Consider the following 144,179-nt stretch of genomic DNA (forward strand, 5'->3'; position numbering starts at 1 on the left):
ATGTCTAAGTGGGGTTGAATCATCCTCCAAGGAGACTTAAGTTGTAGGTGGGATTCTCCCATACATTCAACAGTGACTGAGCCTCCGTTTATCTATTTGATTATATATGGCGGGGTCCGTGGCAATAGCGGGAATGTAAGGGGTCTTTCTTCTAGTTTTAAAAGACAGGTGATCTTTCAGTATCTTCAGATGGAAAAATTTGCTCTGATTTTCCTGCAAGAAGCACATCTTACCTCTTCAAAAACTTCACCTACTAAACGAGAAGTGGTTACAGGCGACTATCACTCCACGCGCTCTCCATACTCTCGGGGAGTCAGTATATTAGTACACCCTAGTGCACAATGTGAGGGTCTTATAGTGATAAATAGATACAGAGGGTCAGTACGGATGTTTGTTCTGTAAGTTATTACTAAGTCTCTATTACTAATCTCTATCTACATACCACCACCATATTCCAGTAGAATCATACACAAAATTCTCTCTATTATTGATGGTTTCTCGCACACCCCCCTATATTATAATAGGGGACATTAATAATATACCGGACTCTCTCTGGGATAGAGGGAGACATGAAGCTAAGAGGGTAAAAGGCAATTGTACCCCTTTTGGTCACTTACTTAAGGAGACAGCTGTAATTGATCTTTGGAGAGCCGGTCACCCTAATGTATACCAATACTCCTGCTTCTCGTCCACATTCTCCTCTTTGTGGAGAATGGATTTGGCTCTTGTAAATGAACGGATGCAGGGTCTTATATCTGACATCAGCTCCTGCCCAGAGCGCTATCCCATCATTCTCCTCTGTGTCTCCCTAAGCTTAATCTCCCAATGCAGTACAGACCCACAGGGAAATTAACCCCTTTTGGTTGCAAGTTATAGACCTTAAGGGGAAAATTGATGGGAAACTAAAGGAGAATCTTGTGATTAATAAAAATACAACTTCCATTTTCTATGTATGGGAAGCCATGAAGGCCGACCTTAGAGGAATATATATAACAGAAATCTCAGCAGCTGAATCCCGGACTAAGCAGCAGGATCAATTGGTGTTTCAGGAGTTGGGAGATGCAGAGAGTGCGATGATTACAGATCCAACGCCGGCTGCGCAAAACAGGCTGAAAGCAGCTCAGGACATGAGGAATCAGGGAACATTGCTGCTGCAGGAAGGAAGAAGCGGTTTCACAAGATGCAATATTGTGAAGAGGGGGATAAAGCAGGTCACTTATAATGTGATCAAGCAATAGTGTAATCAGTTTGTAAAGGTAGAAAACAGAAAAGGTACTTTCCCAGATGAATATAATATAGGTTTATACAAAGGATATAAATTAGAAGATAACATTTAATTTAATTCATTAAAATATCAGAATTAAAATAGAGACACAAACAAGATATATATAGATATATATAGATATAAACCACAGGTGGGCAGGTGTGAATGTCACAGCACTGAGAGGTATTACATATACATTAACAAATCTCAAGCAACGCCTCTGAACACAATGGGTAGATATACCGATCCAAACAACGTGTCCCACATGCCATCATATACGTGAGAAAAAAGGAACGGTCTCCCCCAATTCTAGTAGTTAATTCTCAGGCATCAGATCCTTTTCAGATCCACATGAATGGGAGCAAAGACAAATGCCTAACCATCATCCTGTTAAGGAAACAGGTAAGGGTGTCCTTATTTTCATGAAACTTTTCTTCCCTGTGTGGGATTCACCAGGGAATTAAACCATTCCATTGTGTAGGTCTTCAAGTCTCCTGTGTAATAGTGACCTGTTCCCCGGTCCCCCTTAAATAATTCAAAAGTACCAAGCAAAACCCTTCATTTCTGAACACCACAACGTCATTTCCTCTTATTGGAACGCATTATTCTGCAACGTGACATCGCAACGCGTCATTTCCGGTGCATCAATGTTCTGCATACTGCCGGAACGCATGACTCAAAATAACAGCACGCACACGAGCAAGTCCTTCTATAAAAAAAAGTTCTTCATATTCCAAACCACAGACACATGTGGCTTTATAGATGACCCCTTTACTTCTGCAATTTATGAATGATCTGATGACATATTTTTCTTCCATGTCTTTGTTATAGAAGGACTTGCCTACATTAATGGCCTTACACGCCCCACACCCACATCCTTTATTCTTTCCAAATCTACCAATAACTTGCTTGAGGTAGATAGCAGCAAGGTAAGAACAATAATAAAACATAACTTTTGATTAAAGTGTATAAAAACGACTACAGTAGTATAAAAATAAGAACACCTCTGTTTCTCATAAATATAGATTTAAATGAACAGAGCGCTATAGTGGTGGACAATATATCTGTAAATGGAGATAGACCTGTACGAAAAACGTCATACAAATGCCTGAAAATGACAGTGGTCACATATAATGCATATGAAGTATAGGAGGAAATGTCAATGTTAAATACTAATTACGGATATTCATTTTATTCCGAATTCTGTATCATACATTCCATAAGATTGCATCAGCCATCGTGCTAGGGTTTCTAGATGACATGCGCTATTTGTGTATTTTTAGTTCACTACCATATACAGAAGAACAGGTGTTATGGGGGGGCCTATAAAAGCCCATGTTAGAGACAGGGGGGTGCTGGCCATTCCACAGGACACTGAACGAGGGTCTGTGTGTGAAACAGCTGCTGATGTAGGTCCAACGGACACATGGTGTCATACTGACACACGCGCTGGACACAGACAGACGCAATCTACCATCCAGGATCCCAGGGAAAGAATCTCAACTATTAAGCTAATTATGGACAAATGGACAATCACTCTGTAACCATTTAACTATTATATATAATTACTGCAATCATTCTTTTTAATGGACAATCCAAGCATAAATCTACATTTTTTTCATAAGAATATAGTCTTTGATTAATCACATCTGATAAGAAGTCCTCGATAGGAAAAAATACAGAAAGAAGTATTTTTTTACAGTCAACAAATCAGGATGGAAAATAAAATTGGAAATTTCTCACCCAAAACTCAGATCCACTGAGTGAATAGGAAGTTCCTCCTCATCCAAGGCAAACAAAGGACAGAATCCTCCTCAGGTCTGGGAAGGGTAGAGACCGGAGCAATTATCTCTATTCTGCCATATAGGTCAGTACCGTAACCCTACATGCCCCATGACTCCTGCCCTTACAAGAGCAGTCCACAGCTTTCCTCGAGTGTCCACGGCTTTCATGAAAGGTCCACGGCTTTGCTGGAGCATCCACAACTTTCCTGAAGGGAAATGCGGCTCCGTTCCGTACACCTCGTACACACGCGGCTCGGCTCCGTACACCTCGTACACACGCGGCTCGGCTCCGTACACCTCGTACACACGCGGCTCGGCTCCGTACGTCTCGTACACTCGCGGCTCCGCTCCGTACGCCTCATACACGCGCGGCTCCGCTCCGTACGCCTCGTACACGTGCGGCTCCGCCCCGTGCGCCTCGTACACGCGCGGCTCCGCTCCGTGCGCCTCGTACACGCTCGGCTCCGCACCGTGCGCCTCGTACACGCGCGGCTCCGCTCCGTGCGCCTCGTACACGCGCGGCTCCGCTCCGCACGCCTCGTACACGCGCGGCTCCGCTCCGCACGCCTCGTACACTCGCGGCTCCGCTCCGCACGCCTCGTACACGCGCGGCTCCGCTCCGTACCCCTCGTACACGCGCGGCTCCGCTCCGTACCCCTCGTACACGCGCGGCTCCGCTCCGTACACCTCGTACACGCGCGGCTCCGCTCCGTACACCTCGTACACTCGCGGCTCCGCTCCGTACACCTCGTACACGCGCGGCTCCGCTCCGTACACCTCGTACACGCGCGGCTACGCTCCGTACACCTCGTACACGCGCGGCTCAGCTCCGTACACCTCGTACACGCGCGGCTCAGCTCCGTACACCTCGTACACGCGCGGCTACGCTCCGTACACCTCGTACACGCGCGGCTCTGCTCCGTACACCTCGTACACGCGCGGCTCAGCTCCGTATACCTCGTACACGCGCGGCTCTGCTCCGTACACGCGCGGCTCCGCTCCGTACACCTCGTACACGCGCGGCTCCGCTCTGTACACCTCGTACACACGCGGCTCTGCTCCGTACACCTCGTGCACACGCGGCTCTGTTCCGTACTCCTCGTACACACGCGGCTCTGCTCCGTACACCTCGTACACATGCGGCTCCGCTCCGTACACCTCGTACACACACGGCTCTGCTCCGTACTCCTCGTACACACGCGGCTCTGCTCCGTACACCTCGTACACACACGGCTCTGCTCCGTACTCGTACACACGCGGCTCTGCTCCGTACACCTCGTACACGCGCGGCTCCGCTCCATACACCTCGTACACACGCGGCTCTGCTCCGTACACCTCGTACACATGCGGCTCTGCTCCGTACACCTCGTACACATGCGGCTCCGCTCCGTACACCTCGTACACACGCTGCTCCGCTCCGTACACCTCGTACACACGCGGCTCCGCTCCGTACACCTCGTACACACGCGGCTCTGCTCCGTACACCTCGTACACATGCGGCTCCGCTCCGTACACCTCGTACACACGCTGCTCTGCTCCGTACACCTCGTACACACGCGGCTCTGCTCCGTACACCTCGTACACACGCGGCTCCGCTCCGTACACCTCGTACACACGCGGCTCTGCTCCGTACACCTCGTACACACGCGGCTCCGCTCCGTACACCTCGTACACATGCGGCTCCGCTCCGTACACCTCGTACACACGCGGCTCTGCTCCGTACACCTCGTACACACGCGGCTCCGCTCCGTACACCTCGTACACACATGGCTCCGCTCCGTACGCCTCGTACACACGCGGCTCTGCTACATCCACACTGTAAACCCCTCCTGACCCCACACATAAACTTCAGCTCATCCAGCACCATGACAACCAGCACAGCAGAGTCCTGCATCCACTGAGGCCCCTGATCATGTGACCCCTGACTCCTCCCCTCCTGTGACCTCATCACAGCTCCTGTGCGCACAGAGCAGCCATATATGTGGTGGCGGCTCTGCAGGTGGAGGTATGTGGAGACCCCATTACTGGAGCATTAATACTAGATATATATTGCACAGGGGATATCGCAGCCGATTCCCTCTAGAATAATCCTGGAATCGCAGCATTAGATGATTATTTCTCTGCAGTTTCTATAGGACATAATACATTACATTCCCTTGTGTTGGGTCATTATCGGGCTCCTATCTTTATAGTGAGTCTATGCGGTGACATCCAGGAGGCTCCACACAATTCAGGAACTCCAATGGGCACATTACTGCTTGTTCACCATCCATGACTGAATCAGTGGACATGTATGTGGTCTCTGGACCGGGACGTCTCTTCTGTATTTGTAGGTTTATGGAGCTGACACTATAGTTTTATAGGATTGCGCGTTCACAAAGCCACTGATGGTTGTTAAAATTGTGACAAATATCAGGGAATACTTGATTAATAACCTCCAGTACTGAGGACGTCATTTTGTAAAAGTCTTCCGGGAAGGAGATTAAGCCGGTAGTGGAATCTGTAGGGAACCTGTCGTTCCTGAGGCAAAGTACGTGGGGTGTAAACTGGTTCGCAATAGAATTTCCCATCAAGTGAACCCGTATATTAGTAGTCAGAGTAGCTCCTGAATATGTCTCCATCCTGAAAAGGGTCACCTTGCCATGGTGGGATGGCTGTTATGCTTTTTTGATCAAAAACTGTGTTCACTAAGGACCCTATGTTATTTAAATGCACTTTTGCTTTTTTACTTATTTAGTTACAGCAGGGTTTATGATCACTTTGTTTCTTGTAGGTTTTGCATATGTCTCCATAGATGAGAAGATATTAAACAGGCATTCAGCTCGTCTGCTGGCGTTGCTCCCTTAAGAACAGGTAACGTTTGGCAGAAGTCGCCTGTAAAAAAAGTACAATTTCCCCCATTAAGCAATTGGATCCCTGCAGATCTTTCAAGGTGCGATCGAGGGCCTCGACAGCTTTCTTGTGCGCCATGGTGGATTCATCACAGACAATTAATTTGCAAGTCTGTAATTCTTTAGCTTTCTCTGAGCCCTTAGTGTAATTACAGGCTAGAGTTTCCAACAGCAATAGATTCAAGGGCAATCCTAGTACTGAATGAGCCGTGCGCCCTCCATCTTTAAGAGTGGTCGCAATCCCAGATGAGGCATCGGCCAGAGCAATGTTATTGCTTGAGCGAATTTTTGTGAGCAGCAAATTAATTAAGAATATTTTACCGCTACCTCCTGGTCCATCAAGGAAAAACAGTCTCCCATTTCCACTTGAAATCTGATCTGTAATTGCCAAATACGCCGATCTTTGGTCATCAACCAAATGAGGCTTATTCAATGTGACAAATTCTTTCAACCTTTCCAAATCATAGCTTTTGTTTTGCAGAATATCACAGCCCATAACATCAAAGGCTGGTCGAACTGGTGCTCGTAAACCAAATTCTATTAGAGTTTTACTATTGATACACTTGCACCTTTCTTCTAGCGTCAAGAGGACTTTGGTGAATATGTCGGCAGTGAAATTTAAGCCTAAATCCGGATTAACTCTCCTGTGCACTCTAAGAATATCTTCGCTAAGATATTCTTTGTATTTTTCCCAAAGAGCGCGGGGGTTAGAAGGTGCACAGGTTGTAATTATTATAGCGAACAGGTTTCAAAGTTGTGGTGGAAAGTGAGTGACGGACATTTTCTGCAATGTCATGTCCCAGTGTTGATAATCTTCGATCAGACCACGCTTTTGGAATGCCTCCCTGTAAGATTGAGACAGCTCACCACCAACTGTTTTTAAATCTGTGAAAGATGTAGGCCCAGGGACAGTGTGATGCAATAAACGTAGGTAGTAACACTCTGCATTGTTTGGATGAAGTGTGTACACGCGTCCAAGAGCATCACTGGAACCTCCGTCCCATCCTTGGACCCTTGCACCTTGTTTCCTTTTGCAAAATACTTTTCTCAACTTATTCCATGTATAATATTTTTGGAACGTCTGAATATAATAAAGTCCTCGCAAATGGACCTGCTTGACACAGGAGGAAGAAAGCTGTTAATGTTGTATTAGGTAGTTGAGTCGCTCTTTCTTCTAAATTGTTGGTAGTGAAATAAACTCGTTGCCCATTTTCAAGATGGATGCTGAGATGAACTAAAGTCAGATGTCTTTCATGGATGGGAAAATTTAGTAATTGCCACATGGATTCGTTACTACTTATATAGTTCCCATTTTTGATTGTGTAACTGAAACACTGCCATATCACTGTCTTTGTTAGCTGATTTGCAAGTACATTTGACTCCACAGAATTACAATATTTCACGTTAATGTGCGTGTCAAACATTTTTCAAAATAAGGTACAACCCATCGATTATTTCATTATCTTTGTGCTGATTAACCCTTTTAAATCTGATTGTTGCAGTAGATCCTCGCTGTTCAGGTTTCCATCTTCTGTAAAGAGCAACTCTTTAATCGCTGTCGCTCTAATTCTTTAAGATCCTTTGGGCTAAAACTGTAGTTTTGCATTTAACACACAGACACCCATTTTCTCCTTTATTTCTATACAGTCTAAATTCAGAGGGCCAAATCTCATGAATGGGGTAAATTTCGTGTTTTAATGTTTTCAGTATTTTTAGTCTGGTGATAAAGACGGGCAAGATTTCACTCAAACCTTGTGAAAAATGTGTTTTTTTTTCCAACCGGTTCCACACACAGATTTACTGCTTTATATATATGGATGTAAAGAGGAAAACTAAATACCGTAAAATTATAAATCTCCTCATATGTTTCCACTTATTGTGTCCAGTACTTGTATTATTATTATATCAGTAAATGATTCCAGAATTAGTGTTATGGAAGATGAGTCTATGAGAAGAGTCTTCAGCTGAAGACTCCGAGGAAGAAACTGCTTGTTGTCTGTGGCCTAAAATATAAAGGTTTTATTACTAGATGTAAAGAAGAAAACTAAATACTGTAAAATAATAAATCTCCTCATCTGTTTCCCCTTATTATCTCCAGTAATTGTATTATTACACAGGATTTTTATGATGTTATTACGGCTCATCTTCTCATTCAGGTCTCTACAACATCAACTCCTCTAAGATTACCCATTTTTACCCAAATTTACCCATCAAAGATGGATATGGACGGAGACAAGATGGCGGAGAGGATATTATACCTCACCCTAGAGATCCTCTTCCGGCTTACTGGAGAGGTGAGAGATTCTGATGACGTCACATTACATCATTCTTATCTATGGGAATAACAGATGGACAGAACTGGAGAGGTGAGGACCCTGGAAATGTCTGTAGTGAGATTTATTAATGTGTCTCTCCATGGCCAGGATTACACAGTAGTGAAGAAGACCTCTATTGAGCGCTGTCAGGACCCTGTGTCTGAGGGATGGGTGAGACCCCTGAGCCCAAACATTGGGCCTCCATCTCACCCCCTAATGCATGAGAACATCAATCGCCAGAAGATCCTAGAACTCACCTACAAGATGATTGAGCTGCTGACTGGAGAGGTGACACTGCTGGGAATGCTGGGACATTATACAGTAAAGCTATGAAGGGATCGGGGGATGACTGTATCATTGCATGTGTCAGGTTCCTATAAGGTGTCAGGATGTCGCCGTCTATTTCTCCATGGAGGAGTGGGAGTATTTAGAAGGACACAAAGATCTGTACAGGGACTTCATGATGGAGGTTCCCCAGCCCCTCACATCACCAGGTAATAGATAGGACTAAATACACACAGCCTATAATTATCTGTATGTAAAGAAGGAATTCAGTCCCTGTATGTGTTTCCTCCAGATCTATCCAGTAAGAGGACAACACCAGAGAGATGTCCCCGTCCTCTTCTTCCACAAGACTGTAAACAAGAAGACCCCAATGTTCCTCAGGATCATCAGGTAGATGGAGAGAAGGTGCCATGAGATCTCCCCTATGATGTGTAGACGGCTGTGAAGTTCTGGTGTTCAGTCTTGTTTTATCCACCATTATTATGTTTTATATTTGTGTTATGAGAACAGTGGAGATGGCAGGATTAGAGCTGATCATAGATGTGACTTCTCCATCTGTCTTTGACTTTTATAATATTTATTTGTTTCAGGGTGAAGATCTGACCCATATTAATACTACAGAGACATATGTGAGGGGTGATGAGCGATGTAAAGAGGAGATTCCTACATATGACCACCCAGGTGAGTAGTAACCACTAAATGCAGAGAAGTCACAGATTCTTCTAAGTCACCGGCTGTGGCTGCTTTATCGGTGGTGTAGTCCGGCCGTATCACAATCGTGTGATCACCATTTTGCTGCTAGAGCATAACTTTCTTCACTAGTTACTCATTTATTACTGATGAAGACTGTCGGGTTTGATCATTTCAGTAGATGTGTTATTGTCTATACTCACAGTTTTTTACTACAGTAGTTACTCTGATTTAACCTCTTCCTGCTGCCAATTTTGTGTTCCTAATCAGGGCCCATTTTTCAAATCTGACGTGTGTCACTTTATGTGGTGATAACTTTGGAATTCTTCACAAAGGATAATGGGAAACAAATGGATCTTACAAATTATTTTCCAACTTCTCTTGAATCTGACAATCCCCTATATACGGTTGTACACTACTGTCTGGGTACATGGCAGGTTAAGAAGGGAAGGAGCGACATTTAGCTATGTGAATGCAGATCTTGCTAGGATAGTGTGCAGACACAATGTATTGGGGACACTGCTCGTTGTCACCTGGCAGCTCAAAACATGGCCAACACGAACAGGCTTGGCGCTATCTACTCCATTTTCCAGATCCCAGGGATTGCTTGGCTCATCATTCTTTAACCCCTCTACATGGATCTGGACTTAGACAGAGACCCCTAGGCTTGGGACATGGTGTTACCTGATGTTCTGTAGTGTGAGATGGCAAGAAGAATAGTCAGGTAGCCGGGTCAGAACCAAGAGGACAGAGAAAATACAAAATCAGAAGACATAAAAGTAGTCAGTAAACGGGCCGAGGTCACAACAGAAACGAATCCACAAGCCGGGAGCTGAGCACAGAGGACTGAACCAGAGGAGAACAAGGCTGTATCTGGCAGCTGCCGGCAATATGCTTTCAGCTTTAGTAGGGTGCGGTGCTTCCCAGTTGGCTAAAGCAGGGAGCAGATTACTCCAGCTGGACAGCACACACACCCATACTGCCAGACTGGATGATACTACAGGTCCCAGCAACCCTAATCTTAGTGGCTGGACACAGCCTGCGCCGCCCAGAGCTTCTGGTTCTGACGTCTCCTCCATCACCAGCGCTGCCTGCAGGATGAATAAGGCGGCTCCTGGTGAGAGAAGCAGATGTCGCAGGAGCAGATCCCAGAGGAGATGGGATCCACCATTTACAGAAGCCCTAATGTGACCAAATTGCAGAAAACCAGAGCAATAGAAATCCCCATAAAGTGACTCCATTTTGGAAATTATAACCCTCAGTGAATAATCTATAGGAGTAGTGACTATTTTGACTCCACAGTCACTTTCCGGAAATTAGCACGCAGTGGATGATGGAGAGTGAAAATTACAAATATATAATTTCATTACCCAACACATAGTGCCCAGATTGTGCTCCAGGAGACACACACCGTAAATTAAGTGGGTTCTTCTCACTATAGTATTGTCAAATACATGGAGGCTAAATGCGGTTTGGGCACACTGCAAGGCTCAGAAGCGAGGGGGAGATTTGACTTTGGGAGAGTGGATATTGCTGGATTGGTTTATGGAAGCCATGTTGCTTTTCAAAAGCCTTTGAGCCACTAATAATGTGGAAACCTCTGGTTTTCCACTGACAGATGATGGACCTGAGTGGGGACTTGTTTTTTGTGAGATGAGTAGAAGTTTTTATTGATATTATTTTCGCCTACATAACATTGTTTGGTGGCTTTTTATTCCATATTTGGGAGGCAGAATTAACAAACAGTTGGACACCACGCTCTACTGGTTCATCCTATGAGGTTTTCTATTAGACTGTGAACTGTTATTGTCTTGGTGAATAATGACGGCTAACATAGGGCAAAATAAAAAAAACACAGAAAAAGATACAGCCTTACTAACACCAAATCATATAACAAATGCACTAGCAGGATGCCGCAGACCCCCATGATAAAGGTGGGGGCAGCACAGGTGCAAAATACTGATGGAGCAACCACTCACAATCCTACCAATTCATGGAGGGTGTGGTTGCCTAGTATTAAAGATGCGCACAGATGAAGCTTGCATAGGACACCAGTCACACAGGTAGGTGTGATGCACAGTGTCTGGCTTAGCCTAATGATGCCCATACTATTACATCAGTAAGGCTGCCCAGCACTATATAAGTGCACCCCACATGGACAGACACCCCAGTACACCCAACCAACACTAAAATGCTAATGCATTTCTTATCTGATTTGGTGTTGGTAAGGCTGATTTTTTCTGTGATGTTTTCTTGGTAAATAATGATACTTTTACATAAAGTACATTTTTATGGAGAGTTTAAGTAGAAATGTTCATCAATATAAATTTTAATGATATGTTATTCATAAATAATAATTGATTTTCTTCTTGGCAGATGACTGTACCAGGAGATCAGAGGAACAGCTGACATCTTCAATTTTTAAATCAGATGATCTTGAGATCCCACAGGATACAAATGAAGTGAATGCCATTAACCAAGATATACCATCATCCCTTCACAACAAAGATCTATCATCTGATCATTTGAAACAGGTCCTGTCTTCTGATTCATTACCGAATACTAAGGAAAATCAAAGTCACAAAATAAGCATTAAAAAACAAAGTGCTCCTCAAGCAAAGAAGCCATTTTCATGTTCAGAATATGGAAATAGTTTTCCCCTTCAAAAGTCTTTTCTTAAACATCAAAGCATTGACACAACAGAGAATGTATTTTTTTGTTTCAAGTGTGGGAAATGTTTTAACCAGAAATCAAATCTTGTTAATCACCAGAGAAGTCACACAGAGGAGAAGCCATTTTCTTGTTCAGAATGTGGAAAATGTTTTACATTGAAATCAAGTTTTATCAGACATCAGATAACTCACACAGGGGAGAAGCCTTTTTCATGTTCAGAATGTGGGAAATGTTTTAACCAGAAATCAGATTTGGTTAAGCACCAGAGAACTCACACAGGGGAGAAGCCTTTTTCATGTTCAGAATGTGGAAAATGTTTTAGCCATAGATCAGATTTGGTTATACACCAGAGAACTCACACAGGGGAAAAGCCTTTTTCCTGTTCAGAATGCAGAAAATGTTTTATCCAGAAATCAGCTTTGGTTATACACCAGAGAACTCACACAGGGGAGAAGCCTTTTTCCTGTTCAGAATGTGGGAAAAGTTTTAGCCAGAAATCAGCTTTGATTAAGCACCAGAGAACCCACACAGGGGAGAAGCCTTTCTCCTGTTCAGAATGTGGGAAATGTTTTAACGATAATTCAGATTTTATTAAGCACCAGAGAACTCACACAAGGGAGAAGCCTTTTTCCTGTTCAGAATGTGGGAAATGTTTTGTGAAGAAACCATCACTTCTTAGTCACCAGAGAACTCACACAGACGAGAAGCCATTTTCATGTTGTTAATGTGGGAAATGTTTTACATGGAAATCAACTCTTAATAAACTTCAGAGAAGTCACACTGGGGAGAAACCTTTTTCATTTTTAACCGAAAATTGTATCTTCATAAAGGGGTTTTCCGCTACTAGGACAACTCCTTCTCATTCCTCATGTTTGGCCTTGTTAAAATAAAAACACTCATACGCACCTCCCGTTCTGGTGCCGTTCCATTGGTGTCACAGCTCAAGTTCCCGGGGCTCACACAAGATTGTTACATCACACAAGATTGTTACATCACACAATCCTGCTCACAATCAATGCCGCCTTCGGATGTATTGAACATCAACAGGAAGGACATGGCCTGGACACAGCACGAAGAGAATGCACACACTGAAAGCACTCTCTTCAGACTGTGCTCCTGGGGGAATTATAAGCAATTTACAGCCTCAAACATGACGTCCGATATGAGAAAGAAAGACAAGATATCAGAGATTAATCTGAGGTTCTCCACCTCCGTCAGGATGTCTGGTATGCAGTGTTTCTTATTGAAAGTCTTATCTTCCTGCTCTTGAGCCATTACTGCCTCATCTTAGCATGGAAAAAAAGCAGTCTTAACTCTCATGATGCCAGACAGCTCAAGCCTATAAATCCTGCGTCAACTTCTCTCTTAATGTAGGCCTCACAAGAAAACCGCACCACAAATCTCCCTGTACACTCACAGAAACACATACTGAGCAGCGCTTGCTTCACAAGGAAATTTACTCCCCAGCCACAGGGGATTCTGATATGGGGAACGCCATAATTGATTTGTATTTCATATTTTGTGTCTATCCCTACTAAACAAGAGATAGAGCAATATATACAAAGACTGGAGACCACATACAAAACTGAAATATGTCCTCTCGCTTCTATCCTGTCACATCTTACTGACAAGGTACAGAGATTAGAGGATAATGTCGTCCAAGTTGTGGACCATCAAAATGCTCGTAAACAAACACTGGATAGTCACAGCCAGCAAATAATAATCAGTCTGTTTAATATGGTTGATGACCAAGAAAATCACAATAATATCCGGATAAGGAGTATACCTGAAAATCTCAATACACAAGCGATCATGCCAACACTATGGACATTATTCCATAATATCCTTGGTGACCCTATTGATAAGGAGGTGGAGATTAACAGGGCGCACCGTACATTAGGCAATCATGGCCCAAATCCTGAGCGTCCAAGGGACATTCTCTGTCACATACATTTTTTTTCAATGTAAAAGAGGCCATTGTGAGGAAAGCAAAGGAGTTGGGTCCTGGTGATTTCAATGGAAAACGCATATAATTTCTCATAGATCTATCCTGAATGACACTTGCTAAAGAAGGGTATTGAAACCACTTCTTGATGCTCTCTGAGAAAATGGCCTGATGTACCCCTGTGGTACCTTTCCAGCTGCAGGTCCGGAAAAATGGAACATTGTATACTTTGAAAGACCAAAGCGACATGAGACCATTCTGTGATGTCCTGGTCATTCCCAGAATCCATATATCTGACTGGCCACCTGCTCCACCATTGCCACTGAGAGTTCCAGCACGTCACAGAAGGTGGTCAATGGATCAGGAACTTGATGGTGATGCAGCCAGATGGGAAAGGAACCTGCTAATCATATGAGCTCCTGAAATGAATCTTGTCTTCCCTGATGAGAGACAGTTTGCAGATGCTTACTTATTTCTTTAAGCATATAATAAGATATATCTAAATAGAGTTGTAGGTGCCACTCTTCAGAATGTCTCAGTTTATGTCTTAGAACGGCATATAAGTTGAGTTCACATTATATTTCTGTAATATCAGGCTGTATTACTTTGCTTGCTATATATTCCATGGTTCCCACTAATAGGAACCCTAGGACTGAAGGTTTGACGTACACCTGTAAAGACAACCCCCAGTCCGGGGACTTGCATTGGGATCTGCTTGTTTTGCAATTTCCTACTGTTTTGATCTATTCATAATCTATACTTCTTAGACACTGAGAGGTAGATGTTACTATCTTCCGTCTATACTTCCTCTTTGCTTTTAATATTTCTCTCTTCCATTCCCCCTTTTTTTCATATAATATGGCACAACTCAAAACTTGTTCATTAAATGTCAGATGACTTAATGTTCCAGAGAAAAGAGCTCAAGTGTTATATGCATAAACAACACGTACATTTTCTTTCTTCCGGAGACCCACTGTAGAGGCGATCATATACCTCAATTTACTAACAGATATTGTTCTAGAAAATATTAGGAATTTCTCTCTCCCTCTGAAATCCCTCTCACCCCCCCTCCCCTATCTCAGTCGCAGTAAGAAGAGCTAACACTCTAAGAAGTGGCTCCTATGCAAATAGCAGGAGCCACTAACTCAGTTATACCGGCTAGTTACCATACCAAATGGACAGACCTGGGTGATGAATAGACACTTTTGAGCAGATGAGCCAGAGATTGAAAGGGACAGGACTCATCTCGTTAGGCTTCAAAGAAATCTATCACACAGTACAATAGCCGAATCATCCTCATTTGCAAACTCCTTTTGCTCATCAGACTCATAGACACCGAAATGAAATATGGAATATCGGAAGTTCTATAATTGTGATGGGACACATATTTTTAATGGTGGGGTTAGCTAAGGAACAATATGCATATTTTACTTATTGGTGAGCTGTGATGCAAGAGGGCAAAGATAACCAACAGCAGTTATGTCATGTCTAGTCTCTAAAGAAAGGTAAAATTGCAATAAAAATATGGTATCACTTGCTAACTTCTGCGATCAACCAGCGAGAAGTTATCGCAGAAATAAAGAGATTTTAATAAAACCATGAAGGGTGGAGACCAGCCCAAGTGAGGTCATCACGGGGGGAGTATGTGGGCATGGCCCCCCTTCGGCATAAAAGATCCAGCTGAAGATGGGTCTATAATCATGCCGAGAGATACATATTGTGTAAGCACGGGTCCTGTTCAATAATGGTCCATTGGAGCACCTCCCCTCCAGCTAAACTGAATCATCTCTGCGATCTGTCAAGTAAGTTTATTCTTTTAATCCCTTTTATTTTGGTGTAATTGTATATGTATTGTCCCCCTTTGTAAAATCTTTTGTTTATTTTTTCATAAATACTACCTCCCTTTGGATTAAATAAAAAATTGAATAGTTCCGTTTCTTGTGCTCTGTAATCGATTTTCCCCCAAAGCCATATACCCTATCAGAAAGCAGGCATCCGATCAGGCCTGTATTGTATTTTAAAACTGATCGGTGTTGGCAGCGAATAATCTTTCTTGGGTTATCGTGAGACTATCAGTGATAGTACAGACTTTCCATGCTTTGGAATTCGGAGGTGTGTACGCTCACTGCTAGCTTGCCGATGACTATTTGGTGAGAACAGCCTGTTAGCCTCCTGTATTGATCGTCAGCCAATCGTGCAATTGTCCGGACGATAGGGGGCAGCAGAGAGCTGTTCGCTCCAGAGATCACAGTGAGTGGTCTCTGTGAGTAATCGGGATCGTGACTGTGTGAGCAAATCCCTGACAAACTGGTGGCAGCGATGGGATATTGTATTATCACGCCGTTGTCGTCCCTGAAAGATATTATTCATCTTGGCGTCACAGTACAAATGCGGTTTCAAAGTCGAAGGTGCCGAGTTAAGGCCGCTACAGATCACTGCCGCATACTATTGTAGGCACACTGTCTGACACGGAAGGGAGGTATGTGTTTGTTAGCATCTCAATCTATTCCAAAATTTTGACTTTGGCAAACTTTTATCTCCCTAATTGTGACCAAATTAAGACATGCCGTCATTACTTAAACAAGCTAAAACATTTTGCGGAGGACCTTATCATCATTGGAGGGGACTTTAATTTTGTCTTGGATCCTTCTTTAGACGCTTCCCGGGGCCGGAGTCACCAATCTAAAACACAATCAAAAGCTTTGCTAAACGTCCTCCAGTCTTTCCAATTGGTCGATGTATGGAGGATACTACATCCAGACGTAAAGGATTATACGTATTATTCACCTTTACACAATACCTACAGCTGTAGAGACTTTTCCGTAATTAGTCATCACTTGCTTACATGGCAATCTACATCTCAGGTAGGAACTGCTATATGGTCAGATCATGCTCCTGTATATTGTATTCTGAGTATACTTGACTCCACCAAGGCTTCAGCTGTTGGAACTTAAATGATAATCTCCTTGGTAAATATGAGCATGATGAAAAAGCCTTACCATTTTAATGGGAAACACTCAAATACGTTCTCAGGGAATAATAAAACTTGGATCCAGGCTAAAAAGAGAGAGCAGCTAAAGTCTCCCATTTGCTTGGGCGGATTGATCTCCTTGACAAACGACATAAATGATCTGCTTCCCTCCAGGTATACGCAGACCTGCGTAACGCTAGAAAGGAGTTAAGATAATTTCATGGATGGGGTATTTGCAAATATTGTGGAATTTTAGGTCACCTACTTATGGATGGAACCAAGTAAAAACTTCCATTCTCAGTACTAGATATGGGGCCTCCTTGAGAAAAAGACTTAAAATGTCCTACACTGAAGTTAATATGTAAGGTATGGGATAGTGGTAAAATGCTGGGGATTGGAAAGTACACAAACTATACTTCTTCATGGGACACCGATAACTTACCAGACCTACATAAACCAAAAAAATGTTAGTGAGTGGGAGGGTAGGGGTATATGTTTGGTATCAGAACTCTTGAATTATTCAAGAGCTTTGAACAAATAAAGGCAGATTTTAATCTTCCGCATAGGGTGTTTTATCAATATCTGCAAATATGTCATGCGTATAGCACACAACTAGAATAAACGCCATACTGATTAATAGAGATCCGACAATAGATATCATTGCTAGAATGGTGGATATGTAGCACCCCGAGGGCTCGGCTGCTACAGGGGTATTGCACCTCGAACCAGAGGTGTGATATTTCACTCCCGGGTAAGGATGGATTGTGGACTAGGGCTCGGTAGGCTGCATGCATCACACACACCCCATTTCCGAGGGACAGCTCAACGGTGCTCCCACTAGACAGAAGTGCAGGCACGACAGCATCTGTCCCTGGCTGGAGTGGGGCGGGGGGTGGAATACCCAGTGGTGTAGGAGCAGATAGGGGTGGGTCTCTGGGCATAGGTAGGAGCCCATTGGTTGCTAGTCACCTGGGCTCGGGTGTCAGAAGGAGGTATATAAGGTGGGCACCATCTTAGGACAGTGTTCAGTTCAGTCCAGTCCAGTTCAGTCAGGAGGAGAAGAGGAGAGGAGCTCAGCCAGAGAGGGCTGACAGAGAGCTGTGGCTCAGTCTGGGCCCAGCTCCAGAGGCAGGCCTGGAGTAGAGGCCAGAAACAGCAGAAAGAGAGAGGAGAAGGAACAGAAAGGAAAGTAAGAAAGGAACTGGAACAGAAAGGAAGCAAGGAACACAGAGAAAGGCCCAGAGACACGAGTGAAGAGGGAACCCTAAGAACCCACGAGATAACGGGTGAAGGGTTGGCAGAGCAGGGTACCGGAACGCAAATTGGTGGAGGCAACTAATCCTCAGCCAAAACCGGAGGTTGTGACCACATCTTGGTGCGACCCCTCACTACATCCACCAGGAAGGCATACCATATAGGGTCAGGGACGCAGAGATCAGCGTGCCCAGAGAAGGCCCGAGGGAGCTGGACAAAGGTGGGTCACTGGTGGGGACGGCCAGAGAAAGGAAGAGAAGGGAGTTCTGTGCCACACTCTGGAATTGCCTGGGAGTTGACTGAGTCCCTCACCTGGTGGACGCAGCACGGCTTGGGCAGTCATCGCCTGCAGGATTGACACGAATAACAACTGTGAGTAAAGCATTGAAAACTGCAACTGCACGTCTCTGTGATTCCTTGCCGCACCAGCACCATTAGTACTGGGACGCTCACACCATCACTCCCATCATCCACATTAGCTGCCCTGAGGCAATACTTCTCCCGTGGGGAGTCATCCCATACTCGGCTGCGCAAACAACATCAGCCTCAGCGGTCGGCAGCGCAGCGGCGGTCCCAACTGACCGCAATCCACGGGTGGCGTAGTCGGACATTCTTATTACTTAAGACCGCCACTGGTTTGACCGCCCTGGGCACGGACCGGGTCACCGCCACGGAGAACTACAACCCCCCAGCGATCCGGCTCCGGGTATTCCCCTGCTCAGCACAGGCCTAGGGGGCGCGTCAACTTTTGGCGTAGTCGGCAGGATCATTACCAACCCGCCACAGGCGGGTATTGCGTGCCGGAAGAAAACTGCACATGTACCTTAAAAAGAAGTCTCCCGCCATTTCCAGAAGTTTCCCGCTGTCCGGAGTCGTTTCCCGCCATCCGGAGCCGATTCTCGCCATCAGACGCCAATTTGGACCGTTTCCCGCCATCTTCATCCGTTTTTCCCGCCCTGGCAGAGCGGACGCCATTATGTGCGCACAAAAGGACAGCAGGAAGCCGCCTCCTATCGTGGGCCAGGTCCCAGAGTGGCGCCAAGGGAGGGGCCCGCCCCCAGCAACTATGAGTGCAGCAGTGGAGATGTCCATCAACGTGGGGGGGCTGCCCCTGAAGGTGATTGTCAGAAGATGCCCCCAGGACCAACCCCCATGGGGGCGGATAGGAAAGAAAACCGAGGGGCTGGGTGCGGCCTGGATCAGTCTGGACCCACTGCACCCGGAGATGGAGGGAGCAGAGAACTTCACCAGCACCCTGGCCCGCAGCCTGCTGCAAGCGGAGCCACCTTGCAGTCTGACGGAATTGCTGGCCCAGCTGCCTAGAGACCCGGACAGTGCGCGCGCAGCGCTGGAAGATCTGAATAGCAGAATGGTCCGGGCGCAGCGGGATGTGTTTGCCGGGTGGAGAGAGGAGATGGCCCGGCAGCACGTAGGTGGCCAGCGGAGGACTCCGCCGGGACCGGGCAGCGCGCTTACCACAGGACGCGGAGAAGAAGGACCGGCAGCTGCAGACGACGCGGAGGAGGCCACAGAGACCGAGGCAGGTAATGGGGACGCCACCACCCCAAGCCCTGGGAACACCAACCTGCCCTCACCCTCCGTTGCGGGACCCGAAGGACCTGGGACCGTACCTGACATCACGCCTCCACCGCCGCCAGCTAGGCCTCAGGCTGTAAGCGTCACCGTCAAGCCCCGCCCCGCGCTGTGCCCTCTGAACCCGGGCGCCGTAAAGCGGGAGACATCACGGGCCGGGAAGCAAGGCCCAGCACACCCGGGCGCCGCTGCCTCACCAGCGCCCCCTACAGTGACTGTGCCACCCCCGGGCGTGACCAACAAGCGACCACCGGCCTGGTCGCAAGGCCGAGTGCCCCCGGGCGCTGCCACCCGTCCGAAGCCCGCAGTGCCACCACTGGGCGCGGACCTGTACGCCCAACATACCAGCCCGGACGGGCTGCCCTTTGACTGGCCACCGGAGTTTGTCAACCCCCGTCTCCGGAAAGAACGACCCCTGAGCGAGCCTCTGATCCCGGCCCTGGAGCCCGCCAACATCGCTCCACCCCGGCTGGAGGATGCCCAGTTTGCATGGGACCCCACCGGCGAGAATCTCATGGGCTTCACCCAGGAGACCCGGGCAGAAGCAGCCCGCCGTGTGGAGTATTGCCGTCAGCAGTTGGAGAAGTTTGAAAAGGAGCGGCGGCAGAGGCGTCTCAGGGAGGAGCGACTCCAAGCCCGGAGCGCGGAGCAGAAGAGGAGGGCCCGACAAGACTCCCACGCCATCCGCGGTCCCCCAGCCACCGGGACCGTAGTCAAGTTCCAGCTAGAGCATGGCTGGGGCTTCATCAGAAACCCGGAGGCTGACACCAACATATTTGTCACCAGAAGGGACGTGAAAAGTCACCTGCCGGAGGGACATCATGGCCGTGACCTGTACCCCGCTGACGTGGTCACCTACACCTGGCATAAGGGCGCAAAGGGACTGTATGCCCTCCATGTCCACCGTCTAACTGAGGAGGAGCTGCGGTACCGCCCAGACATGGACTACCCTGAGGATCCAGACGGATCTGAAGATTATGAGGAAGGAGCATATGGCGGACACCGTTACTAATAAATGGTAAATGGAACTGTAAATAGTTACCCGTCAGGGTATAAGAACTGTTGCTGATTGAAGTGAGGTCCCCGTTGGGACTAATGTGGACTGTTTCCTGATAAGAGTTACCCCTCCTTATCCCCTAACAGGCTGAGGACTGTCAGCAGCCATTCCCTATCCCTACCTGGCCGAGGACTGAGAGCGGCCACCCTTGTATATAGTTGCGCTTCTTAAAGCGCCCCCTACTGGTTTTATACGAAACTGCAACGTCTACCTGGACTGTTGCACCTTTACCTGTTCGCAAGTTGCACAGCGGCCAGAACTCAAGAATATGTTTTGAAAATGTTTTACTTGAAAAAGTTTTATATGCTGCTAGAATAATAATGCAAATGTTTTATGTGATGTTTTATATGCTAAAAGAGTTCCGGTAGTTTTGACCATAGCTAGTGACAGAAGAATGTTAAAGAAAAGAAAAAGAGTACCAGTAAAGTTGGAAAGAAAAGAGTACCTCCCATAAAGGGATGAGTTTTTGGTTAGATGTCTTATATGCGAATGCATTCTAAAAATGTTGTATGTTGAAAATTGTTTTATTCTTTTCCAGCCCGAGGACGTGCTGTGATTTACCAGGGGGGAATGTAGCACCCCGAGGGCTCGGCTGCTACAGGGGTATTGCACCTCGAACCAGAGGTGTGATATTTCACTCCCGGGTAAGGATGGATTGTGGACTAGGGCTCGGTAGGCTGCATGCACCACACACACCCCATTTCCGAGGGACAGCTCAACGGTGCTCCCACTAGACAGAAGTGCAGGCACGACAGCATGTGTCCCTGGCTGGAGTGGGGCGGGGGTGGAATACCCAGTGGTGTAGGAGCAGATAGGGGTGGGTCTCTGGGCATAGGTAGGAGCCCATTGGTTGCTAGTCACCTGGGCTCGGGTGTCAGAAGGAGGTATATAAGGTGGGCACCATCTTAGGACAGTGTTCAGTTCAGTCCAGTCCAGTTCAGTCAGGAGGAGAAGAGGAGAGGAGCTCAGCCAGAGAGGGCTGACAGAGAGCTGTGGCTCAGTCTGGGCCCAGCTCCAGAGGCAGGCCTGGAGTAGAGGCCAGAAACAGCAGAAAGAGAGAGGAGAAGGAACAGAAGGGAAAGTAAGAAAGGAACTGGAACAGAAAGGAAGCAAGGAACACAGAGATAGGCCCAGAGACACGAGTGAAGAGGGAACCCTAAGAACCCACGAGATAACAGGTGAAGGGTTGGCAGAGCAGGGTACCGGAACGCAAATTGGTGGAGGCAACTAATCCTCAGCCAAAACCGGAGGTTGTGACCACATCTTGGTGCGACCCCTCACTACATCCAGCAGGAAGGCATACCATATAGGGTCAGGGACGCAGAGATCAGCGTGCCCAGAGAAGGCCCGAGGGAGCTGGACAAAGGTGGGTCACTGGTGGGGACGGCCAGAGAAAGGAAGAGAAGGGAGTTCTGTGCCACACTCTGGAATTGCCTGGGAGTTGACCGAGTCCCTCAACTGGTGGACGCAGCACGGCTTGGGCAGTCATCGCCTGCAGGATTGACACGAATAACAACTGTGAGTAAAGCATTGAAAACTGCAACTGCACGTCTCTGTGATTCTTGCCGCACCAGCACCATTAGTACTGGGACGCTCACACCATCACTCCCATCATCCACATTAGCTGCCCTGAGGCAATACTTCTCCCGTGGGGAGTTATCCCATACTCGGCTGCGCAAACAACATCAGCCTCAGTGGTCGGCAGCGCAGCGGCGGTCCCAACTGACCGCAATCCACGGGTGGCGTAGTCGGACATTGTTATCACTCAAGACCGCCACTGGTTTGATCGCCCTGGGCATGGACCGGGTCACCGCCACAGAGAACTACAACCCCCCCCCCAGCGATCCGGCTCCGGGTATTCCCCTGCACAGCACAGGCCCAGGGGACGCGTCAGATACAAAAGGTCTAATATCCCTTATTTATAGCCAGTTTCTGTCCCTACATTTAATAGTGGAAGGGAATCTGTCACCCCCCTGGGTGATATCAGACCTCTACTATGGGCATACAGGTGATAGAAAAGTAAATCTATACTTACCTGTATGGCCGACAGCAGAGGTCTGATTGCAGAGAAGTCTGTTTTCCAGAGGCTTGGCATTCGAGGGAACGCCAAGCAAACCCCTTCTGCTTATTATTCCCCTAAATAGCCGCCTCTGTGCTAAATTACCATATTCCACCCTCCCCTGCAGGTCACAGGGCCTGTTACAGGGCCCTGTGACCTGCAGGGGAGGGTGGAATATGGTAATTTAGCACAGAGGCAGCGATTTAGGTGAATAGTAAGCAGTTAGGAGGGGTTTGCATGGCGTTCCCCGGACGGCCATACAGGTAAGTATAGATTTACTTTTCTATCACCTGTATGTCCATAGTAGAGGTCTGATATCGCCCAGGGGGGTGACAGATTTCCTTTAAAACAAAATGGGAGGAAGATGTGTGTCCCTTATCTGAGGAGTAATGGGGGGAAATACTTGATTTGACACCTAAACTTTCATTGTTAGAGTCACAAAGATTGTCCCGAATTCTTCTCATTGGAATACGAACGCATGACACAGACCCTAGATGTGGTCAAAATGACGCCCACCTGATGCATATGATGTGGGAATGTGTGAATATTGGCGACTACTGGAAGGGGGTGATCGCTCTTGTACTATCTGTATTTGGGATACAACTTCAGTTGGAACCTAAAATCTGTATCCTAGGACTCCTGGGAGAGGACGTAGATCCAGACTCCCATATGGCAGTAGCTAGCTCAAGAATATTATTCCAAGCCAGAAAGTTGTTGGCACTACATTGGATAGACAATTCTCCCCCAACGATAACAGAACTAAAATCCAGGATAAATAACACTCTATGGTTGGAAAGAGGATCTTATATTAAAAGAAACGCTCTCAAGAAATTCATACACATATGGGAGCAATGGTTAATTACCCCAGGTATTGCTTCAGAAATACTATACTGGACCATTTGTCCATTTCCTTACAGTAAACCAGGAATTTATATCCTTATACCCAAGGTGTCAGCAAATGATAATTCGAAAATAAAAACATACAGAGAGGCGCCCTTGTGTGTATCTAGTGGTCTAATGGGAATTTTTTTTGGGGGGAGGGAGGTAGTGAAAACACCTTTCGTGGTTGTGCACCTCTGCACAACCACAGTGTGGGTCTTCGGTATATAGTCAAACCCCAGGCGATTCTGCGGCATTCAGGCCTGACGGGTCCTGTGGGGGTGACGTCACAGCAGGTCCTTCACTCTCTGTGCTCCAGCGCTGTGAGCTGCAGCTCCCAGAGGGATACAATTGATAACGTGGCAAATTTGTGGCTCCTAAGTGTGGCGCATGAATCCAGCAACCAGGCACAGTTATCCTTTTAGTGATGCTTCTTTATTTGACAAATGTGGCACTCACAACATGTTTCGGCGGGTCACCACCTTCCTCAGCTGATAGCCACAATATGGTGTAGACATTTCTTATATGGCTTATACCATTAACCCCTTTAAAGCCCATGACGTACTAATACGCGTCAGTGCCCTGGGCTTTAAGAGTCTGACCCGTATTAGTACGTCATCGCGCGCACACAGGCTGTGCGGGCGCGAACGCTGCTGGGTGTCAGCTGATTGTCACAGCTGACACCCAGTACCATGTGCAGGGAGCAGTCCTGCACCGCTCCCGGCACATTAACCCCTGCAATGCTGCGATCGAAGTTGATTGCAGCATTGCGGAGGCAAGGGGAGGTGATCGCAATACTCACCTCCTCTTCCAGCCTCCACCGCTGACAACATCCGGGTCACCAGACAGCAGGAAGATTTTTTGGACATGCGCAGTGCATCTCCAAACTATCTTCTCCCTGTCCAGCGCTGACTGCCTGCATGGCATAGGGATGGTGCTCAATCCCTATGCTATGCAGGCGATCAGAATGAAAAAAGTGAAAGTCCCATAGTGGGACAAAGTAAAAAAGTAAAAAAAAACTCTCAGAAAGTGAAAAAAAAAAATAAAAAAAAAAATGTAAAAATATAAAAAAAAAATAAAAAAAATAATCCACTAAAAATAAAAATATAATGCACCCATCAATAAATATTATTATGAAAAAAAAGCAAAGAAACAATAAAAGTACAAATTTGTATCGCCGCGTCCGTAACAACCTGACCTATAAAACTGTTCCACTAGTTAACCCCTTCAGTGAACACGGTAAAAAAAATAAATAAAAAACGAAGCAAAAAACAATGCTTTATCACCATACTGCCAAACAAAAAATGGAATAACACGCGATCAAAAAGACGAATATAAATAAAAATGGTACCGCTGAAAAAGTCATCTCATCCCGCAAAAAACAAGCCACCATACAGATCCATCATCCGAAAAATCTAAAAGTTATAGCTCTCAGAAAAAAGCGATGCAAAAAAATAATTTTTTCTATAAAATTGCTTTTATTGTGTAAAAGCGCCAAAACATAAAAAACAATATAAATGTGGTACCGCTGTAAACGTACTGACCCGAAGAATAAAGCTGCCTTATCAATTTTACCACATGCGGAGTAGAATAAAAAAATGTAAAAAAACACAATTCCTGAATTGTTGGTTTTCTGTTTATTCTGCCTCCCAAAAATCAGAATAGAAAGCGATCAAAAAATGTCACGTGCCTGAAAATGGCACCAATAAAAACGTCAACTCATCCCGCAAAAAACAAGCCGTCACATGACTCTGTAGGCCAAAATATGGCAATGCAAAAACTAGATTTTACAAAATATGTGTCTTTTAGTGTGTGCCAGCTGTCAATCATAAAACCCCGATATGATTCTGGTATCGCTGTAATCACACCGACCCGAAGAATAAAGTAATCTCATCACTTATACCGCACGAGGAACGGCATAAAAAATAAACACTAGGGCTGGGGTTGGGGTTGTGCTAATGTTAGGGTTGGGGTTGTTTTTTTTTTCAAAAGTAAGAAAAAAAAAAAAAGATGACGATATGGCAACTAGTGTTGAACGCAAGTGCTCGCTACTTGAGTTTGCATCGGGTGCTCGGGTATGCACTGAGTATCGCGGGTGCTCGAGTCTCCGCCCCATATGCTTCGCAGCCCAAAAAAACCTCACGGGGATTGCCTGCCATGCACGAGCGATCCCCTCATGTTTTTTTGGGGGTGTCTAATAACCGTGAAACATGCGGGCGGGGACTCAAGCATTTCACTTGAGCACCCGTGATACATGGTGCATACCTGAGTACCCGATGCAAACTCAAGTAGCGAGCACTTGCGCTCAAGAGTAATGACAACTTATTCAATATGATGACCTAATGTTATCAAATTCTGTGTCGTACCTCTGGGTTCAAAATGTTCACTATACCCCTTAATAAAATCCTTGAGGGGTATAATTTCCAGAATGGGGTCACTTGTGGGGGAGCTCCACTGTTTAGGCACATCAGCGGCTCTCCAAATGCGACATGATGTCCGCTAACAAATTGAATGGAAAATCGGCACAAATTGTTAGTGGACACCATGTTGCGTTTGGAGAGCCCCTGATGTGCCTAAACAGTGGAGCTCCCCCACAAGTGACCCCATTTTGGAAACTAGACCACCCAAGGCACCTATCTAGATGCATAGTGAGCACTTGGAACCCCCAGGTGCTTCACAAATTGATTAGTAAAAATGAAAAAGTGTTTTTATTCCACTTTTTCATTTTTACGAATCAATTTGTGAAGCACCTTGGGGTTCCAAGTGCTCACTATGCATCTAGATAGGTGCCTTGGGTGGTCTAGTTTCCAAAATGGGGTCACTTGTGGGAGAGCTCCAATGTTTAGGCACAAAGGGGCTCTCCAAACGCGACATGGTGTCCGCTAACAAATTGGAACCATGTCGCGTTTCTAGAGCCCCTGTGTGCCTAAACATTGGAGCTCCCCCACAAGTGACCCCATTTTGGAACTAGACCACCCAGGGCACCTATCTAGATGCATAGTGAGCACTTGGAACCCCCAGGTGCTTCACAAAATGATTCGTAAAAATTAAAAAGTGTTTTTTTTCCACTTTTTAATTTTTGCGAATCAATTTGTGAAGCACCTGGAGGTTCCAAGTGCTCACTATGCATCTAGATAGGTGCCTTGGGTGGTCTAGTTTCCAAAATGGGGTCACTTGTGGGGGATCTCCAATGTTTAGGCACACAGTGGCTCTCCAAATGCAACATGGTGTCTGCTAACAATTTGAGCCGATTTTCCATTCAATTTGTTAGCGGACACCATGTTGCGTTTGGAGAGCCCCTGTATGCCTAAACATTGGAGCTCCCCCACAAGTGACCCCATTTTGGAAACGAGACCCCCCAAGGCACCTATATAGATGCATAGTGAGCACTTGGAACCCTTAGGTGCTTCACAAATTGATTCGTAAAAATGAAAAAGTGAAAAAAAAATACTTTTTCATTTTTACGAATGAATTTGTGAAGCACCTAGGGGTTCCAAGTTCTCACTATGCATCTAGATAGGTGCCTTGGGTGGTCTAGTTTCCAAAATGGGGTCACTTGTGGGGGGTTTCCACTGTTTAGGCACATCAGTGGCTCTCCAAACGCAACATAACGTCCGCTAATTATTCAAGCAAATTTTACAATCAAAATGTCAAATGGCGCTCCTTCCCTTCCGAGCCCTGCCATGTGCCCAAACAGTGTTTTTTTCCCACATATGGGGTATCTGCGTGCCCAGGGGAAACTGCACAACAAATTTTAGGGTCCATTTTTTCTTGTTACCCCTGCGAAAATAAAAAAAATTGGGTCTAAAGTAACATTGTTGTGAAAAAAGTTAAATGTTAATTTTTTTCTACCACATTCCAAAAATTCCTGTGAAGCACCTGAAGGGTTAATAAAGTTCTTGAATGTGGTTTTGAGCACCTTGACGGGTGCAGTTTTTAGAATGGTGTCACTTTTGGGTATTTTCTGTCATAAAGACCTCTCAAAGTGACTTCAAATGTGATGTGGTCCCTAAAAAAATGATTTTGTAAATTTTGTTGGAAAAATGAGAAATCGCTGGTCAACTTTTAACCCTTATAGCTCCCTAACCAAAAAAAATTTTGGTTCCAAAATTGTGCTGATGTAAAGTAGACATGTGGGAAATGTTATTTATTAACTATTTTGTGTGACATAACTCTCTGATTTAAGGGCATAAAAAATAAAATTTTGAAAATTGCAAAATTTTCAAAATTTTCGCCAAATTTCTGCTTTTTTCACAAATAAACGCAAGTGATATCGAAGAAATTTTACCACAATCATGAAGTACAATATGTCACAAAAAAAACAATCTCAGAATCGGGGGGATCAGTTGAAGCATTCCAGAGTAATTACCTCATAAAGTGACAGTGGTCAGAATTGTAAAAATTGGCCTGGTCATTAACGTTCAAACCACCCTCGGGGGTAAAGGGGTTAAAAAGCAATTGATACAATTAGTAACTAGGGATGAGCGTCGTTCAACTCGAACTGTTCGCCAATCTCAAATTCGAGCTGTTTTGGGCGGTGTTCAAGCCGTTCAGCGAACACGAACGATTTTAAAAAAAATTTGGCTGTTCGAGGTTATGTTCGATAACTGTTCGTGCACCAAAATCATAACTGGATTTTTTCTCAGTAATGCTGAAAATTAATGTTAATACGCAGTTTGAGTGTACAGCCGGGCAGGGGGAGGGGCAGGGGATGGATCTCTGCATAAATAATGAAGATCTCCATTTTTTTTTCTCTTTCCCGCATTTACAGTGGGGAGGTGCAATCTGTCAGCCTATCAGCAGCGCACACACGGAGCGAACTGCTTTTTTTCACACAAGCAAGGGCATGTGTCATTGGCAGTGTATGTCACATGTCCTTGCCCTATAAGACCAAGCCATTTTCCCCGTCGCCACCATTTTCTCACTGCTGCAGCTGCGTGTTAGATGGCACCGCTGCTGCTGTGTGCGCTATACTTTCAGTGTTAATTTCAAGCCAATTTTCTCAGAAATATACAGATAGCTTGGGAGTAGGGACTAGTTGTAATTGCAGTCTTTTGAGGACTAGGTTACAGCATTTCTTAGGACTTTTTGCCAGTCAGGTCTGTGCCAGTGCTATGCAAGTGTTTTTCACAGCATTTGGCTAAATCTAGCTAAGCAAATCCTTTTTGTCCTCTTGCAGTGTGTGTTAGTCAGTTGAGTAGCGTATCTGTGTTGCAAGCTACACCACCTGTGTATAGAATACAATTTTTTTTACTGCACCTAGCCAAGTAAAACCTTTTGGGCATAGCATCATTCTATTAGGCCATCTATACTAAGCTCCACCAGCTTGCAAATTACAAATAATTTTTAGCTGCATCTTGTCTGGAAAATAATTTTGGGCATAGTAGCAGTGTGTGGTACTCATTCTATTAGGCCATCTATACTAAGCTCCACCAGTTTGCAAATTACAAATAATTTTTAGCTGCATCTAGCTCGGAAAATAATTTTGGGCATGTAGCAGTGTGTGGGACTCATTCTATTAGTCCATCTATACTAAGCTCCGCCAGCTTGCAAATTACAAATAATTTTTATCTGCATCTAGCTCGGAAAATAATTTTGGGCATAGTAGCAGTTTGTGGTACTCATTCTATTAGGCCATCTATACTAAGCTCCACCAGCTTGCAAATTACAAATAATTTTTATCTGCATCTTGTCTGGAAAATAATTTTGGGCATAGTAGCAGTGTGTGGTACTCATTCTCTTAGGCCATCTATACTAAGCTCCACCAGCTTGCAAATTACAAATAATTTTTAGCTGCATCTTGTCTGGAAAATAATTTTGGGCTTGTAGCAGTATGTGGGACTCATTCTATTAGTCCATCTATTCTAAGCTCCACCACCTGTTTATGTAATAAAATTGTTTTACTGCATTTGTAGCACCCTGAGGATTCGGCTGCTACAGGGGTATTGCACCTCAACCCAGAGGTGTGATATTCCACTCCCGGGTAAGGATGGAGTGTGGAACTGAGCTCGGTAGGCTGCATGCACTACACACATCCCATTTCCGAGGAGCAGGCCGACGGTACTCCCACTTAGAAATGTGCAGGTACGACCGAGTCTGTTCCTGGCTGGAGTGGGAGGGGGGGTGGTACATCCCAAGTATTGTAGGGGCAGATAGGGGGAGCAGCCTGGGTAAAGATAGGAGCTCATTGGGTGCTGGTCACCTGAGCTCACACATAGAGGGAGTATATAAGGTGGGCACCATCTTAGATCAGGGTCAGTCAGTCTGTCAGCCTTTGCAGAGGAGTCACAGGAAGAGGAGCAGAGCAGATCCAGAGAGAGAGAGGAGAAAGAAAGAGAGACCCAGAGGGGGAAGCAGAAGAAAGGACTCTAAGATCCCAAATTAAAACAAAGGGTGAAGAGCCGGCATCAGGGTACCGGAACCCAAGCTGGTGGGGGCAAAAGTACACCCTAGCCAGAGACCGGAGGCCGTGGGCAGCGTCTGCCACGGCCACCCACCACATCCACCCCGAAGGCATACCACGTGGAGGGTCAGGGAACCCAAGGCCAAGGGTGTCCCAACAGAAGGCCCGAGGGAGCTGGACCTAGGTGGATCACTAGTGGGGACGGCCAGAGGAAAGGACAGAAGGAGAGCTCAGGGTCACGCTCCGGACTTGTTTGGGGGTTTGCTGGATCCAGGACCTGGTGGACGCAGCACGGCTCGGGTGGTCACTTGAAGCTGGAGTGACCGGAACATCAGCAGTGAGTAAATACCCTAAACTGCACAACCCGACTCTGTCTTCATTTTACATCTACGCTGCACCACCACAACCCCCATCCTCTGCACCTGACCCCCTGAGGCTATACCCCACCCGTTGGGGGTTATACCATCAAAAGCTGCACCTACACCATCAGCCTCAGCGGACCCTGCTGCAGCGGCGGCCATAGTGACCGCAATACAACGGGTGGCGTAGTCGACATTAAGAACTTAATAACATCTGTAGGACTGCCACATACAACTGAGTTTGACACCCTGGGCACGGACCGGGTCACAGCCACTCGGAAGACTACAACTCCCATCTGATCCGGCTCCGGATATTCCCCCTAAAGAATATGGCCCAGGGGGCGCGTCACATCTAACCCAGCCAATCCTTTTGGGCTAATACCACAGTTTGGCCACTCAGCTCTGCTCGATTCCCATCCATCGTTTTTTGTGCAAAAAACTCCAGAGTTGTCAATTAGTTAACCACCAAAATGAGTGGAAAAAGACCTGCTGCTGGTGGAAAGGGGAATAGGCATGTTGGAAAGGGAAAAAAAGGTTGTGTCCGTGGGGTAGGTGTTAAAGCAACAGTAACATCTGCAGAAGAAAGACCATCTTCCAGCCAAACTAAGATGTCTACTTCTTTTAGCGGACAATGTGATACGATCCCTTTCTTACGGCCACGCCAATCGCTACAAATTCCAGATGAGGCACAAAAACAGCAGGTGCTTCAACGGATATCAAGTGCTCCTTTAAGTGGGCTCTCCTCCACCTCAACATCACAAATACTCCAGTCCTCAGAGGTGTCACCCCAATCGCACTTGCTTCCTCACAGCTCCCAAGTCTCCAGCTGCCCGTCTGAGTATGGGGTAGAACAGATGGTTGAGTCTGCAGAGCTGTTTATGTAGCGCCCCGAGGGTTCGGCCGCTACAGGGGTATTGCACCGCAGACCAGAGGTGTGATATTCCACTCCCAGGTAAGGATGGAGTATGGACCAGGGCTCAGTTAGCTGCATACAGCACACACACCCCATTTCCGAGGGACAGCTCAACGGTGCTCCCACTAGACAGAAGTGCAGGCACGACCGACTATGTCCCTGCCTGGAGTGGGGAGGGGGGGTGGAACACCCAGTGCTGTAGGGGCAGATAGGGGTTGGTTCCTGAGCGTAGATAGGAGCCCATTGATTGCTGGTCACCTGGGCTCATGGTCAGAGGGAGGTATAAAAGGTGGGCACCATATTAGAGAGTTCAGTCTGTCCAGAGAGAAGAAGACAGGGAGCAGCAGCTCAGGCTGAGTGCTGCTCCAGAGGCAGGCCTAGAGAAAAGGCCGGAGCCTGAGAGGAGAAGGAGAAGTGGGCCTGGAGAAGAGGCCAAGGGAAGGAGGAGAAGACAGAACAGGAAAGGAGGAGAAGAGAGAGAGAAACAGAAGGGCTCAGGAACAAGAAGGTGGAAGGGACCCTAAGAACCCACGTGAATCCAGGGTGAAGGGTCAGGCAGATTAAGGGTACCGGATCCCAAGTTGGTGGAGGAGAAACTACCCTCAGCCAAAGACCGGTCGTCGTGATCATTTATTGGTGCGACACCTCATCAAACCTGCTAGGAAGGCACCATATAGGACAGCGGGGAACGGGGCCCACGTTTACCCGCACAGGTCCGCGGCAGCTGGACAAAAGTGGGTCACTGGTGAGGCATGCCATAGAAAGGATTAAAGGGGGTCCTGTGCCATGCTCCTGAACTGCCTGGGAGTTGACCGAGCCCCTCACCTGGTGGACGCAGCACGGCTCGGGCAGTCATTCTCTGCAGAAGTGACTTGGATATTAACCGTGAGTAAAGACCCTGGACTGTAACTTGTTGTCTGCGTACTCCTTCGCGCCTCCAGCACTACCGGTACTGGGACTCTCACTACCATCACTCCCACCATCCACTACACTGCCCTGGGGCCACACTCTTCCCGTGGGGAGTCACACCATCCCAGCTGCACACATCATCAGCCCCAGCGGACTGCCTTGCAGCGGCGGTTCCTAATAACCGCAATCCACGGGTGGCGTAGTCGGACATTATCTGAGAAACTGCCACTGGTCTGACCACCCTGAGCCGCGGGACCGGGCTGCCACTACTACTCCCAGCGTCTCCCTATTGCCCGGTTCCGCGTGCCCCACGGCTCAGGGGGCGAGTCATTTACTCATACTATAGCCTGGGGATCACAGGTCGGCTCAAGAGCTTTTGTGAATCCAGACGAGGAAATGATCTGCACTGATGCCCAGAATGTTTATGAGTCGGATCCAGGACCAGACGCAGAAGGTTCTGACCATAATGTAGACCCTCGTTCCCAAACTGTAACTCCTGTTGGTGGAGACAATGAGGAAGACGATGATGAGACTCAAATACCTGATTGGAGCGACAACTTGAGTTTTTTGTCAGGGCAGGAAGAGGTTGGCTCTGAGGACGACGGGTGTGATAACACATAGGGTGATGATGACGAGGTTGCAGATCCCACTTACTGTCAACCCACAGTCAGCTAGTCGATGAGGTCAGCAGAGGAGGTGGAGGAGGATGCCAGTGACGACGAAGTCATGTTGCGCCTTCCTGGACAGAGACGTAGTACTGGAAGCACGTCAACAACTGCATCCTCAAACACAACTCTGCCTCTGACCACAAGTCATGGTGGCTCTTCAGATCACATGGGTGCTAAGCCTTGCATAGCCTGGGCATTTTTTCAGATCGATAAGGATGACCCAACTCGTGTTATCTGTAACATTTGTCACCAAAAGCTAAGTAGAGGTCAAAAAATCCATAGTTTGAGTACTTCATGCATGAACCATCACATGGATATGAAGCATAATTTGCAGTGGGAAGCTCACTGTGCTACAATGCGGCCTAGCGGGCCGGGCCAACCACCGTCTGCCCCATCTTGTGCATCCGCGGCCTCTTCATCCTCTGTGACTGGGGGGACAGCAGTCACACCTGCCACCTCTTTACCCGCAACAGCCAGCGTGATTGGCAGGTCATCATTTTCTTTGGAGGTGGAAACACCAGCTGGTGTTGAGAGCTCTCCGACATCAAGAGCACCACCTTTGGATCAAGGCAACCTAACAAGTCCGCCTGCATCTTCCTCACAGACCGGCAGTTTGCCGGGGACACCCTTCTCAACTCCGTCTAAGCACAACAGCCAGCCCTTGGTCCCTCAGATGTGGACAAGTAAAAGACCATTTCCTCCTAGCCATGAGAAAGCTAAGAGGTTGAATTTCACCATCTGCAAGCTCTTGGCTACAGAAATGCTGCCTTTCCGCCTGGTGGACACAGAGGATTTTCGAGATCTTATGTCCGTCGCAGTGCCCCACTACCAGATGCCCAGTTGGCACTACTTCTCAAAGAAAGGTGTGCCTGTGCTCCACCAGCATGTCACACACAACATCACCGCTTCTTTGAGAAACTCTGTGTGTGACAGAGTGCATTTCACCACAGACACTTGGACGAGTAGGCATGGACAGGGGCGTTACATGTCGCTGACTGGGCACTGGGTAACTATGGTGACAGCAGGACAAGGGGCTGCTGTCCAAGTTTTGCCGTCCCCACGAGTTGTGCGTCAATCCTCTTTATCTCTAAGTTCCTCCACTGCTTCCGCCTCCTCAACCTCCTCTCGGTCCTCCACCTGCACCCAAAGCCTGTCTGGTCATGCCACAGGCTTTCTAACTGCGCAGAAGGGATCCTGCACACCTCCTTACTATGCTGGCAGCAGGGCTCAACGTCATCAGGCGGTTTTTACTTTGAAATGTCTGGGAAATGTGAGTCACACAGCTGTGGAGTTGTGGTCAGCTCTGGAGAACCAATTTCATGAATGGTTGTTTCCACTGGACCTGAAACCAGGGAAGGCCGTGTGCGACAAAGCTGTAAACCTCGGTGCGGCCCTTAGCCGGGGCTATGTCACACACGTGCCTTGTATGGCTCACGTGTTGAACCTGGTTGTCCAGGAATTTTTAGGCCACTATCCCGGACTAGATGGCCTTCTGCAGAGGGCACGGTCGCTGTGTGCTCACTTCCGCCATTCGCATCCCGCAGCTCAGAGACTTACATCTCTACAGAAGTCGTTGGGCCTGCCACTTCACCGGCTAAAATGCGATGTGCCTACCCGGTGGAATTCAACTCTGCACATGTTGCAGCGACTGTGGCAGCACCGACAAGCCCTGGTGCAATACGTTCTGACGTATAGCCTGGGCCAACGGGATCCAGAGGTGGGGCAAATCACAGTGGAAGAGTGGTCTCAGATCAGGGACCTATGCACCCTTCTGCACAGTTTTGAAATGGCGACGAAGATGTTTAGTGCTGACGATGCCATTATCAGCATGACTATTCCAGTGATTTACACGCTGGAGCACATGTTAAACAGAATTCGGAGTCAGGTGGTGCGACAAGAGGAGGTGGAGGAAGTAGAGGAGAAGGAGTTGTATGCGGAAGGGCTAACATCTGCAAGGTCTAGACGGTCGTCAGCACCATGGCGGCAGGCATGTGAGGGTGGGGGAGATGGATTTACCAGGGCGGATGGTAGCAGCCAAACTAGTGAGCAAGGTGCAGGAGCCCAGGAAGAAGTGGAGGACGAACTGATGGAAGACTCATCAGATGAGGGAGACCTTGATCACATTTCTGTTGTGCGAGGTTGGGGGGAGAGGGCAGAGGAAGGAAGCATGATTGTTACCTCGCCACCAACACAACAGGGACTTGGTGCTCCTGGATGCGCAACACACATGAGTGCCTTCTTGCTGCACTACCTGCAACATGACCCTCGAATTGTCAGAATTCAAAATAATCCTGACTACTGGGTTGCCACACTGTTAGATCCCCGGTACAAAAGTAAATTTGCCGAAATAATTCCTGCCATAGAAAGGGATTCACACATGCAGGAGTATCAGCAGAGACTGTTGCAGAATCTTACATGTGCTTTTCCACAAAACACCAGTGGTGCACGTAGTGAATCTCACAGTTCTAACTTGCCAACCGTGGGACTGTCGAGTGTTCAGCACTCAAACCGTAACAGAAACACAGTATCTGCTGGTAACAGCAATTTTGCGGAATCATTTCACAGCTTTTTTAACCCATCCTTTGCAAGGCCACAGGAGACAAGAAGTCTGACACATAGTCAACGCCTAGAGACGATGGTACAGGAGTATCTCCAAGTAAACATCGAAGCCATGACTGTGTCACTGGACCCTTGCTCTTTTTGGGCTTCCAATCTGGATAAATGGACGGAGCTCGTCACTTACACCTTGGAGATCTTGTCATGCCCCGCAGCCAACGTGTGTTCAGCGCTGCTGGTGGTGTGCTGACAGATAAGCGCATGCGGCTGTCCACTGAGAATGTAGACAGACTCACGTTCATAAAGATGAACAAATCATGGATCCGCAAGGACTTTTCTACCCCTGTGTCATCCTGGGGAGAGTAAAAGCTTGAGGATTTCGTAAAATCACCTCACCAACCGTTTTAAGCTTTCAAATTACTAATAATTTTTAGCTGCATCTTGTCTGGAAAATAATTTTGGGCCTGTAGCAGTGTGCAGTACTCATTCTATTATGCCATCTATACTAAGCTCCACCAGCTTGCAAATTACTAATAATTTTTAGCTGCATCTTGTCTGGAAAATAATTTTGGGCATAGTAGCAGTGTGTGGTACTCATTCTAACCAACCATTTTAAGCAACTCTGGGGCAATTGATGCCCTTAAGTGGTGTCTGTGCCACAATTTTTTGGAAAAAATGGAGACTCTTTTTGGAGTCCCCTTGCTTTGTTTTACGTGACGTTGCCATCGTCAATTAGAGGTGGGTTGGGTCCCCCCCCCTCCTTTTAACCATAAGAAAATACATACACTATGGCTTGGGGTAACACATATGGTTGAGTCTGAAGAGGTGTTTACTCAGAGGTCTGCGCCAAAGCTTCAGTGTCTGCTAGTCAGCGTAATAACCCTGCTGCGAAGCAAGCTGCACCGCCTGTGTATCTAATAATGATTTTTAAATGCATCTAGCCTAGGCAGACTGTGGGGACCCCTAACCAAACCCAGACGTTCAGCCCCCTAACGCCCCCCTTTCATTGACAATACAATCATGTAACTCTTACAACTGGATGGGTGAGGATCGGTCACAGCTTTATTAACTTTTTATACTCATTCCATTAGAAAGGCATTTTATTTCTAAAATAATTCAGCTTGTTGCAGCATGCCCTGTGTCTCCAGTCTCCACAACGGCAAGTTGGCCAACAAGTGTAACTCTCCAACGTGTCCTTTCTATTTCCAGGCCACGGAGGATCCTGCTTACTCGTATGCAGGAATTCGACCCCCATCCATTACTCTTAACACTTGTTCCACTCCGTCCTGGAGTCCTGACAGTAATATTTCCAGTCCAATATCCATTAAGTGAACACCGTCGGGCCGTATGAGGCCTGCTTTATCTCCTTCCAGTTGTCGGTGTCGTATCACTACACAGCCGTTGTCTCTTATAAATTTTGCCATCCGAATATTTATTACCTGCCTTGTCCGTTCGATGGCCGTGATGTCTCACGCACCTTGCCATACCTTTCTCGGCACAATCTCTGACCATACTATAGTTAGTTTTGTGAAAAATTCTCTGAAGCGCTCAGTGTCTAGTTTCATTATTGCCATTAGTTATGCGCTCTTGTGATAAGCTATGTCGTTTCCCTCGGCCTGTATAACTACCGGACCTCTTGCCTCTCTCCCTACCTTGATTACCTCCATTAGTACCTGTGGCCATTGCAGGCCTCTAATACCCCTCCAGTTCAAATATGTGTTATGAAACTCCAATTTCCTCCCGACTGGGCGGACTTTCACCCTTCTTTCTGCACAATATATATACAAGTTCTTAATCATTGCATAGAAAAAAAAACAGCAAGGAAGTGGTATTTATATGTCATGTCCTGCTATGCACCTGTTCAAGGATGAGTTAATCAGAAATGTAAACACACATACCATGTTAAAATCGTATAGCATAGAAACAATGCATATAAATGTAAATAATCCAAAAGAAAAAGAAAAGAAGAAAAAATGAACATATATATAATAATAATCTATAAATGATCACTCATAATGATACATCAAATCATGTCTGATGTTTAAACCCGCTGGTACACGTGTATTTAAAGTATAAATCCACCAACTTTCTCTATTAAGGAGCTTTCTCCTATAATCATCCACCAAATCTCCACCAATCACCACAGCCCACGGAGGGGACACCACAGTCAGTGAATCCTTCCTTATTTAGTATAGAGTCTACCAGTACTTTGGGCGTATTTGCCCAGCTGCGAAGCAAGCTGCACCGCCTGTGTATCTAATGAGAATTTTTAACTGCATCTAGCCTAGGCAGACTGTGGGGACCCCCAACCAAACCCAGATGCTCTGTATCTAACCCAGCCAATCATTTGATAGTATTGCTAGGAGCAGAGTCGCATGGGCTCTAAACCTTGCATAGCCTGTGCATTTTTTCAGATCGTTAAGGATGACCCAACTCGTGTTATCTGTAACATTTGTCACCAAAAGCTAAGTAGAGGCCAAAAAATCCATAGTTTGAGTACTTCATGCATGAACCGTCACATGGATATGAAGCATTAGTTGCAGTGCGAAGCTCACTGTGCTACAATGCGGCCTAGCGGGCCGGGACAACCACCATCTGCCCCACCTGTGTCATCCTGGGGAGACTAAAAGCTACTGCTTAGTCTTTTCCAAAAATTTGAGGGAATTACCACGGGAATGGTTTGGAAGAGGTATAAGAGTTTAGGTAGGACGTTCATTTTTAGTATACTTATTCTGCCGAACCAGGAACAATCCTTCACCATCCAAGAAATAAGATCTTTATGGAGTTGTTCAATAAAGGGCCCAAAGTTAAGATAAAATAGACGGGATAGGTCTATATGAATACGAATTCCTAAGTATTTGATACCCTGTGAGGGCCAGGCAAAGGGAAAGTTGGACTGGATGGAATCCTGTATGGATTTGGGGAGGGAGACATAGAGGGCCTCAGACTTCGCTGAATTGATTTTAAAATTTGACCATGTAACAAAGTGATCTATTTCAGCCATAACAGCAGGGATGGATATATGTGATTGAGTGATATATACTAGGACATCATCAGCAAATGCAGAGCACTTGTACTCGGTGCCTCCCACCTCAATCCACCTAATATTGGGGTTATCGCGAATTGATGAGAGCAGGTGCTCCATCACTAGGATGTATAAGAGAGGGGACAGAGTACATCCCTGCCTTGTCCCATTGGTGATTATGAAAGGTGATGAAAATGTTCCATTTATCTTCAGCCTAGCTGACGGATTGCGCTACAGGGCCATGATTTTGGCTATAAAAGGGTCCCCTAGACCCCAACCCCAAGCTTTTTAAGAGAATAATATATGGCGTGCCAGGAGACTCTATGGAATGCTTTCTCAGCATCCAACGAGAGTATCTAATTACAAATTTTTAACTGCATCTAGCCCAGGCAATACTTTGGGCCTAGTAGCAGTGTCTGCTAGTCAGCAGAGTAGCCACTGCCTATAGATCTAATTACAAGTTTTTAACTGCATCTAGCCCAGGAAATACTTTGGACCTAGTAGCAGTGTCTGCTAGTCAGCGGATTATCCCACCTGTTAAGCAAGCTACACCACCTGTAGTTTGGACACTTAATTTTTTCAAAGGAAATGCTTCGGGCCCCCGGGACACTCAGTGAAGAGCATCGGGGAGGCACCCCAAGGCACAGGGGCTGGGACCGGCGGTAGGACGCCTTGCGGTGGACCGCCAAGCTCGATCCTTATAAAAGCTTTTTAATTGCAGCAGCTTTAGTGGACGCTACTGGAGCTGGAATTCCCGCGGCTGCTGGCATCAGACTTGCCCTCCAATAGATCCTTGTAAAAGGATTTAAAGTGTACTCAATCAAATTACAGAGACAATTTAAATTAAAAAGCTTAGACCTGCCTGCACCGCAGGGGGGCTCGTTCGACCCACCAGCGAACAGGCACCAGTATTGGGAGAACGGGGCTGGCCGTCAGGGTCCACCGCAGCTCTGGCACAAACCCGGCGACACTGAGGTCGCATGGGCAGGAACGGACTGGCCGTGTCAGCTTCGCACTTTTTTGGTTTTAGAAGGGCATGACATGCCTATATCTGTGTCTCCCCCTCCTTTTACTACTCCACCTCTTTTCTTTTCGCATGATTATATGTACTTGTCACTTTTCCATGTGTTAGTTGTGTCTTCTGAGCAGTTTGTCAGCTTTTGGACACCTTTGAAGGTGTTTTCTGTGTTTCTATGTGTTTTTGTTTGCCTGCCATTGGTTTTGACGGTGTTCGAAGGTGTTCGACGAACAGTTCGACGAACATACGGGTGTTCGACGAACCAAACTCGAACACTACGGGGGTGGCTCAACTCTAGTGTTCAACCCCACAAGTTTGAAGAGAGGGGGGGGGATATGTAATGCAGCGGCTTGCGGCATTACTGTAATGGTCCAGGGTGTGTTTTGGCCGACCATGTACCTCCCCCAGGTGACTGGTCACATGACTGTGACATCAGCACAGGTCCTGTGTGTGCACTAGAGGATATATAAAACCCTGGTAGATTTGAGACAAAGGTGAAAGGCATGAGGCCTGTTCCCGTGTAGGACACCGCTAGAGTGTGAGGCCTAGTGAGGCCTAGTGAAGCCTGAAAGGCAGAGGCTGGATCCTTAAGTGTAAGCGATGCCAGTAGCCTTGGAGGGCAAGAGGCTTGGAAGACAAGAGTCCTGGAAGGCAGAGGCTGAATGTTAGGTGTGTAAACATACCAGTAGCCTTTGAAGGTACGAGGGCTGGAGACTCCCATCTGTGAAGCCATAAAGCCACAGCTGTGGCAGAACAAACCTGATGCAGCTAAAACCCGGCAAAGGTAAAAACACTGATTGATGTGGAGATTGATATTGTTACCTTGCTGAAGGCTGTATCTGGAGCCAAGTGGACATATCTGTCACTGGAAAGGCTCTTGGACATTATATGTGTAATATGTCGGTGAGCCACTGAGATGGACTCAGTGATAAGCAGTAGTGAAGTGTAATAAACTGCTGGATTGTGAAATACCGGAAAGGTGTTGTCTGGTGTGCTTTAATTGACTCGGTGAAGCGAGTGTCCCCCAGCATGATGACTAGTGCTGCCTTACAACTTGCACTCGTCTGGCTCATCCTTGGGTACAATTTCAAGATACCTGAAGGTGCCTCGTTCATCTGTACAAACAAATATACGCAAGTACAAACAAGATGGCAATGTCCAGCCATCATACCGCTCAGAAAGGAGATGGGTTCTGTGTCCCAGAGATGAACAAGCTTTGGTCCGACATGTACATATCAACCCAAGGACAAAAGCAAAAGACCTTGTGAAGATGATGACGGAAGCTGGTAAGATTGTGTCAATATTCACAGTGAAACGAGTACTATATCAACATGGGCTGAAAGGCCACACTGCCAGGAAGAGGCCATTACTCCAAAAGAAACATAAAAAAGCCAGATTAATGTTTGCAAATGCACACAGGAACAAAGACCTTCATTTTTGGAGACCTCCTGTGGTCTGATGAAACTAAAATTCAACTTTTTGGGCATAATGACTATTTTTACGTTAGGAGGAAAAAGGGAGAAGCTTGGAAGCCTAAGAACACCATCCCAACTGTGAAACATAGGGGGGGCAGCATCATGTTGTGGCGTTGTTTTGCTGCAGGAGGGACTGGTGCACTTCACAAAATAGATGGCATCATTACCAAAGAAGATTATGTGGCAATACTGAAGCAACATCTCAAGACATCAGCCAGGAAGTTAAAGCTTGAGCGGAAATGAGTCTTCCAAATGGACAATGACCGGAAGCATACTGCCAAAATGGTAACAAATTGGCTTAAGGATAACAAAGTCAATGTTTTGGAGTGGTCATCACAAGGCCCTGATCTCAATCCTATTGTAAATTTATGGGCAAAGCTGAAAAGGCAGGCGAGAGCAAGGCGACCTACAAACCTGGATCAGTTACATCAGTTTTGTCAGCAGGAATGGGCCCAAATTCCAACCAACTATTGTGAGAAGCTTGTGGAAGGATATACCAAATGTTTGACCCAAGTCATTCAGTTTAAGGGCAATGGTACCAAATACTGATGAAATGTATGTAAACTTTTGACTTTGCAGTAAGTAATAAAAATGCCTTAAAAACAATTCTCTCTCTCATTATTCTGGCATTTAGCAAATAAAAAAATTATGGTAATCCTAATTGACCTAACGCTGGAAAGGTTTATTCTGATTTCATGTCAGATATTGAGAATAACATGCATATGTGTCTTTTTATATAGTGTATGTAAACTTCTGATTTCAACTGCATATATTGTATCATGTGCCCCCAAAAATCTGCACTTTATTCCTCGTTGGTTTTGAGTTAGTAACTCAAATCTATACCCCTGATGTCAATACAATGCAGTTTTTTATTCTAAGGCCCCGGTCCCACTATCAGTATTCAGGCAGTATTTTTTCTCAGGAATGGGGGATGAATGCAGAATTGGTGACTTGTTTCTATTATACCTTTTCTCTGATAGTTCCTCACCTGGTTTTGGCTCCCACTCCTGAGAAAAAATACTGACCGAATACTGACCAAATACTGATAGTGAGGCCGTGGCCTAAGATCGCTAGTGTTTCTAGTTAGGTAAAGATGAAGTGGCTTTATTATTTAACTTTCATTGCAGGGGACATTGGCTTCAGCTGGAATGGGCATTATGGTAAGTAGGGCTTAATTTAGAACAATAAAAGGTCTCTGTTAATTTCAAATTAAATATTTTATTCATGGTGTTGTAGTTATATCACATATTACTTTCACTATGGGGTTAGTAATGGGGGCGTCTTATAGACGCCTCTCCATTACTAACCAGGGCTTGATGTCAGTTGGCCTTATAAGCTGACATCAACCCCAGCCCTATAACCCCACTGCCACCGCTACAGGGCAGTGGGCAGAGCGAGGCTAAGTGTCAGAATTGGTGCATCCTATGGATGCGCCATTTCTGGGGCGGCTGAGGGCTGCTGTTTCTAGCCTCGGAGGGGGCCATTATTTATGGCACCTTCCTAGGCTATTAATATCAGTCCTCAACTGTCTGCATAGTCTTTTCTAGCTGTTAAAATAGGGGGACCCCACATCATTTTTTGGGTGGTCCCCCATTTTAATAGTCTGTAAAGGCTAAGTATTCAGCTGGGGGGCTAATATTAGTAGCCTGGGAAGCTCTGTGGGTATTACCCCCTTCCCAGGGTTTAAACATTTGCCCCAGCCGTCTGCTTAACCTCTGCTGGACTATAAAATTACGGGGAACCCACACCAATTTTTTTTTTAATAAATCCTTTAATTTAACAATAAATGACAAGTACAGTAACCAACACTGTCACTGTACTAATTATATACATGACTGACACCTTTCTATCTATCTATTCTATGTGTATAGCTATTCTTTCTATTCTAAATTGTTGGGCACCGATGTATTGTAACTGTATGCGGCTGATGATTTGCCGGCTTTTAAAGAGACAGGTGAGTGAAAATCGGACGGCACTCGCATGGTCCGAGTGCTGTGCAATTTTTTTCACGCACCAATTGACTTGTATTGGCGAGTCTCGTCCGAGATATGTGGCAAATCACAGCATGCTGTGAATCAGCCCGATTTCAGCTGAGAAAAAAAATCGCAGATGAGATGTCACGCATTCATTAACATTGGTCCGAGTGCAATTCAATTTGTTATTGCTCTTTCCCAACTAAAGCAGAGAGGGAAAGCGCGTGGTGGATGCTGGGCTGTGATGTGCGGTGAAACCCCAACCACAGCTCATCAATCAAGCAGGAGTGCGTCACTTGCTCACGCCCGACTGCAGTGGATGTCAGAGCCGGCTTCAGCCGGGGTCACGTGATGCCTGGTGAGAGGCCAGCAATAGCGCCGCTCACAGGCAATAAAGAACAAGCTGTTATGAACTGCTACAAACACTAAGGAAAGAAAGAAAAACTGTCTGTACAATAGGACTAAGCTGATTCCCTACGATGCAGCGGGGGACCTGTTCCTTGTGAACAGACCCGCCTAAGTCCTCGGCTAGTCTGAACGCAGACCTATAGATATAAGGGAGGGGTCCCTACAAGAACTTAGGACTGGGATATAGTTGGACACCTCCTAGCAGAAGTTGTAGCAGAGCAAAAGACAAACAAACAGAAGTACTAGTGGTCAAAAGACCAAGCAAACTACAGAGTTAGGTACAAGGCACCTGGCTAGCTTAAGAGTAAATGTAACACTGAAGTCCAGCAAAGCCAGAAGGGCGGAGCTGGATTATTTGATGGCCTGTTTAGGCAGCCAACAGTTGGGAATGAGGGAACGCTCCCTAATCCAATTATTGGCCTGCCTAAATGAACCTTTACTTGAAAACTTTATACCAATGAACAAACTTCTCTGGTGCCATAAGAAAGCCATAACGCCACAGTGCTCAGGCATTACTGACATTGAAAAGACACAAGGTAGAGACCCTGGTTACAGTGATGTGTCACTTAATGGTCTGATTGCTGTAGTTTTTATAAAATCACTATTTTATCAGCAAGCAGATTATCATTGGGGACTAGTAAACCTGCTGCCAGGTAGTCCTACATATTCATAAGCTCTGTACAACCCCGCCCCCATCACTGATTGGCAGCTTTCTGCAAATGTAGTATACACAAAGTGGCCAATCAGTGGTGTGGGCGGGGTTATACAGAGCTCAGCAGTCAGAGAACTGCCAATCAGTGATGTGGGCGGGGTCTGCTGCAGATAACACAGTAATTTTATCAAAATGACAGCAGGTAGCCCAGTAAGTGACAGATTGTTGGAATCAGGGCCTCTGCCCCTATATTGCGCTGCACTCAGATGGGTAGCAAAAACCTGGTAACAGATTCCCTTTAATGGTGTTCTCTTCCAGTTATTGTGTTGGAGAACACCAAAGACGTAGGGCATCGGCTAAAAATGATTGCCTCTTTTTTATCTTGTGCAGGGTTTCTATATATAATCATTTAAAATTGTTTCTCAGTCACCATTAAAAGCTGAATTGGTTTACACTGAAACCTAAGCGGAGGTATAAACATCAAAAACATATAGGCCAGGAAGCTGGATTTTCAGTATTTCTACCACACCTTCTCCATGAACTCCATTTCCTCCTCCAGCTGCTGCGTCTCTTCTTTTACTGCCTGTAGAAAATCAGTGACTGACTGGCGAGGGTGCATTCCTTTCTCAAATCGGTTATAGAGGCCCCTCCAAAACCTTCCATGGTGAAAAATAAGTTTGAAGAGTTAGTATATGCACAAGTACAGAAGATTATCATCGAGCAATTCTCATGATATATGTTCTTAAGACGTGCTAGTGACGCGCCCCTGGGCCTGTGTCGCGCTGCGTTGCGCACGCGGGAGCTTACCCGGAGCCGGATCTGTTGAGGGTTGTAGTCTCATGGCGGTGACCCGGTCCGTGCCCAGGGTGTCAAACTAAGTGGCATTCTATGGCAGTAGATGTTAACTTGGATGTCGACTACGCCACCCGTTGAGTGCGGCTTTGAAGCTGCCGCTGCAGAACAGTCCACTGAGGCCAGGTGTATAAGGATGTGCAGCGTGGTGGTATAACCCCCAACGGGAGGGGTATGGCCTCAGGGCAGCAGGTGTAGATGATGGGGGTTGTGATGATGCAGGAAGGAGAGGCAGGGACGTGAGATGCAGTTTCAGGGTTTTTTACTCACTGATGTTGCTTTAGTCACTCTGGCCTTGAGTGACCACCCGAGCCGTGCTGCGTCCACCAGGTGCGGGACTCGGCTAACCCCCAGGCAGTTCCGGAGCGTGGTCCTGAGCTTCCCTCTCACTCTCTTTCTCCTGGCCGTCCCCACCAGGGATCCACCTTTGTCCGGCTCCCTCGGGCCTCTTAGTGGTTGAACCTTCTCTGGCTTCCCTGGCCCTACTCGTGGTGTGCCTTCCTGGTGGATATGGTGAGGGTCGTGGCAAAACGACCACGACCTCCGGTTCCTGGTTAAGGGTTACTTCTGCCTCTGCCAGCTTGGGATCCGGTGCCCTTTTCTGCCAACCCTTCACCCTTTTGGCTTAATTCTGGGATCTTAGGGTTCCCTCTGTCTCTGCTTCTCTGGGCCTTTCTTCCTCCTCTCTCTCCACTGCAGGCTTGGCCCTGGAGCTGGGCCCAGCCGGAGCCACAGCTCCCTGTCAGCCCTCCTGGCTGAGCTCCTCTGCTCTGCTCCTCCTCAGGCTGAACTCGACCAAAGACCCTATTCTAAGATGGTGCCCACCATATATACTCCCTCTATGTGTGAGCCCAGGTGACTAGCACCCAATGAGCTCCTAGCTTTACCCAGAGTACTCCCCCTATCTGCCCCTACACTACTGGGATGTTCCACCCCCCTCCCACTCCAGCCAGGGACAGACGCTGTCGTACCTGCACATTTACTTGGTGGGAGTACCGTAGTTCTGTCCCCCGGAAATGGGATGTATGTAGTGCATGCAGCCTACTGAGCTCAGTCCCACACTCCATCCTTACCCGGGAGTGGAATACCACACCTCTGGGTCGAGGTGCAATACCCCTGTAGCAGCCGAGTCCTCAGGGTGCTACATTCCCCCCTGGTAAATCACAGCACGTCCTCGGGCTGTAAAAGAATAAAATATCCAAAAACATACAATTTTTTTTCAAAACATACAAGAACATATCAAACATTAAACATTATCAGATTTAAACAAGATAAACTTTTTCTTTCATATAAAACTCTTTCATAATAATGTTCTTTGAGTTACTGGCCACCGTGCGCTTGTGACCAGGTAGAAGTGCAACAGTCAGTTCAAGAACAACAGTTTCCTATAAAACCAGTAGGGGGCGCCTTAGAAAGCGCAACTATATACAAGGGGAGGTGGCCGCTCTCAGTCCTCGGCCAGTGGGGAAAAGGAATGGCTGTTCACAGTCCTCAGCCTGTTAAGGGATAGGGGACACACGGGTTTAAGTTCACACTTGTCCCAACGGGGAACATATTTAAATTAGCAGCAGTTCTTATACCCTTACGGGTAACTATGTACAGTTCTTTTTTACCGTACTCTAATAACGGCGTCCTCCTGATACTTCCTCCCTGTATTCTTTAGACCCGTCCGGGTCCTCTTGCTCCTCCTGACACCTCAGCTCTTCCTCCGTCAACCGGTGTACATGAAGGGCATAGGGTCCTTTGGCACATTGGTGCCGGGTAAAGGTGACCTCATCACCCAGGTATAGGTCACGACCTCTGTGTCCCTCCGGCAGGTGGGACTCGACATCCCTGCGGGTCACGAAGACGTCGCCGGGGGTGCGGTGATCCCGGATGAAGCCCCAACCATGCTGCAGTTGGAATTTAATTACAGTCCCGGTGGCACGGGGACCGTGGGCTGCACGGGGGTTCCGTCGGGTCCGGCTCTTCTGTTCTGCACTTTGCACTTGCAGCCGCTCCTCGCGGACCCGCCTCTCTCGTCGTTCCCGGTCGAAAACCTCTAATTGCTGCCGGCAGCACTCTGCTCGCTGGGCTGCGGCCGCCCGGGTCTCTTGAGTGAACCCGATGAGGTCTCCTCCAGTGGGGTCCCACGCAAACTGCGCTTCCTCCAACGAGAGTGGGGTGATCTTGGCGGGCGCCGGAGCCGGGATCAGGGGCTCATCCAGGGGTCTTTCTTTCCGGAGTCGGGGATGGTAGTACTCCGGTGACCACTCAAAGGGCTGCCCATCCGGGCAAATATGCTGGGCTAACAAGTCTTCACCCAGGTGCGGCACTGTGGAGGTTGAGGGCGCGGTGGTGGTAGCGGCGCCCGGGTTCACCAGGCCTTGCGACCAGGCCTGGGGCACCCTGAAGGTGAAGGGCACCGTGAAGACGGCGGCGCCCGGGTGTACTTGACTTTGCGACCAGGCCGGTGGCTCGGCAGAGGGCGCTGTTGGTACTGCGGCGCCCGGGGGTACTCGGCCCTGCGACCAGGCCGGTGGCGTCTCCTGCTTGGCCGCGCTCAGGGTTGAGGCGCGTGACGTCACAAGAGGCGTGGCTGCGGCTCCTGCTTGAGGCCTAGTCTGGAGCGGTAGCGGTGCGGCAACGGGCACGATCGGTGGGATTTCAGGCTCTGCGACGGGGAGCGGGGGTAGGCTTACGGTGGCCGGGCTTGGGGTAGTGACGTCCCCTTTACTTGCCTCCGTCTCTTCAGCTCCCTCTGCGGCGTCGTCTCCGGCCTCCGTCCCTTCTGCATCCTCTTCAGGGGCAGGCGTGCTCCTCGTTGCGGGTGGTGTGCTTCGCTGGCGGGTTTCAGCCTGCTGGGCCATCTCCCTGCTCCACTCCGTCAGCGTTTCTCGCTGCACCTGGGCCATCCTCCGTGCGAGGCCCTCCAGCGCGGTCTGTGCACGCTCCCGGTCTCGGGGGAGCTGTGCCAGGATCTCCACCAGGTCTTGTGGAGTGGTAGCTTGCAACAGGCTCCTGACCACAGGGTCGGTGCTGCCTGACTCTCCCTCCATCTCCGGGTACGGCTTCTCCAGACTCCTCCAGGCTGCACCCATCTTCTCTGTTTTGTTCTGTATCCGCCCCCATTGAGGGCGGTCCTGGGGCAACTTGGTGATTGTCAGTTCCAGGGGCAGACCCCCCACGCTGATGGACATCTCAATCATTGCAGTCTCTGCTGGTGGGGGCGGTCTTCGTTTTTGGCGCCATTCTTGGTCCTGGCCCACGATGGGAGGTGGCCTCTTGCCACCCTCTGGCACGCCCATAATGGCGTCCGCTCTGCCAGGGCGGGAAATCTTCTCAGATGGCGGGAACCGCTTCCCAATGGCGGGAAACTCTGTGGATGGCGGGAAAAGACTGCAGATGGCGGGCAAACGGCGGGAAACGATCCGAGATGGCGTCCGATGGCGGGGACCCTCCGGAATTGGCGGGAGATTTCTTTTTACGGTAAATATGAACTTTTCTTCAGGCACGCAGTACCCGGTGGTTGCGGGCACGTTATCCTGCCGACTACGCCAAAGTTGACGCGCCCCTGGGCCTGTGTCGCGCTGCGTTGCGCACGCGGGAGCTTACCCGGAGCCGGATCTGTTGAGGGTTGTAGTCTCGTGGCGGTGACCCGGTCCGTGCCCAGGGTGTCAAACTAAGTGGCAGTCTATGGCAGTAGATGTTAACTTGGATGTCGACTACGCCACCCATTGAGTGCGGCTTTGAAGCCGCCGCTGCAGAACAGTCCACTGAGGCCAGGTGTATAAGGATGTGCAGCGTGGTGGTATAACCCCCAACGGGAGGGGTATGGCCTCAGGGCAGCAGGTGTAGATGATGGGGGTTGTGATGATGCAGGAAGGAGAGGCAGGGACGTGAGATGCAGTTTCAGGGTTTTTTACTCACTGATGTTGCTTTAGTCACTCTGGCCTTGAGTGACCACCCGAGCCGTGCTGCGTCCACCAGGTGCGGGACTCGGCTAACCCCCAGGCAGTTCCGGAGCGTGGTCCTGAGCTTCCCTCTCACTCTCTTTCTCCTGGCCGTCCCCACCAGGGATCCACCTTTGTCCGGCTCCCTCGGGCCTCTTAGTGGTTGAACCTTCTCTGGCTTCCCTGGCCCTACTCGTGGTGTGCCTTCCTGGTGGATATGGTGAGGGTCGTGGCAAAACTTGACCACGACCTCCGGTTCCTGGTTAAGGGTTACTTCTGCCTCTGCCAGCTTGGGATCCGGTGCCCTTTTCTGCCAACCCTTCACCCTTTTGGCTTAATTCTGGGATCTTAGGGTTCCCTCTGTCTCTGCTTCTCTGGGCCTTTCTTCCTCCTCTCTCTCCACTGCAGGCTTGGCCCTGGAGCTGGGCCCAGCCGGAGCCACAGCTCCCTGTCAGCCCTCCTGGCTGAGCTCCTCTGCTCTGCTCCTCCTCAGGCTGAACTCGACCAAAGACCCTATTCTAAGATGGTGCCCACCATATATACTCCCTCTATGTGTGAGCCCAGGTGACTAGCACCCAATGAGCTCCTAGCTTTACCCAGAGTACTCCCCCTATCTGCCCCTACACTACTGGGATGTTCCACCCCCCTCCCACTCCAGCCAGGGACAGACGCTGTCGTACCTGCACATTTACTTGGTGGGAGTACCGTAGTTCTGTCCCCCGGAAATGGGATGTATGTAGTGCATGCAGCCTACTGAGCTCAGTCCCACACTCCATTCTTACCCGGGAGTGGAATACCACACCTCTGGGTCGAGGTGCAATACCCCTGTAGCAGCCGAGTCCTCAGGGTGCTACACTAGCTCATGGTACACACATGAAGGGCTAGCTCACAATGCTGTATATTCTCCCATGCCAGAGAATTGGGCCGATTATGCTAATGACACTCTGCTTTAACTCTGAGTGTGATCCAATTTTCTTGCATGGAAGAATTGCAGCACAGGTGTGGAGAAGATGGAGGACTTAATTTTTCCATCTTCTCCATTGTCTCTGTGCACATACATCAGACTGCACTCGGATAACATAGTATATTATTGGTCCGAGTGCTATCCGATAAAACATCACATAGCACTAGCACTCGGCCGTGTTACGTGGCAATGTGAGCGAGTCCTAATGAGTCCCTCAGTGGCTGATCTGGTGGCAAGTTGGGCCTCATTACTCGGACAGCACACTGACACATCCTATCCTTACACTATTCACATGTCCGTTCTGTTATTTTGCTGACTGATGGTCTGTATATAAACAGAGACATCCCCTACATTGACCTTATTTGCGGACATCCAAGTTGCATCCTACTGCTATTCTTCATTTTCACTGACTGGGTACTTGAAGAAGCTTGGGAAACCTCTGTCACATTGTTTTTGCATATGGCAAAACCATTGAAAAAAACAGACATGTGGACTAAATATGCCCGAAAATTGGATCTAGCACACTTGCAAAATTGGTCTGTTTTGTACAGGCAAACAAAAAAAAACAGCTTTTGCCTGGATTCACACGTGTGTTTTGCAGTCTGAGTATAATTCAATGCAAAGACTGGCTTCAGGTCTCCTGACCCAAACTCGACTTTATATTATGCGTTTATATAGAAAGTTCCCGATCAGGGACATCCGCATGCCCTATTAAAGGGGTTGTACCAAGTATATAAGTAATCCCCTATCAACTGGATTTAGGAATTGATCGCTAGGGGTCAGTTCCACAGAGAATGAATGGAGTAGAGATGTACATGCTCCACCTCTGCTCTGTTCAAATCTTGCTCTACAGAACCTCCTGGGGATTGTTGGGGGTCCCAGCGGTCTGACCCCCAAAGATCAATACTTTATCGCAGTCTAAATATGTGCAAAATGAATCACCGTGTCACAAGCTGTCATAGATGTCAGTAAATCTGTCTAAAGTGAATTGATTTGTGGCAGGCAGAAGATAGAACTGACGAGTGAGCTCTGACGCAACCCCTAAATGTAGACCATGGTTACAAGTGGGAAGAGTGTTGGGCCTTGGATTTCACCACTGAAGGACACATTGGGCTCATGATACGTCACCTCGCTTCTTTCACCTGTAAAGTTAGGGTTGATGTTTCTATATATGAATGATAAGTATATGGTGTGTTAGAGTTCTGCTGCTTTATTCAGTGCAGAGGAGGAATCAGAATAACCTCTTACCTGAAGTGGCATGGAGTGGTGTGTGGTCTCAGAGTTCCTTGGGTCTGACTGTGATCTGCTCTGTACAGAGGGTTCATGTAATCCAACCGCTGCTTCCACAGGTAAGACCAGAGGGAGTAGGTCCTCTCCTGAATTCTGGAAGATGATGATTGCATCACTGATATATTGAGATTATGAGAGCTGCAAGTATAGCCGTCACCACTGCAACCTGCACTAACACTAAGGGCTCATTCAGACGTACATTTTTTGTGTACAAGTCCTATTTGTGTTATTTCCAGATAGCACTTGTACCTAGAAGAGTGAATGGGGCCATTCACATATCTGTGATTGTTTGAGAGACGGAAAATTGTGGCAAAATGTACGATAGTTATCTGAGTGTCAGGTCAAAATTAACAATGCACATCCATGGGTCAGTGAAAAAAAAAATCGGCCAACAATTAATTGCCATCTGAGCGCTGTCCAGTTTTCCAGGTCTGTTTGATGGAAAAAGATGAAGAAACTGAAGCTCAGGCCAAACTCTAATGATAAAAACTGACACTGACCAAACTGGTGAAACTGTGCCTGATTCTCTTATATGAATGAGCCACAAGTTCTATAGCTTTCAGTGTTTCTTTGCATAGTAGCTGTGTAGCTTCATAGTCAAAATTGGAAAATCCGGTTCCAAAAAGTAGATGGAAAGATGCACTGAACTGCTTGGCCCCACCACGGTGCACCGAGCGCCTGTACTTGATTTGAACAGTCCTTCTGTACTGACAGTCCCTTTACAGCAGTGTTCCCCAACTCCAGTCCTCAGGACCCACCAACAGGTCATGTTTTCAGGATTTCCTTAGTATTGCACAGGTGATGGAATTATTGCCTGTGCAGGTGATGCAATTATCAGCTGTGCAATACTAAGGAAATCCTGAAAACATGGCCTGTTGGTGGGTCCTGAGGACTGGAGTTGAGAACCACTGCTGTAAAGGGTTAGGAGATAACTTTCTGACTGCAGGAGGTCTGACCGATGGGACTTTTAGCGATGCTGAGAATGGGGCTCTTCAGTGATCAGCAGAAGGCCTCATTCACATGTACAGGTTTAAACAGGTATGTGAAAAAATGGTATCAGTGTGTCCATTTTTACCATCATTGTGTTATCAGTGTTCTTCTCGTATGGATAAATATGTTATAAAGTTTCTCCTATGCTTTGTAATGTTAAAGAAGTTGTCCAGTACTTTATATTACCCCCCCAATGTATCCCCCCGGGGCCCCTAAGACTTTTTGTAATTAGCTTGCGTTGCTGATAATGCCTGTGAGCTTCGCTATCGGTGGCCGCTCACAGGCATCACGTGACCCCACGCTGATGTCACGACAAGTGAGGCGTGACTCAGCGCTGGGGTCCCTACGGTGGCTGCTGGGTTGTGGGCAGGGTTACACCTCCTCCCCATGCGTCACACCCAGCATCCACCGCGCTTTCCCAATGAATGGGGCGAGGCAGAGCATGCGGTGGATGCCGGGTGTGATGTGGGGGGGGTAACCCCGGCCACAGTCTGGCATCCACCTGGAACGCGGAAGACAGAGACCCCCGGCTGCTGCCAGCGACATCGGCGGATGTCAAAGCCGGCTGCAGCCGGGGGTCACGTGATGCCTGTGAGCGGCCAGTGATAGCGCCACTCACAGGCATTATCTGCAACGGAAGGTAATTACAAAAATCCTTAGGGGCCCCGGGGAGACACATTGGGGGGGGTAATATAAAGTACTGGACAACCCCTTTAATCTCGGACAGCACCATGATGCCATCCGTGGGCTGTCTATGTTTTTCATGGACCCATAGACTTGTATAGGTCTTTTTCATCTGTGATATTGGAAGAAAAAACAGACATGTCTCGGTGAGTTTTGCACAGACACATAGTCCATGAAAATACACAGGCATGTGAATAGCATTAGCATTAACACGTACATGTGGATACGGATGTCTGAATGAGGCCTCAATGAGAGCTTGATATTTTAAGAATATCTCTTTAAAGCCATGATCCTCTAGTTACAAGGATGTATCTCATGTCCTTGGCTACTGACGTGCAGGTTAGGAAATTTTGTGACTGGGAAAGAAGATCTACAAGATTTCAACATTACTCAGGACAGAGAATATCTTCAAGAAGTATCTTCTAGTGGACCATTGGTTACATCAGGAACTGTGCAATTCTTAAATCCATGTACCCATCTTATTTTATTATTGGCATTTTGATTTCACCATTCTTATGTTTCTCTGTACAGTGGCACTGCCAGCGATGCCAGCGACCCAGATGGGCAGGAAAAAACTGAAATGGTTTAGGTTCACATACCCATTCAGTCTCCGGATATGTGGGAGTCCCTAAGGTCTGACACCCCACCAATCCTGAAGTGATGGCATATCTTACCAATATGCCATCACTTTATACATTTTTCTCCTGCACAGTTATTGAAAATTTTTTGCCAAGGTTCAACCTTCACAGTTTATAAGTGATTGCTGTTATCCAGACTGTGGGGCACCGTGTGATCAGATCAGCATCAGGGACACGTCAACCATCCATATTCTATTTCTGTTACAAGCCTATAGTGACCATACACAGAGCACATATTCTCTCACATCCATAGGCGGATTATAATGAGGGCAATCCGGGCGACCGCCCGGGGCCCCGAGCCTGCAGGGGGCCCGCGGCTCCGGGCGGGTTGTCTAATGCCGGATTGCCCTCATTATATGTGCGGGCCGCCGCGGCACATACCAGTAGCAGTGGCGGGAGGGGGGGCCCCGGACCGCTCCCCCAGCAGCGGGCGCCGCTACTTCTATATCGGCCGGGCCAGCACTGCAGCAGTTAACTTCCCTGTGCTGGCCCGGCCGCGTCACTGCTAGGAGACACGGCCCTGTGAGCTGGCGTGTCTCCTAGCTGTGACGTCACGCAGTGCGCGCCCGGCCTGTACTGCTACTTACCACCGGAGAGGAGAGAGAGCAGGCAGGAGGAATGGAGCCGGGGGATGGTGAGTGTGTGTGTGTGGGCAGATGTGTGTGTGGGCAGATGTGTGTCTGTGTGGGCAGATGTGTGTGTGTGTGGGCTGGTGTGTGTGTGGGCAGGTGTGTGTGTGTGTGGGCAGGTGTGTGTGTGTGTGTGGGCAGGTGTGTGTGTGGGCAGGTGTGTGTGTGTGGGCAGATGTGTGTGTGGGCAGGTGTGTGTGTGTGTGGGCAGGTGTGTGTGTGTGGGCAGGTGTGTGTGTGTGGGCAGGTGTGTGTGTGGGGGCAGGTGTGTGTGTGTGGGCAGGTGTGTGTGTGTGTGTGTGTGGGCAGGTGTGTGTGTGTGTGTGGGCAGGTTGTGTGTGTGTGTGTGTGTCGGCAGGTGTGTGTGTGTGGGCAGGTGTGTGTGTGTGGGCAGGTGTGTGTGTGGGCAGATGTGTGTGTGTGTGTGTGGGCAGGTGTGTGGGCAGGTGTGTGTGTGGGCAGGTGTGTGTGTGTGGGCAGGTGTGTGTGTGTGGGCAGGTGTGTGTGTGTGGGCAGGTGTGTGTGTGGGCAGGTGTGTGTGTGTGTGTGGGCAGGTGTGTGTGTGGGCAGGTGTGTGTGTGGGCAGGTGTATGTGTTTGTGTGTGTGTGGGCAGGTGTGTGTGTCGGCAGGTGTGTGTGTGGGCAGGTGTGTGTGACGCGCCCCTGGGCCTGTGTCGCACTGCGTTGCGCACGCGGGAGCTTACCCGGAGCCGGATCTCTTGAGGGTTGTAGTCTCGTGGCGGTGACCCGGTCCGTGCCCAGGGAGTTAAACTGAGCGGCGATGTAACAGCGGTAGATGCAGGACGACTACGCCGCCCGTTGAATGCAGCTATGGAGCTGCTGCTGCAGGACAGTCCGCTGAGGCCGGTGGATGGATGGTGCAGCGTAGATGGTATAACCCCCAACGGGAGGGGTATGGCCTCAGGGCAGCAGATGTGGATGATGGGGGTAGCAGGAACCACTCAGAGACGGTGCGGTGTAATTCAGGGTCTTTACTGGTAACAACGATAGACCCTCCCGGAGTACTTGCTAGTGAACGGGGCCTGGTCAGTCCTTGAGCAGATGGGATCTCCCCTGGCCAGGCGGAGTTGTAGGCCTCCCAAACTGACTGTACTCTTCTGGCTACCTTGCTAGAAGCGGATATAAGTAGCCCACGTCCCTGAGTGTACCGTGTGGTGCTCACCCGTATGGCCGGTGACTCGGGGCCTTCTAATGGCTTCCGCTCCACGATGGCGGTGCTGGTCCCACGCGTGTGACCGTGCCTTCGGGTTTCTGGGCCTGAGGACCTGAAATCCCCTGCCGGTCGGCTTCTGCTGCTGGGTAAGAGTTAGTCCCCACAGCCTCGGACGCCGGGTCCGGTAAGAAAGCTTCTCAGTCAGGGCGAGCTCTGCAGCTGCCAGCCCCTGACTCGTAGTAGTATTGCTTCTGCTGTTTCTTGTCTCTACTCTCCTTGACTGCTCACCCTGCTTCAGCCCCGGGTTTATATAGGGGAAGTTCTTCCCCTCCCAAGACTGGGCAGGAGGTGTGGCATGCACAGGATCCCTGACCAAAGGACCTCCCACCTGCTCTCAGACGTAATATCTCTATCACTGTGGCAACCAGACCCCTGGGGTGTCACATTCCCCCCTAGTGAAATTTAGTACTCCGGGACTAAACATATTTTTTTTTTTTGGAAAAACATAACAAGGTATAACAATAACAATACAACAAGAAAACACATAAAGATGGTTACGGCGTGTCCGCAACCGGGTGCAGTTTTTGAAGAAAGCAAGGTGTCCATTTCACCAAAACAGGGAGACGTAACCAGGTAGGGGTCTGTCCTACCCCGAGTCCTTAACAGTCTCTAGTCCATCCTGGGTTACGCTCCAACTAATTGTACAAGGATTCCCGGTAGATCCACCAAGGATTCCTAAAAATAACTGGAAACACAAAATTATACACAAGCAACAATACACAGATAAACATAAATAAAACAATTTATACACTTCAAATCCTCCAGCGTGCGGGTAACTGGCCTCTAGTGGCCCTAGTGGACCTACGGAGCTGACTGTCTGGCCCTGAACTACAGGGTGTAGGAGCTGTCAAGGGTAAACTGGGCAGCTGTCTACCGGCTTTTTGTCTCACTAGGGGTACGGCAGGCTCACTATAAGCAGAGGGTTGATCCTCCTGTTCTGCTTGTGTGGAGTCTTCTGCCTCCTGGACCGGCTGTTCTTCCAGCTCTACCTGTTGCTCCGTAGGTGCTTGGGATGCTGGTTGGAGGAAGGTGAGTACGGGTACCACAACTGCACCATTGACTTGAGTCCAAGACCGAGGGAAGTCCCCGAGCACAGTACTAACCATATCTTCCCTTTCCTCTACGGGTCGATGGTCTTCTTGTTCCTCTTCAGGGTTCCTCAGTTGTTCGGGACACTTCTTCAGGTGGTCCCGGGATACAATGGCTGTGGTTTCCCCTCCGTCTTTACTGATGGTACAAACCTTCGGGTTCTCGTGGCTTGAGGGCAGTACGGTGTACGGGTCCTTCTCCCACTGGTCGTCCAACTTGTGGAGCCGTCTCTTCCTCTTCAAGACCTGCTCTCCGGGTACCAGGGGAACAGTGGGAGCATACTGGTTGTAAATTTTCTCTTGTCTTTCCCTAGCCTGACAGAGACTTCGCTCCACGCTCTCCTGTACTCTCCGGTACTGCTGCTGCCTCTCTGTGTCCCAGTCTGTTTCTGGTGAAGTGTCCTCGGGTGTCAGGACTCCCATTTCCAGGTCAACAGGTAACTTACCAGGTCTTGCCCTCATTAGGTAAGCCGGGGTACAGTTGGTGGAACCTACCGGGATGTGGTTGTATAGGTCCACCAGATCGGGCAACTTCTCAGGCCACAGACTGCGTTCTTCCAGGGGCAACGTTTTTAGAAGATCCATTACCACCTGGTTCATTTTCTCACAAAGTCCATTAGTTTGCGGATGGTAGGGTGTCGTCCTTATCTTCCGGCAGCCATACAGATTGCAGAATTCCTGGAAGACCTCCGCTTCAAAGGCAGGTCCCTGGTCCGTCAGCACTTGGTCCGGGTACCCGTGTGGACGGCAAAAGTGCTGCTGGAAGGCTCTAGCTGCTGTTTGAGCCGTTAAGTCCTTGACGGGGACGACAACCAGAAACCGGGAGTAATGATCCACGATGGTTAACGCGTTGATGTAGCCACTTCTGCTTGGGGTCAGTTTTACATGATCCAAGGCTACCAGTTCCAACGGTTGCCGGGTGACGATGGACTGCAGGGGAGTCTTCTGGCTTGCACGGTCCTTCCTTCTCAGGTTGCACGGGCCACAGTCTCTGCACCACTTCTCGATGGTTCCCCTCATGCCTACCCAGTGGAACCGCTCGCGCAGCAGAAACTCCAGCTTCTTCCACCCGAAGTGTCCAGCTCCGTCGTGGTATGCCTCCATCACCATGGCTGCGTCTCTTCGTGGCACCACTACTTGCCAGAGTAATTCATGCGTCCGGGAGTTAACCATTCTGCGGCACAACTTCCCTTTGTAAAGGAACAGTCGACTCTTCTCTGCCCATAGTTGTTTGGCTTCCTCCGGAGCGTCTGGTTCAAGGCGAGCCTCCGGCCGAGTCAGCATCTCCTTCACCAGTCGGACGGCAGGGTCGCTGTCTTGCGTTTCCGCCCAGTTGTAGTGGGGTAAGGGGTTCAACGTAGCAGCCTGCTTACTCCTTACCCGGTGGGAATACTGGATAGTCCCATGACGGTGGAACGCAGGGAGTTCAACTTCTTCCAGTCCCTCCGGATCTTCTCCTCCGTCCGGCAGGTTGGGCATCCTGGACAGGGCGTCCGCGTTGGTATTGGAGCGTCCTGCCCGGTATTTGATTGTGAACTCGTAGTTGGACAGACGGGCCATCCACCTCTGCTCCAGGGCACCGAGTCTTGCCGTGTCCAGGTGTGTCAACGGGTTGTTATCCGTGTACACGGTGAACCGGGAAGAAGCGAGGTAATGCTTAAAGCGCTCGGTGACTGCCCATACTACGGCCAGGAACTCTAGCTTAAATGAGCTGTAATTCTCGGGGTTCCTTTCGGTGGGTCGCAGTTTTCGGCTGGCGTAGGCGATTACTCGTTCCTTCCCCTGCTGGATCTGGGACAGTACGGCTCCTAGCCCGATGTTACTGGCGTCGGTGTAGAGGATAAAGGGCTGGCTATAATCCGGGTACGCCAGGATTTCGTCCCCCGTGAGGGCCATCTTCAGCTGGCGGAAGGACTCTTCTTCCAGCTCCTCCCATTTGAAGGGCGGCTTCTGGTTCTTGGCCTTCCGGGACTGGCCTATCAGGAGGTCCTGCATAGGTGCTGCCTTTTTGGTGAAACCGGGAATAAACCTTCGGTAGTAGCCTACCAACCCGAGGAACTGCCGCACTTCTTTTACGCTGGAGGGGCTTGGCCATTCCTTAATTGCGGTGATCTTATCAGGGTCGGGAGCCACTCCGTCAGCGCTCACCACATGTCCCAGGTACTGCACCTTTGGTTTCAGGAGGTGACACTTGGAGGGTTTCACCTTTAGGCCGTAACTTGCCAGAGCTTCGAACACTTCCGCCAGGTGTTTCAGGTGGTCCTCATACGTCTTGGAATATACGATGACATCGTCCAGGTACAACAGGACCGTCTCGAAGTTTCTGTGGCCCAGACAACACTCCATTAGTCGTTGGAAGGTTCCCGGTGCGTTGCAGAGTCCGAACGGCATGCAGGTGAACTCGCTAAGTCCCATCGGGGTGGTGAATGCGGTCTTCTCCCGGTCCGCCTCTGCTACAGGAACCTGCCAGTACCCGCTAGTGAGATCCAAGGTAGAGAAGAAGTTAGCAGATCTTAAAGCAGCCAATGACTCCTCTATCCTTGGTAAGGGGTACGCATCCTTGTGTGTGATACGATTGATTTTCCGGTAATCTACACACATCCTCATGGTGTTGTCTTTCTTTCGGACTAAGACTAGTGGAGCTGCCCAGGGGCTACAGCTATCCCTGATCACCCCAGCCTCCTTCATGTCTCTAAGCATCCCCTTGGCGTGTTGGTAGTGGGCAGGGGGTACGGGTCGATACCTCTCTTTTATAGGAGGATGGTCTCCCGTGGGGATGTGGTGTTCTACCCCCTTGACTCGCCCGAAGTCTAACGGGTGTTTACTGAACACTCTCTCGTACTCCTGAACCACCCGATAGACTCCTTGTTTCTGGTGTGCGGGAGTGGAGTCAGTACCCAGATGTAGTTGCTGACACCAGTCCTCCATGTTTTTCTTAGAGCCGTTACCTTCCTCCGGGTGAGATGGAGGCAAGGGTTCCACAGATTGTATAGACTTTTGGTTAATGGTATATAATTTGGCTAGCGTGGCATACCGGGGCAGGTACACTTCCCTCTCCCCGATATTTATTATGCGAACGGGCACCCTCCCATAGCGTACATCAACCACCCCCCGTGCTGTCAAAATGGTGGGCCTACTGTCCGAGTAAACTGGTTCTACCATTGCCTGGTAATCTCTACCTCTCAGACCAATAGCTGCCCGGCACCAAATCATCATTTCACTTTTTGGGGGCATGGCAATAGGAAAAGGGTCACACATTCTTACGCTACCAATCTCACCGCCGGAGAGTTCCACCTGTTGCCGTCGCATCAGTGCCCGGATCTCTTTCTGGAGCACCCGCTGCTCGCCGGAGCTGGCGTTCTTGGCAACCTGCTGTAAAAGGAAAATCACCTCTGCAAGACAATTTTCAATTACATTAGTTCCTAGAGTTATTTTTGGGTGACTCTCATGTTTGTCAATATCTACAATGATCAGTCCCTGTGCTGCCAGTTCGACTCTACCGATTTTGATGGTCACCTCTTTAAATCCGATCTGTGGCACGGGCTGGCCATTGCTGGCGATGATACTCAAGTCGTCGTCAGGGTAGCGGGTAATATCCGAGTCATTCCAGTACTGCTTAAAGAGCACGTACGGGATGATGGTGACCTGTGACCCGGTGTCCAGTAGGGCACTCATGTGAATGCCATCCAGTACCACAGGCAAGACTGGACGTCCTCCCACATATCTGTCGCGCCAGTTCGATGGGCCTGGTGATCTTTTTCCTGGGGTTTGGCCCTCTACCCCAGGTTGTGCCCGTTTAAAGAACAGTACCTTGCCATATGTCCAGGTTGATTGCAGCGGCGGCAGATGGGTCGTCCGTCCTCGCTGTATCGGTCACTGGGTCTTCCTCTGGCCGGTGGGGTCCTCCTTGGTCGACGCCACGGGATGTCCTCCGGTCCGGATGCCAGCTGGATCTTCCCTGGGGTGGAAGCCTGTAAAGACTGCACAGTTCGGGTTAGCGCAGCAACGCTCTTAGCTGGCTCTTGGACCTGATGGTGTAGGTCTGGAGCCGGGTCATTGTCCAAAGCCTGCGCATCAGCTCCCACAGGCCCTGCCGACAAGGGCGCCGCCTCCTGGTGGTAAGTGATAGCAGGGCGCTTGTGGGTCACAACGCCACCCGGTGCCGGTTCTCGGAGCACCCGGATGGCTCTGTCCTTGAACTGTGCAAAGCCCAGATGGGGATCCTGTAAGGCCATTGCCCGCAACTGGGTTCGGTGGGTATTACAATACAGTACCTCTATAAACTGTTCGGTCAACAGCCTGTCCTCGTTTCCCACTCCATCAGGGTCGGTCTGCTTAATGGCCCTCAGGGCCTCTTGTAGGTTTAGTGCATAGTCCCTTATACTCTCATGCGCTCGCTGCTTGCACCCGTAGAATCTAAGCTTAATCTCGGCTGAGGTGCGGGTATCAAAGGTGTCCTTCAGCCGGGTTAGTATCCCTGCGACAGTCTTCCTCCCAGGTGGCCAGGATTTTACTTCCCTTTTGGCTGCCCCGGTTAGTTGGGCCACCAGGATGCTCACTTTTTGCTCTTCTGTGAGGGGGTACACCTGGAAGAGGCTATCCAGCTTTTCTCTAAAGTCATGCAGGGTATGTGACTCCCCTGAGTACTGGGGTAGCCAAGCTGCTCCCGGGATATAGGGCATGGTGAAGGGCATAACTGCAGCAGCGGTAGCGCTGGCGGGGGTTGAGGCAGTGAAGCTCTCCTCCGTATCCGACATCTTCCTCCCCCCTAGTGGACCGTGGCCTACCTTGCGATGATCCTCTTCCGTAGGCCGCGGCTCCGCAGTGGATCGTCAGGGTTGAGGACCTTCCGTCGCGCTCCTGTGACGTCGGCGTCTGCTGGGCTCCTTCCAGGACCTTACGCAACGTCCGGACGTGAGGCGGGGCTTCAGTTCTCGCGCGCTTTCGGAGTCCACGCCCCTCTTCTTCCCGCGCGGCGTCCTCAAGATGGCGTCCAATGGCGGGAAAACTCCACGGATGGCGGGAAGAAGGCAGAAGATGGCGCCGGATGGCGGGAAACTTCACCGATGGCGGGAAGAAGGCTGAAGATGGCGCCGGATGGCGGGAATCTTCACCACAGGTAAGTTTGAAAAGTCTCTTTTTCAGGCACGCAGTACCCGGTGGTTGCGGGCACGAAATCCTGCCGACTACGCCAAAGTTGACGCGCCCCTGGGCCTGTGTCGCACTGCGTTGCGCACGCGGGAGCTTACCCGGAGCCGGATCTCTTGAGGGTTGTAGTCTCGTGGCGGTGACCCGGTCCGTGCCCAGGGAGTCAAACTGAGCGGCGATGTAACAGCGGTAGATGCAGGACGACTACGCCGCCCGTTGAATGCAGCTATGGAGCTGCTGCTGCAGGACAGTCCGCTGAGGCCGGTGGATGGATGGTGCAGCGTAGATGGTATAACCCCCAACGGGAGGGGTATGGCCTCAGGGCAGCAGATGTGGATGATGGGGGTAGCAGGAACCACTCAGAGACGGTGCGGTGTAATTCAGGGTCTTTACTGGTAACAACGATAGACCCTCCCGGAGTACTTGCTAGTGAACGGGGCCTGGTCAGTCCTTGAGCAGATGGGATCTCCCCTGGCCAGGCGGAGTTGTAGGCCTCCCAAACTGACTGTACTCTTCTGGCTACCTTGCTAGAAGCGGATATAAGTAGCCCACGTCCCTGAGTGTACCGTGTGGTGCTCACCCGTATGGCCGGTGACTCGGGGCCTTCTAATGGCTTCCGCTCCACGATGGCGGTGCTGGTCCCACGCGTGTGACCGTGCCTTCGGCTTTCTGGGCCTGAGGACCTGAAATCCCCTGCCGGTCGGCTTCTGCTGCTGGGTAAGAGTTAGTCCCCACAGCCTCGGACGCCGGGTCCGGTAAGAAAGCTTCTCAGTCAGGGCGAGCTCTGCAGCTGCCAGCCCCTGACTCGTAGTAGTATTGCTTCTGCTGTTTCTTGTCTCTACTTTCCTTGACTGCTCACCCTGCTTCAGCCCCGGGTTTATATAGGGGAAGTTCTTCCCCTCCCAAGACTGGGCAGGAGGTGTGGCATGCACAGGATCCCTGACCAAAGGACCTCCCACCTGCTCTCAGACGTAATATCTCTATCACTGTGGCAACCAGACCCCTGGGGTGTCACATTTGTGTCTGTGTGGGCAGGTGTGTGTGTGTGTCTGTGTGGGCAGGTGTGTGTGTTTGTGTGGGCAGGTGTGTGTGTGTGTGTGGGCAGGTTAGAAAGTCTTGCCCTGTTGAACACTACACCTGACTTGAGGCCACCACCTCTTGGTTGTCCAATGTTCTTGCTTCTCTAGGGCTCTTCTCAGATATTCATTATACCAGCTCCCCAGAATACCAAAGCTAGGGTGGGTGACCGCGAGCCCTGGTGGTGGTCATAACTGCGGCCACCCAGGGACAATACTCCATAACAACAATACCCTGAGGTGGTGTAGGATGTAAGGACCTATTCACACTACATCCAGCGCTGCATTCAGGTCTTCACACAAGGCTTACAACTGAATCCCTGAAATTCAGGATTGTGCTGTCTGAAATTAGACATCTGAAAGCAGAGCAAATGGAGCCTAAAGATTCAGACTTTAGCCTCGGTTTGCCTTTGTTCAAATCAATGGCTATGTCAAGGCCCATCTGAATGCCATTTTTCAGGGATTTAGATAGAAGCCTGGAAAGAGGAGATGAATGCATTGCAAAATTCAGTGTGAATAGGCCCTTATATCTGGAGTCTTGATATTGATGCCACATGCATTTTACTTGTTTTTAACATAAAAAAAAATACACACACACAAATTATACACACACACACACTATACATACACACATACATACACACACACACTATACATACACACACACACAGATGTGTGTGTGTGTGTAATGTCTGTATGTGTGTGTGTTTGTGTGTGTGTGTGGGCAGATGTCATTGTGTGATGTCTGTATTTTTGTGTTTCAAATGTGTTTATGCGTGTCTGTATATGTTTGTGTGTGTGCATGACTGCATGCGGCCTTCTGCTGTGTATAGTTGGCGCCGTGCGGCCTCCTGATGTCTCTGGGGGGGCGCCGTGCGCCCCCCCGCTGTGTATAGATGGCTACGTGCGGCCCCCCGCTGTGTATAGATGGCTACGTGCGGCCCCCGCTGTGTATAGACGGTGCCGTGCGGCCCCCCGCTGTGTATAGATGGCTACGTGCGCCCCCCGCTGTGTATAGATGGCTACGTGCGGCCCCCCGCTGAGTATAGATGTCGCCGTGCGGCCTCCTGCTGTGTATAGATGGCTACGTGCGGCCTCCCGCTGAGTATAGATGGCGCTGTGCAGCCTCCTGCTGTCTCTGGAGGGAGCGCCGTGCGGCATCTATACTCAGCAGGAGGCCGCACGTAGCCATCTATACACGAATACTCAGCAGGAGGCCGCACATAGCCATCTATACACGTATACTCAGCAGGAGGCCGCACATAGCCATCTATACGGTGCCATCTATACACAGCGGGAGGCCACACGGCACCATCTATACACAGCGGGAGGCCGCACCGTGCCATCTATACACAGCGGGAGTCTCAGTGCTTTGCAAGAGCAGTCAATAAATTCTGCTTGACTAATTCTGAGCACCATAAAGTCTGGTTCGCTTCTAACCTGCTGTCTTCATTTTCAGCTTGCTGAATTCTAGCTCATTTACTGTCATTCGAGACGATGCCTTTGCTGGTCTCTTTCACCTTGAATACCTGTAAGTGCTCCACTTAATGTCATATTTTTGATTCTGTTCTTCTTCATCTTTTGGCATGTGCAATTGTATGAGCAAGTATAAATATGAATTTATGACCTACTTAAACCTTTGAGGACCTTAAATTTTATTCAATCAAATTTTTTTCCAGTTTAAAACGATGGGACATATATGTGCCTTGGTCCTCAAAGGGTTTTTAAAGGGGCTGCAAACATAAATACGAAAAAAATAATTCAATTAGTGCTTTTTGTGTTCATTTAATTTTTATTTGAAGTCCATTTTTTTATATACCTTGAAATTAAGCCCTACCCCATGGAATGAAGCCCTACCTACATGACATCTGAGAGCTACATGAATCCCGCTTGTGAGGTGCCTGTCCATCACTACTATTCAGTTTTAGGGTCCACTCACTAAGCCATATATTCTCTCATGCAAGAGAATAGGGCCAATTATGCTAATGACACTGGGCTCAAACTCTATCAGAGCTTCAACTGAGTGTGATCCGATTCTCTCGCAGCACAGATATGGAGAAGATGGAGAACTTAATTTCTCCATCTTCTCCATAGTCTCTGTGAGTGTTCATCGGACTGCACTTGGATGACATCCGAGTGCAGTCCAATGTTTTACGTGCACCCATAGACTTGTATGGGTGCACATGGTCCGAATATCGAATGAGATTATTTTCTCATGCCAATAATCGCACTGTCCCATAGTATAACATAGGGCCGAGTCCTATCCGATAAAACATCACATAGCATTCGGCCGTGTTATACGACAGTGTGAGCGAGCCCTTAGAGTCAAGGAATATTTACATGCAGATGATGATATTACTCTCCAAGTGTATATTTTTTTAAGCGAGTTCATAGTAAATGCTTTGCCTTTTTGACATGTGATAAACTAAAGAACAAGAAAGATTTAGGACCTCCCCTATAGAGAAACGGAAAATAGTTTGGAGGACTTGCATGTCCTTTTTTATTTATTATGAGAAAATCATAAAAGATCCCGTTTTTTAACCATGCTGTGACTTTCTGCTGAGGGAGAGGGAGAGAGCTGCCCTATTCAGAGTCTGTAATAAGACCTGCTGACAAAAGTGTTGAAGATACAGTCTAATGTGAATTAACAATGAAAAAAAGTTAATTTCACAAATGGCTTGTATTTTTTTTAATACAAACTTTTTTGTCTTTACAGCTCCTTTAAAGAGAATCTGTCATCAGGTTTTTGCCACCTAATCTGAGAGCAGCATAATGTAGGGTTAGAGGCACTGATTCCAGTAATGTGTCACTTACTGGGCTGCTTAGTGTTGCTTTGATAAAATCATTGATTTGTCAGAAGGTAATTATCACTAGATGACTAGTAAGTTCTGTAGGACCCCACCCCCATCACTGATCAGTAGATTTCTGTGTACACTGAGCATGGGCAGAAAGCTGCCAATCAGTGGTGTGGGTGGGGCTATATAGAGCGCAGCATTCAGAGAGCTGCTAGATCTGCAGCAGATAAAACGGTGATTTTCTCAAAATGACAACAAGCAGCTGAAAAAGTGACACATCGCTGGAATCAGGGTATCTGCCCCAATATTGTGCTGCTCTCAGATGAGGCAGCACAATTAATATTGTGCCAAATTAATTTCCCGTGAACTATCACATGATCTATCACAGGGGATCATGTGACATGTCACGTGATAAATCAGGTGTGTGGGGGGGGGGCCGCGCCTTCTAAACTGCCCGGGGCCCTTACTACTCTTAATCCACCCCTGGCCCCAGCACTGCCCTCTGCACACTCATTGGCTGTCAGTATCTGCCCCAGCACTGCCCTCTGCACACTCATTGGCTGTCAGTATCTGCCCCAGCACCGACCTCTGCACACTCATTGACTGTCAGTATCTGCCCCAGCACTGACCTCTGCACACTCATTGACTGTCAGTATCTGCCTCTGCACCGCCCTCTGCACACTCATTGGCTGTCAGTATCTACCCCAGCACCGCCCTCTGCACACTCATTGGCTGTCAGTATCTGCCCCAGCACCGACCTCTGCACACTCATTGGCTGTCAGTATCTGCCCCTGCACTGACCTCTGCACACTCATTGGCTGTCAGTATCTGCCCCAGCACCGCCCTCTGCACACTCATTGGCTGTCAGTATCTGCCCCTGCACCGCCCTCTGCACACTCATTGGCTGTCAGTATCTACCCCAGCACCGCCCTCTGCACACTCATTGGCTGTCAGTATCTGCCCCAGCACCGCCCTCTGCACACTCATTGGCTGTCAGTATCTGCCCCAGCACCGCCCTCTGCACACTCATTGGCTGTCAGTATCTGCCCCAGCACCGCCCTCTGCACACTCATTGGCTGTCAGTATCTGCCCCAGCACCGCCCTCTGCACACTCATTGGCTGTATCTGCCCCAGCACCGCCCTCTGCACACTCATTGGCTGTCAGTATCTGCCCCAGCACCGCCCTCTGCACACTCATTGGCTGTCAGTATCTGCCCCTGCACTGACCTCTGTACACTCATTGGCTGTCAGTATCTGCCCCAGCACTGACCTCTGCACACTCATTGGCTGTCAGTATCTGCCCCAGCACTGACCTCTGCACACTCATTGACTGTCAGTATCTGCCCCTGCACTGCCCTCTGCACACTCATTGGCTGTCAGTATCTGCCCCTGCACCGCCCTCTGCACACTCATTGGCTGTCAGTATCTGCCCCTGCACCGCCCTCTGCACACTCATTGACTGTCAGTATCTGCCCCAGCACTGCCCTCTGCACACTCATTGGCTGTCAGTATCTGCCCCAGCACCGCCCTCTGCACACTCATTGGCTGTCAGTATCTGTCCCAGCACTGACCTCTGCACACTCATTGGCTGTCAGTATCTGCCCCAGCACCGCCCTCTGCACACTCATTGGCTGTCAGTATCTGTCCCAGCACCGCCCTCTGCACACTCATTGGCTGTCAGTATCTGCCCCAGCACCGCCCTCTGCACACTCATTGGCTGTCAGTATCTGCCCCTGCACTGACCTCTTTACACTCATTGGCTGTCAGTATCTGCCCCAGCACTGACTTCTGCTCTACCCCAGCACTGACCTCTGTACACTCATTGGCTGTCAGTATCTGCCCCAGCACTGCCCTCTGCACACTCATTGGCTGTCAGTATCTGCCCCAGCACCGCCCTCTGCACTTATTGGCTGTCAGTATCTGCCCCAGCACCGCCCTCTGCACTCATTGGCTGTCAGTATCTGCCCCAGCACTGACCTCTGTCATTCATCTCAGCATTGGGAATAACAGAGCAATGTCCGGTCATCTGAGGAAAGCAGCACAATCACTGCCCTCCACATCTACAGCGGTGACAGAGCCCCCCGTCTGCACATCACCCCCGACATAGGAACACTGGAAGTGAAAAGCCTATAGAGATGTGTAATGCCATAAACCATTCTCTCTCACTCTCATTATTCTGGCATTTGGCAAATATTATAAATGATGGTAATCTTAATTCACCTAAAACGGGAAAGGTTTATTCTGATTTCATGTCAGATATTGAGAAAATCATGCAGATGTGTCTTATTATATAGTGTATGGAGACTTCTGATTTCTACTGTAGGTGATATCCAGAAGTCTATTGATCCTATTCTGAACATTATTGGATAGTTTGGTGAATGGTCAGGACTGTCCATTAATCGGGATAAGTCGGTTATTCTACCATGTGATGATATCCCTAATTCCAGCATATTAGAACCTACACGAATACAAACGGTTGAGAAATTCTAATACCGGGTATAAATATAACGATAAGATCTCCGGATTACATTGTACTGATTCTATATCTTCTTCTGGAAAAGTATAAAAAGAAAATCGATGCGTGGTGGAGATTACCAATATCAGCTGTAGGAGGAGGGAACTTATTAAACATGATATTGATCCCCCAACTCTTATACATTCTGCATAATGCCCCTATTTGGATCCATAATTCCCATTTTCAGAAAATTCATAGCAAGTTTCATTCTCTTATATGGAAAAAGAAATCATCTAGGATAAAATGTGAATATCCTCAAAGTGACAAGGAATCTGGTGGATTGGCGATTCCTAATGCACTAATATATTATACTGTAACATTTGGGTGGGTGGCAAAGTGCTGCAAACCCAAATAGTATTAAGGGGTTAATTACCTCAGGAACATCGTGGAATATTCCTATTCATATAGTGGAACTGAATGACCTCGCACACAAGAAATCACTATACCCTACACTTGCTCTACTCTACAAGGTCTGGGATAGGGGTAAAGATATAATGGAAATAGGAGACTGCAATGAATATACACTTATATGGTTTAATAATAAATATGCAGAGGTCTATAAATTAGAGGGATTCCGGAGTTGGGAGGATAAAGGAATATATACGATATAAAACATATATACGATATAAAACATATTGTGTGAAGGGAAACTTAAGTGCTTTGATCAATTAAAGGAGGAGTTTGGGTGACAAATAAACAATTGTATAAATCTCTACAGTTTCGGCATTCATTTAATGCACAATCAAGATGGACGCTCTTTTGGGTAGAAAATAATACTTTTGTTAAGTTGGTATTAGAGAAGGGAAATCCTAAGGGTCGTATTTCTGATATTTACTGAATCCTTCTTGATAATTATTTAAAAAAATTTCCTTCTCCAGCTAGACAAAAATGGATGGAGATATAGGTCCAATTTCTGAGGATCATTGGGGAGCGGTATTAGACCTGGTTCCCCAATTATCTTTACATGAGGCGCAGAGATTTTCCCAGATCATATTAATACATAGGAAATATAAGACGCCTAGATTCCTATGTAACATAGGATACCGGACTGAATGTCCAAGATGTAACATGGATGCTGCGGGCCTATTACATCCGCTATGGGAATGCCGGGAGTCAGGTAAATACTGGAAAGGAGTTCTGTCTATTATAAAGAGGGTATATAAAATAGATATTCAACCAGACCCAAAAAATGCCTATTAGGTATATTAGAGGATGATATGGAATTTAACCCAATTTCAATAGGGATTTCACATACAGTTATATGAAAAAGTTTCGGCACCCCAATTAATCTTAAGCTTAATGTTTTATAAAAATTGGTGTTTTTGCAACAGCTATTTCAGTTTGATATATGTAATAACTGTTGGACACAGTAATGTTTCTGCCTTGAAATGAGGTTTATTGTACTAACAGATAATGTGCAATCTGCATTCAAACAAAATTTGACAGGTGCATAAGTATGGGCACCCTTATCATTTTCTTGTTTTAAATACTCCTACCTACTTTTTACTGACTTACTAAAGCACTTTTTTTGGTTTTGTAACCTCATTGAGCTTTGAACTTCATAGCCAGGTGTATGCAATCATGAGAAAAGCTACTTAAAGTGGCCACTTGCAAGTTGTTCTCCTGTTTGAATCTCCTCTGAAGAGTGGCATCATGGGCTCCTCAAAACAACTGTCAAATGATCTGAAAACAAAGATTATTCAACATAGTTGTTCAGGGGAAGGATACAAAAAGCTGTCTCAGAAATTTAACCTGTCAGTTTCCACTGTGAGGAACATAGTAAGGAAATGGAAGAACACAGGGACAGTTCTTGTTAAGACCAGAAGTGGCAGGCCAAGAAAAACATCAGAAAGGCAGAGAAGAAGAATGGTGAGATCAGTCAAGGACAATCCTCAGACCACCTCCAGAGAGCTGCAGCATCAACTTGCTGCAGATGGTGTCACTGTGCATCAGTCAACTATACAATGCACTTTGCACAAGGAGAAGCTGTATGGGAGAGTGATGCGAAAGAAGCCGTTTCTGCAAGCAGGCCACAAACAGAGTCGGCTGAGGTATGCAAAAGCACATTTGGAGAAGCCAATTTCTTTTTGGAAGAAGGTCCTGTGGACTGATGAAACCAAGATTGAGTTGTTTGGTCATACAAAAAGGCGTTATGCATGGCGGCAAAAAAACACAGCATTCCAAGAAAAACACTTGCTACCCACAGTAAAATTTGGTGGAGGTTCCATCATGCTTTGGGGCTGTGTGGCCAATGCCGGCACCGGGAATCTTGTTAAAGTTGAGGGACGCATGGATTCCACTCAGTATCAGCAGATTCTTGACAATAATGTTCAAGAATCAGTGACAAAGTTGAAGTTATGCAGGGGATGGATCTTTCAGCAAGACAATGATCCAAAACACCGCTTCAAATCTACTCAGGCATTCATGCAGAGGAACAATTACAATGTTCTGGAATGGCCATCCCAGTCCCCAGACCAGAATATCATTGAACATCTGTGGAATCATTTGAAGAGGGCTGTCCAAGCTCAGCGACCATCAAACTTAACTGAACTGGAATTGTTTTGTAAAGAGGAATGGTCAAAAATACCTTCATCCAGGATACAGGAAGCGACTAGAGGCTGTTATTTTTGCAAAAGGAGGATCTACTAAATATTAATGTCACTTTTCTGGTGAGGTGCCCATACTTATGCACCTGTCAAATTTTGTTTGAATGCAGATTGCACATTTTCTGTTAGTACAATAAACCTCATTTCAAGGCAGAAACATTACTGTGTCCAACAGTTATTACATATATCAAACTGAAATAGCTGTTGCAAAAACACCAATTTTTATAAAACATTAAGTTTAAGATTAATAGGGGTGCCCAAACTTTTTCATATAACTGTATTTTATTTCAAGCAAGGAAACATATTGCATCCAAATGGATTAACCCCTCACCTCCAGAAATTAGTGAACTTAAAAGTAGGATAAATAATATTATCAGATTAGAAAAAGGGGTATGTAAAAAACAAAACTGAATGAATAAATTTGAGAAAATATAGGGCTTATGGTTGGATAAACCTGGAATGCCATCAAGGGGGTTATTGTTGGAGAGACAATGACTTATGGGAGAAGGGGGGTATTGGCGAGGTCTAATATTTCATTGTAATGTGTATTGGAATTCCTTAACATGTGGTATGGGTAATATAGCACACCTATATGTGTATAGGATTATAATGTTTATTACAATATTATGGTTATATAAGAGATTTCAAGAATGTGGAATGTTAATTGTAAGATATAGTAATTGCAAGTTATCAGACGGTAATGGGCAAGCTGAAAGGATATATAGGAGAGATGCATGTATGTCATCCCTATGGTATGTTATTTTATTTCATTATTGTATGTACTGGTTTCTTGTTTTGTCCAAAAAAAAAACTAATGAAAAAATCTCAAAAATGTATTGGATTAAAAAGAAAAAAGATTACAAAAAAGGCTTCTCCCCTGTGTGAGTTCTTTGGTGACTAACAAGATTCCATTTCAGGCTAAAACTTTTTCCACATTCGGAACAGGCAAAAGGCTTCTCCCCTGTGTGGCTTCTCTGGTGGATAACCAAATCTGATTTCTGGCTAAAACATTTCCCACATTCTGAACAGGAAAAAGGCTTCTCCCCTGTGTGAATTCTGTTGTGCTTAACCAAATTTGATTTATAGTTAAAACATTTCCCACATTCTGAACATGAAAAAGGCTTCTCCCCTGTGTGGGTTCTCTTGTGGCAATCAAGAATCGTTTTACGATCAAAACATTTCCCACATTCGGAACATGAAAAAGGCTTCTCCCCTGTGTGAGTTCTCTGATGCCTAATCAAAACTGATTTAACGTTAAAACATTTCCCACATTCTGGACATGAAAAAGGCTTCTCCCCTGTGTGACTTCTCTGGTGTTTAACCAAAGCTGATTTCAGGTTAAAACATTTCCCACATTCTGGACATGAAAAAGGCTTCTCCCCTGTGTGAGTTCTCTGATGCCTAATCAAAACTGATTTTTGGTTAAAACATTTCCCACATTCTGAACAAGAAAAAGGCTTCTCCCCTGTGTGAGTTCTCTTGTGGCAATCAAGAATCATTTTACGATTAAAACATTTCCCACATTCTGAACATGAAAAAGGCTTCTCTCCTGTGTGAGTTCTTTGGTGTTTATTAAGATGTTCCTTCTGGTTAAAACATTTCCCACATTCTGAACATGAATAGGGCTTCTCCCCTGTGTGGGTTTTCTGGTGGTTATCAAGATGCGCTTTCTGGTTAAAACATTTCCCACATTCTGAACATGAAAAAGGCTTCTCCCCTGTGTGAGTTCTTTGGTGACGAACAAGATCTGATTTCCGGTTACAACATTTCCCACATTCTGAACATGAAAATGAATTCTCACCTGTGTGAGTAGTCTGGTGATTAACAAAAAATGATTTCTGGTTAAAACATTTTCCACATTTGGAATAAAAAAATCTATTGTCCGCTCTGTGTATTTTTTGATGTTTAACAATAGACTTTTCGAGGGTAAAACTATTTCCATTTTCTGAACGTGAAAATGATTTCTTTGCTATAGGAGCAGTTCGTTTTTTAATGCTTATTTTATTTTGATTTTCCTTAGTAGTCGGTAATGAATCAGAAGACAGGACCTGTTTCATAGAATTAGATGATAGATCTTTGCTTTGAAGGGATGATGGTATATCTGGAGTAATGGCATTCACTTCAATTGTATCCTGTGGGATCTCAAGATCGTCAGATTTAAAAACCCCTTGTCCCTCTGATCTCCTGGTACAGTCATCTGCCAAGAAAAAAAAACATTATTAATTTTGAATAAAATATCCTTGAAATTTATATTTTTGAACATTTCTTCTTAAAATGTCTAAACAAACACATCCCTGGGCTACATGCTAATCCAGGAAAATGAAGAGATATATGCTCAAGTTTAAAAATCTATTTTATTAGACACAAATCTAAAAAATAGAGGAATATTTTAAATATTCCTCTATTTTTTAGATTTGTGTCTCATAAAATTGATTTTTAAACTTGAGCATATATCTCTTAATTTAGATTGATTTAGAAGTGGTATGCAATCTTTATTTATTTTTCTATGGGATTCTTGTGTTAATTGTACTTAAAATGTCTGTAGAAATGGGAAGTTATTGACAGAATGACCGTTCACAGTCTAATAGAAAACCTCATAGAATGAACCAGTGGATCGTGGTGTTCAACTGTTTGTTCATTCTGCCTCAAAAATTGAGTATTTGTTTCCTGTTGTGACCTCGGCCCATTTACTGACTACTCTTGTGTCTTCTGATTTTGTATTTTCTCTGCCCTCCTGGTTCTGACCCAACTACCTGACTATTGTTCTTCCCATCTCACACCACAGAACAGCAGGTAACACCGTGGCCCAAGCCTAGGGGTCTCTGTGTAAGTCCAGATCCATGTCGAGGGGTTAAATAAGTGATGAGCAAGGCAATCCCAGGGATCTGGAAAATGGAGTAGATAGTGACAAGCCTGTTCGTCGTGGTAGCCATCTTTTGAGCTGCCAATTGACCATGAACAGCTCCCCCAATACATTGTGTCTGCACACTATCCCAGCAAGATCTGCATTCAAATAGCTAAATGTCGCTCCTTCCCTTCTTAACCTGCCATGTGCCAGACAGTAGTGTACAATCGTATGTAGGGGATTGTAGGATTCAAGGAAAATAATTTGTAAGGTCCATTTGTTTCCTATTATCCTTTGTGAAGAATCTCAAAGTTATCACCACATAAAATGACATGTTAGATTAGAAAAATGGGCCTGATTAACAACACAAAACTGGCTGCAGGAAGGGGTTAAATCAGAGTATTTTGGGCACTAACTACTATAGTCAAAAACTATGACTATAGACAATAACATCTACTGAAATGATCAAACTCAACAGTCTCCATCAGTAAGTAGTGAGTAACTAGCGGTGAAACCTCTCTGAGGTAATTAGAGTATGGAGCTCGGTGGCTCTTGGCAATCTAAACTATCGTAAGGGCCAATATTTTCTATCAGATGAGTTTCAAGAAGAAATATTAGACATTCAAAGAGAACTTTATATAATACTGCAGAGATGAGGTGTCTTAAATTTAGATCTCGGACATTTGGAAAAAGCAATGGAGATCTTTTTTCAAAGACTACCAGGGAGTTAGAGTCTCACCTGTAAAAAAACATTTTTTTTCTATGTTAGATCCCCAACAACAAAATATGTTTGGGGGGAGACCTCCAACACTAAACTGGAGTTCAGAGAAAGTATTATCGCCCCCATTTTAGGAGAGATTGTGCAATAATCTGAATTCCTTAGGATGAAAATGACGCGCCCCCTGGGCCAGTGCTGTTTGGGGATTACCCGGAGCCGGATCAGATGGGGGTTGTAGTCTCCGAGTGGCGGTGACCCGGTCCGTGCCCAGGGTGTCAAGCTCAGTGTGTGGCAGTCCTTATAGATGTTACTAGATGTTCTTTTATGTCGACTACGCCACCCGTTGAATTGCGGTCAATACGGCCGCCGCTGCAGCAGGGTCCGCTGAGGCTGGTGATGTGTGTGCAGCTCAGATAGTATAACCCCCAACGGGAGGGGTATAGCCTCAGGGGGTCAGGTGTAGAGGATGGTGGTTGTGAAGGTGCAGGGAGGATGGTAATGAGACTCAGAGTCGGGCTGTGCAGTTCAGGGTCTTTACTTACTGCTGTTGTTCTGGTCACTCCGGCCTTGAGTGACCGCCCGAGCCGTGCTGCGTCCACCAGGTCCTGGACTCGGCCAACTCCCAAGTAATTCTGGAGCGTGATCCTGAGCTCCCTTTCTGACGTTCCTTCTCTCTGGCCTTCCCCACCAGGGATCCACCTAAGTCCGGCTCCCTCGGGCCTCTTGTTGGTAAACCCTTGTCTCTGGGTTCCCTGACCCTATTCTTGGTCTGCCTTCCGGGTGGATTTAGTGGGTGGTCGTGGCAGATCCTGCCCACGACCTCCGGTCTCTGGCTGAGGATTAGTGCCCTCCACCAGCTTGGGATCCGGTACCCTTGTGCCAACTCTTCACCCGCTGATCTAATCTTGGGTTCTTGGAGTTCTCTCTTCTCCCCCTCTGGGTCCTTCTTTCTCCTCTCTCTCTCTCTTGGCCTTGGAGCTGCTCTTCTCCTCTGCTCTCTTCCTCTGACTCTGCACAAAGACCCTGATCTAAGATGGTTCCCACCTTATATACTCCCTCTATGTGTGAGCTCAGGTGACCAGCACCCAATGAGCTCCTAGCTTTACCCAGACTGCTCCCCCTATCTGCCCCTACACTACTGGGATGTTCCACCCCCCTCCCACTCCAGCCAAGGACAGACACTGTCGTACCTGCACATTTCTCTAGTGGGAGTACCATTGGTCTGTCCCCCGGAAATGGGATGTGTGTAGTGCATGCAGCCTACTGAGCTCAGTTCCACACTCCATCCTTACCCAGGAGTGGAATACCACACCTCTGGCTTGAGGTGTAATACCCCTGTAGCAGCCGAATCCTCAGGGTGCTACAAAAACATAATGGAATTCATGACGTGGAGTGAAACCATGAAACCAGGGCTCGAGCCATGCCAACACATCTCCTGCAGGCGTGAATAAATGTATATTACAGCCATCAGCCACGCACAGCTTAGAGATATATCATGGCACAGGAGTAGTTTTTCTGTATAGTTTATCACAATCCTTATAATATAGTTAATAATTATAGGCCGTGTGTATTTAGTCCTGTCTATTACCTGGTGATATGATGGGCTGGGGAACCTCCATCATGACGTCCTTGTATAGATCTTTGTGTCCTTCTAAATACTCCCACTCCTCCATGGAGAAATAGACAGCGACATCCTGACACCTTATAGGAACCTGACACATATAATGATACCGTCATCCCCCCGATCCCTCCATAACGTTATTGTATAATGTCCCAGCATTCCCAGCAGTGTCACCTCTCCAGTCAGCAGCTCAATCATCTTGTAGGTGAGTTCTAGGATCTTCTGGTCATTGATGTCCTCATGTATCAGGAGGTGAGGTGGAGGCCCAGTGATTGGGCTCAGGGGTCTTCTCCATCCCTCAGACACAGGGTCCTGACAGCGCTCACTAGAAGTCTTCTTCACTACTGTGTAATCCTGGTTATGGAGATAAACATTAATAATTCTCACTACAGACATTTCCAGAGTCCTCACCTCTCCAGTTCTGTCCATCTGTTATTCCCATAGATAAGAATGATGTAATGTGACGTCAGAATCTCTCACCTCTCCAGTAAGCCGGAAGAGGATCTCTAGGGTGAGGTGTAATATCCTCTCCGTCATCTTGTCTCTGTCCATATCCATCTTTGATGGGTAATTCTGAAAAATTCTCTTATATAGAAGATCTTCACTGAGAGGATCCGATATTGTAGAGACCTGAATGAGAAGATGATGAGCAGATGTAACATCATAAAAATCCTGTGTAATAATACGATTACTGGAGATAATAAGGGAAACATATGAGGAGATTTATTATTTTACAGTAGTTTTCTTCTTTACATCTAGTAATAAAACCTATATATTTTAGACCACAGACAACAAGCAATTTCTTCCTTGGAATCTGCAGCTGAATACGTTTCTCATAGACTCATCTTCCTTATTTGTTAATTCTCGTCTCATTTACCGACACTGGAATCGGCATTAGCAATACTGCAGGAGATATTCATTACACGTGACATAAGAAATAACTACTTCATGAGGAGGACGAAATCTTCATCTTCTACTACGGCTCTAGAAACGTATTTGGCCAGAGTCCGTCGCTGACTACATCACCACCGGTCGTCTATATGAATGTTTCCCGTCTTTCCTGGAGTGTAATCTTCTATCATGTTAGATCTCATGTCTCATTCACACATAGAAGTTTGAGGCATTTAGAAAACCTTTTTTGTTTTCACAAACACCTCGAACAGAAATTATTAGATACCAAAGTCTCCATGTATAGTGTATTATGGGGTTTATTTCTGGCCTTAGGCTTTCCTATATTGCAAGAAAAACACCGGAAAAAAGCAGATATTAAAATGTTTCAAAAGAAAATTGGTATCAACAATTCTTGTAAAAAGAAAAAAACATGCAAAAAGAAATGTTCTTATTTTTAATACGTTAAACATTTAAGAAAAACAAAAAACCTCTTTTGGGCATCAGAACATAGATGTACACCGCAGGGATGGCACAGGTGCGGCTGCAACAAAAACCCTGGCAGTTTACCCACTTGCTGCTGACAGAAACAAACATGGCATCTAAGAAGGTTTGGTAGAGTTTTGCTGAATGTCCCTCCTCCCCCAAGCTCTTGATAATATGGGGCCTCCTAGTTACAACGATACATAAATGCCTAATAATGGTGCCTGGGCCTGCAACTTACAAAAGTCTATTAGACCGGGCCAGAGGCAGCATTCAATAATCTTTTAACGACCCCATACACATCAGACTAAAGGTGCATGAAAGCACTGATTTTTTGGGGGGATTGGTCGACTATATAATGTATTTGGGGACCTCCCAACAGATGAACTCAGGCCAGAGAAGGATCTGGCATCCTGAATCTCAGAAGCTAATCTGTTTGTTCTTCCTGTAGATAATCCTCCCCTAGAGGAGTCTGGAGGTGACTCTCTCATACAGACCACAGGAAAGCTGTAATATTTGTGTGTATGGGGGAGTCGGGAGAGATAACCGTCTGCCAAATGACCGTTCAGCCAACACTTATCTCATGTTTATGGGGCAGTTACTATTGCACTGACAGGCAGTGATAATACACGGCACTACAGTAGTACTGTGCATCACCGGAGCCTTCAGAGACTTGTATGTTGTATGATCGCACTATTGTGAGTTGTTTAAAAAAGTTTAAAAAAAAAGTTTAACATGAAAAAATATCACAGTTTTAGCAACAAGAAACATCCGTCACTATAGGTACAATAGAGTCACTGCACAATACTGGTTAAGTCACGTCCATAACAACTTTACTATACTCTATTATCCTATAGACATCCTATACACAGTGGAGTAGACTTAAATCACAGATCACAATGGTCTCCCCACTCACCGGTGGCTGTCCCTCAGAAGCCCTAGATAACCCTGATATATATATATATATATATATATATATATATATATATATATATATATATATATATATATATAATAGTGTTGAGCGAGCATGCTCGACACTGCTCGGTACTCGCCCGAGCATCTCACTACTCGGGATGTTCGGCGAGCACCAAGCATTTCCGGGTTACTCGGGCGGGAGCTCGGGTCTCCGCCCAGCATGTTTGGTGCTCTTTACAGAGCCAATGAACATGCAGGGATTGCCAGACAGTCACTGCAATGCCGCAGCCATGTTGTTTGTGGGCATTACAGTGATTGGCTGGCCGCACAGCGTCACCTCGAGTATTTAAAACCGGGCGCCGCCATCTTGGACACAGTCGCCCGGGATCAGACAGTGTAGGGTCAATGCTGCTGAGTTAGGGAGAGATATATAGTGCAAAATAGGTAGTGTAGGGTCTCTAAAGCCTGCCAAATCAAACAAACAGTCCTTCTCAGGACTAATATCCATCCCAGATATCAGGCAGGCAGGCTGTATAGGAGACGCACTGGTTATACCAACAAACGCTGCATTACAGTCCTGTGTGCTCCTGCTGGTCAAATTGCTAGACTTATCCCCAGGTCTAAGGGGCCAGGAAAAATCCTTTTTTTTTCATCTAAATCCTTTTTTTTTTTCCTCAGTCAAACTGTACAAATACCCATCTTATTAACCTTTTAGTATCCCCCCCCCCAAAAAAAACAGATAAAATTGAGTGTGTCTGTGACTGTTCAGACACAAATATATCTGTTTAAAAGAGTCTGGTGTAGGCCAGATAACTAGAACTGTGTTTTTCGTCTTCCACGGTTCAAATCTGGGTGTAATCCACCTTTTTGCATAAAAAAAACATTTTGAGTGTCTCGCTGACTGTTCAGACACAAATATAATTGTACGATAATATACGATTAGCATATAATTTAATGGGTAACTAAGTGTTTAAGTGTCTATAACTAGAAAACCTACATGTATGACATAAACTAGATATGTTTAAAAATAACATTTATTATTGAATAAATATACTAAAAAACCACATAATATGGGTAAAGCAGGGAAAGGAAACACATGGGGAGAAAAAAAAAAGTTTTTCCATCTTATGGTAAAGATGACCCAGAGTTCTCCTCACAATGGGAGGAGATCTGCAATGCCTGCTCAAATAAGTTTCTTGGTGGTCTTATTAAGAAAAATGGCACCACACTAGCTGAGACCGACCAAGAAATTAATTCATTACAGGATAAACTCAAATCCCTCATCTTAAAATATGATTGGGATAAATTTTATAGTGATATGGAAGAAAATTTCTCCTCCTGGGAAAAACAGATTAAAATTACTAAATCATCCAAATACCAACGAGACTGTCAAGACAAGGAAAACAATAGAATCTATAAATGGAAATACCCACAGCCCACTCGGGGTGAACGGAGAACCTCTGCATCTTCTTCCTTATCCACTGATAGTGAATCAACTGGTATATCTACTATAAGAACAAACTATAACACCAGGTTGGGCCAAAAAACCATGGGCTCTAAGAAAACTAAAATCAGCGATTTTCATCAGGATGACTCTGACATCGCATCTTCCTCATTGAAGATAATTAACCTTTCTTAGCATGTACTAACTAAAGCACAGAATAATGTTCTCTGCAAAGGACTCTCTTTTTCACCAACAACAGGCTTTGACTATTTTACAGCACTAAAAGACCTTCACTTATTTGCCCGAAAATAAATTTTTAAAAAAGTGTTTCATAGATCTGCTGACACGGTTTTGTTTCCTACTTTAGAGGAACAAGAAGCGGTGAACATACTTCAGAGTCTTCTTGATGAACAAGAATCTATTCACACCAGTAAGTTGCCTGCATCTATTATTCCCAAATCCCAACGTTTCCCACCCCTGTCTATGTATCCTAATATAGAAGTATTTGTTCGTCTTGTGGATGAGGAATTTAAAAAGATCTCCTCCTCTTTACCATACGATAATAGCAACAGATAAGAAAGGAAAGCCATTGATGACCTCAAAAAACTACAGGACGTCATCATAAAACCTTCAGACAAGGGTGGGAACGTTGTGTTATGGCCTACTCCCATGTATATACGGGAAGCTAAAAAACAACTTAACGATGGTAAAACATATAAAAAACTTACTTTTAATCCCTTATCCAAATACCAGGTTGAATTACGATCTATTTTGGATGAAGCAGAAACTAATGGTATACTGACAAAGAAGGAATGTGACTATCTATTCTACAAAGACCCTCGTATTTCTACGTTCTACCTAATCCCCAAAATTCACAAGGATACGACCAATCCTCCAGGTAGGCCCATTGTCTCAGGGATGGGAAACTTCTGTGAACCCACATGTAGATTTATTGACCATTTGCTACGTCCACTGGTTCAAATACTCCCCTCTTTTATTCAGGATACAACCGACTTTTTAAAAAAGATGGAAGGTATTAATGTGGACAATGATGTCTTGATGGTGACATGTGATGTTGAGTCACTTTACACCTCAATAGACCATGAAGACGGTCTTAGGGCAGTGGAGGTCTTTCTGGCGATGTCTGATTATGATAAAAATTTGAGAACATTAATCATGCAACTACTTCGTTTTGTATTGAGTCACAACTTCTTTCTTTTCCAAGACTCTTTCTTCCTGCAGCTCCGGTGTACCGCTATGGGGGCGGCATGCGCCCCATCCTATGCTAATTTATTCCTGGGCCTGTGGGAAAGAGAGATATTGATGACCAACCCATCACCATTGTCCAATAATATTTTATATTGGGGTAGATATATTGATGACATATTCTTTCTATGGCAGGATTCCATGGAAGATGTTACATCGTTCATCAATCTACTCAATGTAAATGATCGCAATATAAAACTCACATTTAAAACAGGAAGAGAGAAAATTGTATATCTGGACGTTACATTAGAAATCGATTCTAACGGTTTCATCCAAACAGATGTCCATCGAAAACCCACCGCTGCCAACACTCTACTTCACGCACAATCATCACATCCTAAAAATCTTATCAAAAGTATCCTCACTGGACAGTTTTTAAGAATGCACTGCATCTGCTCCAATGATTCAAAATTTGAAAAACAAGGATCCCGGTCACAGGGGTTAGCACATACTCAGCTACTTTGCACAAGCTTTAATATTGCACACCATGTTCATTTATTTTTACTGCAGTATTTTATATTTATTGTTACGAGTTTGCACAATTGGTACTATGCACTTTATTGCTGCACTCCTTTTTCAATATATGCAGTATATTTCTGTGGAGTATGGTTCTCATGATTTGCACTTTATGCATGTAATTCAATGATAGCCGTAATCTACCCTTGTGACTTTTTTTTTCTCCCCATGTGTTTCCTTTCCCTGCTTTACCCATATTATGTGGTTTTTAGTATATTTATTCAATAATAAATGTTATTTTTAAACACAAATATAATTGTTTAAAAGATTCTGGTGTAGGCCAGATAACTAGAACTGTGTTTTTCCTGTTCCACGGTTCAAATCTGGGTGTAATCCACCTTTTTTGCATACAAAAAAAAACATTTTGAGTGTCTCGCTGACTGTTCAGACATAAATATATGTTAAAAAAGATTCTGGTGTAGGCCAGAGAACTAGAACTGTGGTTTTCCTCTTCCACTGTTCTAATCTACTTTTTATTACCCTTTTGCATTGATAGTGCGAGTGTAAGTTATTTTACTTCATTTACAATGGTCAAGGAGCGTGGCAAGGGACGTGGAACTGGACGTTCTTGTGATGGTGCGTGCAGAGGACGGGGCCGTGGCCAAGGTGAAAATGTGCCACAACCAACAGCCACATCTTCTCGCTCCCAGTTCTTGACTGAATTACTAGGGAAGCACAGAACAACACCAGTATTGAGAACTGATCAGTGTGAACAGGTTATTAATTGGATAGCAGATAATACTTCCAGTCACCTGGGCACCACCACCTCCGGTCTGTCTTCCACATGGTCAAGTCTTAGTAGCCGTGAGTCTCGACCGCAAACTCCTCCTCACCCTGATGCTCCTTCCTCCCACCATGCCAAGTGTCGTCAGACAGCAACTGATCCCACACTTGGACACTCTGAAGAGCTGTTCACTGGTCCATTTCCATATTTGGGCCCCTCGCCTGCTCTGCTTGAAGTGGTGGAAGAGGAGATCCCATGTAGCGATGGCCAAATATTTGAACAGCCACGGCCACAGGAAGGCGACGCTGGCAATTTGTCACAAGAGGTGGACGATGACTAGACACAATTGCCACAAAGTGAGGAGGAGGACCGTGGTGCGGAAGTGGAAGAGGTGGTGGATGATCTAGTAACTGACCCAATGTGGCAGGAGGACACGCAGAGCGAGGCCAGCAGCACACAGGGGTAGGGAGGCAGAGTACCCCAACAGGCAGAAAGAAGCAGTGTGGTGGCCGCAGACAGAAGGCGGGCAACAGTTCCCCGTAACACCAACACGTGGGACGTTGCCAGTACAACCGATAGGTCTTCCAGAGTCTGGAATTTTTTTAAAGACTCTGCTGATAGCCCCAAAAAGGCCATTTGTACCACCTACCATGCCACCATCAGCAGGGGTGACTAAACTACCAGCCTGACCACCACCAGCATGATCAGGCACATGTCAGCAAAGCACCCGACTTTGTGGGGCGAACCCCAGGGTCCACGACCAGTGTCAGCGGGTTTCACCATTGCTTCTTCCGCTGTTGTGAATGTAAGAGAACCCCCTGCTGTGCGTGCAAGGCAATCCCCTGTCCATACTGCATGCAAAGATGCCCCCTCCTCTCAGTCTTCACTTGTTATGGCTGCTTCTCAAGAAACAGCATCAAAATCCACGTCCCACCGCAGTATTCAATTGTCCATATCCCAGACCTTTGAACGAAAGCGCAAATTCGCAGCCAACGCCCCACAGGCCACAGTCCTAAATTTGCACATTTCATGACTGCTTGCATTGGAAATGCTGCCTTTTAGGCTGGTGGAGACGGAATCCTTCCGCAACCTTATGGCGGTGGCCGTCCCTCGGTACTCGGTCCCCAGCCGACACTATTTTGCCAAGTGTGCCATCCCCGCACTACACAAGCACGTGTCCCAAAACATCTGCCGTGCCCTCAACAACGCAGTTACTGGGAGAGTCCACCTGACAATGGACACGTGGACAAGTGCTTGTGGCCAGGGACGGTACATCTCCCTGACGGCACACTGGGTAAACATAGTGGAAGCCGGGACCCAGTCGGACCTTGGGACGGAATACATCCTCCCTACACCTATGTCAGTCAGAGTTGCCCCCACAGTGTACAGCTCCTGCGCATCATCCTCCTCCTCCTCCTCATGTTCAGCCTCCATCTCAGATATCACCACATCAGTTACAAGCTGGAAGCACTGCAGTACTGCCTCACCCAAGTGGCAACAGGCTGTGCTGAAACTCATAAGCTTAGGTGATAAACCTCACACTGCTTGTGAGTTGTGTACAGCTGTGAAAGAGCAGGCAGATCTGTGGCTGAGACCACTGAACCTACATCCAGGCATGGTCGTGTGTGACAATGGCGGCTCTGAGGTGAGGCAAGATCACACACGTACCATGCCTGGCTCATGTGCTTAACATCGTGGTTCAGCGATTTCTTAAATCGTAACCAGAGTTGCCAGATCTGCTGGTCAAAGTACGCCGCCTGTCAGCTCATTTTTGCAAGTCGGCTACAGCTTCCGCTACCCTTGCTGCGCTGCTGCAGCGTTTGCAGCTTCCAGCACACCGACTGGTGTGTGATGTCCCCACACGTTGGAACTCTACCCTCCACATGTTGCAAAGAATTTGTGAGCAGAAGAGAGCAGTTGTGGAGTACCAGCTGCAACAAGGCCGTCGATATACAGGTCAGACTCCACACATAAAACCTCAGGAGTGGACCTGGATGTCTGACATATGTACCATCCTGACAAACTTTGAGGAGTCCACCAAGATGGTGAGTGGCGATGACGCCATCATTAGCGTCAGCATTCCACTTGTCTGTCTTTTGCAACGCTCTTTGCAGAGAATTAAAGAGGAGGCATTGCAGCCAGACTATGATGAGATGGATCAAGAAGCCGTAGCGGGCGATTACACACAGCCCAGCCTCATCTCATCCCAAATTGCACTGGGGGACAATGAGGGAGAGGAGGAAGAACAGGAGCTGGTATCATGCGCTGTAGACGGTAGTACCTGTACAACTGTCATACCGTCGGTTCAGCGTGGGTGGCCTGTGGACAGGGGAGAGGAGGAGGAGGAGAGCATGGTCAGTCATCATCTTGGTGAGGACACAGAAGTCTTGCCCGTTACCAGTCTGGCACACATGGCTGACTTTATTTTACGCTGCCTTAACCATCACCCTCGCGTTGTCAAAATGTTGGGTGACAGTTATTACTGGTTGGTGACACTTTTAGACCCCCGCTGCAAGGAGAACATTCACTCTCTTATTCCTGAGGTGGAGAGGTCTACAAAAATGGGGCAGTACCAGAAAGCCCTTGCTGCAGAACTGTTAAAAAAATTCCCATCTGAACACGCTAGCGGCAGAGGTCACCGTTCATTGCCCAACCAAGGCGTACAGGCGAGAGAGATGCAACTCCAATCCAGCAGAGGCAGGGGAACACTGTCAACGTACTGGGACAGCTTTCTGAGACCCGCCCAGCTTACAGGCCCCGAAGCACGGGGTACTCTCACAAGGAGTGGAAAGCTTCAAAAGATAGTGAGGGAGTACCTTGCCGACCGTACCAGCGTCGTCCGTGATTCCTCTGTGCCTTTTAATTAGTGGGCATACAAGCTGGACACTTGGAATGAACTCGCTCTGTACGTCTTGGAGGTCCTGGCCTGCCCTGCCACTAGTGTGTTATCGGAGCGTGTTTTTAGTGTCGCTGGGGGAATTATAACTGATAAGCGCACTCGCCTGTCAACTGACAATGCTGACAAGCTGACCCTTATCAAAATGAACAAGGGCTGGATTGGGCCAGATTTCTCATCATCAGCATGTTACAGCAGAGTAACAAAGTCAAATCCACTGTGTTATTTCGGGAGGTGTATTCCCGTACACCGCTTCACACCCAAATATGGGTATACGCTTACTCATTTCAGCTGTATTTTGCTCTTCTCCTTATCCTCAGCCTCCACCACCACTATACCACCAGGGTGACTGTGGTCCGTGTTGCCAGCATTGCAAGTTCCTCCGTTCTAATTTTTGGCAGCTTTTGCTTGGAAGGCATAGGCAAAGACTATGGGAGACCCACTCCCCCATAATGGGAATAATGTTTTTAATATGCTATACTGCATGGCTCTTGTACGGGGCATTGCAAGATCCTCCGTCCTAATTTTTGGCAGCTTTTGCTTGAAATACATAGGATAAGACTATGGGAGACCCACTCCCCCATAATGGGAATAATGTTTTTAACATGCTGTACTGCATGGCTCTTGTAAGGGGCATTGCAAGTTCCTTCATCCTAATTTTTGGCAGCTTTTGCTTGAAAGGCATAGGCAATGACTATGGGAGACCCACTCCCCCATAATGGGAATATTGTTTTTAATATGCTGTACTGCATGGCTCTTGCAAGGGGCATTAAAACCGTCTTGTTAAGCTAATGTGACCTCCATGTCTCTTCCACGGGGCATTGATACTGTCTTTTTATTCCACTGTAACCTCCACGTCTCTTCCAAGGGGCATTAAAACTGTCTTATTAAACCACTCTGAACTCCACGTCTCTTCCAAGGGGCATTAAAACCGTCTTGTTAAACCACTCTGAACGCCACATCTCTTCCAAGGGGCATTAAAACCGTCTTGTTAAGCTACTGTGACCTCCACATCTCTTCCAAGGGGCATTAAAACCATCTTGTTAAACCACTCTGAACCTTACGTCTCTTCCAAGGGGCATTAAAACCGTCTTGTTAAACCACTCTGAATTCCACAGGTCTTCCAAGGGGCATTAAAACCGTCTTGTTAAGCTACTGTGACATCCACATCTCTTCCAAGGGGCATTAAAACTGTCTTGTTAAACCACTCTGAACTCCACGTCTCTTCCAAGGGGCATTAAAACAGTCATGTTAAGCTACTGTGACCTCCACGTCTCTTCCAAGGGGCATTAAAACCGTCTTGTTAAACCACTCTGAACTACATAGCTCTTCAAAGGGGCATTGAAATGTTGTTTTTAATTACCTCTAACCTCCACGACTCTTCCAAAGGGCATTGCATTTCCTCCTAATTTTAGTCAGCTTTTGCTTTTCAATGCATAGGCAAACACTAACAGAGACCCACTCCCCTATAATGGGTAGAAGGTTTTTAGTACGCTGTAATCCACGTCAGTTTCAAGGGGCATTGCAGTTCCTCATAAAGCCTTCCATTCACTGCTTAGGCCAACAGTGTACAGGAGACCCAGTTGCTATAAATGGAAAAAAAGGTTTAGTTAAGGCCCTCTGACTTCCATGTCACTTCCAAGGGGCATTGGACTGCCTCGAAATATTTGGTAGGCATTGCACTCACTGTATGCCCTATAACTGTGTAGCCGAACCGCTCCTTTTGGTACAGAAACATATACTACAAGACATGTGTGGTTGACTGGCCTGATATTGATGTGAATGGTCCCTGTTCCTCCTGCTCTTTCTCCTTTGCCACCACCTCATCCATCATTCATCACCTGAAGCTTTGTTTTAAAGGGAGTCATAGAACTGGGAGAGTAGCAGGAAAACATCCAGCAATCCTTGGAGGAGGTAGGATATGCGCCAAAACGCTGACCACCTCAGCCCTAGCCGCTACTACATACATGCGCTTGCATTCCAAGGAGCAGAAAGCTAAGGAGATGGATGGCCTCATGATCATGAATAATTTACTCATTGTGTAGGAGGCCGACCACTGCTGCTGTCTACCTTCTGAACTTTGTGTTGAAGCCTGATTGACCCAGGACCCGCAATCCTCTATGTCTGGAGGACGTGTTGCATCCCAGTCTCCAACTGTGTCCCGGCTTCCACAATATTAACCCAGTGTGAAGGTGTCAGTGAGATGGACCATCCCTGGCCACATTCACTTGTCCACGTGTTTGTGGTTAGGCTGTCCTTCCCACTAAATGCACTGGGGAGGGCACAGGTAATGCTTTGGTATGTGCACTTGTGTATAAGGCGCACCGGGACAAATAGGGGCGGCTGGGGACCGTTTATGGACACCCGACCGCCCCCAGGCGGCTGCGGACCGTGTGTGGGCACCAGGTCGCGGGGCGGCTGGGGACCGAGTATGGACACCCGCCCACCCCATGGCGGCTGGGGACCAAGCGTGGGCACCCGGCTGCCGGGGACTGAGTATGGATACCAGGCCGCCGACGCAGCCATGACGTGGTGGCCAGATTCCGCCTCCACATGCCTAAAAGGCCCAATTTCAAGTGCAAGCAAGCAGTATGGTATTGCAGTCTGGGGGTGGGTGGGTGGCAGTCTGCATACTTGCGCTTGCATTGCAGGGAATGGGGGAGGTACAATTGAACACTGCCCTGGGACAAGGACTTGCACGGGAAAAGTTGCAAGTCTGCGTCTTCTGATGCGGCAAGGATCACTTCTGATGGGCACACTTTTAGGCAGTGACCTGGGTGTCAGAGATGCTATCAGGGGTCTTCCCCATGCTGTTCCCATGTCTTTTCAGCACTGTATGCATCTGTCACACAGCACATGGCCAGATAAGATTGTAAAATGTTAAAATGACATTTCCCGGTGAATGCATTTGTCACGGTTGAAAGCAATACAAAAGTGCAAAAACGCATAAAAAATGCTACTTGTGAACATAGCCCAAGGTGTGCAGGAGTATTTTTGTTTTTGGTTATTTATTTTACCTTATACACAAGTCTTTACCGTGGAAAGGATGTTCCTTAACATATTTCACAGGAAAACCGTTTCAGTTTCGTTTTTGAACGTTTTATTCTGAGCCCATAAAAGTGGCTTAATACCTCTGACCACATTGTTGACAGCATTGACCTGGGGGTCAGAAATGCTTCCTGGGGCGATCCCCATGCTGTCCCCATGTCATTTGAGCACTGTCACTATCGTTTTGGGCACTTTTTAGGCTTTCTACAGACTGCCGGGGGTGCCGCCGCAAAAATGCTCGGGTCTCCCATAGACTAACATTGGGCTCATTTCTCGGGTCAAGCACCCGAGTATCACGGTGAGCTCGGCCCGAGCTTCGAGCACCCGAGCATTTTAGTGCTCGCTCAACACTAATAATAAATACACTGATACAATAAGTAGGACCACGTATATCTCAAGGTATATATAAAGGAAAGGGTATGATACTCATCAGAGAATGTTTCAATAATCCGCCTCAACGCATTTCCCCAACACGTTCATCAGGAGACTTGATTCAGGGATGTTAATTCATGATGTTCAGCATAGTGTGCCTAATAGCCATATGTCCATGTATAAATATCCCACATCATCCAAAAACCCCTCCCCAGACTAGGAGACCCATTCCCATTCCTAGAGGTGAATTGTCATAGGATATATAGAATGGAGTCTGTCTACAATAATGTATTGCGCTTGTGCTATTTTTCATGTGCGAGAGGTCCGATAATGTCCATCCCCTAGTGTCCTTGTCCGGAAGTGACTTGCTATAAACTTTAACGGCAGATAAACTGATTGCTGCCACGCTACTCGTATCCTTCCCTGCGCATGACCGTAGTTATGCATTCCACGCCGGAGAACATCAAGGGTCATTATTTACGATTGTGCAGGTCCGGACGTGTGCGTTCCACACCTGAAAGCATACTGAATTTGGATTGCATTCCTCCAATATACAGGGTGGGCCATTTATATGGATATACCTAAATTAAATGGGAATGGTTGGTGATATCAACTTCCTGTTTGTGGCACATTAGTATATGGGAGGGGGAAAACTTTTCCAGATGGTTGGTGACCATGGTGGCCATTTTGAAGTCGGCCATTTTGGATCCAACTTTATTTTTTTCAATGGGAAGAGGGTCATGTGAAACATCAAACTTATTGAGAATTTCATAAGAAAAACAATGGTGTGCTTAGTTTTAACGTAACTTTATTCTTTCATGAGTTATTTACAAGTTTATGACCACTTATAAAATGTGTTCAAAGTGCTGCCCATTGTGTTGGATTGTCAATGCAACCCTCTTCTCCCACTCCTCACACACTGATAGCAGCACCGCAGTAGAAATGCTAGCACAGGCTTCCAGTATCCGTTGTTTCAAATGCTGCACATCTCGTATCTTCACAGCATAGACAATTGCCTTCAGATGACCCCAAAGATAAAAGTCTAAGGGGGTCAGATCGGGAGACTTTGGTGGCCATTCAACTGGCCCACGAACACCAATCCACTTTCCAGGAAACTGTTCATGTAGGAATGCTCGGACCTGACACCCATAATGTGATGGTGACCATCTTGTTGGAAAAACTCAGGGAAGGTGCCATCTTCAATGCATAAAGAGGGCAGCACATCATCATGTAGCAATTTCAGATATCCAGTGGCATAGAGGTTTCCATTGATGAAGAATGGCCCCACTATCTTTGTACCCCATATACCATACCATCAAGATACGAGATGTACAGCATCTGAAACAACGGATACTGGAAGCCTGTGCTAGCATTTCTTCTGCGGTGTTGCTATTCGTGTGTCAAGAGAGGGAGAAGAGGGTTGCATTGACAATCCAACACAATGGGCAGCACTTTGAACACATTTTATAAGATGTCATAAACTTGTAAAAAACTCATGAAAGAATAAAGTTACGCTAAAACTAAGCAAACCATTGTTTTTCTTACGAAATTCTCAATAAGTTTGATGTGTCACATGACCCTCTTCCCATTGAAAAAAATAAAGTTTGATCCAAAATGGCCGACTTTAAAATGGCCGTCATGGTCACCACCCATCTGGAAAAGTTTCCCCCCTCCCATATACTAATGTGCCACAAACAGGAAGTTGATATCACCAACCATTCCCATATAATTTAGGTGTATCCATATAAATGGCCCACCCTGTAGAAAAGTCCTGTCTCTGAGATTAGCATCATGGGAGACTAAAAACAAGTATTGCACATCCTCCCATCAGGCAATTAGCATGTAGATCTACTTTATCACTACATAAAATATGGGATGGTGGCCCACAGTATATTCCTAAATGGTAAAATTTTACCTCTTACATAATTGGAGATATACAAGGAACACCCCACTTGTTAATTACTAAACAGTATATGTGTGTGATATAACTAATAAGAACTAATTCTGATATAGAAGCTCAGATATCTTGATGAAGTACAACAATATGTGATCCCCATTCACAGAGAACTGAGTAGAAATGGGTAGAGTATAAAATCCAAAAATGTAATCTGGAATGGGAATGTATTCACACAAAACAGGCAAAGGAAATTTGCTCATCGAGTCCCTTAGGGCCTAGTGAATCCAGTCTGGAAATTCACTCACTTTCCTTTTTGAGGACCCATCTATTGTGATCACCTCCTCTCACATTGGGTTTAACCACCGCAACGAAACAAAAGGAGATGTCTCTGGTTTTACCTCGATGTGCACTGTTCATGTGTCTCACTAATGGGGTGTCCTGACCATGGTGTATTTCGCCCAAATGCTCCCCACCCTCCTCCTAGACTCTCTCTTGGTCTTGCCTACATATTCTAGGGGGCAGGTGTATGTGACCATATATACAAGTTCTGAGGTTTTACAGTTGGAATAATCCCTCTGGAAAAAGGCTTTACTTGCAAAGGAACTCAAGAAAGATTTACATGGCCCCATCCTATTATATGTACAACATTCTCCAGATCTAAAGAAACCACAGATTCTTCTATCCAGCCAAGTTCCCTTAGGTGCAGTTTTTTTTATAGAAACTATGCATTAAACGGTCTCTAAGGCTATGTGCCCACGATGCAGAAATGAAGCAGAAAATTTCTGCAGCATTTCTGCATCTCCCTGGCAGAAAAAACGCATGCAGATTGTGCATGCGTTTTTTCCTGCAGAATACATGCGGATTCACATGCGTTTCCGCATGCAGATTGACAAGCGCTTTCCAGGTGATAGCATCACTTGGAAAGTGCTTGACAACTAGGTCACACTGTATAAATCCATGCAAACAGCATGGATTTATATAGTGTGACCGTAAAAATTAAAACAAATCAAGCTATACTCACCCCCGATGCCCGGCGTGGCTGCAGCGCTCGTTCCTCTCCGGTTCCCGGCTGCCGGCATATCACGAGACAGAGCGGTGAAGGGCCTGCGGTCACATGACTGTGACGTCACCACAGGTCCTTCAGCGCTGCCGGCATTCAGAGAGAAGCCTTCGGAAAGGTGAGTATAAACTTTATTTGTTATTTTATTCTTTTTTTACAGGTACAATGGTACCCAGGTCTGGATGAGAGTCTCCTCTCCTCCAGAACTGGGTACCATCCGCACATAGAGACGCATAGAAGCCGCTTGTAAAAATGTACAGTCGCGGTTTCTATGCGTCTCAATGCAAGTCAATGGCGGGAGTTCTGCTGCGCTTCCGCAAAATTAAATGACATGCTGCGGATTTTTGTACGCAGCATAAACGCTGCGGAAAAATCCGCAGCATCTGCATAGAACATGTGGAATCCCCTTGGGGACCATGGGGTGCGGATTACCTAGCGTTTCACAAGTGTTTATGCTGTGGAAATTCCGCAGCATAAACGCTTGAAAAACGCTACGTGGGCACCCAGCCTAATTGACCAACCCTTTCTGAAAGTTATTGTGGGAATAGATCCCACAGCACCCTCAGGTCCGGGTCAACCACAGGTATATCCCAGTGTTTTCTGAGGATATTTAAAATATGGTCACTCTGATAGATGTAAGTTCTTATTACCCGTGTTATCCCATCTTTTTCTTGGTCTCTTGGTTAGGTATGGAGGAGTGTCTGTCTCTCCTGCTTTTCTGCAAACGATCGTGCAGAATCCAAACTGTACTGTGGATACCTTTTTCCCTGAATCTGGTGTTCATGTCTATTACCTGTATATTAAAATCTGTGACATTAGAACAGTTCCTTCTCAGCCATAAAAATTGGCCCTTGGGTACTCCCTTTTTCAGTGGGATGGGGTGGTGGCTATCCCACTTCAATAGTTTATTAGTGCTTGTAGGTTTATGGTAGATGAGTGTTCCTGGGGTCCCATCCTGTTCTTTCTTGATTGGTACATCCAGGAAAGGCAACTGGTTATAACCCCTGATGAAGCCACGTGTAGTGGCGACACGCGTTGGGCACGGAATGCCCGCCTGCTTCATCCCAGCATAGGATTTTGTGCTCAGGGAGGTGATTGATCGTAGCGCTATTATGTGCAGGAGGGATACTTACAGCATGAAAGGGTTTTGTATTTATTTATACCCTGAATAGTACTTTTTGTGGTATGTGAGTATATAGTATTTGTCAGCTCAGATATTCTATATGGGCTTCATTTATGTTTGGGACTCTTTGTATTTTTCAATATATACTCTGCTGTAGTAGGCATATATTTCCCTCTTCATCTTTCTGGACTATAGTACACCTCCTTGAATACTAATGTCAGGCAGTCATAACTAATTTGCATGTGTACGATATTGATCACCAGGGATAATACTGGCACTTGTTGTATTATGGTACTGCTTGTTCTGTTGTAACTAGGGATGTCTTTTTGGAGCAGGTGGGCTTCAAATTAGTGGGTAACCCCACTATATTGATTTTACTTGTGTTTTAGCTATTTGGGTTTTTTGACGTTGTTTGTATGTATTTATATTTGTAATGAATAAAATTTATTGTCACTTATTATAACGTTTGATAATTTATTGAAGTATTGCTGGGTGATCACTGCTTCATAGCACACCTCTTTTCCCTTTTTTCACGTGTATTTATGTGGTGTGCAGCATGTTGATCCCCTTTTTGATTTGGATGGTGCCCTCCATAGTTTAGTGTTTATTGGTTATAACCAAACTCTGATGTAAATCTAGGGCCCACTCTATTGATGTTGAGTCCCCTGACAAACTCAAGAAATTGTTCACTCGTCCCTGACCAGATGACAAAAATGTCAGCAATATATTTGTACCATACCCCAATATATGGATGCCACCACTTATGACCATCCCTGAATATTGTGGTTTCCTCCCACCAGCCCAGGAGTAGGTTAGAATACAAGGGGGCACAGGCAGGGCCGGTGTCAGCACCCGGCGTACCCGGGCAAGTGCCGGGGCCCTGGAAAATCAGAGGGGCCCAGCCGCCCACTCACTGTCGGGGCCCGGCCCAAACACCCGCCCGCCTGCCCACTCACTCACTGTCGGGGCCGGGCCCACACACCCACCCGCCCACTCACTGTCGGGGCCGGGCTCACACACCCGCCCGTCCACTCACTGTCGCGGCCGGGCCCACACACCCACCCGCCCACTCACTGTCGGGGCCGGGCTCACACACCCGCCCGCCCACTCACTGTCGGGGCCGGGCCCACACACCCGCCCGCCCACTCACTGTCGGGGCCGGGCCCACCCGCCCACTCACTGTCGGGGCCATGGCCGCATCTTCGGCACCTGTTCAGCGACGCAGGCGCTGCTTGATTGCCGGCACTCCCCCAGTCCCAGAAATGGCCGCGCGCTATCAGGCTGTGTCTGCTAGTAATGACACGGCAGGGTCGACAGCACTGCACCTTTAATTTTGCTTGTGTGTCGCCCCTGCCGCGTCATTACTAGCAGACACAGTCGCACAGCGCGCAGCCATGTCTGGGGGAGTGCCATCAAACACCGTCGGAGCGGAGGTCCTGCACAGATGGGGGGGGGGGGGAGCGGCCCGGACCCGACCGCAAGTGGGCCCCTCTGATGGTCCAGGGCCATGAAGTCTGTGACATGCCGGGGGCCCTGCACTGCCCCATACCTGAGGAGCTGCTGGACAGGACACTGGACCGGGGACAGGTGAGTGGGGCTTCCCCAATCCCCATATTAAAAATACTTGTAATGGGTCTGTGTGAGTGCATGTATGTGAATGTCAGTGTGTATGACTGTGTATATATATTTGTCTGTTTTATATATGTCTTTAAGAATTTGTGTAAAAATATGTGTTTGTCTGTATGTGTACATATCTGTGTACCGTGTGTGCGTGCGTGTGTCTGCGTACCGTGTGTGCGTGTGTCTGCGTATCGTGTGTGTGCGTGTGTCTGCGTACCGTGTGTGTGCGCGTGTCTGCGTACCGTGTGTGTGCGTGTGTCTGCGTACCGTGTGTGTGCGTGTGTGCGTACCGTGTGTGCGTGCGCATGTCTGCATATGTGAAGGATGAGGTGGCAGGCTGGGCCCTGTGTACTATATATATATATTTCTCCGCCGTATCTGTGCATCATGAATCGTGTATGTGTTAAAAGGGTCCACTGAGACTCTTTCGCCCGGGGCCCAGAAAAACCTGGAGCCGGCCCTGGGCACAGGGGCTCCCTATCGCAGTACCCCTGAGCTGGTGGAAGTACTTCCTGTCAGAAAGAAAGAAGTTATGAGTAAGAGTGAATTTTAGAAGACCCTCCATGAAGTCATTATGTCTGCTACACTCTATTGATCTCCATTTGAAAAAATGTCTTACTCCTCTGATACCATCCTCATGCAGTATATTACTGTACAAAGCCTCAATATCTAGTAAGGCCTGGTCCCTACATGCATGTATACATGCTCGAGGGTCTACATGTAGGGGAGCAGCCAAAGGGAAACAAATTCCAGAGGGATTATTCCAACTACAGGACCTCAGGCGATACTGTGGGAACATTATACTGTGTTGCGGCGTCATACATCCTGCATAAGAGGCATAATGGGGGCATCATACATACTGCATAAGGGGCATAATGGGTGCATTACACTGTGTGGCGGCACCAGACATACTACACTAGGGGCATAATGGGGGCATTACACTGTGGGGGGCACCATACAAACTACACTAGGGGCATAATGGGGGCATTACACTGTGGGGGGCACCATACATACCACACTAGGGGCATTACACTGTGTGGCGGCATCAAACATCCTGCATAAGGGGCATAATGGGGCATTACACTGTGTGGGGGCATCATACATCCTGCATAAGGGGCATAATGGGTGCATAACACTGTGGGGCATCATACATACTGCATAAGGGGCATAATGGGGGCATTACACTGTGGGGCATCATACATCCTGTATAAGGGGCATAATGAGGGCATTACACTGTGGGGCATTATACATCCTGCATAAGGGGCATAATGGGGGCATTACACTGTGTGGGGCATCATACATCCTGCATAAGGGGCATAATGGGGGCATTACACTGTGGGGCATTATACATCCTGTATAAGGGGCATAATGAGGGCATTACACTGTGGGGCATTATACATCCTGCATAAGGGGCATAATGGGGGCATTACACTGTGTGGGGCATCATACATCCTGCATAAGGGGCATAATGGGGGCATTACACTGTGGGGCATCATACATCCTGTATAAGGGGCATAATGAGGGCATTACACTGTGGGGCATCATACATCCTATATAAGGGGCATAATGAGGGCATTACACTGTGGGGCATTATACATCCTGCATAAGGGGCATAATGGGGGCATTACACTGTGTGGGGTCATCATACATACTGCATAAGGGGCATAATGGGGGCATTACACTGTGGGGCATCATACATCCCGCATAAGGGGCATAATGGGGGCATTACACTGTGTGGGGGGCATCATACATCCTGCATAAGGGGCATAATGGGGGCATTACACTGTGGGGCATTATACATCCTGCATAAGGGGCATAATGGGAACATTACACTGTGGGGCAGTAAAGGGGTCCTGTACTATGAGAACAATACGTTTCCTCCCTTCCTGTCTCCACAGTTGGGTCGTATGTATCTATTACAGGAAACAGAACAAAAACCTTATGATTCTTATAAAGGGGCAACACAAGACCCCAAAAGAGTCTCCGTGCTGAAGGGGTTAATGCCCCCTGTGCCCAGTAATGGGGTCTCCACATACCTCCACCACATATATGGCTGCTCTGTGCGCACAGGAGCTGTGATGAGGTCACAGGAGGGGAGGAGTCAGGGGTCACATGATCAGGGGCCTCAGTGGATGCAGGACTCTGCTGTGCTGGTTGTCATGGTGCTGGATGAGCTGAAGTTTATGTGTGGGGTCAGGAGGGGTTTACAGTGTGGATGTAGCAGAGCCGTGTGTGTACAAGGTGTACGGAGCGGAGCCGCGTGTGTACGAGGTGTACGGAGCAGAGCCGCGTGTGTGCGAGGCGTACGGAGCAGAGCCGCATGTGTGCGAGGAGTACGGAGCGGAGCCGCGTGTGTACGAGGTGTACGGAGCGGAGCCGCGTGTGTACGAGGCCTACGGAGCGCAGCCACGTGTGTGCAAGGCGTACGGAGTGGAGCCATGTGTGTACGAGGTGTACGGAGCGGAGCCGCGTGTGTACGAGGTGTACGGAGCGAAGCCGCGTGTGTACGAGGTGTACGGAGCAGAGCCGCGAGTGTACGAGGTGTACGGAGCGAAGCCGCGTGTGTACGAGGTGTACGGAGCAGAGCCGCGAGTGTACGAGGTGTACGGAGCGGAGCCGCGTGTGTACGAGGGGTACGGAGCGGAGCCGCGCGTGTACGAGGTGTACAGAGCCACCTTTCCTGCAGTGACTTCAGTTGTTGTTTGTTTGTGGGTCTTTCTCCCTTATGTTTTGTCTTCAGTCTGTGAAATGCAGCTCGATGGGGATGAGATCTGCTGACTGACGCGGCCATTGCAGAATATTCCACTTCTTTGCCTTAAAAAAAACTCCTGGGTTGCTTTTGAGCGAGTATGTTCTATTAACCCTTTCACCGAGTATGCTCGGGCCAAGCTCCGAGTATTTATAGCTGCTCGGTGATATGGTTGAATCGCTCCCGTGTGCATGATTTGCGACTGTTTGACAGCTTTATTACATGTGAGGAATGTCTATTTCTTAATCATTCCTCACATGTAATAAAGCTGTCAAACAGTTGCAAATCATGCACACTGGAGCGATTCAACCATATCACCGAGCAGCTGTAAATACTCGGAGCTCGGCCCGAGCATACTCGGACAGAACATACTCGCTCAACACTAGTCATTGTCCATCTGTACTGAGAAACGCTATCTAATCAACCTTACTGTATTTGGTTGAACCTGAGGAGAAAGTATCACCTTGTACACTTCAGAATTGGTCCATCTTTTACCAAGATGGGGTCTTGACCATTGACCGGGTGCAGTATAATAGGTATATTGATGACATATTTTTTATTTAGCAGGGAACCAAATCAGAGTTGGCATCTTTCATGGAACTGAACAAAATCCCTATAATATAAGATTGACATACAAGGCAGGAGAAAGATTGAATTTTTGGACATCCTATTGGAAGTAGATAATGATGGTATGATTCAGGCGGATGTATTTAGGCAGGAAACTTCCATTAATGCCTTATTACATGCATTGTCAGCTCATACTCATCATACCATCAAGGTCGTCCCAGTTGGACAATTTCTCAGGATGAAGCAGATCTGCTCTACCAATTGGAGATTCGAACAACAAACCAAGGATCTTAAAGATAGATTTAGGTCTAGAGGATACAGCAATCGCACTCATCATCCATCAAAAATGAATAAATATAAGCCAACAAAACCCCACGACAAACATTATTGTTTAAGTCTGAAAGTCCTTCCGATTTTCAATCCAAGGTGAGATTCATTTCAACATATAATAGCCAATGGAATAAAGTTCACAATAGTATTCAAAAACATTGGTTTATATTGATAACGAATCCCTCCTTGGCTGTAAAATTACCAAATTCGCTCTTATTTATGGCCGAAAAGGGCAAGAATCTGAGGGACATTTTAGTGGCTAGTCACCATGTAGTGAAAATAAAAAATCCTTTATATCGAGACAACAAAAATGGGGATGCTATCCATGTGGCGATTGTTTGGCATGCAAAAATAAAAACATTGTTAGAAGTACATCTTTCAATTCAGCAGATGGGAAGAGAAAATTTGCCATCATACATTACATGTCATGCAGCAGTACTCATGTTGTATACTATGCTACATGTCCTTGCTCAAGGATTTACGTTGGACTAACTACCAGACAGCTTCTTGCGCGTGTTCGCGAACACATCCGAGATATATTAAATGCTCAGAACGTGGAAGATATTTCCACATTAAAAATGTTGCCGAAATATTTTTGGGTCTTTCATGGCTGTGATCCAAGATTATTACAGATTAGAGGCATCGACCATCCTCACTGTGGCATCAGAGGAAATTGAAAACGTTCATTAGCACAGATGGATTGTGACTAGTGTAGAGCAAGCAGTAAAATGCTCGGGTGCTTGAAGCTCGGACCGAGCTCACCGTGATACTCGGGTGCTCGACCCGAGCAACGAGCCCAATGTTAGTCTATGGGAGACCCGAGCATTTTGCGGCGGCACCCCCGGCAGTCTGTAGAAAGCCTAAAACGTGCCCAAAACGATAGTGACAGTGCTCAAATGACATGGGGACAGCATAGGGATCGCCCCAGGAAGCACTTCTAACCCCCAGGTCACTGCTGGCAACAATGCGGTCAGAGGTATTAAGCCACTTTCACGGGCTCACAATAAAATGTTCAAAAACGAAACTGAAACGGTTTTCCTGTGAAATATGTTAAGGAACATCCTTTCCACGGTAAAGACTTGTGTATAAGGTAAAATAAATAACCAAAAACAAAAATACTCCTCCACAACTAGCATTTTTTATGAGTTTTTGCACTTTTGTATTGCTTTCAACCATGACATATGCATTCACCGGGAAATGTCATTTTAACATTTTACAATCTTATCTGGCCATGTGCTGTGTGACAGATGCATACAGTGCTGAAAAGACATGGGAACAGCATGGGGAAGACCCCTGGAAGCATCTCTGACACGCAGCTCACTAAAAGTGTGCCCATCAGAAGTGATTCTTGCCGCATCAGAAGATGCAGACTTGCAACTATCCCCGTGCAAGTCCTTGTCCCACGGCAGTGTTCAATTGTACCTCCCCCATTCCTTGCAATGCAAGCGCAAGTATGCAGCCTGCCACCGACCCACCCCCAGGCTGCAATACCATACTGCTAGCTTGCACTTGAAATGGGGCCTTTTAGTTTGGAGGAGGCCGAAGCTGGCCACTACCTCATTGCTGCTTTGGCAGCGAGGTATCCATACTCAGTCCCCAGCCGCCCGGCGGCCGGGTGTCCACGCTAGGTCCCCAGCCGCCAGGGGCGGCCGGGTGTCCATACTCTGTCCCAAGCCGCCCCGCGGCCGGGTGTCCACACACAGTCCCCAGCTACCTGGGGGCGGCCAGGTGTCCATAAACTGTCTCCAGCCGCCCCTATTTCTCCTTGGAACTTCCCCCCACACTTTTCTTAGCCCGGCCTGCTTTAGGGCAGCATTGGACGAGCCCACCAGAGAACCAGACTCCTCCGGTGGCCCTGGCTTCTCCATCAGGGGAGTTGAGAGTGCCAAGGTGAGGAGCATGATGATGATGATGATAGAAGTTAGCATCTGCTTTGTTTTCTTAGAATGCAAGCGTAAGTGTGCAACCTGCAACCCACCCACCCCCAGGCTGCAATACCATACTGCTAGCTTGCACTTCAAATGGGGCCTTTTAGTTTGTCGGAGGCCGAAGCTGGCCACCACCTCATGGCTGCTTTGGCAGCGAGGTATCCATCTGCTTTGTTTTCTTGGAATGCAAGCGCATGTATGTAGTAGCGGCTAGGTCTGAGGTGGTCAGCGTTTTGGCGCATATCCTACCTCCTCTGAGGATTGCTGGAGGTTTTCCTGCTACTATCCCAATTCTATGACTCCCGTTAAAACAAAGCTTCAGGTGATGAATGATGGATGAGGTGGTGGAAAAGGACAAAGAGCAGGAGGAACAGGGACCATTCACATCAATATAAGGCCAGTCAACCACACATGTCTTGTAGGATATGTTTCTGTACCAAAAGGAGCGGTTTGGCTACATAGTTATAGGGCATGCAGTGAGTGCAATGCCTACCAAAAATTTCGAAGCACTCCAATGCCCCTTGGAAGTGACATGGAGGTCAGAGGGCCTTAACTAAACCGTTTTTTCCATTTATAGCAACTGGGTCTCCAGTGCACTGTTGGCCTAAGCAGTGAATGGAAGGCTTTCCAAAAATTATGAGGAACTGCAATGCCCCTTGAAACAGACGTGGATTACAGCATACTAAAAACCTTATACCCATTATTGGGGAGTGGGTCTCCCTTAGTGTTCGCCTATGCATTGAAAAGGAAAAGCTGACTAAAATTAGGAGTAAATGCAATGCCCGTTGGAAGAATGGTGGAGTTCGCAGTGGAATAAAAAGACAATATCAATGCCCCTTGAAAAGTGGTGGAGGTTGCAGTAGCTTAACAAGACGGTTTTAATGCCCCTTGGAAGAGATGTGGAGGTCGCAGTGGAATAAAAAGACAATTTCAATGCTCCTGGGAAAAGTGGTGGAGGTCACAGTAGCTTAACAAGACAGTTTTAATGCCCCTTGGAAGAGATGTGTAGGTCGCAGTAGCTTAACAAGACGGTTTTAATGCCCCTGGGAAAAGTGGTGGAGGTCGCAGTAGCTTAACAAGACGGTTGTAATGCCCCTGGGAAAAGTGGTGAAGGTCGCAGTAGCTTAACAAGACAGTTTTCATGCCCCTTACAAGAGCCATGCAGTACAGCATATTAAAAACATTATTCCCATTATTGGGGAGTGGGTCTCCCATAGTCTATGCCTATGCCTTCCAAGCAAAAGCTGCCAAAAATTAGGACGGAGGAACTTGCAGTGCTGGCAACACAAACCACAATCACCCTGGTGGTATAGTGGTGGTGGAGGCTCAGGATAAGGAGAAGAGCAAAATACAGCCGAAATGAGGAAGCGTATACCCATGTGTGGGTGTGAAGCGGTGCATGGGAATATACCTCACGAAAAAACACAGTGGATTTGACTTTATGTTACTCTGCTGTCATTTGGTGGTGATGAGAAGTCTGGCCCAATCCAGCCCTTGTTCATTTTGATAAGGGTCAGCTTGTCAGCATTGTCAGTTGACAGGTGAGTGCGCTTATCCGTTATAATTCCCCCAGCGGCACTAAAAACACGCTCCGATAACACGCTAGCGGCAGGGCAGGCCAGGACCTCCAAGACATACAGAGCGAGTTCATTCCAAGTGTCCAGCTTGGATACCCAATAATTAAAAGGCACAGAGGAATCACAGAGGACGCTGGTAAGGTCGGCAAGGTACTCCCTCACCATCTTTTGAAACTTTCCACTCCTTGTGAGACTACTCGCGCCTCAGGGCCTGTAAGCTGGGCGGGTCTCAGAAAACTGTCCCAGAATTTTGACAGTGTTCCCCTGCCTCTGCTGGATTGGAGTTGCGTCTCTCTCGCCTGTACGAGATCTCCTCTTCCACCACTTCAAGAGTAGCGGGGCACAAATATGGAAATAGACCAGTGAACAGCTCTTCAGAGTGTCCAAGTGTGGGATCAGTTGCGGTCTGATGACACTCGGCATGGTGGGAGGAAGGAGCATCAGGGTGAGGAGGAGTATGCGGTCGAGACTCACGGCGGCTACTAAAACTTGACCGTGTGGCTACTTGACTACTTTTTGAAGCTCATCAAGAGAATGCCAATAGTGTACAAAGCAGTCAACAAAGCTAAAGGTGGCTACTTTGAAGAACCTAGAATATAAGACATATTTTCAGTTGTTTCACACTTTTTTTGTTAAGTATATAATTCCACATGTGTTAATTCATAGTTTTGATGCCTTCAGTGTGAATGTACAATTTTCATAGTCATGAAAATACAGAAAAATCTTTAAATGAGAAGGTGTGTTCAAACTTTTGGTCTGTACTGTATATTGGTGTCTGAACAGTCAGTGAGACACTATTACAGGTTTTTTTTACGGCAAAAAATGCCAAAAACAGGATAATACAGAGATTTGAACTGTGGAACTGCAAAACCACAGTTATATTTCTCTGGCCTACACCAGACTGTTTGAAACAGATATATTGGTGTCTGACCAGTCAGGGAGACACTATTACAGTTTTTTTTTTTATGGCAAAAAATGCCAAAAACAGGATAATACAGAGATTTGAACCGTGGAACTGCAAAACCACAGTTCTATTTCTCTGGCCTACACCAGAATCTTTTAAACAGATATATTGGTGCCTGAACAGTCACAGACACACTAAATTTTTAATTATTTTTTTTGGGGGGGGGGGGGGGGATACCAAAAGGTTAATAAGACGCATATTTGTACAGTCTGACTGAGGAAAAAAAAAAAAGGATTTAGATGAAAAAAAAAAAAAGGATTTTTCCTGGACCCTGAGACCTGGGGATAAGTCTAGCAATTTGACCAGCAGGAGCACACAGGACTGTAATGCAGTGTTTGTTGGTATAACCACTGCGTCTCCTATACAGCCTGCCTGCCTGATATCTGGGATGGATATTAGTCCTGAGAAGGACTGTTAGTTTGATTTGGCAGGCTTTAGAGACCATACACTACCTATTTCACACTATATATCTCTCCCTAACTCAGCAGCACCCTCTCTACACTGTCTGATCCGGAGCGACTGTGTCCAAGATAGTGGCGCCCGGTTTTAAATACTAAAGGGGACGCTGTGCGGCCAGCCAATCACTGTAATGCCCACAAACAACATGGCTGCGGCATTCCAGTGACTGGCTGGCAATCCCTGCATGTTCATTGGCTCTGTAAAGAGTGCCAAACGTGCAGGGCGGAGACCTGAGCTCCCGCCCGAGTAACCCGGAAATGCTTGGTGCTCCCCGAACATCCCGAGTAGTGAGATGCTCGGGCGAGTACCGAGCAGTGTTGAGCATGCTCGCTCAACACTAATTGTGACCCTACATAACATGTCTCCCACTGGACTCAATGAAAAATTAAGTTTCGCTCCATTTTTATGAATCTTTTGAATATGCTAAACGTCTGATTATCCCATAATTACTTTTTATTTACATATGTCTCTTTTTGATTTTATTTCAGTTATATGTGGAGATGATCTAGTTACAGCTCAACTGAAAAGGTTGTTAGAATTTCCACCACACAATATGCTCTTGGAGTAACATCTGGCGTGAGATGAATGTTTTTGAAATATTAATATCTTTATGTTACTGCTGTAATTAATCGTAATTATGTCTGAGATTATGAAATTACGATTACTGGATGAGCATGTTTTTTCAGTATTACTAATCATGTTCACATTCCTTCACAATCTCACTAACCATGTACATACCGTTAATCATTAACTATTTTGAACTTATATTGTGGGCAACAACCTCACTGTTTTTCTCTTTTCCCACTGCATCCCTAACATTCATGTGTCACGTTTCAACTCACTCCTTTCCAGTTTATAAAGGTATAAAAAATATATACATAATAATCACATATAGTTTATTTATAATATTCACTCCCTTCTAGTATATGAAGGCATACATATGTTCAATTCTTCATCACTTTTTATGAATTATTGGAGGATTTCTTTAAGAGATACAGTGCCTACAAGTAGTATTCAACCCCCTGCAGATTTAGCTGGTTTGATAAGATGCAAATAAGTTAGAGCCTTCAATCTGCAAACGAGAGTAGGTTTTATGAACAGAAGCATAAATCTTACAAACCAAAAAGTTATGTTGCTCAGTTGAATTTTATTAAATTTTAAACATAAAAGTGTGGGTCAATTATTATACAACCCCTATGTTTAATATTTTGTGGAATAACCCTTGTTTGCAATTACAACTAATAATCGTCTTTTATAAGACCTGACCAGGCCGGCACAGGTCTGTGGAGTTATCTTGGCCCACTCCTCCATGCAGATCTTCTCCAAGTTATCTAGGTTCTTTGGGTGTCTCATGTGGACTTTATTCTTGAGCTCCTTCCACAAGTTTTCAATTGGGTTAAGGTCAGGAGACTGACTAGGCCACTCCAACACCTTGACTTTTTCCCTACTGAACCAGGCCTTGGTTTTCTTGGCTGTGTGCTTTGGGTCGCTGTCTTGTTGGAAGATGAAATTACGACCCATCTTAAGATCCTTGATGGAGGAGCGGAGGTTCTTGGCCAAAATCTCCAGGTAGGCCGTGCTATCCATCTTCCCATGGATGCGGACCAGATGGCCAGGCCCCTTGGCAGAGAAACAGCCCCACAGCATGATGCTGCCACCACCCTGCTTGACTGTAGGGATGGTATTCTTGGGGTCGTATGCAGTGCCATCCAGTCTCCAAACGTCACGTGTGTGGTTGGCACCAAAGATCTCGATCTTGGTCTCATCAGACCATAGAACCTTGAACCAGTCTGTCTCAGAGTCCTCCAAGTGATCATGAGCAAACTGTAGACGAGCCTTGACATGACGCTTTGAAAGTAAAGGTACCTTACGGGCTCGTCTGGAACGGAGACCATTGCGGTGGAGTACGTTACTTATGTTATTGACTGAAACCAATGTCCCCACTGCCATGAGATCTTCCCGAAGCTCCTTCCTTGTTGTCCTTGGGTTAGCCTTGACTCTTCGGACAAGCCTGGCCTCGGCACGGGAGGACACTTTCAAAGGCTGTCCTGGCCGTGGAAGGCTAACAGTAGTTCCATAAGCCTTCCACTTATGGATGATGCTCCCAACAGTGGAGACAGGTAGGCCCAACTCCTTGGAAAGGGTTTTGTACCCCTTGCCAGCCTTGTGACCCTCCACGATCTTGTCTCTGATGGCCTTGGAATGCTCCTTTGTCTTTCCCATGTTGACCATGTCTGAGTGCTGTTCACAAGTTTGGGGAGGGTCTTAAATAGTCAGAAAAGGCTGGCAAAAGAGATCTTTAATCCACACATGAGAAGCTCATTATTCTTGGTGCCTGAACTACTTCTTAATACTTTAGGGGGACCAAACAGAATTATTGTGGTTTGAGGGGTTGAATAATAAATGACACTCTGAATTAACTTTTTACGTTTTAAAAAAAAAAACAAACAAAAAAAAAACAAAATTTGCTGCAGTGCATTTCCCACTTCCAGGCTGATCTACAGTACAAATGTCACAATGCCAAGTTAATTCCGCATGTGTCAACCAGCTAAATCTGCAGGGGGTTGAATACTACTTGTAGGCACTGTATATGGAAAAAACCCTCTTCTTTCCTCTTTGACACTTTTTAACCTATTTAATAAATTTTATCACATTCTTAACTTTACTCTAGATATGGCTATGACCCAGAGAGATATAATTATTGCCCATATAAGAAATATATTATTCCATGTAATTATTAACATTTGGAAGCATTAGAATGTAATCAGAAATATACAGTCATTCCGCAACAGGGGTACAGAAATATGGCCGCTGAACAGCGCACGCACGTCACAGTCCTTAGGAGTAATCTTCCTCGATGGCTTCAATGTGTGTGTGCGCATCTCCGTGACGTCAAATGGAGATTTCTCCACGACTTGAGCACCATATGAATGCCGGGAATGAACTTTACACCACACGTCATATGGTGATGCGCATGCACATAATACCCGGCGGTCTCCAATTAGAAGAGTATATAATGGTGGACTCAGCTTTCTGGTGGAACCTTGTTTTTTGATAAAACATACATGAAACGCGCATCAAACAAGGCTGATACCCTTCTCTCTCCCAGGTCCCTGCAGTGTACCGCATCACGGGTAAGCTTTAGATAGTTAAAAAACTAATATGTATCTTCTGTGTATACAAACTTAATTTGAACAGGTCAGTTAGCATGATAAGTGGCAGACTTTAATGTGGATCAGCTATAGCGATCCCAATAGAAATATGGACAGAGGTTATGCTATTTTTTTGACCCTTTATGCACAACTGACTTTATTTCCTGCTGACCACAACACTGTGTGATTTACCCTGATCATCACATGCGTATACATATACAGTACAGACCAAAAGTTTGGACACACCTTCTCATTTAAAGATTTTTCTGTATTTTCATGACTTTGAAAATTGTACATTCACACTGAAGGCATCAAAACTATGAATTAACACATGTGGAATTATATACTTAACAAAAAAGTGTGAAACAACTGAAAATATGTCTTATATTCTAGGTTCTTCAAAGTAGCCACCTTTTGCTTTTATGACTGCTTTGCACACTCTTGGCATTCTCTTGATGAGCTTCAAGAGGTAGTCACCGGAAATGGTCTTCCAACAATCTTGAAGGAGTTCCCAGAGATGTTTAGCACTTGTTGGCCTTTTTGCCTTCACTCTGCGGTCCAGCTCACCCCAAACCATCTCGATTGGGTTCAGGTCTGGTGACTGTGGAGGCCAGGTCATCTGGCGTAGCACCCCATCACGCTCTTTCTTGGTCAAATAGCCCTTACACAGTCTGGAGGTATGTTTGGGGTCATTGTCTTGTTGAAAAATAAATGATGGTCCAACTAAACGCAAACCGGATGGAATTGCATGCCGCTGCAAGATGCTGCGGTAGCCATGCTGGTTCAGTATGCCTTCAATTTTGAATAAATCCCCAACAGTGTCATCAGCAAAGCACCCCCACACCATCACACCTCCTCCTCCATGCTTCACGGTGGGAACCAGGCATGTAGAGTCCATTCGTTCACCTTTTCTGCTTCGCACAAAGACACGGTGGTTGGAACCAAAGATCTCAAATTTGGACTCATCAGACCAAAGCACAGATTTCCACTGGTCTAATGTCCATTCCTTGTGTTCTTTAGCCAAACAAGTCTCTTCTGCTTGTTGCCTGTCCTTAGCAGTGGTTTCCTAACAGCTATTTTACCATGAAGGCCTGCTGCACAAAGTCTCCTCTTAACAGTGGTTGAATAGATGTGTCTGCTGCTAGAACTCTGTGTGGCATTGACCTGGTCTCTAATCTGAGCTGCTGTTAACCTGCGATTTCTGAGGCTGGTGACTCGGATAAACTTATCCTCAGAAGCAGAGGGGACTCTTGGTCTTCCTTTCCTGGGGCGGTCCTCATATGAGCCAGTTTCTTTGTAGCGTTTGATGGTTTTTGCAACTGCACTTGGGGACACATTCAAAGTTTTCCCAATTTTTCGGACTGACTGACCTTCATTTCTTAAAGTAATGATGGCCACTCATTTTTTCTTTACTTAGCTGATTTTTCTAGCCATAATACAAATTCTAACAGTCTATTCAGTAGGACTATCAGCTGTGTATCCACCAGACTTCTGCACAACACAACTGATGGTCCCAACCCCATTTATAAGGCAAGAAATCCCACTGATGAAACCTGACAGGGCACACCTGTGAAGTGAAAACCATTTCCGGTGACTACCTCTTGAAGCTCATCAAGAGAATGCAAAGAGTGTGCAAAGCAGTCATCAAAGCAAAAGGTGGCTACTTTGAAGAACCTAGAATATAAGACATATTTTCAGTTGTTTCACACTTTTTTGTTAAGTATATAATTCCACATGTTTTGATGCCTTCGGTGTGAATGTACAATTTTCATAGTCAAGAAAATACAGAAAAATCTTTAAATAAGAAGGCGTGTCCAAACTTTTGGTATGTACTTGTGTGTGCACCCGCACGACCTCTTCTCAGGATGTACAGAAGCGTCTCCTGTGTGTAAAGCCATGGCCAAGGCTACAGCAAAGAGACTAATCTCAGAAGTCGTCTGCAGATTAGGGGTACCCGAGACCATGAAGAGTGACAGAGGCACCCACTTTACCGAAGAAACAAAGCAGGAAATAATGCCCGCCCTGCGAGTCAAAAAGGCCTTCATACTATGTACCATTCACAAAGTAGCGGTAGAGTAGAGATTGAATGGGACTCTGAAACTGAAAATCCAGTAAGCAATGGCCGAAACTGGCAGACCATGGACAGAATGCTTGTCCCTTGCACTCTTCTCAGTCAGGTATACTCCCAAAAAGACAGGCCTCAGCCCATATGAGGTGTTATTTGGGTCAGCCCCTAGGCTAGGGTTGTATTTTCCACAATAGCTCCAGATGCAACATGTTCTTCTTATGTTATTGAACTTACAAAATGCTTGTTTAACATATATTCTCAAGTTTTCCAGATCCAGACTCTGTGGAAGAAAGCCATCCCTTGCAGCCTGGAAACTGAGTGGTGGTCAAGACAGGTCAGGAGAGCTCTTAAGCCTCGATTTGATGGACCCTTTCAAGTCCTGATGACAAATGAGATGGCCATAAAGTTCGAGAGAAAGCCCAACTGGATCTACGCCTTACACTGTAGGAGAACAGCTGAGCCCAAGAAAGCCACCGAGTGATGTGGACGCACACGTTGTGCCTTATCCTTGATAAATGGGGGCTCATCGAGGACTATGTCCCAAGAGAGAGAATGGGGAGCTAGTTACCACTTTCTGACTTGATACCTCAGACCCTGTAGTCCGTTATAAATTTAACTTGTGAAACATGGTCTCCTGCCTTAGGGAGGAGTGGCAGCGTGGGCACACCTAAAGACTCACCCAAAAGTATATATGTGTCACCACCACCAATACTGGCTATTGGTCTGATTGTAAGACCTGGAGTATGGTGGGGTGGAACACTGGGGAAGACTGGGCCTACAACCCTTCTGTAGCCCAAGAAAAGACAGACAGCACAGGTAGAAGCCTCCTTACTAGATTGTCTGTTACAACCAGAATATATATCCAAACGTTGAACAGTGGGAGAGCTCTTGTGCTATTGTTAAATTCCTGATACCACTACAGATTGTGACTCTAAATACAGACAAGCTCCACAAATATGCAACAGAAAATCGGAGACACAAGTGTGACATCAGCATTCCTACTACTTTCGACCCTCAAGTGTACATTGACTCTACTGAGGTTCCAAGAGGAGTACCAGACAAGTTCAAAGGCAGAGATCAAGCAGCAGCGGGGCTTGGAATAGTTATTCCCCATTGTTACCATTACAGCGAATAAAAATGTGACCCGGATAAATGCTATCTACAATGACAACTTTGACGAGCACATGAATGTGGCACCCGTATAGTTTCCTTGCTTGTTGTGGCTTGAGTGTGTGTGTATGTGTGTCCATCCGATGGTGTGAAAGACAGACCGATCTGGAGAATCCGGTGAAGCAGTGTAGGAAGACCGGCTTCTTCTATTAGGGAAGGAGAATATATCTGGGGGGAGTCTGTAGACAGGCCTTGCTGCTGGAACAGCCACCCACTGCCACAAGAGAAGGGAATTGTGAGAGCAGGAGTTATACTTTATCTATCCTGACTCCATTTTGATTTTTGTACGTGCATCTTCTGCTTACCAGAATGGAGTTTGAGTCAGTATGTGTGTGTGAGATAAGGGGTCCCTAACGAATGTCTTTGTCTAGAGACTCAGAGAAAACATAAGGAAGAAAAGAAAGTCAGAAAGTTGTGTGTCAGTAGTGTTTACCTAGCCAATTAGATGTATGTATGCTAATGCCAGCACATATTTAGAGATAAGCTGAGCCAATTATATTGTTTTAAAGTATGAATACTAATAACCTATATAAACGTGGACCAGAGCATATAATAAAGTAGATCTAGTCTGATGTTCAAATGTATCAGTCGTAGTTCTTCAATGCACGTATTTGAATTTACAATGTAATTTGGAGCAGATACGTCTCACATTATGTGGCGACGACAGGGGGCATCATACATACTGTATAAGGGGCATAATGGGGGCACTACCCTGTGTGGGGGCATCATACATACAGCATAAGGGGCATAATGGGGGCATTATACTGTGTGGGGGCATCATACATCCTGCATAAGGGGCATAATGGGGGCATTACACTGTGTGGGGCATCATACATCCTGCATAAGGGGCATAATGGGGGCATTACACTGTGGGGGCATCATACATCCTGCATAAGGGGCATAATGGGGGCATTACACTGTGGGGGCATCATACATCCTGCATAAGGGGCACAAAGGGGGGCATTACACTGTGTGGGCATCATACATCCTGCATAAGGGGCATAATGGGGGCATTACACTGTGTGGGGGCATCATACATCCTGCATAAGAGGCATAATGGGGGCATTACACTGTGTGGGGGCATCATACATCCTGCATAAGGGGCATAATGGGGGCGAAACCCTGTGTGGGGGCATCATACACCCTGTATAAGGGGCATAATGGGAACATTACACTGTGGGGGCATCATACATCCTGCATAAGGGGCATTACACTGTGTGGGGGCATCATACATCCTGCATAAGGGGCATAATGGGGGCATTACACTGTGTGGGGGCATCATAAATACTGCATAAGGGGCATAATGGGGGCATCATACATACTGCATAAGGGGCATAATGGGGACATTACACTGTGTGGGGGCATCATACATACTGTATAAGGGGCATAATGGGGGCATTACACTGTGTGGGGCATCATACATCCTGCATAAGGGGCATAATGGGGGCATTACACTGTGTGGGGGCATCATACATCCTGTATAAGGGGCATAATGGGGGCATTACACTGTGTGTGGCATCATACATCCTGCATAAGGGGCATAATGGGGGCATTACACTGTGTGGGGACATCATACATACTGCATAAGGGGCATAATGGGGGCATTATACTGTGGAGGCATCATACATCCTGCATAAGGGGCATAATGGGGGCATTACACTGTGTGGGGCATCATACATCCTGCATAAGGGGCATAATGGGGGCATTACACTGTGTGGGGCATCATACATCCTGCATAAGGGGCATAATGGGGGCATTACACTGTGGGGGCATCATACATCCTGCATAAAGGGCATAATGGGGGCATTACACTGTGGGGGCATCATACATCCTGCATAAGGGGCATAATGGGGGCATTACACTGTGGGGGCATCATACATCCAGCATAAGGGGCATAATGGGGGCATTACACTGTGTGGGGGCATCATACATCCTGCATAAGGGGCATAATGGGGGCATTACACTGTGTGGGGGCATCATACATCCTGCATAAGGGGCATAATGGGGGCATTACACTGTGTGGGGGCATCATACATCCAGCATAAGGGGCATAATGGGGGCATTACACTGTGTGGGGGCATCATACATCCTGCATAAGGGGCATAATGGGGGCATTACACTGTGTGGGGGGCATCATACATCCTGCATAAGGGGAATAATGGGGGCATTACACTGTGTGGGGGCATCATACATACTGCATAAGGGGCATAATGGGGGCATTACACTGTGTGGGGCATCATACATCCTGCATAAGGGGCATAATGGGGACATTACACTGTGTGGGGGCATCATACATCCTGCATAAGGGGCATAATGGGGGCATTACACTGTGTGGGGCATCATACATCCTGCATAAGGGGCATAATGGGGACATTACACTGTGTGGGGGCATCATACATCCTGCATAAGGGGCATAATGGGGCATTACACTGTGTGGGGGGCATCATACATACTGCATAAGGGGCATAATGGGGGCATTACACTGTGGGGGCATCATACATCCTGCATAAGGGGCATAATGGGGGCATTACACTGTGGGGGCATCATACATACTGCATAAGGGGCATAATGGGGGCATTACACTGTGTGGGGGCATCATACATCCTGCATAAGGGGCATAATGGGGGCATTACACTGTGTGGGGCATCATACATCCTGCATAAGGGGCATAATGGGGGCATTACACTGTGTGGGGGCATCATACATCCTGTATAAGGGGCATAATGGGGGCATTACACTGTGTGTGGCATCATACATCCTGCATAAGGGGCATAATGGGGGCATTACACTGTGTGGGGACATCATACATACTGCATAAGGGGCATAATGGGGGCATTATACTGTGGAGGCATCATACATCCTGCATAAGGGGCATAATGGGGGCATTACACTGTGTGGGGCATCATACATCCTGCATAAGGGGCATAATGGGGGCATTACACTGTGTGGGGCATCATACATCCTGCATAAGGGGCATAATGGGGGCATTACACTGTGGGGGCATCATACATCCTGCATAGAGGGCATAATGGGGGCATTACACTGTGGGGGCATCATACATCCTGCATAAGGGGCATAATGGGGGCATTACACTGTGGGGGCATCATACATCCAGCATAAGGGGCACAATGGGGGCATTACACTGTGTGGGGGCATCATACATCCTGCATAAGGGGCATAATGGGGGCATTACACTGTGTGGGGGCATCATACATCCTGCATAAGGGGCATAATGGGGGCATTACACTGTGTGGGGGCATCATACATCCAGCATAAGGGGCATAATGGGGGCATTACACTGTGTGGGGGCATCATACATCCTGCATAAGGGGCATAATGGGGGCATTACACTGTGTGGGGGGCATCATACATCCTGCATAAGGGGAATAATGGGGGCATTACACTGTGTGGGGGCATCATACATACTGCATAAGGGGCATAATGGGGGCATTACACTGTGTGGGGCATCATACATCCTGCATAAGGGGCATAATGGGGACATTACACTGTGTGGGGGCATCATACATCCTGCATAAGGGGCATAATGGGGGCATTACACTGTGTGGGGCATCATACATCCTGCATAAGGGGCATAATGGGGACATTACACTGTGTGGGGGCATCATACATCCTGCATAAGGGGCATAATGGGGCATTACACTGTGTGGGGGGCATCATACATACTGCATAAGGGGCATAATGGGGGCATTACACTGTGGGGGCATCATACATCCTGCATAAGGGGCATAATGGGGGCATTACACTGTGGGGGCATCATACATACTGCATAAGGGGCATAATGGGGGCATTACACTGTGTGGGGGCATCATACATCCTGCATAAGGGGCATAATGGGGGCATTACACTGTGGGGGCATCATACATCCTGCATAAGGGGCATAATGGGGGCATTACACTGTGTGGGGGCATCATACATCCTGCATAAGGGGCATAATGGGGGCATTACACTGTGGGGCAGTAAAGGGGTCCTGTACTATGAGAACAATACGTTTCCTCCCTTCCTGTCTCCATAGTTGGGTCGTATGTATCTATTACAGGAAACAGAACAAAAACCTTATGATTCTTATAAAGGGGCAACACAAGACCCCAAAAGAGTCTCCGTGCTGAAGGGGTTAATGCCCCCTGCGCCCAGTAATGGGGGGTCTCCACATACCTCCACCTGCAGAGCCGCCACCACATATATGGCTGCTCTGTGCGCACAGGAGCTGTGATGACGTCACAGGAGGGGAGGAGTCAGGGGTCACATGATCAGGGGCCTCAGTGGATGCAGGACTCTGCTGTGCTGGTTGTCATGGTGCTGGATGAGCTGAAGTTTATGTGTGGGGTCAGGAGGGGTTTACAGTGTAGATGTAGCAGAGCCGCGTGTGTACGAGGTGTACGGAGCAGAGCCGTGTGTGTACGAGGTGTACGGAGCAGAGCCGCGTGTGTACGAGGTGTACGGAGCAGAGCCGCGTGTGTACGAGGTGTACGGAGCAGAGCCGCGTGTGTACGAGGTGTACGGAGCAGAGCCGCGTGTGTACGAGGTGTACGGAGCAGAGCCGCGTGTGTACGAGGTGTACGGAGCAGAGCCGTGTGTGTACGAGGTGTACGGAGCAGAGCCGCGTGTGTACGAGGTGTACGGAGCGGAGCCGCGTGTGCACGAGGTGTACGGAGCGGAGCCACGTGTGTACGGAGCGGAGCCGCGTGTGTACGAGGTGTACGGAGCGGAGCCGCGTGTGTACGAGGTGTACGGAGCGGAGCCGCGTGTTTTAGAGGAGTACGGAGCAGAGCCGCGTGTGTACGAGGTGTACGGAGCAGAGCCGCGTGTGTACGAGGTGTACGGAGCAGAGCCGCGCGTGTACGAGGTGTACGGAGCGGATCCGTGTGTACGAGGTGTACGGAGCAGAGCCGTGTCTACGAGGTGTACGGAACAGAGCCGCGTGTGTACGAGGTGTACGGAGCGGAGCCGCGTGTGTACGAGGTGTACGGAGCGGAGCCGCGCGTGTACGAGGTGTACGGAGCGGAGCCGCGCGTGTACGAGGTGTACGGAGCGGAGCCGCGCGTGTACGAGGTGTACGGAGCGGAGCCGTGTGTACGAGGTGTACGGAGCGGAGCCGTGTGTACGAGGTGTACGGAGCGGAGCCGTGTGTACGAGGTGTACGGAGCAGAGCCGTGTGTACGAGGTGTACGGAGCAGAGCCGTGTCTATGAGGTGTACGGAGCAGAGATGCGTGTGTACGAGGTGTACGGAGCGGAGCCGCGTGTGTACGAGGTGTACAGAGCGGAGCTGTGTGTATGAGGTGTGCGGAGTGGAACCGCGCATGTACGAGGTGTGCGTAGTGGAGTCACACGTGTGTACAGAGTGGAGACGTGTGTGTACGAGGTGTACGGAGCGGAGCAGAGTGTGAACGAGGTGTGCGGAGCAGAGTGTGTACGAAGTGTGCGGAGCGGAGCCGAATGTGTGCGAGGTGTACGGAGCGGAGCAGAGCATGTGCGAGGTGTACGGAGCGGAGCCGAATGTGTGCGAGGTGTACGGAGCGGAGCAGAGCGTGTGCGAGGTGTACGGAGCGGAGCCGAATGTGTGCGAGGTGTACGGAGCGGAGCAGAGCGTGTGCGAGGTGTACGGAACGGAGCCGTGCGTGTACGAGATGAACGGAGCGGAGGCGCGCGTGTGTATGAGGTGTACGGAGTGGAGCTGTGTGTGTACGAGGTGTGCGGAGCCGCACGTGTACGAGGTGTACAGAGTGGAGCCGAGTGTGTACGAGGTGTACAGAGTGGAGCCGAGTGTGTACGAGGTGTACGGAGTGGAACCGAGTGTGTACGGAGTGGAGCCGAGTGTGTACGAGGTGTACGGAGAGGAGCCGTGTGTGTACGAAGTGGAGCCGAGTGTGTGCGAGGTCTACGGAGCGGAGCTGAATGTGTACGAGGTGTACGAAGTGGAGCCGTGTGTGTACGAGGTGTACGGAGTGGAGTCGCGCGTGTACGGAGCAGAGCCAAATGTGTACGAGGTGTACGAAGTGGAGCCGTGTGTGTACGAGGTGTACGGAGTGGAGCCGAGTGTGTACGAGGTGTACCAAGTGGAGCCGAGTGTGTACGAAGTGGAGCCGTGTGTGTACGAGGTGTACGGAGTGGAGTCGCGCGTGTACAAGGTGTACGGAGCGGAGCCAAATGTGTACGAAGTGGAGCCGTGTGTGTACGAGGTGTGTGGAGAGGAGCCGTGTGTGTATGAGGTGTACGGACTGGAGTCGCGCGTGTACAAGGTGTACGGAGCGGAGCCAAATGTGTACGAAGTAGAGCCGTGTGTGTACGAGGTGTGTGGAGAGGAGCCGTAGGTGTACGGAGTGGAGGCGCACGTGTGTATGAAGTGTACGGAGTGGAGCCGTGTGTGTACGAGGTGTACCGAGCGGAGGCGCTCGTGTGTATGAGGTGTACGGAGCGGAGCCGCGTGTACGAGGTGTACGGAGCGGAGCCGCGTGTACGAGGTGTACGGAGCGGAGCCGCGCGTGTACGAGGTGTACAGAGCGGAGCCGCGCGTGTACAAGGTGTACGGAGCGGAGCCAAATGTGTATGAAGTGGAGCCGTGTGTGTAAGAGGTGTGTGGAGAGGAGCCGTGTGTGTACAAGGTGTACGGAGTGGAGGCGCACGTGTGTATGAAGTGTACGGAGTGGAGCCGTGTGTGTACGAGGTGTACGGAGCGGAGGCGCGCGTGTGTATGAGGTGTACGGAGAGGAGCCGTGTGTGTACGAGGTGTACGGAGTGGAGCCGAGTGTGTGCGAGGTGTACGGAGCGGAGCCGAATGTGTACGAGGTGTACGAAGTGGAGCCGTGTGTGTACGATGTGTACGGAGTGGAGCCGTGTGTGTACGATGTGTACGGAGTGGAGTCGCGCGTGTACGGAGCGGAGCCAAATGTGTACGAGGTGTACGAAGTGGAGCCGTGTGTGTACGAGGTGTACGGAGTGGAGCAGAGTGTGTACGAGGTGTACGAAGTGGAGCCGTGTGTGTACGAGGTGTACGGAGTGGAGCCGAGTGTGTACGAGGTGTACGAAGTGGAGCCGTGTGTGTACGAGGTGTATGGAGCAGAGCCGCGTGTGTGTACGAGGTGTACGGAGCAGAGCCGCGTGTGTGTACGAGGTGTACGGAGCAGAGCCGTGTGTGTACGAGGTGTACGGAGTGGAGTCGCGCGTGTACAAGGTGTACGGAGCGGAGCCAAATGTGTACGAAGTGGAGCCGTGCGTGTACGAGGTGTGTGGAGAGGAGCCGTGTGTGTACGAGGTGTACAGAGTGGAGGCGCACGTGTGTATGAAGTGTACGGAGTGGAGCCGTGTGTGTACGAGGTGTACGGAGAGGAGCCGTGTGTGTACGAGGTGTACGGAGAGGAGCCGTGTGTGTATGGAGTGGAGCCGAGTGTGTACGAAGTGGAGCCGTGTGTGTACGAAGTGGAGCCGAGTGTGTGCGAGGTGTACGGAGCGGAGCCGAATGTGTACGAGGTGTACGAAGTGGAGCCGTGTGTGTACGAGGTGTACGGAGTGGAGTCGCGCGTGTACGGAGCGGAGCCAAATGTGTACGAGGTGTAAGGAGTGGAGCCGAGTGTGTAAGAGGTGTACGGAGTGGAGCCGAGTGTGTACGAGGTGTAAGAAGTGGAGCCGTGTGTGTACAAGGTGTACAGAGCAGAGCCAAATGTGTACGAAGTGGAGCCGTGTGTGGAGAGGAGCCGTGTGTGTACAAGGTGTACGGAGTGGAGGCGCACGTGGGTATGAAGTGTACGGAGTGGAGCCGTGTGTGTACGAGGTGTACGGAGAGGAGCCGTGTGTGTGCGAGATGTACGGAGTGGAGCCGTGTGTGTACGAGGTGTGCAGAGCGGAGCTGTGTGTGGAGTGAAGCCGCGCATATACGAGGTGTGCGTAGTGAAGTCACACGTGTGTACAGAGCGGAGCCGTGTGTATACGAGGTGTACGGAGCAGAGCCGTGTGTACGAGGTGTACGGAGCGGAGCCGTGTGTGTACGAGGTGTACAGAGCGGAGCTGCGCATGTGTACGAGGCATGTGGAGCTGCGCGTGTGCGAGGCGTGTGGACTCCGGCGATGACTCCGCTCCTTTCCAGGGACAGATCAGCTGTCATGTGCCGCTAAAAGCCACATGTGGAGTCGCGATCCACCCATGGCTGTTAACATGTTAAAGGGAATCTGTCACCCCCTGGGATCTATCAGACCTCTAATATGGGGATACAGGTGATAGAAGTATGAATCTATACTCACCTGTATGTCCCATATTAGAGGTCTACTTGCTGGGTAATAGCTTTTTATTAAATTAGTTTTGGCAAGCTTCACGGCTGGGGGATGCGAAGTAATCCCTGCCTATTAGCTTCCTTCCCATATCCCACCCCTCCCCGGCACGTCACAGGGGCCTGTGACGTGCAGTTCCCATCCGGATCCCGCGCCTGCGCAATTTACCCTGTATGGACGGCGCTGTTCTTCCTGCCGTCTGTGTAGCCTTGTGGAGCAGGAAAATTGTGCGAAGGTGCCGGTGAGTCACAATTGTGAAATTCCACTTTTTTTGCTATTTCACAGCACTTTGAATTTTTGTCCTGTTTTCCAGTACACAATATGGTAAAACCAATGGTGTTGTTCAAAAGTACAACTCGTCTCACAAAAAACAAGCCCTCACATGGCCATATTGACGGAAAAATAAAACAGTTATGGCTCTGGGAAGAAGGGGAGCAAAAAACGAAAACGCAAAAATGGAGAAACCCAAGGTGGTAAAGGGGTTAATATCAAATAATTATAAAAAAAAATAGAAAAGTGTTAGAAAATATTTGTTTTTATTTCTTTCATATAGGCATCGAAGAAAACCAGCGTATGGATCTTTTCCAGCCTGGGTGCCGGGTTATCTGGGCTTATTCCATCCGGTGTTGTTCATATGGTGCGAAATCCCTTCCCAGATCCTCTGAATTCCTACATGGGATGTAAATTCCCTCAGGACCGACCCGCTGAATTCACGGCTTATCAATGAACATTTATATTTTGTTCATATTTATCCGGAACTTTGGAAAACCGTCTAAATGGTTAACATTTCTGATGAATTGTATCATTTATTTCAGTTAAATGTACAATATAGATTTTTGGCAATGTTCACACTCTGCATCTGAGGCTGAATGGTCCACAATGTACATTATATAATCATTGTCATATAGCATTTTATAGAGAAATTCATAAACATTTTGAAATATAATAAATATATAGATAGCTTGGAGACACGAGGGTCAGTGGGTGCTGGCCCGGCGGTGTTTAGAAAACCATATGGACCAGGGCTCACCCCACTGAACGCCCTCTCTCCTTTTCCGTGGACAGGACACTACTCAGACCAGACAGGGCGAGGGTAACCCAGTGCGGCAATAATTTATTGCACCAACACCAGCCGGTCACATACAGTACAGCCCCAGCAAGTACATAAGATGGTGCAGATGACATAGTCTCACCTTCCCGCTGGCTCTGAGCAGCTGTGACTTCGGAGCATCCAGGGCCGACTACCCCAACTTTATGCCGGCAACCAGAGAGGACGTAGCGGCAAGCTTAGGAAGCTGAGCGAGTGCAGTGAGGTACGTGGCCAGGTGACCTGATTGTCCCAACCTGGATTCTCCAGCGCCTTTGAGGGTTCAGTGATGGTCAGTGGAGCAGATCTGTGTCCTCCAGCTGGTCGGTGGCTTGCTGTAGGGTGTGTGGGAAAAGAGGCAGATCCTACTTTTTTAGGTCACTGCTCGTATTCAGGCATTTTTCCACAGGATTGGGAGAAAGTCGTCTCTCATTGTTCAAGAGTTCATTGTTTGTCCTTCAATATTTGCATGAGAACAAGGTTGAATGCACTAATACAATAGGTAGACAGCAAAACTAACAATGATCAATGGGTCAGTTAGCCGGTGCCTTTGTTCCACAAGGACAGCAGGACAATAAGCTGTAGGGGGCGATATAATCCGTACACAGCAGCCATTCAAGATTCCAACAATTAATTACATCTACAACTAGAGTCACCGACAATAGTTCCTGTCCCTGTGCCCACTGACTTAAGGCCCCATCACACTTAGCGATGCTGCAGCGATCCCGACAACGATACGACCTGTCAGGGATCGCTGGTGAGCTGTCAAACAGGCAGGCTCACCAACGATCAGGGGAGCAGCGACATCGTGGAAAGAATCTTTCCACGATGTCCTGCTCCTGGTTACCAGCCTGCTGAAGCAGGAGCAGGCTGGTAACCATGGTAAACATCGGGTTACTAGGGGCACACGCGCACCAAGTAACCCGCTGTTTATCATGGTTACCACTCTGTTACGGTGAGAGGGAGGTTACTGCTCACTTTAGCAGGCTCGTAACCATGATAAACATCGGGTTACTAGGTGCGCGTGTGCCCCTAGTAAGCCGAAGTTTATCATGGTTACCAGCCTGATCGCTGCTCCCGCTGGTCACACACAGCGATGTGTGCTGACCAGCGGGAGAGCAACGACCAAAAAAAGGTCCAGGACAATCTGCAGCGATCAGCGACCTCACAGCAGGGGCCTGATCGCTGCAAAGTGTCACACATAGCGACATCGCTGGTGAGGTCGCTGTTGCGTCACCAAAACCGTGACTCAGCAGCGATGTCGCTAGCGATCTCGCTATGTGAGACGGGGGCTTAAAGGCCCCGTCACAATAAGCGACGCTACAGCGATCCCGACAACGATACGACCTGTCAGGGATCGTTGCTGCGTCGCTATGTGGTCGCTGGTGAGATGTCAAACAGTCAGATCTTCCCAACGACGCAGCACCGATGCGGCGATCCGTAACGATCTGTATAACGATGCACGCCTATGTGTTTCTGTGTCTGAGTCGTTAACAAGGTCGTTGGTAAGGTGTCAAACACACCGATGCATGCTACCCAGCGGGGCCTCAACGATCAAAGAAATGTCCAGACCATTCCGACACCACCAGCGATCTCACAGCAGGGGCCTGGTCGCTGCTAAGTGTCAAACATAGCGAGATCGCTGCTGAGGTCGCTGTTGCGTCACAAAACTTGTGACTCAGCAGCGATCTCGGTAGCGGTCTTGCTTAGTGTGACGGGGGCTTAAGAATGCGTTTGGCAGAATTAAGAAGAAATGCTGTGTCCTCACATAGAGATATGTAAATATACAACTATCTATATATATATATACATATACAGTACATCTATATATGGATATAGACATAAGGTTCAAAGGAAAACACAGTTTGAGGTATAAATTTCCGCAATAACACAAGTGTTGTGTGTATAAAGTCTTATTGAGAAGGATGTGTTCTTGTTAATCTCTGAGACTATAGGAGCAGAACAGAAGCTTCAGGCCGGAGTCACACTACCAGTAGACAAAATCATTCCGATTCTCACTGATGAGAGTCGCACGAGTTCTCCGTGTGTAATGCGATGATGCGATATTTTCTCGCCCGTGTATCCGTATGACATCCGTATGCAACGCGTTTATTTTCTCTGCAACCGTTATTCTCCAATCATTTACAGGACCATTTACAGTGTTCTGTGCTACAGAATGATAATGTAACCATGAAAATTTGACGGCATACGGATGGTCCGTGTGGCGACCGATGTCTTCTTCACACCCATAGGCTTGCATTGGCGAGTCTCGCACGATATATGCGTACAATCACAACATGCTGCGATTTTGCTCGCACGCCGAATACGAGAAAAAAAGGGTGATCTGAGCTGCCCCATAGAATAACACTGGGCCGAGTGCTGTGCGATGTTTTATGTGTTATACGGCAGTCGGACTCCGACCTTACCTGACATATCTGCTTCTAGAAGGATGTGACATGGAAGGAGGAAGAGCAGCACAATCCTGTAGTTGTGGCTGAAGGACTTGTACATGCAACCATCTAAACACTGATAAAGAGAACAAGTAATGGGAGCAGCACTCCAGGGAAAGTACTGACAATGTCTGACTGCATTCACACAGATACAGAGGACTTTATTCACACAGATACAGAGGACTTTATTCACACAGATACAGAGGACTTTATTCACACAGATACAGAGGACTTTATTCACACAGATACAGAGGACTTTATTCACAAAGATACAGAGGACTTTATTCACACAGATACAGAGGACTTTATTCACACAGACACAGAGGACTTTATTCACACAGACACAGAGGACTTTATTCACACAGACACAGAGGACTTTATTCACACAGATACAGAGGACTTTATTCACACAGACACAGAGGACTTTATTCACACAGACACAGAGGACTTTATTCACACAGATACAGAGGACTTTATTCACACAGATACAGAGGACTTTATTCACACAGACACAGAGGACTTCACACAGACACAGAGGACTTTATTCACACAGATACAGAGGACTTTATTCACACAGATACAGAGGACTTTATTCACACAGATACAGAGGACTTTATTCACACAGACACAGATGACTTTATACACACAGATACAGAGGACTTTATTCACACAGATACAGAGGACTTTATTCACACAGATACAGAGGACTTTATTCACACAGACACAGAGGACTTTATTCACACAGACACAGAGGACTTTATTCACACAGACACAGAGGACTTTATTCACACAGATACAGAGGACTTTATTCACACAGATACAGAGGACTTTATTCACACAGACACAGATGACTTTATACACACAGATACAGAGGACTTTATTCACACAGATACAGAGGACTTTATTCACACAGACACAGAGGACTTTATTCACACAGACACAGAGGACTTTATTCACACAGACACAGAGGACTTTATTCACACAGACACAGAGGACTTTATTCACACAGATACAGAGGACTTTATTCACACAGATACAGAGGACTTTATTCACACAGACACAAATGACTTTATTCACACAGACACAGATGACTTTATACACACAGATACAAAGGACTTTATTCACACAGATACAGAGGACTTTATTCACACAGATACAGAGGACTTTATTCACACAGACACAGAGGACTTTATTCACACAGATACAGAGGACTTTATTCACACAGATACAGAGGACTTTATTCACAAAGATACATAGGACTTTATTCACACAGATACAGAGGACTTTATTCACACAGATACAGAGGACTTTATTCACACAGATACAGAGGACTTTATTCACACAGACACAGAGGACTTTATTCACACATACAGAGGACTTTCTTCACACAGATACAGAGGACTTTCTTCACACAGATACAGAGGACTTTCTTCACACAGATACAGAGGACTTTATTCACACAGATACAAAGGACTTTATACACGCAGATACAGAGGACTTTATTCACGCAGATACAGAGGACTTTATTCACGCAGATACAGAGGACTTTATTCACGCAGATACAGAGGACTTTATTCACGCAGACACAGAGGACTTTATTCACACAGACACAGCGGACTTTATTCACACAGATACAGAGGACTTTATTCACACAGACACAGAGGACTTTATTCACACAGATACAGAGGACTTTATTCACATAGACACAGAGGACTTTATTCACACAGAGACAGGGACTTTATTCACGCAGATACAGAGGACTTTATTCACGCAGATACAGAGGACTTTATTCACACAGATAAAGAGGACTTTATTCACACAGATAAAGAGGACTTTATTCACACAGATACAGAGGACTTTACTCACACAGATACAGAGGACTTTACTCACACAGATACAGAGGACTTTATTCACACAGATACAGAGGACTTTATTCACACAGATACACAGGACTTTACTCACACAGATACAGAGGACTTTATTCACACAGATACAGAGGACTTTATTCACACAGATACAGAGGACTTTACTCACACAGATACATAGGACATTATTCACACAGATACAGAGGACTTTATTCACACAGATACAGAGGACTTTACTCACACAGATACAGAGGACATTATTCACACAGAATATCATCAAAAAGTTAATTTATTTCAGTTCTTCAAAACAAAAAGTGAAACTCATATATCTTATAGAGTCATTACACACAGAGTGATTTATTGCAAGTGTTTCTGATAATGTTGATGAATATGGCTTACAGCCAATGAAAACACAAAAGTCATTATCTGAGAAAATTAAAATAATTAACAAAAAACACCTGCAAAGGCTCCTAAGCATTTAAAAAGGTCCCTTAGTCTGTTTCAGTAAGCTCCACAATCATGGGGAAGACTGCTGACTTGACAGATGTCCAGAAGGCAGTCACTTACACACTCCACAATTTTCCTTTGGAAATCAAGGTCCCAGAGTCTGGAGGAAGAGTGGAGAGGCCACAATCCAAGCTGCTGGAGGTCTAGTGTGAAGTTTCCACAATCAGTGATGGTTTGGGGAGCCATGTCATCTGCTGGTGTAGGTCCACTGTGTTTTATCAAAACCAAAGTCAGCTCAGCCGTCTACCAGGAAATTTTAGACACTTCATGCTTCCCTCTGATGACAAGCTTTTTGGAGATGGAAATGTCATTCTCCAGCAGGACATGGCCCCTGTCCACACTGCCAAAAGTAATAATACCAGGTTTACAGACAACAGTATCACTGTGCTTGATCGGCAGCAACTCGCCTGACCTTAACCCCATAGAGAATCTATTATAGAGAATCTATGGGGTATTGTCAAGAGGAAGATAAGAGACACCAAACCCAACAAAGCAGACAAGCTGAAGGCTGCTAACAAAGCCACCTGGGCTTCCATAACACCTCAGCAGTGCCACAGGCTGATCCCTCCATGCCACATTGCCGCATTGATGCAGTAATTGATGCAAAAGGAGCCCGAACAAGTATTGAGTGCATTTACTGAACATACATTTCAGTAGGACAACAGTTCGGATTTTAAAATAATTTTTCAAGCTGTTGTTATAAAGTATTCTAATTTAATGAGATAATGACTTTTGTGTTTTCATTGGCTGTAAGCCGTAATCATCAACATTAACAGAAATAAACACTTGAAATAGATCACTCTGTGTGTAATGACTCTATATAATAGATCCCTCTGTGTAATGACTCTATATAATAGATTCCTCTGTGTGTAATGACTCTATATAATATACAGTACAGACCAAAAGTTTGGACACACATTCTCATTTAAAGATTTTTCTGTATTTTCATGACTATGAAAATTGTACATTCACACTGAAGGCATCAAAACTATGAATTAACACATGTGGAATTACCTCTTGAAGCTCATCAAGAGAATGCCAAGAGTGTGCAAAGCAGTCATCAAAGCAAAAGGTGGCTACTTTGAAGAACCTAGAATATAAGACATATTTTCAGTTGTTTCACACTTTTTTGTTAAGTATATAATTCCACATGTGTTAATTCATAGTTTTGATGCCTTCAGTGTGAATGTACAATTTTCATAGTCAAGAAAATACAGAAAAATCTTTAAATGAGAAGGTGTGTCCAAACTTTTGGTCTGTACTGTATGTATAACCATTTGTCTATGAATCTACCACTTGGGTACTTCACACCACCATGGAAGCGGTAAGTGGTTCCCTACAGAAAACAATCATCATATAGAAAATGTACTCATGAACCAAGATGCATGAAATATAATAATGCTTTATTATTATATTATTAAATAAGAAAGACAGTGGGAAACCAAAAGATGGCGCCACAAACCCACAGTATAATAAGAATAATCTTTATTTATATAACGCCAACATATTCCGCAGCGTTTTACAATTCACAGGTTCATATACAACAGTCATAAGTAACATAGCTAAAGATAATACAATAATTAAAGCAAAGACAATGACGATCCTGCTCGCAAGAGCTTACGATCTATAAGTATTTTAAGCATCTTGGTTCATGAGTACATTTTCTATATGATGAGTGTTTTCTGTAGGGAACCACTTACCGCTTCCATGGTGGTGTGAAGTACCCAAGTGGTAGATTCATGGACAAATGGTTATACATATATTTCTTCTATGTTCTAACATTGAGTTATTAGGGGCTGGCAAAACCACCCACAAGAAGGTGATGTACAGTTATATGGTGAGGTGCCCATACTTATGCACCTGTCAAATTTTGTTTGAATGCAGATTGCACATTTTCTGTTAGTACAATAAACCTCATTTCAAGGCAGAAACATTACTGTGTCCAACAGTTATTACATATATCAAACTGAAATAGCTGTTGCAAAAACACCAATTTTTATAAAACATTAAGCTTAAGATTAATAGGGGTGCCCAAACTTTTTCATATAACTATATAATGCACCCCCCGTAATCTTCCATATAGTATAATGAACTTCCCATGGTCCTCGATAGAATATAATGCACTCCCCATAGTCCTCCATACAGAATATTTCACACCCCAAAGGGTAAAATGCAGCCCCCATATAGTATAATGCACCACACAGTCCTGCAGTATTATGGACACCACGTACTCACTGATTTTAAAATACCATGTTTTAAATATGACGACCCGAGTATAAGCCGAGGCCCCTAATTTTACCACAAAAAAACTGGGAAAACGTATTGAGTTGAGTATAAGCCTAGGGTAGGAAATGCAGCAGCTACTGGAAAATTTCACCATTCTGGTATGTATGGTTCCCTCATCACCAATCCTGGTATGTATGGCACCCCTCATCCCCCAATCCTGGTACATATGGCAACCCTCATCCCCCAATCCTGGTATGCGTGGCCCCCTCATCCCCCGATCCTGGTATGTGTGGCCTCCTCATCCCCCAATCCTGGTATGTATAGCCTCCTCACCCCCCAATCCTGGTATGTGTGGCCCCATCACTGCACACACAAAAAATAAACACTTATACTCACCTTCCTTCCTCACCTCTGCCCCAGAGCTGCTGTGTTCTGTCTGCCAGCAGCTCATGTTGGTATCTGAGCAGCGCGCGCTCTCAGTTGTCGAGGTGAGCTGCTGCTGCTGCCGGCATATTCACTCCTCTCCACGCCGGGACTATGAGCATTGACAAGCGTGAATATGCATTCTCTTTAGTAGCGGGCACTGTAAGCAGGAGCCACGACTCAGCGCTCCTCCGTGCCTGCTACTAAAGAGAATGAATATTCCCTCTTCTCCACGCCCATGGAAGTGGAGAAGAGGGAATATTCATGCTCCTTTAGCAGCGGGCACACGTGGTAGCTACAGCAGCCGCTACTGCGTGTGCCCGCTCCTCCGTCGCCGCAACCTCCCACCCCCCCAATACTCACCTATCCTCCTCGCTCCCCCGAGGCTCACGGGCCCCATAGCAGTGGTGTGGCCTGCCACCATTGGCGGTACGCCACTGATTATGGCTTACAGCCAATGAAATCACAAAAGTCATTATCTCAGTAAATTAAAATACTTTATAACATCAGCTTGAAAAATGTTTTTAAAATCTGAAATGTTGGCCTACTGAAATGTATGTTCAGTAAATGCCCTCAATATTTGGTCAGGGCTCCTTTTGCATCAATTACTGCATCAATGCGTCAATGTGGCATGGAGGCGATCAGCCTGTGGCACTGCTGAGGTGTTATGGAAGCCCAGGTTGCTTTGATAGCAGCCTTCAGCTCGTCTGCTTTGTTGGGTTTGGTGTCTCTTATCTTCCTCTTGACAATACCCCATAGATTCTCTATAATAGATTCTCTATGGGGTTAAGGTCATGTGAGTTTGCTGACCAATCAAGCACAGTGATACTGTTGTTTTTAAACCAGGTATTGGTACTTTTGGCAGTGTGGACAGGAGCCAAGTCCTGCTGGAGAATGAAATTTCCATCTCCAAAGAGCTTTTCGGCAGACGGAAGCATGAAGTGCTGTAAAATGTCCTGGTAGACGGCTGCGCTGACTTTGGTGTTGATAAAACACAGTGGACCTACACCAGCAGATGACATGGCTCCCCAAACCATCACTGATTGTGGAGACTTCACACTAGACCTCAAGCAGCTTGGATTGTGGCCTTTTCACTCTTCCTCCAGACTCTGGGACCTTGATTTCCAAAGGAAAATTGGAACTCTGGGACCTTGTGGATGGTGTCAATGACTGCCTTCTTGGCATTTGTCAAGTCAGCAGTCTTCCCCATGATTGTGGAGCCTACTGAAACAGACTATGGGACATTTTTAAACACTTAGGAAGCCGTTGCAGGTGTTTTTTGTTAATTATTCTAATTTAATGAGATAATGACTTTAGTGTTTTCATTGGCTGTAAGCCATAATCGTCAACATTAACAGAAATAAACACTTGAAATAGATCTCTCGGTCTGTAATGACTCTATATAATATATGAGTTTCTCTTTTTGTATTGAAGAACTCAAATAAATAATCTTTTTGATGATATTCTAATTTAGTGAGATGCACCTGCATATGATGACTGTTGCCCCCAGTGGAATATATGCGGTGTCTATTTTGGGATATTTTAGTATACCCATGATGATACTATAGACAGCCATTATACCTGGAATGGCCCCTTCCTTGCGTGCCTTGCTTTTTTTGCTTACATGTCTAACAATCACATATGTGTTGTGTCCCTTCCCCCATCATCCTATTTTTCTATTGCTGAATAGATATGATAGATTTTATACTCCCTGGACTCCTTTGATGGTCTTTTACCCTGCGGGGTTTTCTTTCATATATGGACTCGCTGTGTGGTGGTGATGGTAGAGGACATTGTGTAGCAGGATCATTTTGGCCTTGTATAGTAGTAATTTTGGGAATATTGGTCTTTGTATAGTGTATTTTAGATTAGTAACAGTGGTATACTGTAATTATATATGTATAAATCCTCTTTTAAGTGGCAGGGAGGTTATATGGGGAAACATATACTTTGGGGCTGGGGTCCCTGATCTCTTAGGACCCCAGCAATGCTCCTGCACTGGGGAAAAGCAGGGTCTGGAGGCCACTTTAATATCATCATTTTATGGATATGACGCCAAAGAAACTAATAAGTGCTTTGCAAAGTGCCATAATTAAAAAAATAAAATGGCGCCATTTTACAAGACCCGTAGCGTCTCCATTTTTCGGGATCTGGGGCCGAGTTTATTTTTTGCACGCCGAGCTGAAGTTTTTATTGATACCATTTTGGGGTAGATCCGATGCTTTGATCGCCCGTTATTGCATTTTATGGCAATGTTGCGGCGACCAGAAAACGTAATTCTGGCGTTTAGAATTTTTTTCTCGTTACGCCGTTTACCGATCGGATTAATTCTTTTTTTATATTGATAGATCGGGCGATTCTGAAGACGGCAATACCAAATATGTGTATCTGGGTGGTATGTTTAGAAGTTTATTTGGAATGGGGCGAAAGGGGGGTGATTTAAACTTTTATATATTTTTAAATTTTTTTATATTTTTAAAAACACTTTTTTTTTTACACTTTTTGCTTGCTTCTATAGTCTCATTAGGAGGCTAGAAGCAGCAACTGTCCAATCACCTCTGCTACATACAGGGGATGAGCAGATCAGCTCTATGTAGCAGAAATGCTCCTGTGCTATGAGCGCCGACCACTAGGTGGCGCTCATAGAGTCAGTACATGACAATCACTGGGGTTGTCATGCCCACCCATCAGTGACCCGCGATTACGTGACCGGGTCACCGATGGGCGGGGTAAGTTACGCGCTTCCGACGTGGCGCTGTTAAATGCCGCTGTCAGAGATTGACAGCGGCATTTAACATGTTAACAGCCGCGGGTGGATCGCAATTCCACCCGCGGCTGTTGGGGGCACATGTCAGCTGTATAAATCAGCTGATATGTGCCCGGTTCAGTGAGGGTGATAGTACGCACTAGGCTATTACGCCCCATGCTTTAAAGGGGTTAAATGGAGTATAATATTTGACAACTCCCAAAAATTTCAGGATTTTTACGGCAGTGATATGGGATCACGTCTGATGACCACGGTTTTAGGCACTGGCCTTGTAGTGTGGTATTGGTCTGCGACCAAGTGTGAATAGGTTCAACAAAACACAGCTGGCAGACTTTAAATGGAGGGTAATATTTGGCACGCTCCACAAAATGTCACGATTATTAGGTAAGGTGTGTATAGGAAAATGTTATTTAAGGAAATAAAATGTACATTTTATTGGGGATTCCACCGCAGTCAGTGATTTTAGTCCAGTGTTTTCCTTTAACTCACATAGCAGTAGAAGACAAAGACAGAAACACAATACACAAATAACGGTAAAGTTTTAAATATTAGAGTTAGGACTGTCCCATAAGGGTCGCCGTGACGAGGCGGGATGGCTTTCGCATTATTTAGATCAAAATTCTGTTAACCAAGTACGCTTTATTATTTTCATGCACTATTGCGATTTATTTATTTACTGCAGGGTGTTTGTGTATTGTATTTCTGTCTTAGTTTTTTTTCTGGTTAGTGGCCATGTGTGAACATGCTCTTACATGCTGTATGCACGACAATTTAAATTCCAGTTCAGGTCTCGAGGTTTTTTTTCATATAGCAGTAGATTATATGGATTAAAATAAAGGTTCATTTAAATAGCTGTCATGAATTATAACATGGGGCTGTGGGATATTGGCTGTCTGTGACTTTTTTGTTTAGTAATTTACTTCCTGAAGTGTAAACTTGATACATAAAACAGCAGTGTCCGTTATGATGACATCACAAAGCACATGACAGCACCGAGAACATGACATCATAGACCTCACATGACATCATAACAGCTACAGAATGTACAAAGTTCTATTCCTGAGCCATCTTGTGTCACAGCTTGAAGAGGATCAGTCCAGGTAAGTAGCTCATCACTGAACGCTGGGGATCGGGTTACACCGGAAAGGGAGGAGGACTGGCTGCACAGCATTGTGTCACAGCACAAACAGCAGAGTAGGATCAGGAAGAGATCTGCAGTGTGTGCTGTATGGACTGTGTCCTCATCCCCATGATATTTCCAGATGATTATTAGCTGCATTGTTTTCTTTCTTCCTGACCTTCCTCAAGGCTGTTCTGAGATCTGTGGAGTAACTATCATACGTCCGGCAATTATCAACTGAGAAGACTTATTGGGATTCAGCAAGTAGGTAGGTGTGCGTGCATGTGACTGTGTGTGTAGGCACAGCATTGAAGGTTTGTGTGACCCCAGATCTAAAGGGAAGTGTGTCTGTGACCCTAGCACTAAAAGGATGTGTGTCTGTGACCCCACCAATAAAGGGATGTATGTCTGTGACCCCACCAATAAAGGGATGTGTGCCTGTGACCCCACCAATAAAGGGGTGGCTGTGTGATGGTTTGTGTGTCCCTGCACTAATGGGGTGTGTGTTTGTGTCCTCAACACTGCAGCACTGAAGGGGTGTGTGCACGTGTGTTTGGCACATGTACATGTCTCCAGAAATGCAGCACTGAAGGGCTGTGTGTGTGGCCCCAGCACTGAAGGTGTGTGTCTGTGTCTGTTTGTGTGACCTCAGCACCAAAGGGATGTGTGTCTGTGATCCCAGAAATGAAGGGGTGTCTCTGTGACCCCATCAATAAAGAGGTGGATGTGTGTTGGTTTGTGTGTCCCTGCACTAATGGGGTGTGTGTTTATGTCCTCAACACTGCAGCACTGAAGGGGTGTGTGCACGTGTGTTTGGCACATGTGTACATGTCCCCTGAAATGCAGCACTGAAGGGCTGTGTGTGTGGCCCCAGCACTGAAGGTGTGTGTCTGTGTCTGTTTGTGTGACCTCAGCACCAAAGGGATGTGTGTCTGTGACCCCAGCAATAAAGATGTGTGTCTCTATGGCCCCATCAATAAAGGGGTGGCTGTGTGATGGTTTGTGTGTCCCTGCACTAATGTGGTGTGTGCTTGTGTCCTCAACACTGCAGCACTGAAGGGGTGTGTGCACTTGTTTTTGGCACACGTGTACATGTCCCCTGAAATGCAGCACTGAAGGGCTGTGTGGGTGGCCCCAACACTGTAGGTGTGTGTCTGTTTGTGTGACCTCAGCACCAAAGGGATGTGGTCTGTGACCCCAGCAATGAAGGGGTTGTGTCTCTATGGCCCCATCAATAAAGGGGTGGCAGTGTGATGGTTTGCGTGTCCCTGCACTAATGGGGTATGTGCTTGTGTCCTCAACACTGCAGCACTGTAGGGGTGTGTGCACGTGTGTTTGGCACATGTGTACACGTCCCCTGAAATGCAGCACTGAAGGACTGTGTGTGTGGCTCCAGCACTGAAGGTGTGTGTCTGTGTCTGTTTGTGTGACCTCAGCACCAAAGGGATGTGTGTCTGTGACCCCAGAAATGAAGGGGTGTTTCTGTGACCCCATCAATAAAGGGGTGGATGTGTGATGGTTTGCGTGTCCCTACACTAATGGGGTGTGTGCTTGTTTCCTCAACACTGCAGCACAGAAGGGGTGTGTGCACGTGTGTTTGGCACACGTGTACATGTCCCCTGAAATGCAGCACTGAAGGGCTGTGTGTGTGGCCCCAGCACTGAAGGTGTGTGTCTGTGTCTGTTTGTGTGACCTCAGCACCAAAGGGATGTGTGTCTGTGACCCCAGCAATGAAGGGGTGTGTCTCTATGGCCCCATCAATAAAGGGGTGGTTGTGTGATGGTTTGTGTGTCCCTGCACTAATGGGGTGTGTGTTTGTGTCCTCAACACTGCAGCACAGAAGGGGTGTGTGCACATGTGTTTGGCACACATGTACATGTCTCCAGAAATGCAGCACTGAAGGGCTGTGTGTGTGGCCCCAGCACTGAAAGTGTGTGTCTGTGTCTGTTTGTGTGACCTCAGCACCAAAGGGATGTGTGTATGTGATCGCAGAAATGAAGGGGTGTCTCTGTGACCCCATCAATAAAGGGGTGGATGTGTGATGGTTTGTGTGTCCCTGCACTAATGGGGTGTGTGTTTGTGTCCTCAACACTGCAGCACTGCAGGAGTGTGTGCACGTGTGTTTGGCACATGTGTACATGTCCCCTTAAATGCAGCACTGAAGGGCTGTGTGTGTGGCCCCAGCACTGAAGGTGTGTGTCTGTGTCTGTTTGTGTGACCTCAGCACCAAAGGGATGTGTGTCTGTGACCCCGGCAATAAAGATATGTGTCTCTATGGCCCCATCAATAACTGGGAGGCTGTGTGATGGTTTGCGTGTCCCTGCACTAATGGGGTGTGTGCTTGTTTCCTCAACACTGCAACACTGAAGGGGAGTGTGCACGTGTGTTTGGCACACGTGTACATTTCCCCTGAAATGCAGCACTGAAGGGCTGTGTGTGTGGCTCCAGCACTGAAGGTGTGTGTCTGTGTCTGTTTGTGTGACCTCAGCACCAAAGGGATGTGTGTCTGTGACCCCAGCAATGAAGGGCTGTGTCTCTATGGCCCCATCAATAAAGGGGTGGACGTGTGATGGTTTGCGTGTCCCTGCACTAATGGGGTGTGTGCTTGTTTCCTCAACACTGCAACACTGAAGGGGAGTGTGCACGTGTGTTTGGCACACATATACATTTCTCCAGAGATGCAGCACTGAAGGGCTGTGTGTGTGGCTCCATCACTGAAGGTGTGTGTCTGTGTGAACTCAGCACCAAAGGGATGTGTGTCTGTGACTCCAGCAATGAAGTGGTGTGTCTCTATGGCCCCATCAATAAAGGGGTGGTTGTGTGATGGTTTGTGTGTCCCTGCACTAATGGGGTGGGTGTTTGTGTCCTCAACACTGCGGCACTGAAGGGGTGTGTGCACGTGTGTTTGGCACAAGTGTACATGTCCCCAGAAATGCAGCACTGAAGGGCTGTGTGTGTGGCCCCAGCACTGAAGGTGTGTGTCTGTGTCTGTTTGTGTGACCTCAGCACCAAAGGGATGTGTGTCTGTGACCCCAGCAATAAAGATGTGTGTCTCTATGGCCCCATCAATAACGGGGTGGCTGTGTGATGGTTTGCGTGTCCCTGCACTAATGGGGTGTGTGCTTGTTTCCTCAACACTGCAGCACTGAAGGGGTTTGTGCTCGCGTGGTTGGCACACGTGTACATGTCTCCAGAAATGCAGCACTGAAGGGCTGTGTGTGTGGCCCCAGCACTGAAAGTGAGTGTCTGTGTCTGTTTGTGTGACCTCAGCACCAAAGGGATGTGTGTATGTGATCCCAGAAATGTAGGTGTGTCTCTGTGACCCCATCAATAAAGGGGTGGATGTGTGATGGTTTGTGTGTCCCTGCACTAATGGGGTGTGTGTTTGTGTCCTCAACACTGAAGCACTGAAGGGGTGTGTGCACGTGTGTTTGGCACATTTGTACATGTCCCCTGAAATGCCGCACTGCAGGGCTGTGTATGTGGCCCCAGCACTGAAGGTGTGTGTCTGTGTCTGTTTGTGTGACCTCAGAACCAAAGGGATGTGTGTCTGTGACCCCAGCAATAAAGATATGTGTCTCTATGGCCCCATCAATAACGGGGAGGCTGTGTGATGGTTTGCGTGTCCCTGCACTAATGGGGTGTGTGCTTGTTTCCTCAACACTGCAACACTGAAGGGGAGTGTGCACACGTGTACATTTCCCCTGAAATGCAGCACTGAAGGGCTGTGTGTGTGGCTCCAGCACTGAAGGTGTGTGTCTGTGTCTGTTTGTGTGATCTCAGCACCAAAGGGATGTGTGTGTGTGACCCCAGCAAAGAAGGGCTGTGTCTCTATGGCCCCATCAATAACGGGGAGGCTGTGTGATGGTTTGTGTGTCCCTGCACTAATGGGGTGTGAGTTTGTGTCCTCAACACTGCAGCACTGAAGGGGTGTGTGCACGTATGTTTGGCACACATGTACATTTCTCCAGAAATGAAGCACTGAAGGGCTGTGTGTGTGGCTCCATCACTGAAGGTGTGTGTCTGTGTCTGTTTGTGTGACCCCAGCACCAAAGGGATGTGTGTCTGTGACCCCAGAAATGAAGGGATGTCTATGTGACCCCATCAATAAAAGGGTGGATGTGTGATGGTTTGCGTGTCCCTGCACGAATGGGGTGTGTGCTTGTGTCCTCAACACTGCAGCACTGAAGGGGTGTGTGCACGTGTGTTTGGCACACGTGTAAATGTCCCCTGAAATGCAGCACTGAAGGGCTGTGTGTGTGGCCCCAGCACTGAAGGTGTATGTCTGTGTCTGTTTGTGTGACCTCAGCACCAAAGGGATGTGTGTCTGTGACTCCAGCAATGAAGGGGTGTGTCTCTATGGCCCCATCAATAAAGGGGTGGTTGTGTGATGTTTTGTGTGTCCCTGCACTAATGGGGTGGGTGTTTGTGTCCTCAACACTGCAGCACTGAAGGGGTGTGTGCACGTGTGTTTGGCACAAGTGTACATGTCCCATGAAATGCAGCACTGAAGGGCTGTGTGTGTGGCCCCAGCACTGAAGGTGTGTGTCTGTGTCTATTTGTGTGACCTCAGCACCAAAGGGATGTGTGTCTGTGACCCCAGCAATAAAGATGTGTGTCTCTATGGCCCCATCAATAACGGGGAGGCTGTGTGATGGTTTGCGTGTCCCTGCACTAATGGGGTGTGTGCTTGTTTCCTCATGACTGCAACACTGAAGGGGTGTGTGCACGTGTGTTTGGCACACGTGTACATGTCCCCTGAAATGCAGCACTGAAGGGCTGTGTGTGTGGCTCCAGCACTGAAGGTGTGTGTCTGTGTCTGTTTCTGTGACCTCAGCACCAAAGGGATGTGTGTCTGTGACCCCAGCATTGAAGGGCTGTGTCTCTATGGCCCTATAAATAACGGGGTGGCTGTGTGATGGTTTGCGTGTCCCTGCACTAATGGGGTGTGTGCTTGTTTCCTCAACACTGCAGCACTGAAGGGGTTTGTGCTCGCGTGCTTAGCACACGTGTACATGTCCACTGAAATGCAGCACTGAAGGGCTGTGTGTGTGGACCCAGCACTGAAGGTGTGTGTCTGTGTCTGTTTGTGTGACCTCAGCACCAAAGGGATGTGTGTCTGTGACCCCAGCAATAAAGATGTGTGTCTCTATGGCCCCATCAATAACGGGGAAGCTGTGTGATGTTTGTGTGTCCCTGCACTAATGGGGTGTGTGCTTGTTTCCTCAACACTGCAACACTGAAGGGGTGTGTGCACTTGTGTTTGGCACACGTGTACATGTCCCCTGAAATGCAGCACTGAAGGGCTGTGTGTGTGGCTCTAGCACTGAAGGTGTGTGTCTCTGTCTGTTTGTGTGACCTCAGCACCAAAGGAATTTGTGCCTGTGACCCCAGCACTGAAGATGTGTGTGTCTGTGACCCCATCAATAACGGAGTGGCTGTGTGATGGCTGGGCGTGTCCCTGCACTAATGGGATGTGTGCTTGTTTCCTCAACACTGCAGCACTGAAGGGGTGTGTGCACGTGTGTTTGGCACACGTGTACATGTCCCCTGAAATGCAGCACTGAAGGGCTGTGTGTGTGGCCTCAGCACTGAGGTGTGTGTCTGTGTCTGTTTGTATGACCTCAGCACCAAAGGGATGTGTGTCTGTGACCCCAGCACTGAAGATGTGTGTGTCTGTGACCCCATCAATAACGGGGTGGCTGTGTGATGGTTTGCGTGTCCCTGCACTAATGAGGTGTGTGCTTGTTTCCTCAACACTGCAGCACTGAAGGGGTGTGTGCACGTGTGTGTGGCACATGTGTACATGTTCCCTGAAATGCAGCACTGAAGGGCTGTGTGTGTGGCCCCAGCATTGAAGGTGTGTGTCTGTGTCTGTTTGTATGACCTCAGCACCAAAGGGTTGTGTGTCTGTGACCCCAGCAATTTAGGGGTTGCATTTCTATGGCCCCATCAATAATGGGGTTGCTGTGTGATGGTTTGCGTGTCCCTGCATTAATGGGGTGTGTTTTTGTGTCTTCAACACTGTAGCACTGAAGGGGTGTGTGCACGTGTGTTTGGCACACGTGTACATGTCCCCTGAAATGCAGCACTGAAGGGCTGTGTCTGTGGCCCCAGCACTGAAGGTGTGTGTCTGTTTGTTTGACCTCAGCACCAAAGGGACGTGTGTCTGTGACCCCAGCAATGAAGGGGTGTCTCTGTGACCCCTTCAATAAAGGGGTGGCTGTGTGATGGTTTGCGTGTCCCTGCACTAATTGTGTGTGTGCTTGCTTCCTCAACACTGCAGCACTGAAGGGGTGTGTGCACGTGTGTTTGGCACACGTGTACATGTCCCCTGAAATGCAGCACTGAAGGGCTGTGTGTGTGGCTCCAGCACTGAAGGTGTGTGTCTGTGTCTGTTTCTGTGACCTCAGCACCAAAGGGATGTGTGTCTGTGACCCCAGCATTGAAGGGCTGTGTCTCTATGGCCCCATAAATAACGGGGTGGCTGTGTGATGGTTTGCGTGTCCCTGCACTAATGGGGTGTGTGCTTGTTTCCTCAACACTGCAGCACTGAAGGGGTTTGTGCTCGCGTGCTTAGCACACGTGTACATGTCCACTGAAATGCAGCACTGAAGGGCTGTGTGTGTGGACCCAGCACTGAAGGTGTGTGTCTGTGTCTGTTTGTGTGACCTCAGCACCAAAGGGATGTGTGTCTGTGACCCCAGCAATAAAGATGTGTGTCTCTATGGCCCCATCAATAACGGGGAAGCTGTGTGATGTTTGCGTGCCCCTGCACTAATGGTGTGTGTGCTTGCTTCCTCAACACTGCAGCACTGAAGGGGTGTGTGCACGTGTGTTTGGCACACGTGTACATGTCCCCTGAAATGCAGCACTGAAGGGCTCTGTGTGTGGCCCCAGCACTGAAGGTGTGTGTCTGTGTCTGTTTGTGTGACCCCAGCACCAAAGGGATGTGTGTCTATGACCCCAGCAATGAAGGGGTGTGTCTCTATGGCCTCATCAATAAAGGGGTGGCTGTGTGATGGTTTGTGTGTCCCTGCACTAATGGGGTGTGTGTTTGTGTCTTCAACACTGTAGCACTGAAGGGGTGTGTGCACGTGTGTTTGGCACACGTGTAAATGTCCCCTGAAATGCAGCATTGAAGGGCTGTGTGTGTGTGGCCCCAGCACTGAAGGTGTGTGTCTGTTTGTATGACCTCAGCACCAAAGGGATGTGTGTCTGTGACCCCAGAAATGAAGGGGTATCTCTGTGACCCCATCAATAAAGGGGTGGCTGTGTGATGGTTTGTGTGTCCCTGGACTAACGTTCTGTGTGTTTGTGTACCGAGCACTGCAGCACTGAAGGGGTGTGTGCACGTGTGTTGATTATATGTGTATAGAGGTGAGTGTGTATTTGTGTCTGTGTGTGTATATATGTGTGTGTTGAGGTGAGTGTGTATGTGTGTGAATGTTCATGTATGTATTAAAGGTAACCCATCACTTCATTTCAGGCCCCTAAACTACCATCATTGTGAAATACCACTGCGTAATGAGTTTATAAAGATGCCCCTGTATAAATCATTCATTTCTGCATTGTGTAGAAAATGAGCTTATAATGAACCAACAGTTTATACAAGGACATATTTATTATTCTGTTGGTGTCTTGGTGGTGATTTCATTCCCAGTCCCCTTAAAGGGTTATTTGGGACTTAAGAATTGATGACCTATCTGTAAGATAGCTGATCAGTATGAGATCGGAGGGTCTGACACCTGGCACCCCCACGATCAGCTGAAATCTGCTCCGGCAGGTACCAGACACATGATAAGCATACTTGATAGGACGCTGCTTCTGGTCTATAGGACGCACACAATACTGAGCAAGATTTTTTGTTGTTAAAAAGTGCGTCATATAGTCTAGAAAATACAGTTAATGACGGTCACTCTTTAACTAAGAAATGCATCTTAACTTATGAAGGACTATATCCGTCATAATTCTGCTCCCCGCATTTCTTGCAGGCTCACACGCCGAGTCTGCATCTTTCTCGGCAGATGATGGCTGTGTTATTCAGCAATCATATGCCTCTAACAGTCGCAGGTTGAGCGGAGCTCTGCCCACGACAGTTAGCCTATTAAATCTTGCTATCAGTCTGTGACAGCGGCATTTAATGTGCGCCAGCAGGGGGTGCACCATTCCATCTCTTCATTGGTGCACCCGTGACTTGATCACTGTAGATCCCTGTGTCTGTCATCACTGGATTCCTGTGACAGCCAGCCTGTTGCTAGTGTTCATAGGAGACCGTGATTTCTGCTATATATAGCAATGCTGTATATAGCACAAGCAATCAGATGATTGCAGGTTCAAGCCCCCTAAGAGACGAACAAATACAGTGAAAAGTAAAAAAAAATGAAAAAAGTATAAAAGTTCAAATCATCCCAGTTTTCCCCCCATTAAAAATTAAGAAATATAAAACATTTAAAAAATACACATATTTGGTATCGCTGCGTTTGTAAAAGTCAGATCCATCAAAATATAAAATAAATTAATCCATTTAGTAAACGGCGTAACTAGAACATTACATAAAATGCCAGAATTACAGATTTTCAGTCGTTGCAACAAGAAAAAAATATATAATAACAGACAATGAAAACATTGTATATACCCCAAAATGATATCAATATAACCATCAGTTTGTGGTGCAAAAAACTAGCCCTCACGCAGCGCCATTCCCGAAACATGAAAACGCCGCGGCTTTCAGATCTCGGAAAGTGGCGACACAAGCAAATTATTTTTATTATTATTTTTACAAATTTCTGAATTTTTTTTCATCACTTAAATATAAATCCTATAAATCGTCACTTAAGTAGAAGAGATGAAGCTTTACTACCTCCTGCTCCAGCTCCAGCACTTCACCGCTGCCGCTGATCTTTAGTCACTGGCTTCAAGGGTGACATCATGACTGCAGCTCTGCAGCCAATCACTTGGCTCAGTGGGCCACGCTGACAGAGCATCTAAGCTCAGTGATTGGCTGCAGCAATGATGTGTGCTGAAGCTGAGCCATCACCCCTGCAGCCAGTCACAATAGAGCACAGGCAGCGCTGAAGATCCAGAGCTGGAGCAGCAGGAGAAAGTAAAGCTCTGTGTGTTTTCTCTACCACTGGGAACCTCCTATATATTACATAAAAACATTCCTGAAAACCCCTTTAATCTGACTTTATAGAAAAAGTCTATATCCGGCTACTGTCCTCCCCTCATGAATCACAAAATATGCCAAGTGTGAACAACTCCTGTCCCCAAATGAGGACTTGCAGGCGATCAGTTGATAGTCGGGGGTCTGGCAGTGAACCCCCTCAGCAATCAGCTGTGTTTTGCTGGACGTAGCGGCCTCTCCAGGACACATGTGGTATTACATGGTGCTCTTTCAGAATAATATGTAATATGTAATACATGATATCTTGAAGTCTTCCAGAAGAAGATATTGGCAGACAGGTAATGACTTATTACCTACCAGCCATTGTCTCCTTTATCACTCGCTAGTTCTTATACACATTTGGATGATTTCACATCTTCATTGGAAGCCGTATTAGGAACCTCCATCGCAGATTTTATCATACAGGACGAGTTCTCAGCCAACAGCTATTTGGCCATTGTTCACATGACGTAAGCCTATGTTATATACAGCAATATGCAGCAGGATACACGAGATCCAGGGAAACATCCGATCGCCAGAAATGGGGTCAGGAAGGAATTTTTTTCCCCCCTGAATCAGAATTCTTTTGGGGGGGTTTCTTTGCCTTCTTCTGGATCTTTGGGTCCCAATGACCCTCAGGTGGTCCCCAATGACCGCAGCTCGTTTTGTGGTCTCCACCGGGGCCAATCTGAGAGTGACTGTGACCACAGTTTAATTTCTTAAAGGACCAGTAATATTTTCATTACAATGTTGCTTATTGCTATTTCAATAAAAAAATTAATTATATATATATATTGTTTTGTGTGTTTTTTTTTCCTGGATTTCACCTTACACAGTGAGAATGATAAGAGTAATCACAGAATATGGGGGCTCCATACACAGAGAGAACTCTGGTACCAAATTCCATGACAATTGTTCTGGGGTTCAGTCTGTGATGGAGCAGTAACATTGTATCCAGGACGTCGTACACACCATGCTACAGAAAGAAGACTGAAGAACGGGACGCAGCCGCAGAATACAGGAGACACAGGGTCTTGTGTAACAGTAAAAAACAGAAAAGATGTTCAACAAGTGGCCGGGGGGCTCCAGGACCAAACCAGGAGGGAGGCCTCAGTCATCAGTGGCCAATATTCCCATGAAGTGGCCACATTTACCAACCGTTCTGCAGCCACTCGTTTACCTTTCTCCAACACCTCCGTCGCTCCTTGCAGTTATTAGGCCACCACTGAAATGCTTTTCTGACTACACACAGACACGTACATAGACACCGTGCATGCCGCCATCACCGTCCACAACCAGAGTCCTGGTCCAGACCAGTGGCCTTTCCAATTCAAGTCTACTTGGGTTTAAACAAGGGTCCTGTCTCTAAGAGAACCATGTGCTTGCCACTTGGAACAGCAGTAATACAGTAACACCAGGTTAATATTCTTCGGGCACAGAGATGCACAGACAGTGAACCCTCTTAAAAAGAAGAATTGGACTGGCATTCCCTAATCAATAAGTACCCACACAATTGGAGGGACAGATTGCTAGCCCTTGCTGCACCATGGTGTATGCCCAGTGGTGGCCACTCTTAGTCTAAGTTGGCTCTTCAGATTGCATGGTGATAAAGAACCTGAGGGCCATATACCTTCAAGAAAAAGATCTCATAAGGACACGTCGCCTTGAATTGTGAAGAACACAATAATGTTTTCCATACAATTCTATTGTGTTCTATTCAGGATATATTAAAAAAAAGTCTGGTCCTTAGAAGTTATAAAATGAGGTCAATACAACCTCAGGTGAAGAACAACACATCACAAATTACACCAGGTCATCGAATATTTACCAAAAAATAGACTTAAATGCAGAAACAGGGTGTGAAAAATTACAGGGGTTGTCCAATGAAAACAAGCTCCAATCTACAGGAACCCTCATCCCCTTTAGATTGGAACGGTGGTCCGCATGCTAAAATGCTGCTCCATTCATTCTATATGAGGCGGCCATGAAGTGCACCCGACTTTTTTGGACCGATGAGACAGAGTGGCCTTACAGAGAAGGGTCCTTGGATTGGACGCCGAGTTACGGACCCCAAAGCAGCACTGAATATGATGTACTAGTGGGAGTCACGAGTGCAAGGGTTCATGGGCGCCAGTAGTGGAAGACATAGTGCGCGAAACCGAAGAACAAGTAAGCAGACCTGCTGATCAGCACTGCAGTGCTGAGGCCGAGTTATGGCGCAATAGGGAGCGACAGTGCGCCTCACCAGTCCTGGAGTATATTACAGAGGAAGGATACTGTGTGGAAAATGCTTCATACTGTAAAGGAAACGTCCAGAACACTTTGTGCCCCCCGATATCCCTTGTATGCCGGGACGTTGCTAGGGTCCTAAAAGATCAGGGGCCAAAGCCCCAAAGTAGGTGTTTCCCCATACAACCTCCCCGCCACTTAAAAGAGAACCTATACATATGTAATTACAGTACACCATTGTTACTAACCTAAAATACACAACTGAAAGACCAATGTTCCCAAAATTACTTCTATACAAGGCAATAATAATCCCGCTACACAATGCCCTCTACCATCAACACTACACAGCGAGTACATAGTATTATGATATGACCATTGCGTCTACATAAAAAACACACTGTACAAAGACCATCTGACTTCTCACATTTCCAGCACCGTCCCCATCTATTCCCACCCTGCACAACCTCCCCATGCTGCCTGCTCCTCCGACGTGGAATAGGAACCTCAATACTTCAAAAATTATGTCATTACTATGATTACCCTCCACCAATTAATGCTACAAAGACTGTGTGCCAGATAGAGGGGACCTATCAAAATAATAGCGTCCCATAGAAAGTAGTAAAGACCCCACTGTGCTACCTAGCAAGTAATAATGCCAGATATGCTCTTATGAAAGTTTCAATATCTGAAGTGTTCTCTCCAAGCAACAAATACCGTTGAGTATCCCCTTTAAGTAATAATGCCCCCTTAAAGCCACAATCAAACTACACCCAACTACAAAGTTCTTCTTCAAGTCTATGGACGATGATTTCGGGGTGGTGAAAGAAGAAATTTCTGATGATGCACCCATTTAAAAGAAATAATGTCCTGAGTGCCCCCATAGCACCCTGTATATTGTATGATAGTCTCACAGCTCACTACACACTGTATGATGGTCCCCACAGCTCCCTATGCAATGTTTGATGGTCCCCACAGATCCCTATACACTACATGATGGTCCCCACAGCTCCCTACTTACTGTATGATGTTCCCCACAGCTCCGTATGCACTGTATGATGGTCCCCACAGCTCCTTACGCACTATATGATGGTCCCCACAGATCCCTATACACTGTATGATAATCCCCATAGCTCCCTATACCCTGTATGATGGTCCCCACAGCTCCGTATGCACTGCATAATGGTCCCCACAGCTCCCTAGGCCCTGTATGATGGTACCCACAGTTCCATATGCACTGTATCATGGTCCCCACAGCTACCTATGCACTGTATGATGGTCACCACACCTATCTACGCTCTGCATGATGGAACCCACAGCTCCCTATGCACTGTATGATGGTCCCCACAGCTATCTACGCTCTGTATAATGGTCCCCACAGCTCACTATGCACTGTATGATGGTCCCCACAGCTCCTTAGATACTGTATGATGGTCCTCATACTTCCCTATACACTGTATGATGGTCCCCACAGCTCCCTATACACTGTATGATGGTCCCCACAGCTCCTTAGATACTGTATGAGGTCCCCACAGCTCCCTAGACACTGTATGATGGTCCCCACAGCTCCCTAGACACTGTATGATGGTCCCCACAGCTCCCTATGCTCTGTATGATGGTCCCCACTGCTCCATACGCTCTGTATGATGGTCCCCACAGTGCCCTATGCACTGTATGATGGTCTTCACAGCTCCCTAGGCATTGTATGATGGTCTCCACAGCTCCCTATGCATTGTATGATGGTCCTCATAGCTCTCTACGCACTGTATGATGGTCCCCGCAGCTCCTTAAGCACTGTATGATGGTACCCATGGCTCCTTATACACTGTATGATGGTCCCCACGGCTCTTTATGTACTGTATGATGGTCCCTGCAGCTCCCTACGCTCGGTATGATGGTCCCCACAGCTCCCTATGCACTGCATAATGGTCCCCACACCTCCCTATGCCCTGTATGATGGTCCCCACATCTCCCTATGCACTGTATGATGGTCCCCACAGCTCCCTATGCACTGTATGATGGTCCCCACAGCTCCCTATGCACTGTATGATGGTCCCCACAGCTCCCTATGCACTGTATGATGGTCCCCACAGCTCCCTATGCATTGTCTGATGGTCCCCACAGCTCCCTATGCACTGTATGATGGTCTCTACAACTCCTTATAACTGGCATGATGGTCCCTACAACTTCCTATATCCTGTATAATGGCCCTCACAGCCCCAAATATACAGTACTGTATGATGGCCCCCGCAGCTCAATATATATTGTATGATGGCCCCCACACCCACTTGTACACTATATTATGGCCCCTACAGCTCCCTTTATACTGTATGATGGCCCCCACAGCCCCTTATAAACTGTATTCTGGCACCCACTCCCCATTTTATATAATATGATGGTCCCACTGCCCCTTATATATAGCATGATGACTCCCATAGCCCCTTATAGTATGATGGCACCCACACCCCTTATATATACAGGTGCATCTCACTAAATTAGAATATCATCAAAAAGTTTATTTATTTTAGTTCTTCAATGCTGAAAATGAAACTCATATATTATATAAAGTCATTACAATCAAAGTGATCTATTTCAAGTGTTTATTTCTATTAATGTTGATGATTATGGCCAGGGGCGCACATAGAAATCATGAGGCCCCATAGCAGAAGCTCTAATTGGACCCCCCCCCCCACCAAAAAAATAAAGAAATATTTGTCTGTGTCACAGAAGAGCCGATCTCACAACTTTCCAGCCTTTACTTCGTTTTTCTAATGTTCCTCCTACTGAAGTCCTAGATCCCTCTTTCATTGCCCCCATGAAGTATGATGCCAATAAAAGTGCCCCCCAAACACAGTATGATACCCCCATGGTGCATTCCTCCACATTAGCCTCTACATGAACAGTATAATGACCTTATTGTACCCCACTTCAACTCCCAAGGCAAAGTATGGTGACCCTAACACTGTATGATTCCCCAACTGTGACTCCCACACAGCTCTCCATACAGTATAATGGGCCTACATACAGTATAATGGCCCACACTAGCCCTCCAAACAGTATAATGGCCCCACACAGCCCTCCATACAGTATAATGGGCCTACATACAGTATAATGGCCCACACAGCCCTCCATACAGTATAATGGACCTACATACAGTATAATGGCCCACACTAGCCCTCCAAACAGTATAATGGCCCCA

At 47.1% G+C, this 144,179-nt stretch overlaps 2 protein-coding genes and 1 long non-coding RNA gene across 3 annotated transcripts; 1 reads left to right on the plus strand and 2 right to left on the minus strand.

Annotated features, from left to right (window-relative positions):
- The first annotated feature begins 5,816 nt into the window (after window positions 1–5,816).
- Window positions 5,817–14,111, plus strand: LOC141229032 (uncharacterized). The gene is made up of 8 exons (XM_073667399.1): window positions 5,817–5,901; window positions 8,096–8,233; window positions 8,363–8,542; window positions 8,625–8,748; window positions 8,832–8,929; window positions 9,130–9,220; window positions 13,446–13,793; window positions 14,044–14,111. The coding sequence occupies exons 2-8, from the start codon at window positions 8,156–8,158 to the stop codon at window positions 14,109–14,111; spliced, it is 987 nt and encodes a 328-aa protein (XP_073523500.1). The 5' UTR covers window positions 5,817–5,901; window positions 8,096–8,155.
- A 56,841-nt stretch (window positions 14,112–70,952) lies between these two features.
- LOC141229033 (uncharacterized) lies at window positions 70,953–75,744 on the minus strand. The gene is made up of 2 exons (XM_073667400.1): window positions 75,612–75,744; window positions 70,953–72,657 (listed from the first exon to the last, which is right to left on the minus strand). The coding sequence occupies exons 1-2, from the start codon at window positions 75,742–75,744 to the stop codon at window positions 71,318–71,320; spliced, it is 1,473 nt and encodes a 490-aa protein (XP_073523501.1). The 3' UTR covers window positions 70,953–71,317.
- A 168-nt stretch (window positions 75,745–75,912) lies between these two features.
- Window positions 75,913–113,101, minus strand: LOC141229025 (uncharacterized). The gene is made up of 3 exons (XR_012295798.1): window positions 113,037–113,101; window positions 76,125–76,274; window positions 75,913–75,998 (listed from the first exon to the last, which is right to left on the minus strand). It is a non-coding gene; the product is annotated as an uncharacterized lncRNA (long non-coding RNA).
- Window positions 113,102–144,179: the final 31,078 nt, after the last annotated feature.

This window comes from Phyllobates terribilis, unplaced genomic scaffold, assembly GCF_046119375.1.
Source record: "Phyllobates terribilis strain yellow unplaced genomic scaffold, ASM4611937v1 Scaffold_453__1_contigs__length_1468511, whole genome shotgun sequence".
In the NCBI taxonomy this organism is placed as follows: Eukaryota; Metazoa; Chordata; class Amphibia; order Anura; family Dendrobatidae; genus Phyllobates; species Phyllobates terribilis.

Excerpts from the sequence above, each read along its gene's own strand:
- LOC141229032 (XM_073667399.1), top strand. The coding sequence starts at position 8,156 with ATGGATATGGACGGAGACAAGATGGCGGAGAGGATATTATACCTCACC. Across the intron at positions 8,543-8,624 it reads TTGAGCTGCTGACTGGAGAG|GTTCCTATAAGGTGTCAGGA; the intron begins GTGACACTGCTG and ends TGCATGTGTCAG. Across the intron at positions 9,221-13,445 it reads TCCTACATATGACCACCCAG|AGATAGAGCAATATATACAA; the intron begins GTGAGTAGTAAC and ends CTACTAAACAAG.
- LOC141229033 (XM_073667400.1), bottom strand. The coding sequence starts at position 75,744 with ATGTGTCAGGTTCCTATAAGGTGTCAGGATGTCGCTGTCTATTTCTCC. Across the intron at positions 72,658-75,611 it reads CCAGCCCATCATATCACCAG|ATGACTGTACCAGGAGATCA; the intron begins GTAATAGACAGG and ends TTTTCTTGGCAG.